This window comes from Scleropages formosus, chromosome 2, assembly GCF_900964775.1.
Source record: "Scleropages formosus chromosome 2, fSclFor1.1, whole genome shotgun sequence".
In the NCBI taxonomy this organism is placed as follows: domain Eukaryota; kingdom Metazoa; phylum Chordata; class Actinopteri; order Osteoglossiformes; family Osteoglossidae; genus Scleropages; species Scleropages formosus.
In genome coordinates, this window is record NC_041807.1 from 42,026,629 (window position 1) to 42,168,276 (window position 141,648).

Consider the following 141,648-nt stretch of genomic DNA (forward strand, 5'->3'; position numbering starts at 1 on the left):
GCGCCACCTACAGCGCTCGACACTTCAGGGGTTTTGAACCTGCGCGACGCGGACGGTGACTTGAAGAGAAGAGAAGAGCGCGAGACACTCGCGGACGCGGATGGTGACGGTGACTGGGAACACTGCGCGGAGACGGCAGAGCGCGAGCCGCCGAGGACCCGTCCCGAGCGGAGAGAAACACTGTCGAGTGACGCAAGATCCGGCTCGAGCGCGAGACCGACGTCGGCAGTCAGCAGCGCCACGTCGGCAGAGGGGAGCAAAATACTGGCTTGCGTGTACGGAGCTTTCCCCCCCCATACACACACACACGCACACGGAGACAGACAGACAGACAGACAGAGAGAGAGAGAGAGAGAGAGAGAGACAGAGAGAGAGAGAGAGAGAGAGAGAGAGAGAGAGAGAGAGAGGATCGCGCGGAGCTCCGCGTCAGGAGTGTCGGTTCCGCGCGCTTGGCGTGTCTTTTCTTTTACTTTTTTCTTTTTCTTTTACCGTGAACGCGCTCAGATCAGCGGGGCCCCTGACTGACTGACTGACTGCGCGACTTCGCTTCTTTCTCTCGCTGTCCGTCGGTTCGTTTGCACGCAAACAACTTGAGCGCGAACTTGGTTGGAAGCGATCATGGTCAAGGTAAGAGCTCTTTCTTTTCCTATTGCTTACATTAATGATTAAAAACAACAACAGCGGTCAATATGAGGATGGTGATTATTATCATCGATAATATTATTATTAGACTAGTAACTGCGGTGCGTTCTTCTTCAATCCGACCGTTAGCGACACACACGACGTCACTTATATTTAATATAATATCGGTGCTTGAGCAAAGAAAGAAGCGAGGGGCGCGCGCGGCTCTCTGTGCGAAATCATTTCGCGTGAAAGTTCCGTTTTCCACACTTGTGGCGCGCGGCTGATCTCGCCCTCAGTTGCGCAATCTAGATGGTTCGATGGGATGGATGGAGCGTCTCCCTCTCGAACCCCGGTCCTTCGTCCACCTCCGCACCGGGCTGGCGGCCCTCAAGGTGCACCGACGTGTCGGATGGAAGCTGCTAGAAGCAGGAGCCCTGGAGAAGGACTCTAATTATGGAGGTCCCACCAGGGAGCAGCAGCTCGCCCTCCTCTGTCTGTCTCCGCGCGGAAGCTGCGATCATAAACACCCATAAAAAGAACCACCGTGCAGCAGCATCGAGTATTTTTGTTTTTTTGTTTTTTAACCACACTTGGCTTTGTGTTTGTGTCCCGTCCTGTGTTTCCACGGTGAAGAGTTCACCAAAGCAGTTTTTCCTTCTTTCAGACAGTTGCCACCGTGCACTGCTAGCTTTGTTTTACCAGGAGCTTGACATGATGGTTTTACCCTGGATCTGACATGATTTCGTTTGCGCGGGATGCGCGTGGAAGCGGCCCCTGACATCCCGCCCGGGGCCCCGACGGTGAAGCCCGAGCAGGAGCCGCTCGATGCGCATCCACGGTGGCGCGCGTGGCGCACGTGCCTCACACCTGGTTTGTGACGTTTCCAGGACGTGAACTCCGGTGCGCAACACGGCGGCTGTTACGAGGAGAAGGAGCCAGAGCCCCCGGCCGGCCAGCCCGCTGCAGGTGAGCCAACACATCACTGTACTCTACTGTGTTTCTACCTCCTCGGTGCGCGGTGACGCAAGAGGCGCACGAGCGCCACCCGGTGGCCACTTTGGCGCGCCTTACGCCTTAAGAATGTGGGAAAAGGAATCCTGTGAGCTGAGCCTCTGTTCTGCTCCTTTTTTTTAAAAAAAAGAAAAAAAAAAACACTTGACACCAGCCACAGGATTGCTGCCATCACAAGCAGCTGCCCGGATGCCTTGTGGGAAGGCTTTCCGCGTGCTGGAATGGGCCGGAATGGATGTGTCCTCGTGTTTCTGCCCCTCGACAAAGCCTGTGGGGCTTGGGATCCGTCCAGGCTGAGTCCAGCTCCCGAGGGGAAGCGGCGTCGAAAAGAAGGCAGCACGCTGTCTTCGCATTTTTTTTTTTTTTTTATTTAATTTGCTTCTCCGAGATTACTCACAGCTTGCAATTTTGTACACTCTCCAAATACACACACTCATATTTTGTTAGAGGCATTTAAAGTTAGCGTGCTGGATTTTGTTATTGCCGAACACATCCAAGGCACAGCTTCTCAGCCATATTTTTCTGGCTTAAATTTGACTGGCGAATGAACCGTGGTGAGATCCGATCATGGTTGGGGGGGGGGGGGGAATCCTCTGGCTACTGGATCTCACCATTGTAAGGAACTACATGTACTGGACAACATTATAATTAGGCTTCACACACCTGCCACGTATGGATTTGTTGAGTGTTAAGGGGTTCATCCTTTTCTTTCTGGTTAGTGAATAGGAACTAGGTGGCTGAATGTGTACTTTTACTTTTCAGCATAACTACAATTTACACGTATGTATTTGTGTCCTTCAAAAAATCGGTGAACGTGAAGTGAACGTTCTGTAAAGCTCTATGGATGCAGAAAAATAAGTGAAGAGCTTCTGGAACTCAAGTGTGTGGTTCTACTTCATCTTGAGCTCTTCATTCAGGTTCTTTTGGCCTGAGCAGATCTCAGTCTCCCTTGATCAAGAGTCCATTTGGAAGTTAAAAATTCATTTTTTTTATTGAGTTCCTTTACAGGGTAAAACCACACCTTGCACACTTTACACTTTTATGAAAAACGAAAGTTGGAGGAGTTACATTTCTTACACATTTTGCTGAATCTGTTTTGAAAGGTGTGGGTGGGTCGGGGGGGACATCCTGCTACGTCAGTGTCCCTTAAGTCTGGTTTTGATAGCATCCCGAGGAATGTCGGCCTTGGCGTCCAGAGCCGTGACGCGTTCCCTTGTCTGTCTGTCCACACAGATGATGAGAAAGGGCACCCCGAAGCTCAGCCGGGGGTCATCTGGCGGGTCACAGGAGGTCTCTTCAGTGCCACCAAAGGGGTGGTGGGAGCCACAGTGGGCGGCGTCGCCTGGCTGGGCGGCAAGAGCTTAGAGATCACCAAATCGGCCGTGACGTCCGTCCCGTCCGTGGGCGTGGGCCTGGTGAAAGGGGGCGTGGCCGCAGTGACGGGGGGCGTGTCCACGGTGGGAAGCACGGTAGCCAGCAAAGTGCCCTTCACAAAAAAGACCAAAGACAAGGCAGAGTGAGACGGGGAGGCCGAGCGACGGCGCCTCAAGCAGCCCGCTCCTCCGCCCCGCGAGCCTCGCGGCAGGACACAGGGATGAAGCCGACTCCTCGCATTTATTCCGAGTGCCTTGTATAGCTTTCCCATTTGTTTCCTTTTCCTGTTCAGTATTTTTTTTTCTTTTTTTTTTTTTTAAATTTTGTAACTTGTTGCGATGGACAATGGAGGTGTACGATCTTGTTCAGTCCCACGATTAACACCTTCTTGTGTGCTGGCAGTGGAAGTTTGGTGTTAACAAGACCCGCGTTCATCCATTGTACTGTTTTGCACCAGGTCAGCTGAGTTTTGCCCTCTGTTGTCTGGGTAAAGATGGAATCTCCAAATCTAGATAAAGTTTGGATATGAAATTGGGTTTAGAACATTGACACTCTCTCCATGCTGTAAGTTCAGGGAGTGGGCTGTATACTTCTTTTAAATGATAAAAACTACTTTTAAAACCAATATTCCATAACTACACATGTGCACAACTGATCCAGGCATTTTGTGATGCATTTGCTCACAAACCCGGTTGCCTTTTTACATTGTTTTGCACCAGTTATGGGGCATGGACCTCAGGGATGCCCCCCGGAGGTTTCCACTCCTGTAAAGAGAGTCCGTGTCATTTTCTCCAACATTCAGATGTCTGTCCTTGCATTTCATATTTCTATTGTGAACCTTTCTTTTTTTAAGGCTGCACATCAATGCAACAATTTTCTTTAGTTTTTGTCTGTGTAGTGTCCCTTGTTTAGAAGGGCAACTGTAGTTGAGTTTGTCATAGAAATGTTTTATTTGTAATTTCATTATAATAAAATATTACCTAATACAACCGAGTGGGTAATTTTCTTGACGGGTGCAGGTGACTTGGTGTTTGAGACTCTTGTTTCTAGTCTCAAGGGTAAAAGTTCTTGTTTTCAGTATCAAATTCATGGCTGTTTTTTGTTACTTACATTAATTCTCACAAGTTATTTTCTCCAAACCAAAGTTCAGCTTGGAGTGACAGAAAGTACATCAACAACACACAAAGAGCTGTAGACACAGACACAGGATTATAGACACAGCTTGTGTGTCTGACACTACCGTGTTGGTGCTTCACATCCCCCAGTTATTCTATAGAAGCGATGTTCAAATCTCAAGTCTATTACTGAATGCAGGAGGAATTCAGCAGTACTGAGGGACAGAGGGAACTCATTCCACCACACTGAGGCCAAAACTGAGACCCCATGCATTTTTGATTTTGGACACCTTGAGTAGACCACCGAGAGGCCAGAGGTGATCACTTTGTTCTAAGGAGGATCGCGAGTTTTCTCGTTTAACGTCATTCAACGGCAAGAAAGCGGCTCATATAACAGTGTTTCATGAGAATGGTAACATTACACCTTCCCAGCGGTCCAGACCCGATAAATCAAGTGGCACAAAATCAGCTGACAACTGACAGCAGTGTTTCCACATGGTCATGTGCTGCATTCACAGCGTGGTTATAATAGAAGAACAGACATGTGGTCTTAATATATATTTACACTGTAGTGTCACATTGTTTTTTTAGCTGTGTGGAGTGAGCCAGCAGACAAAGTGCAGTCGTAGCTCCTGCACTAGTAATAAGCAGGACGTTCATATGGACTCATTTACATCAGAAATAGGCTATTACGTTTGAACAGATAAAAACAGGTTAACGGAAAATGTTTTCCACTTCATGATGAAACTGTCGGAGTTCAAGTTCACCTGTATTTCTCCAAAGCGAATAACAGCATTTACTCATTTTACATACATGTGTATTTTCACCGGAGCACTTTGCGGCAGATCTCCGACTCGGAGGCTCTACAGCTTTAGCAGGGAGTCGAAGTAAAACCAGCAATTTTAGGTTACAACCCTGTGCTCTTAGCTGCTGCGCCACCTCCTGGTCAGTTTTTTGTTTGCCATTCCATCCAAGTTTAATTTGCCTTAAAGCAGGTCACAACCAAACTCCGACTGTGTCGCTAGTCTGCTTGTTGTGCCAATGTTCTGCTCGGAAGGATACTAGGAGGCTACTGACTAAATAAATGTGTGTGACATTAATCATGTTTTGGTTAAAAAAAGGCATATTTAGCTGATGAATTTTGAGCTTTTAAACCGTGTAAACAGCTCCAAAAAAACTGTGGTGATGAGTAGGGCCACATGGCTGTGCTCCAGAAATCTAGAAGGTTCCTGTGGTAACAGCTCAATTGGGAAACAATGGCTCAACTCCCAAGGTGCCGAGCTGCTGCGGCTCCCTGTTGGTAGCAACCAGCGCTGTCCGTACAGCAGGGTGTGCCATCCTCCTCCTCGCTCCTCACGCCTCCCTTGCTGTGCGCTACGCTGGCTTTCCCACTGAGGGTTTGGCTGAAAGCAGCACTCCCTCTGAACAGAATGTTCTAGAATATAGAGGACTTCCACTGGTGTATCGGGCCTGAACTGAGCACAAGTGAATACGTGGTATGTCAGCTGGACTAGTGGTTTGTGCACTTGCCCTGCATCTGAAAAAGCCAGGTTTGAACCCCACTTCTTGCTGTAGTACCCTTGAGCAAGGTATTTACTCTGAACTGATAGAGTAAAACCTACCTAGCTCCATAAATGGGTAAATCACTGTAAGCTGCTTTAGTGGTGTAGCAGAAAGTGTGGTGGTTTGGTTGGACTCAGAGGTTGCAGGTTCACGCCCCTGTTGTAGAACCTCTGAGAAAGCTGCTTTCCCTAAAATTGGTGTAACTAATAAAAATTATCCAGCTGTACAAATTGTTACATTGACTGGGAGTTTTGCGTTACGCAGTTTAATCCAGAAGTACAAAACTCCCAGTCAGTTGACACCAACCGCGGAAGCCTACGGGTTTTGAAATTGTTGCATTGTTTGAAGAAATGTTTCAGTTAAATGAATGAATGTCAGTGTAAACCCCCAGCAGTGCACTGCTGCAAGGGAGGTCAGCTGCTCCCAGAAGGAGGGGGGGGGGGGGGGTCTACTCCCAGTTCGCACTGGAATTACAGAGCAGAGCATGTGCAATAACTGATCTCAGGTGTAGGTGGCAGAAGCGCTTGAGAGGACTCGGTTAGCGGAAGCACGTCATGCCACAGCTCCACGACTCATTTCTTCATAGTCGGTATCGCACTTTTGCACAGCCCTGTCTGATGACCTTGTCACCTAGAAAATGTTGCGCTGTCCCTTTAGTTAAGGTTTCAGTGTTGTATTCACTCCGTTTACCCATTGATTTTCTGAACCTTCATCTTGCTTTAGTTGCAAGGACTCCTTTTGATTATTTTCCGGACGCTTCTCCAAAGCAACGTACAACTCAGAGTAAACAAAAGTGCATTTACCAGCAGATGAAGAGTTTTAGATGCAGTGATTGTCGACACACAGCCAGTTTGCCCAATACAACAGTTTTTGCCAGCACACATTACAGGAGTGACTGCATGCAAAACTGATAGGAAGCACAGAAGTGATGATGACACATGCTGTGATGCAAGTTTGTGCAGCAGTCAGGAGATCGGGAGAGGAGTGGTTTTGAAAGCAATGGGTTTGAGACCCTTCTTGAATGCTGCAAGAGATTCAGCAGCTCCAAGGGACAGAGGGAGCTCACTGAAGCACATTGGGGCCAAAACTGAGAATTGACACACTTTCTTCCCAGATGCTCTGTACTATTTCACTCCCTCAGTCTCTCTTCTTATCTTCCAACCAATGGCCTGAAATGCTGAGCTTGACTGTCCTTGCAGTCACTGGCAGCTGATGTTCATTAACTTGGACTGGACTGGATTGGGAGGATGAGGGGCACGGTGGCGCAGTGGGTTTGGCTGGGTCCAGCTGGGTCCTGCTCACCGGTGGGCCTGGGGTTCAAGTCCTGCTTTGGGTGCCTTACGGTGGACTGGGTGTGTCCCCTCCCCCTCCAGCCTTACGCCGTGTTGCCAGGTGAGGCTCCAGTTTGCCGCAACCCTGCTTGGGGCAAGCAGCTTCAGATTGTGTGTGTGGAATTGGAGGGGCAGTGCTGTCCAAGAAGAGTCCCTTTCCATCAAGTTCAGCTGACTGGCTTGAGCTACCCTGGGAACTCACACACACACATTATCAGAACCGCTTGTCCCATACGGGGTCACAGGGAACCGGAGCCTAACCCGGCAACTCAGGGCGTAAGGCTGAAGGGGGAGGGGGAGGGGACACACCCAGGATGGGACACCAGTCCGTCACAAGGCACCCCAAGCGGGACTCGAACCCCAGACCCACCAGAGAGCAGGACCCGGTCCAACCCACTGCGCTACCGCGCCCACCCTGGGAACTCATTATTTTAAATGAACTTTTCAGGTCATCTAATTAACTTTTCTGACTCTCTTCCCCCCTTTTCTTCAAATCCACCATATCCACCTGCTTGGATGTCCTCTTCATCTCGAATACTGTGCTCGTAACCTGTCTCTACTCCTACTTCTTCTGGGGGGCATTTCAGTGAACCAGAGTCACATATGATGCCTGTTTTTGTACAGCGGGTAGATATTGTGAGATGAGAGGCGAAGAGAAGAGTAGAAAATATTGCATTCATTCATTTAGAGGACACTCCAGTGCAACTAAGTTTTAAGCTACCTATCATATTTACCCATTTATACAGCTGGGCAATTTTACTGGAGTAATTTAGGGCAAGTACCTTGCTCAAGGGTACTACAGCACTAGGTGGGATTTAAACATGCAACCTTTGGGTCCAAACTGTCCAAAATGCTCCAGTAAAATTACCCAGCTGTATAAATGGGTAAACAGTTGCAGACAGCGTGACACTGTAAGTCACTTTGAAGAAAAACGTCTGCTAAATGAATACAGTAAATATATAATGTAAATGTGCTGTACTGTAAGTCATCGCTGTGTAGCGCAGTAGAAGAAACAAAGAATAAATGAGCTGCAGTACGAGGATCCGCCGGCAGATGCCGCTGCGTTGCTGTGCGGAAACCCCGTTCGCGGGCACGTCGCGCGCTCTCGACCACTTCCCAGCGTCGAGTCACGCGGCCAGTTAAAGGCGCAGCTCCTAGCTGTCTCGAAAGGTAAAACAGTGTAATTGTCATTTTGTAGAACTTCGCCAGCAGCGAGGGAAGCCTGATAATGGGTTTGTACAACGCAACGGTGCCCTGGCCTGGTAAAAAGCGGGTGCATTGATTTAATAGCGACGAGATGAGTGACGACGGAGGCTGGGAAAACACTGACTGAGAGAGGAGAAATTTATCTCACGAGCACCTTCCCAAGGTGATAAACTAGTCTGACGAAAAAACATCTCAGTCACAAATGCCATGGTATCTATCGAGAGGCTCCTCCGGGTAAAACTCCCATTTTTTTCAGTCAGTACCATTCGAAGTTATTACCTGTCTGGTGCTTGCAAACCTAGACCAGCAGGATATATTTTTACTCAAAATTTAAAGTAAAAATGTTTTGGTATTTCAGGGAATTTTTAAAGAAAAAAACGCATTTTTGAAGATAATACTGCACCGCTACATAAACTAGTAGCTGCGATTCCCGCCCACAGAGAGAGAGAGCGCACGCGCGCGCGTCTCGCTTAAAGTGACAGTGCGCCGTTAAAAAAAACGTCATTTTCCAATCATTGGGAAACTTGGTGAGGAGTTACAGGTACATTCCCTGTCCTAGTAACTTATATCTGTAAAATACCTAAAAATAAGGATTGAAGGTTACTGCAGTTATGGTTAGATAGGAATGATAAATATCAATTGTAGTGTTGTGCAACCTGACTTTTTATAGTTCCTGTTTATTCATCCTGAGGATCTTTAAAAACAGCAATGTCAACCAAACAGGACTGAAGTCCTTCTGCAGGCAAGAAGGTGAAAATCTGAACAGGTCTGCTCACTCGTTTCATTATGCCACATTGGTCCACACTACCAATATATTACATTATTTCTATTGGTAAAATATCCCTGCAATATGTTACATTTATTTGGCAGACACTTTTCCCCAAAGCAACTTCCAGTGAACTCTATGTAGTGTTATCAACCCACACACTTTATTCACCGCAGTGACTTACACTGCTAGATACTTTACTTACAATGGGTCACTTATCCATACATCAGTGGAACACGCACTCTCTCTCTCTCTCTCTGTCTGTCACTCACACTCTATGGGGAACCTGAACAGCATGTCTTTGGACTGTGGGAGGAAACCCACAGACACAGGGAGAACATGCAAGCTCCACCCAGACTGAGTGGGGTTTAAACCCATGTCTTTGCATACCACCCAGCTGCTGTGAGACAGCAGCACTACTCGCTGTGCCACCGTGCCGCCTGTTTTAAGTCATAATTAGTATGGAGCAGAGACCTATAATCAGATCCTAACATTAACATGTGACATCTTTTCCTTTGGAGTCTGTCACCTGAAATTATTCATACAGTGTGTAACAGCTCACAGTTACAAGAATCAAGACACCAAGATCAAGTTTCAATGGTTTTATTTGGGTTGCCATTTTGATTAAGCACAAATACAACAATTCACAAACTAGATCAGCAATAGACAGTACATCTACATAGAGTAATTTGCTTTGTGTTTACTTCTCCAAACAAAGAATTTATAATGAAAGTGAGAAGAAAGAAAAATCTAGCAGGCTTATATTTATATATTGCAAACAAAAGTACAACTACAATGAATAGCCTCATTAACACAACAGGCATTGCTCTACAAAAAAAGCTCAAAAACATTCTTCTGTGACATTCCCTTCCCCCCAACTAACACCAACAGCTGTACAAACTCCAAAATGCAGAGAAAAATACATCTGTGGACACAAGAAAAAAATGCCATCTTTTCAGTAAACCACTCTTTACTGCTGACTTGTTAGTAATACCTCTTTGGAAAAAGTAATTTACTTTGATTAAGTCTCGGGCAGATTTCCAGTTACAAATATTTTGGGTGGGGATGGCAAGACCCAAGATGGTCGTGATTTTTTTCTCCGCACTGGCTGTGGCTTCGGTGGGATTGCCAGCTGTTCACTTCTGAGGGTAGGGACTAAAATTGGGGCAATTTTGGCCAGAATGATAATAGCACATCAGTGTGAGCCATCCATGTCACTTTTTTTTTTTTTTTTTTTTTTAAATTCTTTTCTTCTCAGGTTGCAAGGTACAAAAAGAAAAGGAGGAGAACATGCCAACTTGTTCCAGCCAAAACAAAACCCTTCCGAAACCACAATTCGAAACAAACCAGGCTTTCTGTTCCTGAAGAATTAGGGCAAAGTAATGTGAATAATCTTATATTTAAAAAATTGAGATTAAATTTAGATTCTACGTCCAATTATAAATTTTCACAAAAACATTCACATCTAAGAAGCTAGATTGAGAAGCCTATCTTTGTTCCATTTCATATTGTTCATGAGTCATCAACTGTAACAAAAACAAGTACCTGGTGGCATATGAACAGAGCCAGGTTCCACTTTAAAACTGGCATTGAGCCGTTTCAATCTGGGAAGTGAGAAATCTTATACAGTTCTTTAAGCAAATACAAAGTCAGAAGTTCTGCTGTTAATCTATACAAGCAGTGTACAGCTTCCTTATGCATGCGTGGATCTCAACTATTGATTCCACTTGTGAGGTATAATTTACAAGCATTTGGACCATTAGGAATGTTTTGATTTTTTTGTTGTCAAGGGCAACAAAGCAGAACAGAGCTGTTGTGCTAAAATAGACTTCATTAACATACAAACTTTACCCAGTGATGCATTTTTGACTAATGGCATAAAAGGGCTGAGCATTTCTTTGACTTAACCCACATTTTTGTCTTTTATGTTTTATTAAAAAGTTATAAAAATGCAGAGGATTTTGCTGTACTTGTCCATTGCTCAGCTTTATCATCTACAGTAATATTCATTTTATGCACAAGTATCTTGCTGAGGTCCGAGTGACATGTAAAGACACATTAGTGTTTTTCTACCGATACCAACGTCTCCAATATTCAAGATTTTTCTACAATTTTACTAAGAAAACGAAAGACACCCTTTGGAAAGAAGAGGTGAAAATGTGTGACTAAGTTTGGATGGGGTAAAATGAAAACTGCTTCCAGATAACCTTTAGTCAGACTTAATAATTGAAAGTAAAGCTTTTTCTTAACCCTTGGTGACCACCTGGGGGAGCCACTGTCAGTCCCAGACCACTACTCAGAATACAGTAATCTCCACCAAAATCGACCTCTTAACTCCAACGCTTGGAACCACGTAGTTTTTTTTTTTAAAGATCTTCCCACATTATTTTGTTTAACGCCCATGCAGATACTTCTGGATGGTTTTAAACACATACTTTAGATCGGATGCCTATGTATGTAAAGTTACAGGAGAGAAAAACCTAGCCAGCTTTCAGATTTGACATGGCCAGCTGTGTATTCACAGTATCCATAGTATGGGCAACACAGCGAAAAGACCTCTCTGTGCACTGTTCACTATGAGTAGGGAAGGATGGACTGGGGTCAAATAGTACTTTCCACAATACTGTCCACTGCTTGCAGAAATCTTTGAGGAAATGTTTTAAACTAATTTTTACGGTTGTTTAATCCCAACCTGCACTCCTACATCTTTCTGAAGAACGAGATGCAAATTTATCAGCTTACAAAGTTACAAACACAGTAATAAAATATATATATGTACAAATTTTTATACAAACAAATTTATGTACAAAAAACAGCCTTTGCACCGTGAGTGGACAGGCATTAGATATCTAATGCAACCCTGATGGGAGGTCACATTCAATGACTTCTTATTCAAAGCAGATGGAAATCCTGATGGCAACAACTTCATCTTCCAAGCTGTTTTCACTATGGAATGCAGATGAAGGGGTGGAAAAAAGAAAAAACCTTGCATGGAGCTGCACACCAATAGCTGCCGTTTTGTAAAATGCATACGCTAGACACCTGTCCAGGTATTAGCCTTTAAAGAATGGAACAGGATCAGGCGCAACACAAGCTGGTGAACGTAGGAGCTGGTGATCACTTTTGATAAAACACTCTGGGATTCTGGACAGCAGGACCCCAGCAAGTCAAACAGATATTACAGACCTGGACAGACACTAGAGAAGAACCTTCTAAAGGAATACATGTAGATGTTGAAAAAGGTTGAGATCACCTACTCTTAAGGTTATCTGCTCGCCCTCTCCTTTCCAAGTTGCCTGAAAAGATGTACCCTGTTTTCTATTTTACGCCCCAAACAGCTGCCGTCAAATTTTACTCCTGCATTTAAGGCCGAGGTTGAAGAACTGGGCATTGAGAGCAGGATTCTGTTTGGATTGCTGTGCACAGCTTCTCGGAGGAAGCTATTGTCCTGACGGTTCATTTCTTACAACAGCCCTGGCCATTTCACCCCAAAACTGAAAGCTTAACCAAGTCACATTTTCACCTTTTAATCCCGGGGTCTCGAAACAACATTAGTTTTCCAATTGTCAATATTTGCCAATTATTTTCAGATAAGGGTCAAACTCTTTTTAAAAAAAAAAAAAAAAAAAAAAAAAAGTTGAACAGTATTCTGGTGAAAACATTTTAAAACAGTAGATCTTCTTGATGTTATTGTCTTTGACGTTCAGCTTTTCAGCAGGTAAAATGATTAAGACACAGTGTTGTCCCTCCTAGCTCTTCTGAAACACAAACGGAACACATGGTTATTGTTCTTCACTGGTTGCTGAGATCGCTGTTGTTGGACTCATACTGATGACTGCCCCTCCGGAGTAGGCTGGCTGTGCCTGTGACATTTGAGACTGACCTCTGAGCTGTGCCGCTGCACCTTGTGTGACGAGTGTGTTTCTGTGTCCCCCGCAGTCTCCCGTTCCGACTCCCGCTCCCTCTTGCCAGCGTTGTGACCGAGGCGGCCTGCAACAAGGCAGCTGTGAGCAACTCTGCGAATGGCCGGAAATACTCACAATAGCGGTCTCATTATTGCCACCTCATTGGTGCCCCTCATCTCTAACCTCCTCCTCTTCATCCACCCTTTCACAGCTTTGTTCTGGCTACACCACCCCTTCACTTTGTACACATCACAAAAGTTCAGTTCTTCTTACGATGTAGTGCACTCCCCCACACAGAAATGAGTCATTCTGCACCATCAGGCAAACTTAGAACAAAGACAAAGCTTTCTTTTACTAGCATCCTAAATATAATCAGTGCTGCACAGAAGAAAAAAAAGAAAACACGTCTGAATTTGATGACTTTGGTTAACACTGAAGTACCTGGGTGTTGTGGCACAGCAAACTCATGTGAACTGCAAGCCTGATAGAGCCGTGCCATGCCTTTCCCTGGGTCTGATGCAGTGTGGTAGCCTAAGAGTGTGACACACACAGGAAACATGGTAAAACACCCTGCTTTACAGAATAGCCCAAGCTATTTGTGTAGGCAAGCTGCACGTACCATGCTGCTGCATTCCGCTCGGTCCTGGATGGTCCTCTCTATCAAAGTTAAGTAGGATGCTGCCGCTGCCATTGCCGTTGGTGACAGAGCCCCCAGCAGTGCCTGTTCCTGGGGAAGTAAGGAAAATGGGTACTTGCAGCACACTTGCAGAATATATATTCTTAATGACTGGAGATTACAGTGCTGATGCTCACCATGGGATGCAGAAGAGGCAGATGTGGTGGTTGCAGGCTGTTGCTCCCCTGGAGAATATGCCATCATGCCCCCATTCCCGTTTCCATTGGACGGCACTGAAGCCAACAGGCCTGTAAGCCAAGGACATATAGTCCAGTTAGTGGATTACTCAGAGAAGCAGAAATGTTGCCAAAAGCCATTTGTGAACCATTCCCTGCATTTGTCATGGCAGAGATGAACTCTAAACTTTACTTACTGTCAGTTCCTACATGTAGTGCTTTTAACCAAGGGTAACTCATCTGGATAACAATGTGTATGAAGAGTTGCTCATCTGTAGGGGACTCGCATCTGAAGTTAGAAGTTTGCAAGCAGTTATCTGCATTCGTTGCCCAGAATGACCCCTTTGAGGTGTATTAGTTTGGACTCAGGATCAGCCATTCGGCCAAAACTGTCCTCTTTGAAGCATCAGGTCTCCTGTTGGCTAGAAGCTTTCCTCTCTCCTCATTTTCCTTGATATCTCAGCAGCATGTGACACCATCAACTATCAGATCCTATTTTCCACACTAAAGCAGTTTGGAAACAAAGGATCAGCACTATGGTAGAGTCTAGATGGATATTACCAGGTAACTTGGTGTGACTCCCCATCTTGCCCTCAGTCACTCTCAATTGGTGTTCCACAGGGCTCAGTACTAGGCCCTTACTCTCCAATCTACGCTGCTTCTCCTGCCCCTATTGTTGCTGCTCAGATTCTCCTATCACTGCTGCGTTGAACATATTCAGCTCTTTTTTACCCCCAAAGCACCACAGCTGTAATCTCAAACATCACTACTTACATGACTAACTGATCATCTACAGCTCAGTCTGTAGAATAGTAAGATTCTTCACCTCCCAACAGTTTTACCTGCCTTTTGGGAACTCAGACTAATGTGACAATTATTTTCTTCACTGCACAAGAGTCTGGGTGCAACTCTCCGCTCAAGTCTCTGCTTTTCCCAGCACACTGAAGCCATAACCCTCATCGTGCAGTTATGTCTTATATCAGCCACAGGACCTGTCCATATCTCACATCACACTCTGCACAGATGAAGGACATTCAAGAAGGATTTCTAAACTGTTTAAACAACATCAGACAAAAACTGACTGTACTTTGACAATTGTGTGTCTGCATCTATATCCCTCCATCCGTTGATGAAATGCACTTTTGTTTTTGCCTGGTTGGGTGCCACTTTGGACAAAAGTGACTGCTAAATAAACTAATGCAAATATAATGTATGCAGGCCAGAATGGTGCCACAAGACATACTGACTGCTTTGACAGTTGCGTCTCTGCATATAAAGTTCTTTGCCCGTTGTGCAAAGCATTTCTGTTAACGCTGAGTAGCATGTCACTTTGTGGAGAAGGTCTGCTACATAAAATAAATGTATGTAATTGTAGGAATTAATCGCTTGTGGCCACCCTTGGGAGACAGAGGACTCACCAAGTCCCCTGTAGCGTGAAAGTTGCTGGTAGATCTGCTTCATCCTCTCGATATTCAGCCGACTGGCCTCAGCGTGGTTGACCATGGGTCGGGGGTAGTGGATACCGACGATGCACTTGGCAGCTGCCTGCACAGAGTCTGGGGCGTTCCAGGGGTCGTAGATGTACTTTGCAGGGAAACCTCGGAGAACAGGTAAATATCGTCTGCAAAAATAGGGAGAGATTAAATCACAGGGTCGAATACCAAATCCAAATTACCGGATGACTTACTTACAAATCACCTAAAGGACCCCTTTGATGTTGACAAATAGGTGTGACTGTACTACATATGCTGCAGATGTTTGCCATGGAAGTGGGAGAGCTCAAACTCAGGTCTTTTGTTTAGTGGGACTTCTTTATGACTACTCCACAACATTTATGCGAGGAACATCACTACTGCTGTTACTATTGAGTTTTACAGCACGTCTCTCCAGGAGACCCAGGTTTGGCCGTTTTACCTCTAAGTGCCACCTCATTTGAAGGTGAGGTTAGAGCAAAAATTTTATGACCAGATGCCCTTTCTGACATTAACCCTTTATGTGAACCAGGTAAACCAGTATAAACTGGACACTGGCATAAGGTCTAATGATATAGGAAAGGGCCAAACTAAAGAACCTGAAAAATCTGAAAGAGCATTGCTAAGGCTAGACTCCCTAAACGTAATTACACGTGTCACTTTAATGAACTTCACCCTCGTTACTACAATTGTTCTATGTGGAATTTAATATATATGTCAATGAACATGACCTAAGGTGGTGCTATATCTGGAACCTGTGATCCATGTTATTGGACCTCACCGGCCAAAGCAGAACATACTCCCTAAATACGGTGCCTTGGTATTAGTGCCTGAAGTACAGCTGAAATCACAAGAGCGTCACTTCAGGCAAACGTGTGGAATCCTGCCGTTAAACCGTGTATGTGCTTTTGCTGCAATGGGAAAGAAACGGGGAACCAAACACTGCTTGACTAAATAAGGTGCTGTCACTTGGGGATTATCGGGCCATAAACATTCATTCGTTCAAGACGCATGCTGGAGTGGGGAAACAGACATGCACTTAACATAGCACCCGTTCGCTGCTTGTTATTCTGCAAAGGCAACAAGAAAAGCTGCTTTCATTTGTATGAGATGCATCAGCAGTTGCCACAACACAGTGAGCCCCCAGGCCTCTCCCTCCGCACTTGGATGGCGGGAGGTTACTCAGTCTCTAAGCAAGCTGGGGGTCTGAATGGTGGAGGGTGGGGGAAAGGAGACAAGGGATCTTATCACTGCAGTTTTTCTATCAATTTTGCCTGCAGTTTCACCTGCTTTTCCTACATTAAAAAGGTTTACCACCAGCTGGGATGGCTTATGGTCCAACCATTATTTCCAAGGTGATCGTAAACGTTTCCGTTCTTGACTACTGAGAACCAGCTGTCCAGAGGCCTCTCGTGTGTTGATACACCCCTCCCCCCCACACCCCTCCACAATAGCAGGGTCACTCAGCTTTGGGCGTGAAGTCACAATAGAAGTTGCATGTTTGGATTTCCTGAACAGGGAAAGGCCACCTACCTATTTGGTCCACCTTACCAGAGCCCGGACAGAGGGTGTGGATGGTGCACCGAGGCCAGCAGACCGACGCGCTTTAAACCCAAGGTCTTGCCTGCTTTGAGGGCTACGGAGATTCCTACTATAACACGCGTTAGTAAGCAGAGGCAGTGACCCCTCCCCACCCATCCCACCCCCCACCAGTCCCTCCCACCCACCCCCACCCCCCAAGCTACGGGCTGAGTAAGAGGTTCAGGTTCACTCCCTGCCCCTCCGACTGCCATTGGTCGCTTTTGAGACGACAGCGATCCCAAGCCAAAGCAGAGACACCTGCTAACCGTGGGACGAGCAACGCGGTAATCTGCTTCTTTTGTTCGGACAGGTAGCCCCTCGTTTGGCCAAAAGGGACTGCAACCATTTCGCCAGGAATGTTCTCAGCTTGCTAAGCAATATGCAGAGCACTACTGTCCCCTCTGCAACAAAAGCCTGCTTCTTCAGGGAATGACCGCAAGTGACAACACTTCTATAGCCTGATACAGTAGGGAAGGTTTTAAGGACTTCCTTTCTTTCTGCAGAGACAACCCTGAACACAACACAGCGCAGGGCTGCGTTTGATCCAAGCCAGGGCTTTGGCGGCTACAACCTCACTCGAGAACAGGCAGGGCTACGTCCACCAGGCAAAGAGCCACAAAACACATTCAACAGAAAGGGGCTGACGACAGGTGGGGTCTCAGAATCAGGCAGGTGCCCGTTCAACACGCTCTGCACCACATCTCCCGCTGGCCCCTCTTTGAAAGGTTTCTATTACGCTCTGCCTACTGGGCATGGCCACTGGGCGGCACTTCCTTACCAAGCGGTTAAAATCCCTTTCGAGAAAATGAGACGCCACCCAGCCGGGCGGAGCAGGCCACCGCATTGCGCCGTTAAAGCGCTCTCCGCTGGAGCCACAGTTAGCAGGCCTCCAGGTGCTTTGGTTGAGAATGGCTTTCGTCTTAAAAGCAATCAACTACAATTTACAAAGGGGAGAGGGAAAGCTGAACTTTTCACCCAATCCCCGAAGCCCCGGAGAGACAGAACAAGAAGGGACACAACTGACGACAGAACAACTTCCAAGCCACCAGTGGAACAAGAGTCTGGATGGTGGATTCAGAGAAACTCCCCACACACACTCACTCACCTCATGCCCACTGCAGACACACACACACACACACACACACAGCTACACATTCATTACACAGCATACCATGGTTCCAATATTGCACCAGAACTACTATTATTAGAAATTATAGGAAAAAAGAGAAGAGGGCCTTCCAAGGCTTTGCAAGAATAGTTTATAAAGACACAGTGAAGAAAAATCAAGTGTCAGACTGGTCTGTGTCTCTCTTTTTTTGGGCTACAGCTAGAATGTTTTGGTGCTGCACTTACCATACTCCGGACACCTGCGTGCCTATCAGAAGAATTGACTCCGTGGACAACTGCAAGCTTATCGGATGGACTTACTGGAAACCTGCAAGCCTATCGGACGGATTGAGCCTGGACACCTGCGAGACCCTGACTCATCCACCTTCCCCGATCATCTTTATTTGCTGCCCTCCTTGCACCGACACCTACACGACACCCCAATTTCACCCCTCAACCTCTGGGACGGTGTAGAGACTTGCTGTGATTAAACGTGTCTCCCCACCCAATACAGCTCTACTAAAGCCCAACGTCCAAAATATCTAGAACCTGCAAAGTCATGACAGTGCTGAAGACAGGTAGAAGAGATCTGGCTTTCATAACCAACATCTGATTAAATGCCTTCGCATCCTACTTTGCATATTGAATACTTTTTTAATTCGTGTGTGATATAAATTAATTGATTTAATGGCCATATTCTTGTTGCTAGACATTTTTCTGTCTCACATCACTTAGCTAATCATTTGACAGTGTCCGATTTTTCTGCAGCCAATGTCGACTTTCTTTTGATAAGGTAGCGATCGCAGAACAATGTACCACTGGTTAATTATCTGCTAAATGATCTCAGGCAAGGAAAACGGAATATCCCCTGTTCAAAAACACAGCTAACAGTCATACGCAAACAACACAATAATTGTAGTCATTTGACCACGTAAAGGACCTAATCGGTACAAATCCGGCCAACCGAAACGATTCACACCCCCGTCGGAGGATGAAAATGCAGGTTTCATTCGCATCTGGAGAAAGGTGTCCCTCCTAGCTGCCTTTCTTGTCAGAATAAGGCAAAATTCCAATCAATGTATGTGCGCATGCTTGTACGAGTGCTGCTGCAATACTGCCAGACCCTGACAGCGGTGATAGGGACGCCCGAAGCCGAGTTCCCGTGAGCACATTGGCCAGCGATAGCGAATGGACAGCTGCTGCGACTGGTTGGTCTGTCTAACTGGAGGGCTATAGGCTGTAGACGGGGCTACCCACCTGATGAAGTCGCCATTGGGGTCGGTGCGGCGGCCAAAGCCCACTGGGCAGTAGCAGTGGAAGAACTGCTGGAAGAAAGAGCTACAGGACAGCCACATCCAGCTGCCTGCGTTCACACTCCAGTCCGCATCCAGCAACAGCTCTTCAAAAACCTGGGAATCAAGGCAGACACGACTCATGGAGAATGAAGCACGAGGCCTTCAAGTGACAGCATGATGCCACAGTACCCATGTCATTCTATAGCCCGTCGCTTAAGGCATCTACAGTTTGTCTTTTGGGTCCTGCTCTGACCCTATCTCACCTTCATTCCCTCCTCCCAACTGATCCACAGGTCTCCTCGGGTAAGGAAGCAGGCCACAGCATGCCGAGCCAGATGATGAATCCAGCCCTCCTGCCTTAGCTGTGTCATGATGGCATCAATCCATGGGAAGCCCGTCTTGGCCTCAGCCCACTTAGCCAGTGCCTCAGGGTTCCGGTCCCATGGGATGCGCACACAGATGGGGTTGCCCTCCATCTTGTCGAAGCGTGGGTTGTTGGTTGCCGCCGTGTAGAAAAACTCCCTCCACAGTAGCTGCCCGTATAGCGAAAGTGGAGGAGAGCTGTTCTTCTTCACCTGTAGTAGACAACCAGAACCATCCGGTAGAACAATGTAGACACAACTGCTGACAATTCAAGCTCTACCCCACTATCTCTGTCTGGGTTGAGTTATTGAGGGGCAGCGGTTTACCTTCCTGTACAGGTCAGTCAGCTTGAAGTAGAACAGACGGCAGGACAGGCAGCCAAAGCGCAGGTAGGGACTCAGCCCAGTGGGGCTTGCTAGCAGCGAATTGGCGTTCATCCGAGGCCTCTCAAAGTTGGCAACCCATGCCTGATGGAGTAAGGTGGCACAAGTCTGAGCTGAAGCCATTGCACATCTGTTTGCTGAACTACTTCCCTAGGATTGCTGCTTACCTTCCTCTCCAGATGCCTCTCTATGCGTGTCAGAGCCTCCGTCTCGCCTCCCGGCCACACTGCTGACGGAAGGCCTTCTGTATCAAATCCTGAACAGAAAGGGAGTGATGATACTGGATAAGCTGGAGATTCAGCATCTTCTTCACTCATTCACAGCCAAAAGGATGTAACCTCAAATAGAAACAGAAGTGCCAAAGGATCCTGGCAAGAAATGCGTGTTTGTCTTGACAATTCAGATACAGGCTAGTCCCCCTCTTCCGTTTTCTGTCAAGAGACTCTAGACAGATCAACCTGTTTACATTCCTTGCCCAGAATGATCTCCGTAACGTGTATTAGTCTGGATTCAAAGCTGAAAATTCCACCGAAACAGTTCTCCTTCAGTATTAGATGCTCTCCAGTCAGCTAGAGCGACCTTCCTCTCCTCAGTCTTCATCCTCCTCGACTGTCTGCAGCATTCAATGCTGTCAACCACCAGATTCTACTCTCCTCTCTTGGACGTTTAGCATCAAGGGTACTACACCGAAATAGTCTGAGTCCTGCCTATCAGACAGATCCTACCAAGTGGTCTGGCATGGCTCCCAATCATCCTCTCAGCCTCTCTCAACTGGTGTCCCACAGGGCTCGGTACTGGGCCCCCTACTTTTCTCAGACTACACCTCTTTCCTATCATCAGCTCTCATGGATTCTCCAATCACTGTCACACCAATGATACCCAGCTCTTTCACTTCTTTCCACCTGGACCTACAGATGCTTCCACTCGCGTCATCACCTGCCTCTCGGACATCTCTGCCTGGATGTCTGACCACCACCTACAACTCAACCTCTCCTAAAAAGATCCTTCACTTCCCAGCTGGCCCTCTTTCCATCAAGATGGTCTATTAAACTGAACATCTCACTCATTTTTACCTACCTTGTCAGCTAAGCACCTAGAAGTGATGACTGACTCAAATCTGTCTTTCTCTCAACATATCAAAACCACAAATCAGATCTGCAGATACATCCTGCACAATATCCGTAGGATCCGTCCCTATCTAATAGACTCTGCGCATTTACTTGTCCAGGCCATGGTGACGTCCCGTATGGACTGCCGCCACTCTCTCGCCTGGCCTTCTAGCTACTGCCATCAAACCTCTCCAGCTGATACAGAATGCTACTACACAAGTTGTGTTTGACCTACCAAAGGACCTTCTGATGCATCTCTCCTCCTCATCTCCCAGTGAGCTTCCTGTAGCTGCCCGGATTAAATTCAACACTCTGGTTGCGGCCTACAAAACCATCAATGGATCTGCTACCAAACATCTACAAGACCTGCCCACTCTCTACAACCCAACCAGACTGCTGCACTCCGCTCACTTGGTGGTTCAAAATCAAGAGCGCAAAACTTACTGGTTCTGATGTGGTGGAATAACCTCCCCCTCTCACTTAGAACTTGTTCAGTTTCTATACATTTAAGAAGGGTCTCAAAACTCACCTTTCGGACTCACTTCTCCCGATCTCATAATTGCTCGATAAACATGTATGTTTGTTGCATTTAATAATGGTAAAGTTAACAACTCATGTAATGAATACTGGTTTGATAGTATGTGACAAATTCACTGTACTCAAGAATTACGTACATGCACCCAAATCCCAGCTGACGCAATGCAATTTCTGTATTTTTCTGAGATGTGCGTCGCTTTAGAGAAAAGTGTCTGCTAACTGAATAGATGTTAATTTAAATGCAAATTGCTCTTTGAGGTCTTAAATCACACCAGTTGCAGGAACTCACAGCCCAGAGCCATGACTCACCGAGCTCCTCCAGCGATGGCACTCCATACTTGTCCCCGTGGTCATCGGACACAGGTGTGATGCAGGTCCCCATGAAGGCCTCTGACAGTGGCTCCACCGGTAGCTCTGGGGGGTCCATGCGGCTTATCAGTGTCTGGAAGCGCTTGTAGGTGAGGGGAGGCTGCCCACCGTTCAGCTCGATGATCCTACCCCACAGAGAAGAAGGCAAGGCTGAGGACTAACTTGGGGAGATGGCACACTGACAATTTAGTCAAGAATTCCTACACCAGAAATACAGACTTGTTGCTACGCTCAGCTGAAGACAAGCCAAGAAGCGCTTTCACGAAATTCCCTATAGAATGTGCTCACTGAGTAGTAATTCTCCTAGTGTAGTGTGATACCTGTCCAGGTCATAGAGGGTGTGTGAGATCTTAACAATGACCTCCACCCCAGCCTCCGTGGCTAGCTTCTTGATGGCTGCATCCCGCTCTTTACCAAAGGGCTCGGAGTCATACTCGAAGGTCAGCCGTGAGATCTTCCACTCCTGGAGGAAGACAGAGAACAAACCAAAGCAAAATGGTCATTTCACATACTCCAGTGTGTGACGATGAGCTAGTATAAGCCGGATCATATGAGAACATGAGGAATATTTTGGCATGACATTTGTATTGGGGCTGAGGTCACGCAGCAGAGGGGAGGGCTTTACCTTGAAGAGACGGGGGAAAACGTTGGCTGGCTGCCCACGGATGACAAAGAGGCGGGAATTGAGTTTGCGGAGGCTGGCATCGAGATCTTCCAGGCACTGCAAAAGGAACCTGAAGTGACAGCCAAAAGCTCAATTAATTATGCTCTGTGATCACAGCAAACTCAGCAGGTGCACACAGGGTGGAGAAAATAGTGGCAACACCATGCAAACTGTGAATGAACAAAGTCACCGTTACAAGATCAGTCACAGGGGAGTCATAAGCATCAGCGCCGTTACTCCTCAACATATGAACGCATTTGGGACTGTTATCACTAATCCACTATAATAAAAGAGTAATGTCTCTCCATGTATTCAAGTTTGTTGTCATAGATACAAGTACCACGTACATGTATCATGAAAATCTTCCTGAATGCTTCTCCACAGACTACGGACAAAGACAACAGAAATACTGCCCAAACAAAACAATGACAATGACAGTGAGTAGTGCAATAGCAATAAATTATGGTAACAGTAGTAACAATAATGCCAGTTGACAGTCAGAGAACTCAGAACGAGAGATTGAGAATGAGAATGGTAAATTATACTGCCCCTTAAGCAATGTGCTTGGGTGGAGCAGTCCAACTCTAGTTACTAAAGGTAGAACATTGGTTAGCTTTGTATACTCGTACAGCAGTGGGGTAAAAGCTGTTCCTGTACCTAGCTGTGCGGGTTCGAATAGAGCTAAACCGTTTTGCAGATGGCAGGGAAGAGAAAAGTGCCCATGCGGGGTGACTATGATCTCTCGTGATGCGCATCGTCTTCCTGAGGGAGCGTGTGGTGTAGGTGTCCTCGACTGCTGGTAGCTGTGTGCCCATGATTCCCTGAGCTGTTTTGACCACCCTCTGTAGAGCTTTCTTGTCCTGTATGGAACAGCTGCCACCCCAGGATATAATACATCTTTTGAGGACAGACTCCACAGCACACCTGTAGAAAGTGGTGAGGACTGTAGTGGACATCCTGGCTTTCTTCAGATGCCTGAGGAAGTGGAGACGTTGATGGGCCTTTTTGATGGTCGATCCTATGTGCTTAGTCCATGTGAGTTTGGCAGTGAGGGTGACCCCGAGGAATTTGAAGCTGTTGACCCTCTCTACAATGTCCCCTCCTATGTAGATGGGTGCATGGACCATCTCCTGTTTCCTGAAGTCAGTCACCAGCTCCTTAGTTTTACTGACATTGAGAGACAGGTTGTTGTCCTGGCACCACTCTGCCAGGAGCTTCACCTCCTCTCTGTAGGCCATCTCATCGTTGTTGGTGATCAGACCCACAATGGTGGTATCGTCAGCAAACTTTATGATGGTGTTGGAGCTGTGACTGGCCACACAGTCATGTGTGAACAGGGAATATAGCACTGGGCTCAAGACGCTTCCCTGTGGAGTGCCAGTGTTGAGGATCAGTGGGGAGGAGGTATTTCTGCCAACCCAATCTGCACACGCTAGGGTCTGGCTTTCCTGGATATGTAAACAAGTTGTGTCCACTTCAAGAAAAACAGAAAATGTGACAACAGTTCAATAAGTGAAATGTAATTAAACTGGAAATGTTGTGCACCTTTCAAAATTTGTAATTTGGCCAGCGAACGTCTCCCAAAAAAAGATTTCCAAGTATGAAAGAGACTAACTGGTCAGTCAAAAAATCCCTCTGTAACCCAGACTTGACAAAAAGCACATGCGACGACCTTCAGGAAGCGGGTGTTCACGGCACGGCTACCTTTCGGAAACCACTTCTTTTCAAGGGTAACCTGAAGTCAGGAGCACAAAACCGGGAGCCTCGAGCAGTAATACTGCTAGCTACTGAAGATGGTGAGGCGTCCTGGAGGGCATACAACCCCTTAACACACGCATCACCTAATCCAGCACTGCTGACTTCGGGGTTTCACGCTGTAGTCTTTGCTCGCCTCCCGATTTCCCTCCAATAACCTCAGGTCTTCGAAGGGAGGAGACGACGCAGGGTTACAGCACCAGTCCTGCCGAGTAGCTGCGCCGGGGTTCCGATCTTGCTCGCTACTGTTGGACCTCAGGTACCGAGCTCAATCCTGCTACTGAGCACCGTTTCAAGTCACACCTTCCAGTCTTCGACCGCAGCCGCACGATCAAGGGTTGCCAACACGGTTGCAAAAGGAACCCGTGCGCGGTGCACACAGCCGTCTGCTGGGGGCCTCCTGGACCGTGACCGTGCTTCACTGCGGGGTTACGGCTGAAGAACACGAGGCCATTTAGGCAACTGGGTGCATCCTACCACGCGAGAGTGTTTCTTCAGTGCTTCCACGTCCCAAGAGGGTAACGCCTCCATACGGAGCCAGAATGCACCTGTAGCTAGTTGAACAAAGACAAGGCGCAAGGCAAACGCGATCCATGACCTTTCCACCATCTGGTCCTTATGCGGTGCAGTGCCTTTACTCCCCTTTGGCGGTCCCATAACAAACCGCTGGCTTTGCTTTACTGAAGGCGTTGTGTCGACTGCTGCTTCTAGCGCTAAGGGTCGCTGGGTCAAATCTCCCGTTACTGTAGTACCCTTGAGTGAGGCATGTACCTTAATTTGCTCCTCAAAAATTACACAGCTGTACAAGTGAATAGATATCTTAGCATTGCAAGTGGTCTTGAGGAAAGATGAAAGAATCTAAGTTACTTGATGTGTAAAACAAGGGATTAGAAGCAACGCTTACTCTTAACCCCCCAGCTAACAAATCCCACCTCTCCTGCCCAAGTATGAGCCAAAAGACTATGGGTGGGTCTCGTTAGGATTTTATCACTACTCTTATTGATACTACTCTCCATAATTTGGTGCCAAAAACAGACATGACATACAAAGACATGAAAAGATTCAGTAGTTACTTTATTACTTTTCTGCAGAAATAAGTTAAATTGTTTCCTGAGTTTCCTCTATATGGAGGAGGAGCAACTGCTACAAATGTCTGGTGGTCTGGTGCTTTAATACTGCTTCATTACCAGAAGCTAAAGGGGGATGCGGTTGCACAGCGGGTTTGGCAAGGTCCCGCTGTCTGGGGTTCGAGTCCCAGTCCCCCTTGGGCTGCTTTGCGATGGACTGGCATCCCGTCCAGGGTGTGTCCCCTCCCCCTCCAGCTTTATGCCCTGTGTTGCTTGGTTAGGCTCCCACTCGCCGCGCCCCCACTTGGGACGAGCATTTCAGACTCTGTGTGTGCGTGTATAGCAGAAGCAAACACAAACAATATTACAAAGAACTATAGCCCTCGAGCTTCTCAGAAGCTAAAGGAAAACTGTTCATAAAGATATGTAAACAGAATACAGAGATGATAGGGAGCTTAAAACTGATGCTGTGTCCTGACAGTTACTACTACAGATTTATTTTTATAAGTATGATGAGTGTTACGTTGACGAGGTCGGGATGCTCTCATTTCTAGTTTGGAAAAATCCCATCAGCATCGGAGGCGGGAGGCTGCAGCGACTCGAGGACTTGGGTGCAGCAGCCGCTGTGCTAAGGCCCTCAAACGCGCCCCACTGCTTCACATTTATAGAATGTTGTATTTGTGTTCGATTACTCCTGTAACCCCCTTTTTACATATATTGCACTTAATGAAAATGCAGCTAAGGTTAGTAAAGTGAGCCCCCGCTTTCGAACGTTTTGTGCCCTCAGCCGTGACGGGAGAGCACAGAATGTAAACGTGCAGTTACGAAATGTCAAGCGTAAATCGCCAACGCCAGCAGATTCGTCATCACTTGGAGACGGTTAGGGATTTGAAAACGCCTGCTATGTAGTCATGTCGATAAGGTACTGAATTAACGTTGCATAAATACCGATAGCAGCACCATTTGTCCAGGAGCTTATCCGTATTTCGGTACTGACCAGTCAGGAACCGGTACCAGTTTAGTACTGGTTCTCGATACCCATCCCTACCACTGACAAACCTCTTTAGTACACACTAAATCACTAGCGCTTATGAACTATAAGGCTTTAACACACAACTAGTTTGATAAGTCAGTGATCAGCTCACTCCAGTTTAACAGGGAGACCAGATGGGACATGAGTCCAACTGGTCTTGAGCTCCAGGCTGCTCATCTGCCACGTGAAGTTCTGGTCCTCTAGCACTCAGGTGACAGCTTGCACATGATTACGAATCCTAGGCACCAGCAGCCAACAATATGGGGCAACAGACAGTGCAGAGTTTAGACTCATCACATTGGGTCTGAATCCCCCCCGTAATACCCTTGAGCAAGGTACTTACCCTGAACTGATACAGTAAAAGTTACCCAGCTGTATGAATAGGTTAATCTGTGTAAGTAGCTTAATGCACAAACCTCATAAAGTCACCTTGGAGAAAAGAGGCAGATATATGACGGCTAAAAACATACCTTCTTATCGAGGCCACGGTACGTTTACGTACAAACGTAGGTGAACAGTGATGTAGTTACAGCCTTTCAAAAAACATCAAATCCAATCAAATTTTATTCTATGAATACAGTTGCTGTGAACAGAGGACCAAAGGTGCAGCTGGTCAGGTTCACTGAAGAGTAGAGCTTTGGCGTTTCTATGGCAACAAGAGCTCATTCTGAATGCAAATGAGCATCCTGTTACACAAAATGATGCTGTCAAAACGTGCGTGTCCTCTTGCATACCACCCTCCAGCACTCGTGATGCACAAGATGGGCTGTGCTGACGTCGCTCTGGAAACGTCATTTAGTTGTCATGGCAACACAAACCTGTTCTGCACTGGATTGAAGACCTTAGTTGAGCGCTTTTCCATCGTCACTCTGCAGTGTTGCACTGTGTCATTTCACTTGCGTTGTTAGCGTAACGTGTACCTTAGATCAGTGAATCCAGCGTGTCCCTTCCCAACAGGCTGTAGTATCGAGCTGGACCCTTCTGGACATAAACATTACTTCTACTCACCAGTGAATTCAAACTCATTCCACGCAAGCTGTAGTACCACAAGGTGAACACTAGGGGCACTCTGCTTGCCACTTCTCTAGGGGCCAGCCCAAGGCCATTTCCTTATTCCGGGAAAACTTGCTTTCACTCATGTCTTGAGATAAATTTAGCGCACACGCACAGGCAGGAAGCAAACATGAGTCCATGATGGATGGAGAACACGATCAGCTCACACAGGATTCCGGAGAGCAGCTGGGCCAGCGGGTCAGTGCCAAGCGGCCAGATTCCACATCTTGCCTTTTTGCACAGCCCGGTGTTTCAGTGAGGTAAGTCGCTTAAGGGTATAAAGTCCTTTATAGCCCAACAGTCACTGCACCTGTTGCCATTTTAGGATTCGTACCTGGGAACCTGCTGTCCTGAAGTCCATCTCCGCTAAGCTCAAGCTCAGCCTCTTCTGGGCTACCAGAGGAGCAGTCTGGGACACACACCCACCCACCTGCCCCCGGGCACCTACTCTCATCCAGTCACATCCACCCCCCTGCTCCCATTCACAGCCCGGGTTCGATTCACGACCCATCTGCTCCTCGGCACAGACTGCGGGCAGGTGGCGCTCCGATTAAGGACCTGGAAAAAGCCATCAGCTCTAGAGGCTGGTTTGGATCGCAACACCTGCTGGCGATGGCCTCGGGCCACGAGCTCCAGGTGGGAACTCCATTCATCCCACTGAGCGACGACACCTTTCTGAAGAAGAAACGAAGCGCATGTTTATTGTTCATGCGCCTTTGGAAAGGGAAGGAAGAACTTTCGTGACTGTGGTTCCCACCTCAAGTTCCTGCAGTAAAAATACAGTCGAGTCCAACAGGAACGTTAACACTAATACCGAAGAAAAGATGTTAAGGGCAGCAGGTGGTAGAATAAGTAGAGCCACCAGTTTTGGACTCAAGGAACATGGGGTCAAAAACCCCTCCTGCTGTAGTACCCTTGAGCCAGGACCTTATCCTGAACGGACAGAGGAAAAGTTGCCGTGCTGTACACGCGAGTAAATTAATGTAAGTTACACTAACAGTACCAGGCCAGAAGGGTACGGTATTTAGCAGAGGTGTCCGTGTGGAGCCCGTAGGAAGCAGGGCAGCGCTTGTCCGCTTCAGTCCTCCGATGCCGCTGTGCTGTGGGAGGGGCCACAGGAGGGTGGGGGCAGACTTGGTGCGAACACGTGCGTCCCACAAAATGAAACATGCGGCCAGGCTACGGAGGATCAGACACAGGGATCAGACGAGGGCCAGCTGAGCAGCACCAGGACGGCTCCATTCAGGACTTTGGGTCGCGTCCTTTTGGCTCTCGGCTCGATCTGCTTACCGTGGTACGGAATCGGGGCTGCGCCGCTCGGCCAAAAGGGCTTAATTTTATCTGCCCAGCAGACGCCGAAACCGCACGCTGGTACAGTTTACCCCCCCCTTAATGGGCCCATTCAGCTCACGGCCACCAGGAAGATGGACACTAAACTGACAAGGCTGATGTGGCCAGTAGGTGGCGCTGTGCTTAAGGCACTGGACCCGCAAGGTGGGAGGGGCCCTTCTCTTGAACCTCTAAGTAAGTGTTTATACACCGCAGTATCAAGTGTAAAATAGGGAATCTCCAAGTCAACGGTCATCATTCATTCATCGTGATGAATGAATATTACACTTAGTCAAGCCACCCCGGGCAACTAGCAAATTAATGACTGAAGCACAACGACCCCATGGAGGCAGCTGACATGTTTAGATTAGGAGAAACAACAGGTCTTTACGGGGGGGGGGGGGCTTCAAACCAGCTCGTCTGGGGCAGCTGAGCTCAGACACCTGGACTCACGTTTGCTGGTCAGCAGCCAAGATAGACGTAAGTCCTTATATAACTGTCCCGGCCCAGTTCCATGGGGGGGGTGGGGTTAGCCTAGTAACCTCCTTTTAGCTGGAGTGGCGAGACCAAACACGTTTTATCTGTCGTCTCAACATGCTCCAAATGTCACAGAAACCGCAAAACAGCCCACCTCACCGCGTCTCTCTCTCTCACACACACACACACACACACACACAAAAAGGGTTGCTCCTTTCCAAGCCCCAGAGTACCCCCCCATTAACCTGCACTGTAAGCATGTGGACACAGGGATTGTATAAAGACACAAACGAGCATCAGTTTTGCACACGTTCTGTAGAACCCTGCATCAGGGTACTTGCTGCTGTATAAACAGGTAAATCAGAGTAAACACCTCACAGGACAAGACTGCTTCATCCAGGGATAATCGACTGGAGCAGACGGACCATCAGGCACTCTTGCGGACAGCACCGGACCGTAGTTTGCGAAACGGGATGCGCTTTGCGCACTGCAGTCTTCATGCCAACAGGGGCACCGTCCACCCAGGTTCCCAGCAGGAAGCGATGAAGGGCACATCGGCAAACGGGAGAGACATCTGGGACCCGGAGAGCCACCGTTTCCATGGAAACGGCCATGGTGTCTTCAACTTGCTTTTGCTCTCCTGACCCAGTAAAAACACTTTACATAACAGCGTAACTGTGACACACATACTGGCTGGCGGCAGACTAAACATGGCCAAGGCAGTGCGGCTCCAAGGAGCACCGGGGATGATGGGACACCCCCCTATGCAGGGGGCCTCTGGGAGCTCAGACTTAGCACAAGACCCGCCCCCATCGATGACGGCAGACACCGCAGCGGGGGAGGTGTGAAACGCAACACCCTGCAGGACCCGCCGTTGCCCCCCATCCAATCTTCAGGTCTTTAGAACTGGAGCAAAAGCTGGCGCAGAAGTTAGAGCTGCTGCCTTTGAACCACATGGCCAAGGTTCGAATCCCACCTCCTGCTGTAGTGCTGTTGGCAGCTTTACTCTGCCGCATGAATAAAATCAGGGTAAATTCCTTGATCAAGAGTACCTCTGCAGGGGGTGGGACTCAGACCCAGTTCAAAGGCTGTGAGCCAACAGCTCAAATCACTGCTCTGCCGCAAAGGGAGGCGTGTGTTGCGACAGTACTGCATTTTAAAGAGTAAAGAAACATGGCGTTTCCACAGCTTGTTCCCTCGCTTCCTTTCGGCACTTTCAATACGACATGTCGCCACGAAAGCCGACTTGGCACATTATGCACATTTTTTGGCATCATGGAGGAACGGGTTCCAGAGCAGCAGCATTGCGAGGCAGGCCTGCCGAAAGTAGGTTGTCGCCATAGCAACGGGTGACTCACTGAAATGCGATATGGCGGCACAGTAACCCACATTCCCTCCGTGGCGGTCAGTTATGGCAATGCCTTCCGGTTCCGGGCATGTCACCAGTGGGGGTATGGTTAACAGCAGCAGAAATGGAATCTAAAGGGCCATTTTCAACTTGTGTTCCATCCTTAATACAGGAAAAGGGGGATTTGTTAGATGCAAAGGGCAGAGCTGCTGGTTTTACTGTTACACACTTCACTCCCAGGTGACTTACAGCGAGAGGCTTAAAAATATTCATCATAATAAACCAAAGTGGCACCGAGGCGCCGCATGACTGCCTTTTAGGGTCACTGGCAACGTCAGCAGCTCCAATTCTCAGTTCTGACTTATGCACATAAATCAATTAAAAAAAAAAAAAAGTCTTATCAATGGAATAACGAGATGCTGCCGATGAGACCGACTGACCAATAAGGGCAGAGCAAAGAAAAGAGTGCGGTCACCTTGGTCTTATTGACCGTTATGTCAATCACACTTTCCTCCTGGGTGACACTGAGCTGTGTGCATCACAGCATTTACCCTGGTGTACCAAAGGGTAAATCAGTAACTTTTACACTACCGCTGAGTAACTTGATCAGGGTACAAGAGCAGGAGGTGGGACTCATGTCTTTTGATCGGGAGGCAATGCCTCTGACCACCACCCCACCTGCTGGCTCATGGGGCAACAACACGAAGGACAAGCCAGCGGTCGAGTTCCTGCACCAGACGACCGAAACGCCCCACTAGCGCACCTCCATTTCAACTCGAAGGCCTTCGAACCACCGACACCCTCACAGGGGGTTCTACTTCAGAGTCCAAAAATGCCCACTGGCAGCCCTGTGGACCAGTCACCCTCCCCTTCTCAGGCCCCGGTCCCCATGCGCTCGCTGAGCCAGAGACTCCCACCATGGTGATGAAGGGGACACCTTTAACTGTTTTAAAGGCACAGTAAACATCTTCACCTTCAGCCTCCTCACTCCCATGATGTGGAATTATTAATAGAGCAGGAATGAAACCAGGCCACAGCTTCCACAGGAGGGGGGGTGTACTAATAAACACCTGGACAGCAAGAGGATGTTGAGCAGTAGCCGGTCACCACGCTACATGGCGAGAGCAGAAAGCCACAGGTTACACAAGGCCATTAGCCCTTTTGAAAACATACAATCAGCAGACGGGGCTGCAAAACAACCATGAATAACAATACAGCATTGTGTTGTGACCCATTTGCACTAAACACACATCACTCCGAGGCAACACGTTCAAACCCGGGGTTCGCCGCGGTCATTATTAATGGATTTGGAGCATCTGTTTGGCCAACAGGTTACCTGCGAACACAGGTGGGCGTTCCCCCTGTGCAACACCTTAGTTGTCCTCATTACCATATGATAAAGCAGACTGCAGTGGGACCATAGACACCCCTCCATGGGACCTGTCAACTATGTACAGGTTGCCATAGAAGCCTGTAACGGACAGCATGTCAAGAATCAAGGGCTATTGAGTTGATGTCATTAGAGGATGGAACATTCTGGAGGGATTCCATAGGTGTCCTCAGTGCTGAAAGCCACGTGTCTGACCACTGTGGTTGGGTCCTTCCGTCTGGCTGTCGGGGGTCCTCGTCTTCCTCCAGCTTTTCCAGTCGCCGTCCAGCTCAGAAAGAATCCCATCTTCTCCCGACGTGACCGGCGTCTCATCTTTCGTGTTTCCGGTGACCGTTGTGGCTCATTCGACCCAACATCCATCTGTCTGTTTTCCTGGGTGTCCCCGGCGTCCATCGAGGTCCCCTCCAGTGCCGCTTCCTCGGTGTCCACCTTCCACACCCACGCAGCGTCACTGGGAACTCCACTGGCTGATCAGAGCTCGTCTTTCTACTGGTACGAGCTCCTCCGAGGACCTTCCGCAGATGTTCGGTGCGGCTCTGCCAAGCGCGTCTCCTCAACCCCCTTCACGGTCAACGACTTCCGCGTCCTCGCGCTCAGCTCTGAAGTTCGCCGCGGTTCCACTCGTCACGACTTCGGTTTATTCCACGCATTCGTTACCGTCCCGTTTCTTCGGTCTCCACCTGGACGGTCTGGACAGGACTCGTGTTCTCTTCATGTCCCGCCCTTAGTGGTGGTGTTGGCATATTGCACATCAAGTTCTTCCTACCACTAGTAGGTTCAGGGGAAGGATCAGGTGTTCTGATCCCCCGCCCACAAACATCCAAACAGCCGCATCCAGTGGACCCAGAAAGACCCGTGTGTTTTACTGCAGGAAACTCAAATATGAAAGAAGAAACACTGAAAAAATTCCTCATCTTTATTATAAAGATGTCATTTAACACATTCCAGTAGTTTGAGGACTTTTATTCCTTATTACATAGATCAGCCATAATCCACTTCATTTTACAGAACTATGAAGATGCCTGTATGTAAAGTGCCTAAATTATGACCTCACGTGATCCCAACCGCATCTGGCTGGAACAGTGACAGAAACTGCATCTGTTGCTGATGCAGTTCTGCTCGTAGAGCAGAACGTAGCTTTGGGGGAAAGCATCTGCTACATGAACAAACGAAGATGCACTAATTTAACACTATTATACCAAATAATTATTTAATGGATTTCACACTTAAATTACTGCAAGGCTACAGGAATCAGTGTTAAATTAGCTCTACTGCAATAACTACAAAAACTAGAATGCTGATGGTACTTCAGTTAGGGAATATTGAAAGTGGGTGTGGCCCAATTTTTAGAGGGTGTGGTCTATTGGATAGTAGGCAGGGTCACTATTCATGGGCTGGACTTGGGTTGTTACAACACAGCATTTCAGAATTCAATGATTTGCAGTCAGGAACTAGGTTACAAACTACAAAACCTACCGATGTTTGTTTCAAATCTTACGCGCAAGAAGTTATAACAGTAAATAAAATTAATCGCATCCTTTTCATAATTCTCAATCTCAGCAACACCTTCCGTTTCACACGCGAGAGAGAAATGTACTTTATCACATTCCTAGACACCCTAACCCTTAAGAATAATTTGATTTATGAAAGCCACCACTGCACGGTCAGTGCAACTCCGTGCTCGTGTAACACGGTAAAAAACAGGTGGTGATCCAATGGAGATGGAGGAACACCAGTGAAAAGCTCTTGCACACAACGATCCTCTCTCTCACACAGGTGTGCGCACACACACACAGGTTCCACTAAGGACCCCCACCCCACCAGGCCCGGTCAGACCACACACGTGGCAGTGACAGCACCACACCTCATTTGGCTGGTAAGTGCTCCCCCTACTGATCGGCCCCACACACACACACACACACACACACACACTTTCTGAAGATGCTCTTGTACCCTCAATACAGAAATGACTAATGTGCTAAGCAGCGAGTCCAGTACAGTGTAGGTAATGGGGGGGGCAGCAGGTGGCACAGCAGTTAGAGCTGTTACCTTTCAATTAAAGACCCTGGGTGCAAATGCCACTTCTTGCCCTAGTACCTTTGACCAAGGTACTTGCTGTAAATTTAGAGTAAAAAATTACCCCGCTGTATAAATGGGCAAATGTGTGTAAGGAGGTTATTGAGCCAAGTTACATAATGTTTACATTGTTATTACTATTATTAACATTGTCGCCAGACCAGACTTTGGTTTCCTCCTCTTCATTACTTCACATACTGGAAGCGCACAAAGACTGCGGCGCAGCGCGGTGATGAGGGGTTTGCGTGTGCGTGCGGAAGGCTGTCAACCCATCAGATGAGCAGCTTTCCCACTAAACACAGGTGAGCAACACCTGGACCACAAGGTGTTCCTCTATTCAAAGCTACTTGGGCTGCTTAGTGGATATTTTTACCTCCCCGGACCTTGATTGTCAATGAAATTATTCTGTCCGCCCACAGCACAGGAAACGCGCCGCACAGCCCGTCCATCTGTCCAGATCTCAATTCCCAAGAAAGCCATTCCAGCCACGTGGCAATTTTACCCCGGTCCTTCCTCCGCTCTTCTCCAGCTCCAGAGGCTCGAGGGCCACAGCCGTGCATCTCCCTTCTAATGTCGCAGAACGGTCATTTCAGCCTTAATGGTGCACGCGTGCATGTGTGTGGCAGCACCTTCAGACCAGTCATCAAATCCTGCACCCAGTTTGCCACAGTGCTCTGATTAAAGAACACTACAGTCCCATCACACACACACACACACACACACACACACACGTGTGTGTTCATGAACTTCTATACTTTTTTTTTTTTTTACAGTACATATGACACCCCTCATCATTCTTACAACACAACACTGCTTTTAATTTCTCCACACTGACTGACTTAACCCTGGAAGTGTCTTGCACACATACACACACACTTTGAACAAAAACACATTAAGTCAGTCAATGGAAATTACATCATTTCCTGCCTCAGCTGTTCAGCCTCTTTCACACCACGGTGTGGTTTGGTCAAGCTGGCGGTCGTTTCACTGGGAGCAGCTCTGTGCTGGATGGATGGACGGACAGACAGATGGACGCCCCACTGAACAGCTTGTCCTCGAACTCCTTCTGCTCACCGAAACGGCACCAGGTGGTGTGGAAAGTTGGGCCCGCAGGGAGTAACCTGGATAAGAGCCTCTGTGACCCGCTAAGTCCATTACACTTGGACCTGATGTCCGTTTCCGGGTACGAGCGCAGCCCTGCCACGCAATGCTGCGAAACGTGTGGGTGTGCGCACGCTCGCACGGTCAGGAAGACAAAGTCAGGACTTCACAAAGCAGCTCGTCTTCGTACCGTGGACCGTACCCAAACCCACCCAGAGCCCCGCAAAAAGCTACGAGCCCCTTTTCACCCACCGAAAAGCAAGAACCACAACATCCGCTTTACTTCGATCTCCAAGAGGAAAACAAATCCCAAAATATTTCGAAGCATCACGAAACCCTATCTTTGAGAACCGAACAGATGCGATCATGCCTTAATAATGGTTCATAATCACTCTCGAAAAGCTCACCTCCATCTGTTGACCCCGAGGTTGGAGGAGCCCGCAAACCAGGGGTCCAGGAAGTAGACGCAGCGCACGGTGGCCGCCCCCCGCACAGCCTCGCGCAGCGCAGGGTTGTCATGGAGACGCAGACCCTTCCGGAACCAGTGGATGGAGTTTGGAGCCATGATGATCTGCAGGGGGCATTGACCCATATGTGTCATCACTTTGAGTGTGACAGTGTGACACTGTGTGCCTCTCTCTCTCTCTCTCTCTCTCACACACACGTTTCAGGCGCAGTTTCCCCTCCTGAACACCACAAAGCGCGCGCACACACACACTTTCGCAGTACAGGAGCTGCCGCGGAGTTGCAGAAGGAGCGCTGATCGCAAGGGGGCGCTGTAACCGCAGGAAAGTGGCTGGGGGGCGGGGGGCGCACACGATGGATGGATGAATGAACGAGAGTTACACAACACTTAACAGCACGAAATCGGAAATAGGCAGCGCTCACTTCCACAGCTTTTACCGCGGATGCCAGAGCCAAAGTAGCAGGCGAGCGTCACGTCCGTATCATGCCGTGCACGCGCTCGCTCCTCTTGTCAACGAGGACACGTTTCTGCGCGAGTCTGCGTGTGTGCGCGCGCCATCACACACCTCCGGCTCACACTCCACTTTACCCTGGGAAAACGGGGTACACGCAGCCGCCAGGTGTGTCGCGCCCCGGCAACACACTCAGTGACCGTGGCTTGAGCTGCGTGGTGGGTGGGAGTCTAGAGAACCGCTTTCCACCAGCAGCGCATCCGCAACTTTATCGATTAAATAAATGAATACATCAAAATAAAGTACAAGTCAGGAGGCAACAAGTGAGTTGCGCGCGCGGTCAGTGGAGTCGGAAAAAAAAAAAAAAAAAAAACACAAAGTTCACAACTGGTGGTGGTGTGAGGAGGCTGCGCTGCGAAATGCGGTGTGTGCGCCCAGACAGAGTGGGACAACAGCGGGGCAAACAGCGCAGCGCGCGCGCGCGCACCTCCTCATCATTCTTCGCCTCGGCTCGGCTTTTTTCCACAATCTCGGCGAACCTCCGAAAGTGACACACACGCACACACACCGCTCAGTCACGGGCTTCTTCTTCTCGTCGTCGAGAAGCCAAACACACCGACACCCGACCGACTGCGGAAAATAGGTCAGAGGCGCGCGCACACGACATTCGAAACTTTAACTTGTGTAAGTCACGGCGGCGCGCGCGCGCGAGCGAGCGAGCATCGACCCTACAGTGTCTCCGCGCCACGCCGGTCCATATTTCACCGGCGGCGTTATTACTGCTCAGAACAGTGTGTGTGTGAAAGAATGTAAAGTTGAGCGCTAAGCGCGCATCTCGAGCGAAACGGGGTCAGCGGCACACCAGTTACATAACGTAACCGCGGCGCGCTCCTCACTCGCTCCCTAGTTTTCCCAGCCCAAGGCGCCGCGACAGCCGCGCGCACCCACCTGAGCTGTTTCCCGGGGTGCTTTCTATGTCATCCCCGCTGGAAATGTCATCGTCGCCCGGGTTGCGCTCGCTTCGCTTCACTTCGCTTCAGCTCGGCTCGGCGGCGGTGTCGCACTCACGCGCTGCCGTCTCCGCCGCGCTCTTCAGGTTTCATAAGAGGTGCCGCTACTGCGCGTGCTCGGCAGCAGCCGGTCGTCGGCGCGTACGTCTGCGCCCCTTCCGCGCGGGATTGGTCCACTGCCGGTCACGTGCGCCGCTCCGCTGTCACGTTTATGCGGCGTGCTGGGCAGAACGGGCTTCTCGGACCCGGCGTGCGCCGCTCTGCTCGTGACTCGTTAAGCTCGCGGCTGCCGGCTCGCTTGACTGCGGTCTGTGGAAAAGCGGCGCGCCGAGAGGAGCCCTTATATCTCGCACCGGCGGCCGTCACGGGGACACGGCCACGCCCCCTGTCCGCGAGCGTCGTGCCGGCGTTGTTGGCAGCGCGCGCGGCGGGTCACTCAGGCGTGCGAAGCCGGACCGCCTGTCCGCGCGGGTTCGGCTGCCTTATTGGTCCAGTCCGGTCCCGGGGCGAATAATAATAATAAGAATAATAATAATCTATTGTTGTTGTTAGTGTAGCAACAATAAAAAGTAGTAAGAGTAGCTGTTGCGTAACACTTAAGCTCCAGCCTGCATCAAACTACAATTCTCACAGTAAATAATCTCAGCAGCAGGAGGTGTTCAGTTATGACTGCTGCCGGATTCATCATCTGTTCCTCAGCTTCTACGTGTTTATGATGGACACATTCAATGAAAGGGAATAAATACACACACTCCACATGATTTATTTACGTTAAAAATATCCAGTAGGCGTAAGAAATTAAATTCTTTGCAAGACCTTTCATTTGAACATTTTTATTGACTTAGAGCAACAACTTTAAATGACTAACAATAAAATAGTGTCTAAAAGTCGACTGTTGAGCGATTCATACCATAATGAGGTGCGACGTTCCTCACCTTCATTGATCACTGCGCTGAGGAACACCAGACACGAGCTGTAACACTGTGCGAGTTCGCTGGATTCATCTGGTCCTACACCCCTGTCCCATGTGGTGCTCTTTACTGCCAGCTAATTCGTCGGCTCATTAGGGTTAGGGTTAGGGGTTAGGGGTTAGGGACAGGGTTAGGGTTGTTCCTTCGAAACAGACAAATGTTACATAATAGAACAGTGAAGAAAATGCGGTTAAAAATCAGTAAAAACAGTCAAGGTTTCCCTCTTCAAACATTTGCCACAGGAGCAACCAGTGTATAATTAATGTCCCAATATGACAGATTTCTTCCATGACTCATGTAAAGCTATGGTACCAGCTCTACAAATGCAGCGAAAGTATTACATGTACTGGTTTCATAAAAATGCTGTGAGCTCCTGCTCACCTAAGGGGAGAAAGCTGTTGTCCGCACACATCGGAAGGGCCGGAAAGACAACGTCCGCGGTCATAGTTAGTGCCTGGAAATAAACACGCTTTCCTCAGCTAACACTGCATGGATAAAATACAGTAAGTGCTCAGTTTGTGCTGTCAGACAGCGTAACGATTCATCGAGGTCAGACGGTGGCTTATCAAGTGTTCTCCCTGGCTCAAGATGAAGGTGCAGTTTCCTCATGAATAACCTTGAGAACTGAATGAAAGGTTCGAGAAATAACGTGCGTCTGCCTGCTGAAAATGACACGTTAATCGATTCCCGCGAAAACTGCGATTCACTCAACACGGGCCTCCTGAGTTCATCTTGCTGGCGCAGGAGATGACCCGTCACAGACGCGTTTCTGCGTTTGCTAATTAAAGCACGGTGACTGCAGTGGCCGAGGACAGCTTGTGTTGCTCGGCATGGCGTGCACACACTTGGCAGCTTCCGCCGCACGGACGGCGAGATAAAGCGGCAGAGAAATGCACGCCGATAAAAAAAGTAACTGCGGACGGGTCGGAAGAAGCTCTAAGGCAGTCGCGCCGGTGCCGAGTCGGCCATCTGTGCCACTTCCGTTCGACGATGTCACGATTCCTCCGGAAGGTTCGAGGCTCGCCGACCGGGTGGAGGAGTCGGCGAACCCGGGGTCTCCCTCGACCGTGGGTGCTACATGGGTCGCTTGCTCATGGCGTCGCATCACTTCTGCCGTTCAGTCCGAGCATCTGTCGCCGGGACCTGGCCTGAGACACTCGTTCTACTCAGAGAGGTCCAACGAGAGGAGCGTAGGGCAGCACCACAAGTCATCAAATCTGTGTCTTCACCAAGACGTGGGCTCCTGAAGTGACGCTGGAGCCTCGGACACAAACACACACGAGCTTTGCACGCGTGGCCCGGCGCAAAATGCACATGAATCAGATCACTGATGCAAAATCATCAAGAGGGTCAAGTTATTATTATCATTATTATAATAATAAATGGTACACTGAAATTTTGTTACAGTTCCACCGTCGCGAAAATAAAGTGTTCTCTCTTTTGTTGTGAACAACGGGGAACTATAAAGTTATTGGCTGTGTGTCTGTGGTCTGTCTGTGTCGAGCAATATCACACGGTTGGGTTCGAAAGGACGTTGTTTGCCATAAATAAGGCTCTTCAGTGACATACATTCGCATTTATTCATGGATCAGTTGCTTTTCTCCAAAGTGACCTACAACTCAGAATAAACAAAGTGCATCAAGAACAGACAAAGAGCTTTAGGCACAGACACATGATTAATGACACACAGCTTGAGTGACTGACAGTGCCACGTTGCTGGTTCACAACCCTCCAGTACCTCCTAGAGAAGTGACTTTCAAACTGCAAATACATAGATAATCATAGCAGATGGTGTTGGACTCATCGATGGAGCTGTCAGGAGGTCAGGAAAGATGTGGCTCTCAAAGAGATGGGTTCGAAACCCTTCTTCAATGTGGGAGGGATTCAGCAGCTTGGCGGTACAGAGGAAACTCATCCCACTACATCAGAGACTGAACTGAGAAGAAGGGGGCTTTTGATTTTGGACCCCTCATGTGTGGGAGTACCAAGCGGCTAGAAGTGGAGGAAGTCAGTGCTCTTTAAGGTGTAGGGTCTGACGGAGCAACGTTCAGTGTAACACCTGTACTTGTCCCACTTGCAGAGCAGAAAACTACAAAAATCCGACAGCAATTGAGGGACAACAAAGGGAGGTGTTCCGAAGTACTTGGAGGGTAAACGTGGGTTCACACTGGTAAATCATTTTTGCAGTTTTCAGTGGAGACTGACAAAGATCAGATAAGAAAACATAAGAAAAGATTAATTACAAATCAAATAAAAGTTGGTTTTGCTAGTAATACTCGCCATTTATGCTCTTAATCACCTGTGACTAAGCTGTCCGCCACACGAAAGGCACTGTTCAAATGGAGAAATCAGAAGAAGAAGAACGGGTAGCATTATGGGTCAGCCCTCAAACCAGAACAACACCCCCCATCTTCACTCGCCATCGGTGTGGCCAAATCGTTTAGCTTGAAGCTACTGCCCATCTTCTCGGGGGTCGCGGCAATGGACCGGGATGCCATCATCTTCTCCACGAGCATTCTGCCCAGCAACACAAGGAACATGGTTACCCTCATGGGAAAACTCACATGAAGACCGAATGGAGAATCATCCGGCGGAAAATGACGCTCGACTTGCTCTTTCTCGTCTCCGTTTGTCAGTAACGTGTCGGGGTCATGACACACAGCGCCAACGGCGTACCTCATAGATTCACTGATGTTCTTGTTCTCCTTGACCGATGTCTCAATCCAGGCGACGAAGCCGTTGGACTCGCTGAACGCCTCCACACTTTCACGGGAGACTTGCCATGGCGACAAGTCGCACTGGGACATAAAGCAAAAAGCAGGAAGAACGTCTTCATACTTTTGGGATCAATGAAGCATCTGTCTACCTATCCGTCTGTCCATCCCTCTGTCCATTCATGAAAACGAAAGTACTTTAACCTTAATTTAATTCCTGAATGCTGTTTGCTTGCTTAAAGCTCATGATAAAAAAGAAGTGTAGTGGATATTTTTATGCACACTTTTGGTTCGGTAACGCAAGGCTGTAAAAGCAGGGCTTCCCTGAGGAATATGAAGGTCCAGCTCTTTGAAAAATATTCCTACCTGCTGTCCAGAAACCCAATAAAACTCACATCAAACACCAGCTGGATAAGGTCTGTTTTGGCTTAGCAGGGAAGTTCTATTTTTACATGCTACCCTGAGTGGTGTGGATGAGTCACGTACTTCCAGAAAGGCGCAATGAAGAAGTTTTTCTCTTTCAAACACCTTCCCGGATGACAACAGCAGGAGCACAAACATGGGTCCAGCTGAAGCACAAACACGGCTAAAGTTGCAGGAACGTGATCCGCTGCGTGAAGGGGTCTTTACCTTGTTGGCCAGCAGGATGCAGGGTACGGGGCTGCCGCCGGCCAGCCGGACCTTGCTGTCCAGGTCCTCCTTCCACCTGTGGCAGTTGCGGAAGCTCGAGGGGTCGGTGACGTCAAACATGAGCACGCAGCCCGACGCCTCTTTATAGTAGATCCTGGTCATGGAGGTGAAGCGCTCCTGACCTGATGTGTGCCATTTATGTGCGTTCACAGTCATGGTTGGAGTGGAAACATGAACCAGCTGAGTCATAACCAAATGCAGGCAGGCAAGTCAAGAAAAATTTTGAAACAGGAAACTGAAATTTTCCTGTTTTATGACACAGGGGTGTCTAAAACAAGATGCACTGAAGTTGATGCACACCAACTGAACGAACAGGTTAAATATGATGGCATAGGGTATATTTCAATAAAGCTGCCTTTTATGCATACCCAGAATCCCAGTAACTTATGTCTGGCAAGACAGTATAAAGAGAATATTCAATTCAGTGCAATTTATTCTTTATGTGGTGCCAAACAAAGGATCAGGAGACATAACAGACAAAAGGTGAGTTATACATTCATTTACAATAACTATATTAATTATTAAAGCTAAAACATGATTTTTTGGTTTTTATATACTACATTTTTGCAGACATTTGGAGAAACATGCTATGTCTTTAGCAGCATAGGCTACCCCACAATGACCTGACCTGACCTGCAATGTCCCACAGTTGCAGGCGGACCGTCTCCGTGTTGGACCATGGCAGAACCTTCAGGGCAAAATCCACTGCAAAAGCAGAGAAAGACCTCGTTCCTCCACTGCACGGCACATCTTTCACTCAACATTTCACTTTGATTGCTTTCCTTTGCAAAATAGAAAAACTGCTTGGAATGGGAAACCTCTTAAAATGAACTTTTCCTTAGCATTAAGTGGGAAAATAAATAACGCATTCCCAAGCCGCAAATAAGATACATTTTAAACCAAATTTGCCAAATTCCTGCCTGATCTTTTAAACACTGAGAAAATATCTGTCAAGATCACGTCCAGGTGTCAGAACTGCTCCCATGTACCTTTTAATCCAAGCTTAAGGCCCATGTGTTCAAAATTTCTTATGCATTACACATTTATGTTTTTTTACCCAGGGGGTGCGGTGGCGCAGTGGGTTGGACCGCAGTCCTGCTCTCTAGTGGGTCTGGGGTTCGAGTCCCGCTTGGGGTGCCTTGTGACGGACTGGCGTCCCGTCCTGGGTGTGTCCCCTCCCCCTCCGGCCTTACGCCCTGTGTTACCGGGTAGGCTCCGGTTCCCCGTGACCCCGTAAGGGACAAGCGGTTCTGAAAATGTGTGTGTGTGTGTGTGTGTGTGTGTGTGTGTGTGTGTGTGTGTTTTTTTACCCTTCCCACTCATCATTTATCTTACTGTTGTTTTCTTATTTTATTGTGTTGTTCTTTGGTGGTCGAGTGGCACAGCGAGAGCCTTACAGCCCTGGAACTGCGTGTTTAGATTTGAGTTTGAACGCGGCTCAGTCTGTGTGCAGTTTGCATGTTCTTTCCATGTACGCATGGGTCTCCTCCAGGTTCTCCAGATTCATCATAGACGATGAATTCACACTATAATAAAATGTCACAAGATTTCTGAGAGATGTTTATGTTTACGAGTGGACAGATGGATAGTAGAAAACGGAAATTCGTGGCGGGAGCGCTGGCACGTGAGGGAAGTGAGGCTGCTCAGCCTGTGAATTCTGGCAATATGAACGTTCATTATGGAAGGAAAGACTTAATTTAAAACAATGTCCACACCGCATCATTGTTCACCGTTAGTTGGAAAAGTCTGGATTTTGATCACATTTCAGCTGTCAGTAGTTTAATCTGTTCACAGACCAAGGTTATTGAATCAGGTGACAGGTGATGTAAGACTGACAAGGCTAAATGTAAGTTATGAGCAACTAATAGATGATGAAGTGAAAGTCACAACGTCGAAACAATGTCAATGAATGTTAAAAACGCAGAAGGACAAAAAAAATAATGCTGGAGCAATACGGAAACCACGTTAATAGTTGAAATGATGGTGAAACAATCATGTGGACACAAGGCAGAAAGAAAAGAAACGAAAGAGTGGCGCAGAACTTAGAGCGTTACCCCCCACGGTGCTCTTGTAGCTCTTGCAGAACCGCTCCTCCACGTAACGGTGCACGAGGGAGGTCTTGCCCACGTGACCGTCGCCGACGATGAGCACCTTGAACAGGTGGTCGTGGCTCCCCATCTCGGCGGGGGGCCCGTTAACCCACACTCGCGTGTGTATTTTACCGTGTTCCGCGCGCACTTCCCCGCCAACTAACTCACTCACACTCAGAAAATAATAATTATAATTATTCCGGTCCCACAGGTTCGGGCCCCGAACCAACCGCCCCCACCCACTGCTGCAGGCAGGTCAGCTGTGTGAGCCCGCGGCGGCCACCTCACTGCTTGCGCTGGGTGTGTGACAGAGAGTGAAAGCCGAAGTGGCCGTGTGTGTCCGGGGTGGACTTTGTCCACACACAGTCACAGTGTAGCGGAGGGAAAGGGAGTTACCGTGGTAAAGTAGGCTGTAGCAGGGAGCTGCACTGTGGGTGTTGGAGTTCGCCGCGGCGGCTCTTTCGCTCTAATCCAGCGGCTGAGACAGACTGTCTGGGACACGCATTATTTTCACACGGCTACACTGACCCACATGAGAGCTCCTTTATTAGGACAATCGGAAAGGAGCCACACACACTTTGGACCGTGAGCACGCGTGAAACACGAAATAAAACACAGTTCACACAGTGGAAACTTAGTTGCCTCATGATCATGTTGCTTTGATAATTTTATTTTTATGGAGCGCTCTTCTCATACAGACAGAGTGTATAATAATTAAGTGTAAATCATCTTTACTTAAATATGTAATTAAGTAATTTTGTCTGAGCGTCACGCATTTGGAAAACAATGCACTCATGAAAACTTTCTCTTTTCCTCTTTTTTCTCCACAGTGTGAAACTTTCACGCCCGTTGAAACAATAGCGCTAGGAAGTGGTTATATATAGGTGTCTTTGTAAACGCCTGCTTTTTAAGGATACACAGAGATAAAATGGATATCGTAGATATTCCGCAGTGTGCTTTGAATAATGCTAGGAGGCATTGCCGAAGAGTTATTTTGCCGATTTACTTTAATTTTTTTTTTTTTTTTTTTTTTTTTTTTTTCAGGCGCAGCCATGGGCACACCGCGGGGTCCTCCGTGTCTATTGGGCGCCAGTCGCCGTTTTCATTTGTAGCTAACAGCAATACACGACAATTTACTATGGACGTTTCAAAGTGAACGACAAAGACCCGAATAAACTTATTTTTTTGGGGGTTTTTCTATCTACGGTTGTTTCCTTGCAAGACGAAGGATATACCATGAATCTGGAATTGCTCGGTAAATAACCTTTCGATGAATGAATTGCTTGTCGGTCCACTTAGCTTGCTGCTAGCAGCTAGCTAAGCTAGCGTACGTCATAGTGCGTCGGGAAGGAGCCGCTCGCAGTCGCGGTGCATCGTCTTTTTAGCAGAACGAGCAGCTTTATAGAAGTGATAGAATGCTTATAGAAGGCAAAATAAAATTCTGAACGAAAAAAAATGTTAATAAGCATGCAAGTTCGGTCTCAGTTCAGTTTTGTGTGCGTTAGCATGATGAAGAGTCGGTCTGTCAGAGACTCACTCTGTCTGTGTGACTGAGCTCCTTCCTTCCTCCCTCACGAGCTGCTAAATTCAGTGTCAGACAGCAAAACGAACCTTTTTGTCTTTTAAAGGTTTACTAAGGTGTTCCTTCTCTTTCAGTCTATCATGTGTTTGTGTTTTACATTGATTGAATGTGGTACAAGCAGATGTCACTGTACACAGTACAGCTGCCTGAGGCGACCCCCCCCCCCCCCCCGGATGAACTTGGCTCTAATGTTTCCTACATGATCCTGTGAGCACTTGTACAAGCAGATGTCTGTAGGTGGATTGCAGTGAATGAGTGACAGTTGTAAATATAAATGTTGCACGTGAAAAGGCATTTCTGGTGTGAATTAATAAGGGTTCGAGATATGTGTAACATGGTTGGTGTTAGAAGACTGGTTTAAGTGTAAACGTTTTAGTTATATGTCCCATGATTTAATTAGCAGGCCACCTAGTTAACCCTTTGTCGCCACTTATTGCAAACAGCCGAAGGTCTGTGGTTGTACTGTACTGTACCGTACGGTACTATAAGCTGAGCACATTTTAGGACAATGGTGATTTGCAGTATTTCTTTACATGTGTAATCATGAACACTAAATGATTATACTGTAAATTAGGTGTGGCAGGTTTCATCTCTGAATGTAAGAGAGGAGAAAATGGCAAAATCTCAGTTTTGTAAGTTTCATGAGTGTTCCATGGTTCATTATTTCTTCCTTTTCAGTTTATTGGAAATTAAGATCTGATTTTGCAGATTGTCAGCAACAAATTACACTTGTCATGTGAGGGAAGTCTGTACTATAAACCTGAGTGCACATGATGTTTGCTTATTCAATAGTGTGTTTTCTAGCAAAGCTGTATTTTTGTCATTTCTTCAGAAAGGTTACTCAGTATAAATGCACCAACAACATGTTTTATTTTTTTTCTCCAGAGTCTTTTGGACAGAATTACCCAGAGGTAAGTTATATAAAACTCATTACTCAACTGTTAGTAGCTCAGTTATGGATCATTGCCTGTGGATGAATCCAGTGTTGTTTAAACAGAATCCAAAAGAATAACCGTTTGTTTCGATGAATTGTTTAGCATTCATGCTTATTACACTGTCCATCGCACCATCAGTCATCCCCAGAGTAAAATGTTTCCCCTGTAGAGTGAAACAGCTACAAGTTATAAAAATAGTAGTCAGTATATTCAAAACAATAGCTGTTATGGAAAAACAGCAGCCTCTATCCTCTGTTTCTATGTAGATGGTATTTTTCGTTGCATTTACGTTACGTTGAGGCCTTCGGCAGATGCCCCATTTTCACAACATACAGCTACGTAACCTTAAGTGTGTTACTGTGTTGTGCTTTCGGTCATTTAGCAGTAGTGACAAGTGATTTCAAGCAGTGGGAATGCTGATTGTGTGCTGTGGTGCGCCCTTCACGTCAGGAGGCCGATGGCACCCTGGACTGCATCAGTATGGCGCTCACCTGCACCTTCAATCGCTGGGGCACTCTGTTGGCCGTGGGCTGCAACGATGGCCGCATCGTCATCTGGGACTTCCTCACACGCGGCATTGCCAAAATTATCAGTGCGCACATACACCCGGTGTGCTCGCTTTGGTGAGTGGGAGGGTTGACGCCACGCATGTGTGGGAGGCCTCTGTGTGTTGTGAGGCGTTTGCACAGTTCCAGCAAACTTGCATTGTGGGCAGGTGACTCAGCTGCTGCGTGTCCCAAAGCAGCTTTATTTGGATTTGTTTAGTGTTTGTCTTGCCGTTGTTTATGAATGGCAGCTGAAAAATGTTGAATAAAAAATAGATCGTTCTATAGAATCATATGTCAGCTGCCCCTGCTGCTAGAGAAGATTTTGAAGGGAATCTCAAGGTCTCCAGTGTGACTCTTGGCTTTTGTTTTCCCCTTCCTCCACCTCCCACTGGTGGGTGTGTCGCTTAGCTGGAGCCGGGATGGCCACAAACTGGTCAGCGCTTCCACGGACAACATTGTGTCCCTGTGGGACGTACTTACCGGCGACTGTGACCAGCGGTTCCGCTTCCCCTCGCCTATTCTCAAAGTGCAGTTCCACCCCCGTGATCAGTGAGTGTTTCTGAGACCCCACAGTCATCACTTCTGACCTGTTAAGTCAGTGAAAATAAAGAGTCAAAGAAAATAGTGAGAATGTACATTGTTCATTTTAGTTGCCAGCATTTTTGGTTGTCATACGATTTTTGTTCAGAGCCATTTGCTGTGCAACCCTGGATATTTGAAGTGCAACGGTTATGGTTGAGAGGCAATGGTGGCAGAGATATGAGCACATAGCCCTAGTTGAGAGGAGCCCCTGCATCATATGTGTGCACAGACTTGCACACAGACACACACATACGTAGACACAACCCCTTGTCTCTGACAGGAACAAAGTTCTTGTGTGCCCCATGAAGTCTGCGCCAGTTCTGCTCACTCTAGCAGACTCCAAGCACGTGGTCTTGCCTGTGGACGATGACTCGGATCTCAACGTCGTGGCGGCCTTCGATCGGCGCGGAGAGTACATCTACACTGGCAACGCCAAGGGAAAGGTCAGAGGTCAATGAGAGCATCATCATGCTGTGAAACATGGCAATAATTTAGTGACTCACAATGTGGAGCACAATGGAACTGCTGGATGTGATAACGGCAGCTTTTTGGTGTTGAATATCAGTTTAATAAAAATGAGCGCTTTCTATAAAGTTAAAGTTGAAAATTTTGATAAATATTCGCTGTCGGGATTTTTGCTGCACCTGCTGCTGTTATTCTTTTTTTTTGACAAGAGGTGTTAGCTGAAACCACTAGGCTTCCATTATTCTTCATCTTCTTCTTCTTATTATTATTATTATTATTATTATTATTATTATTATTATTACGTGTTCCCTGCCCAGATTCTCGTGCTAAAGACGGACAACCAGGACCTGGTTGCGTCTTTCCGTGTGACAACTGGGACAAGTAACACCACTGCCATCAAGTCCATTGAGTTTGCACGCAAGGGCAGGTGAGTGGCTCATGCGAGCCCCCTACTGCCCGATCCCCGCCTCTCTTGTAAGGTCAAGGACACTGTAAACAGCAGGGTCCCCAGCGACACATTGGTTGAGGGCTATGCACAGAGGTTCAGATCCTTGCCTTGCCGAATTGTCCTCCTGTTGTACGGTCAGTGCTCCACTTGCGGTCAGCCAGGAACGCATGTCTAGGTGTTCTGTCTTGCCTGATGCAGCCTGCAGCCGTAGTGTGCTTTAAGCAAAACGAAAGAAAGAGCATGTTAGGCCCGCAGCAAACAAGTTGGAGCTGTGCTCATGTGTTCACCCTTCCTGAGTGGCTGTGGGTATCACGCTTTGGTCGGGGGGGCAGCTGGTTCGCTTTGGGTAAAACAAGAGTATTAGGTTCAGGTAATCTTCCTCCTCTTTCCAGCTGCTTCCTCATCAACACGGCCGACCGCATCATCCGAGTTTACGATGGGCGCGAGATCCTCACCTGCGGTCGTGACGGGGAGCCAGAGCCTATGCAGAAGCTGCAGGACCTGGTCAACAGGTGAGCTTCAGCTCCCTCTGCTGGCCTCACACATAACCCACAATGCATTTTCTCTGTGTCTCGGGCTCACTGCCTGGAGCACAGCAGCCCTTCAGGGTTTGGTTCCATAGACTGTCTTGATGTGGCATGTTCAGCCCATTGGACTATCACCCCAGTGCTCTGCGTCAACGTGTTTAGTCAGAAGTTGCCAGGAAACTGCTTTCTCTGCACACAGTTGTTGTCTGATGAGGAACGTGGGAAACCAGGCACAATAATGCACTTGTTCTGTATATTGAGTTTATTTAAAAAAAAAAATGTGGCTCACGTAGAACCTGTGGGCACTTGGATGGGGGACTTGCTGGAGGAGGTGGAGTGGGTTGGGGGCGGCTATCATATTTCATGGTGGGCTTCAAAAGAAGTGAGTGCCTCCATTGCACTGAATGAATGAATAAAATATAATGATGCTTTTAATACAACACACAGAGCAAAAGTGTATGTAAAACTGAGTGTCTGTGTGCCAATGCTGAACCTACCATCTGCGTTTACGTGGAGTCCTTCGTGGAGACGATGTGCAGTTTCAGGTGCTGTTCCAAAATGCGAGTCACTGATGTTTCTGCATTCTGAAACATTGTGCGGTCGTGACTGTGCGTGGGTATGACTTGCGCACATACGCCCCCCCCCCCCCCCCCCCCCCCCCAACAGGGACTGCTGTTACCTTCTTTTTGGGATCTGAGTGCCCGCCTCCACAAGCCGTTTGACTTGGACTGCACCCTGTGAGTGTTTCACGGGCTGTTCAGTGTGAATGTAGGTTAGGTGGGAGAGGACATAACGAATAATAAGGAAGTTTTAATTTAATTAATTTTAATTCAGCTCAGTTATTCACTGAACTTCACATAGAAGTAATTGGAAAAAATAGATGGCATTTTGAAATTTCTTATTACTCTTTTGTTCTGTTATTGTATGAATGTCCCCTCAGGTTCTTGGACACCCTCTGGGCAGACCCTGAATTACATTAGGAAAATACTGAATATGTTGGGGCAGCAGGTGCTGTAGTGTGTAGCGGTGCACTTGAAGAACCCAGTTTTGAATCCTTCCTCCTGCTGTAGTATTTCTGATCAAGACATGAACCCTGATGATAACCCAGTTGCATAAATGGGTAAATAATTGTAAGTAGCTTTGGAGAAAAGCAGCAGACAAATGAGTAAATGTTAAGAAATATAGAAATAATTTTCATGAACCAAAGTAACATACTGTAAAGAAGTTCTTGATAGGGCGTGAGTGACTTGGTTGCTCAGGTTAATTTGGATTATATGTACTGACAAAAAAAATTCACTCTTAACTTTTATTTGACTTTGGCCCTGAATTTTTAACGGAAGGAGCACATGTATCGTGGCACAAGAGGGAGCTGTGCAGTCCTGTTCTCAGACTGGCCTCACAGTTAACGTTGCTGGTGCAGACATGCTTCAGCTCATCTTTCACTGACTGTCTCTATTGGATCTGTGTCTCTCCCTCCATCATCCTCTTAGGACCCCCTGGAAGAAGTGCTGCTTCTCAGGGGATGGGGAGTACATCGTGGCAGGCTCGGCCCGGCAGCATGCACTCTACATCTGGGAGAAGAGCATCGGAAACCTCGTCAAGATCCTCCACGGCACGCGGGGAGAGCTGCTGCTCGACGTGGCGGTGAGATCATCACCTTCCCACTCTTGTTTCTCTCCTCGTTCTTTCTATGCCACTACTCCCGCAGCCCACATCACTGTCTCTTTCTCCCCGACAGTGGCACCCGGTGCGGCCCATCATCGCTTCAATCTCCAGCGGCGTTGTGTCCATCTGGGCCCAGAACCAAGTGGTGAGTGTTCCTGAGACGAGCTGCTGTTAGACAGAAACTTGTTCTGTCCACATGTGTAACACCAGGTGGGTCTGCAATGAAAGTATTAAACTGCAGCAGTCGGTGGTCCCACCCTGGCTCCTGGCTCTCCTTTTCACAGTTTTTGTATTAACTGAGCTGTCTGAACGTTACAGTCTTAGAACGTAATATGGGGAAGAGTAAGTGAGCCAGTGTTTTCTGGAAGTACGCTTATCTGTCTGAGAACACTGTCACTGTACTCCATTTGTGTTGCCCTGTGTGTCACAAGTGGCATTCAGTGGCTCATTTTGCTACAGCCATGTTTATCAGTTGTAGAATTTTCTGCTACAGCCATGTCTGAGTTTGCTTATTTCCTCAGATTTGTGTCTGTAATGGAACAAACACAACATGTTTACTCTCCTAGGTAATAAATCATATTAATGAACATCCAGTCAGAACAGAAGTGTGGGACAGCTTTAGTTCAGTTCACTTCCACAGTATGTAGTGTTCCTGAGTGTGAAGAAGATGAAGAACACTGCACATGTTCATGGGATCAGTCAGTCCACACAGTCAGCATGGAGACAAAAAAAATTATTTTCAGGCAATTTGAATAAACTTAATTTTCCTGCAGCTCAGAGTTAATGAAAATATTACAGTAAAGGGGCTTACGAAGTACTTATTACTGCTATATCCAAGACTTTTACAGAACCTAAGCTACGAATGAAGAAGGTACATTTCATTGATTGTTAGTTAGTGGTCAAAGTGGTTTTAGAATTGCAATCAAAACAAATTGCAGACAGAGTTCCAGTCCCAGCTGTGTTTGTGCATGGGGAGCAGGTGTATAATAAAAAGAATGGGGGTGCAGTCATTCAGGAGAACTTAGAAGGGTCTACTTCTTCCTGGGGGCAATCTGCGATTGCCTCTGACACACATTGTGTTGTGGTTCAGGAAAACTGGAGTGCCTTCGCACCCGACTTCAAGGAACTGGACGAGAATGTGGAGTATGAGGAGAGGGAGTCAGAGTTTGACATTGAAGATGAGGACAAGAGCGAGCCAGAGCAGACAGGTACGTGCTTTTTGGGCCAAGGACATGTGATTACACACCCGAGTCCCACAATTCATGAGGTTTGGAAGAACATGCGCTGCATTACTGGGAGAAGAAGTGGGTTGTTCTCCCCTGCTCACAAACACCACACATGAAAGACAGATGGCAGAGGATCTGGCTCATGATGGTGCCATTCTCCAAGGCATCTGTGCCCGAGTGCGTAAACGGAAGGGGTTGTGTGCGCAGCCTGAATCGGAATGACGATGACAGTGGGGTTGAACGCAAGGTCTGAATACACATGGTCTTCACACAACAAGCACAGTGGAATCTGGGTTCCAGGTGCTGATGCTGCGGAGGACGAAGAGGTAGACGTGACCTCCGTTGACCCCATCATGGCCTTCTGCAGCAGGTTGGCATCTTTCCTTTATTACTTTTCTTTGTTGCATAAGAATAGCACAAGGTGGCAGTAACTTTTTTTTTTGTCTGTGATACTGATTGTCAGTTAAAACAGTACTCTTTCTACTTTGGATCCCTCACACTGGACGTGTTGAGGTCTGAAAGGGACTGATGATTGGTTCCCTCAGACTTGGGTTTTGAGTCTCCCCTCTGTGCATCACACATGTCCAGATATGCCGTGCATAATGTAGATAAGTCTCGTATTCGTTCTTTGCACTTCTGTGGAATGATGGTGTGAAAGGTTAACTGCGGTAGGCCTTCTGCTGCAGTGATGAGGAGCTGGAGGACTACAAGGCTCTGCTGTACCTCCCCATCGCACCTGAGGTGGAGGATCCCGAGGAGAACCCCTTTGGACCCCCACCCGATGCCACCAACCCTGAAGACAGCTCAGTGAGCGGGGACAAGAAACAGCGGCAGCCCTCTGCAGAGGGAGGCCCGCCCAAGAAGAAGGCTCGAACCACAAACATCGAGCTGCAGGGTGTCCCCAGCGATGGTGAGACACACGTACGAACACTCACACGTACACTCATGCGCACCAGCATAGCTGTTGCCGATTTTAGTTCAACCCTACTAGCAGACGGGGTTGCACTCAGACGCAAAAGCTCTCTTTCAACTGTTTGTGCAAAACGTGTTGGTATTTTATTCAGTGTTCTCAGAAGTACTAGGTGTGTACCCTGGCTCATCATGTTTGAGGCCCGAGTTATAACTTTTCAAAGCATTCCAAGTTACAGACATTTTTCTAGTTAATAGACTTCGCCCCCCAAGGTGTTTTGTTTTACACTTTATTTTGGCAGTTTTTCATATTTTTTGTAGATGGTTACATATGGAATATTGTTTACATTTTCATGATCTCCTGTGATAAGGATTTTCAGATGAAGACCCCAAAAAATCAAAGCAGGACCTTTTTCTTCAATTTTCTGTTGTTAAAAATGTCTGTCTGTACAGATTGAATTTGAGCTGTTTTTCTGTGTCCAGCCAATAGGTGGCGTTAACGAACTCCAAAACAGACTGGCAGGGAAAATTTAGATTTATTGTATCTTGAAGTTAATAAAAACATTAGAATTACAAAGTTTTTTTTTTTTCTTTTAGTATGTGTGATTTTTCACAGAACCTAATTAGGGAATAAAGTGAGTGTAATAATACTATCTGTATTTTTATTGTGCTTTTATTGATTTGGACATAGTGGTAGTAGTTAGTGCCTTAGGAGGTACACACAGCACTCTGGTGTCAGCAGCGTTTGAGGTGTAAAGCCTGAGTTGTTTTTGTTAGAAGGCTGAACTGCTAGAAGTGTGTCATGGTGCTTTCTTTTAAACATTACCCGTCCAGCAGTTGCGCAGGTTGGCTCACAAGGAATATCTCAGGTATTAGCGAGGCCACAATAGGGGAGTAGCACTGAAGTGCTGCCTCAGCCATGTGTCTTCGTGTAGAGCAGTATTTAAAAAGCAGCAGGTTCACATACGAGGGTGTGATCGAACGTCCGTCTGTCTGTGGCCAAAAGGAGTTCAGCAGTCGCCTCTGTCACTTGTGTGGACGTGTGCATTTTGTCTTCTGACCAACTGGAGTCACGGTTGTGCACTGTGTTACTGCAGAAGTACACCCTCTGCTGGGCGTGAAAGGAGACGGCAAGTCCAAGAAGAAGACCGCAGGGCGGCCCAAGGGATCGAAAGGTAAAGACAGGGATTCCCCCTTTAAAAGCAAGCTCTTCAAGGGGGACAGGGGGTACCCTCTGGAAGGAGGCGGAGCGAAGGGCAAGGTGCAAGCAGAGACGGGACAGCCGGCCACAGGTAAGGAGCCTGGGCACCCAGGGCTTCGCAAAGGTGCTTGCTTCTCAGCCGAGCCCCAAGCTCCCGCCTTGTCTGCACAGATGAGTGGTGGTGCGGTGTGTTCCAGATTCCGAATGCCTGTCTGTCCTGCGCTTGTCTGCTCCGGCAAAGCAATGCATACGTCAGGCATTTGGGATGCAGCCCCTGTGCACAGAAAGCGGGCAAGAAAGATGATTTTAAAGCAGCGGTAGAAATCTGCCGGTGTCTCCCTGCAGCTCTAGAATAGTCCTAATAATCTGGCACTTTGGTAGTTGTTCAAGGAGGACCTCTACGATTGTCCCGAGGCAGTCTCGGTTACCTATTGAGGGTAAACTCGAGCTTCTGGTGGAGCTGCTGTCCTCCTGGTTCCAGGTCCGGTCCACCTGCCCTTTGCCCAGCTTCCTGTGGCTGGTCTTGTCTACTTCCTGCTTGCTCATGACCCGTCCTGCTCCGCTCCTGCTACAGTGCTGACCCTGTGCAATGTGTGCACTGGGATGTCGGGTGGGGACACGGGCTGTGCTTGTCCGTCTGTGTGTGTGTGTGTGTGTGTGTGTGTGTGTGTATATACCAGTGATGTGACTGGTGTGTGGGTGTGACGGTGCTTCTACAGTAAAGCTCTGTACTGCGTTACTCTCTGTTTCTGAGCGCATTTTGAATGTGACTTCTGTTTCATATAAAAGGGGTACATTGAAAATACTCCATTTTTATTCTTTTGTGGTCATTTCTGCTTTTGAACAAGGCACAATATTGGCCTTAAGACCGCAAATCCGTTCCTTGCGGATCTCTCAGCAGAAACATCAAAAATGATGCACAATGTAGACAGCTGACATACTGAGTTTTTCCATTTAGTGACAACAGGAAAGTCAGAGGAACCTACCAGCTGTGTGTGTATGTGTAGGTCCAGGCGAGTTATGGCTGAGGAACCTTCTACAGATGTCATTTGAAACTAAGACCAACATCTGACCCATCCTGGTTTTACTCAGATAGATCATAGGGTTGTCTGTTCTACATTTTTCTCCAAAGCGACATAGAATGTTAATGTACTTACAATTATTTACCCATTTATATAGCTGCGTAATTCTACTGGAGTGTACAACAGCTGGAGGTGAGGCTCGAACCTGCGACCTTTGGATAAAAGGCAGCAGCTTTAACCACTGCGCTGCCAGCTGTTGAAAATTGACAAATGGCTGCAACAAATGTTTTCGAAACTGTGCAGTAACTTAGCATTTTTCACATAATTTTCACATTATTCTTCTTAATTTTGTTGAGCTGTAGTTATATGTGTTATTAGATGAAGACCAAAAGAAGCTTGAAAATAAATGTCACATTGTCCACCAACGAGGCAGGTCGCTTGAGGACAAAAACAGACGTGTGCAGTTCTGAGCCAGTCCACGAGACAGTGCTACAGTTGCACCGCTTGCTTCTAAACCTCGGTTGCATGTCAGGTGTGAGACACACTGGCTCCTAGCGTTAGGAGCGGTGGAGTTAGGAGTGTTTGCATTTACCTTTATTTGCTTCGCAGGTACTTTTCTCCGAAGCGATGAGCACAGAAGTGCAGTTCACCAAGAGATGCCTACATTTAACGGTTTAATGGTTTCATTTCACAATAGAATTGTTTGAGTCTAGTGGCGCAAACACAAGTGTGCCCACCAAAACTGATTAGGAGTGTGGGACCAACTTCATGGAACCCGCTTCCGTAGTTTTTACACCTACTGTTTGGTCTCACTGAGTGTTGGTGATCAGTAACATGATGAGGAGCACTGCACATGTTTATGGGATGAAACTGTCAGCAGTTACTAAGTTGCAGTTTGCAGGCACTATGTAGTTTTTGAGCCATTTAACATGAATTATTACTTTTGAGCTACATTAACATGGTAGAAATGTTAAAGAATGTTACACAGGATTTATTTTTAGCTCTGTTTGAGGTTTTTGGAGTATATACCGGTTCATTTAATTGACGGACATCTGTTGTTACCCTCATGTTAATTGTGACTTAGTGGTGAAAGTGATTTGGGAATTAAGAACAAAAGAGTTGTTTTCAACAGATTTTTGTTCCAAGTGTGAGCAGGAGGGCAGTACCTGAATCTAAATTATTTAGAATTTCCGGAAGTTATTAATAGATTAATTAATCTGCTGGTATAAAATCTTGTTGTTATGATTTAAATTTGCTGAATTTATTATAAATAATTCATGGTGGGTACAATTTTTTTTATTCTGGTGGTATAATTGAAAACTGGACTTTATTCAGTGCCATCCTCTGTCCTGCTGTCGTGCCTTCGCCCAGTGTGTCCCTGTTGCCTAAAGAGAATGTCACGTCAATTTTGCAGGGAATTTGGTGCCACCAACATACAAGCAACACGATGTCCAGGGTTTGGATTGAGTGAACAAATACAGCGCCCCCTGTTGGAACGAGCGGGGACAGCACCCTCTTGGACGCTCGGCAGACGATGCCCGATTTTGACTGCTGTCCTCTGTCTCTGTGGTTCAAGTGTGGCATTGGGCTTAGGGAGGGGTTAAATGGACGCTCGAGCCACGCTGACCAAACCTGCAGCCTGTCTCACGCTGACCCCACCCCGCCCCACCCCACTCCACTGCAAGAGTGCCAGAGTGCGTGGGAGACCTGAAGATGACCACATCCGCGTGTCACTGCCGTCCTTCTCTGGGGTGTTTCGGACTGCGGGCCTCGTCTCTTCGCAGGAAGCACTAAACACAAATGATTCTGTTTCCAGCTTTCAAAAAATGGACATTTTCAGCAGCTTCCTGCTCTTGTATCTATTTTTTATTTGTTGTTGGGTTAAGATGTGTTTTTCGGTCAGAATGATCTTTTTAGTCTTCTGTAATCTGTGTAAAATTCCAAATGGGAAATACAGCAAAAGTTTAGAATAAACTGCACCGGCCTTGCGTGTGTATGTATGTGTGTGTGGGCTTGTGTGTGTCAGACATGTGACCATCCTTTCAAAGCAATGTCAAGTGCCACCTGCCTTCCTAAAATTTGGGGGGGCATTGTCTCATTTTTCAAGGTCATTTAAATGAAGAACTGGACAGTCTTTAAGTAGGATGTATAATAGAGAGGAAAATGACGGAAAGAACACATGAAAAGCGAGTTGAACTCTGAAGTAACTGAATCACAGTTACAAACTCGGCCACAAAGGTGACTCATATCAGTTTCAATCCCAGTTAGCGTGTGTGTGCGTGGCTGTAAAAGATCTCGGGCAGTTAACACTTCGATATGTGAGTTTTCACACCAACATGAGGGAACCAACAGGGTTCCGAAGAGGGCAAATAGTCGAGATCTGAGTTGCATCGGTCACGAAAGCCGCGCAGTTATTGAGCGTGTCCGGAGGAAGAGCCTCAGCAAAAGTGAGAGCCCATATCAAACTTGGACAAAGTGTAGTGGCAAAGGGCGACGAGCAGCGGTCACAAGCGGGCGCTCACTGACGGGGACAGACGGAGAGGTGCTTAACGCCCCAGAAGTACAGCCTCAAAAATGACCACACAATTGAAGGAGCATCTCTGTGTCCCAATGGCACGAAAAACTGTCCGTCACGAGCTTCGCACAGCTGCCATTTATGGTAGCGCCGATATTCGGAAACTGGTCGTATCCAAGGCCGCAAACATGGGGAAAAGCGGTGCGCTGTACCACATGTCCTCTGGAAACAAGTCCGTGTGAAGCTACCGCGACTGAGGTGAACGTGCTACCGCTCACGCCAACACGCTTCCGAATTACACGCCTGAGCTTAGATGCCAAAGTGGTGCTCAGTCTCGGCTAATTGTGCACCTGTCTGCTGGAGAGCAGCCGGCATCCAGTTAAGAGGCGCTTTTGAGCTCTACGAGCTAAAATACCGTTTATAGCAGGTGCGCGGGACGGGGGCCTGACAACAGGAAGCGCGCACTGAGATGTGCTGTCAGTGCTGCTTGTCGGAAGCTGTGCTCCCCAGGTGAGCTCTTTCACAGCGGTATAAATAGGTAAAAAAGATTTTTTTACTGTTTGTTGTCTGGCAGCTGCACTCTCCTCCCCACCAGTGTGTGATGGTCGAGTGGCGCAGCCTGTATGACCAATATTATTATTGTTATTTGCTCATACGGCCCCCTCGAATCTCAGTGTCTCTCACAACCTCTTGGCACGTTTTTCAAAAACGGTCTCCGTTTATTCTGGATCGATCAGTCTCGAGCGTTATTAATATAATAAGTGAAAACGTGTTTCGAGAGTCCGAACGACACAATTTTTTTTCATTTTAATCAAGGGCACTACAACAGGAGGTGGGATTAGAACCCAGATTTTTGGCATTGCCAGGAAACAGCTCTAACTATGACGCCCTACTGCCTCTCCTTGGAACGAAAGTGCCCGATACCTGGATGAACGATGCTGAGACACCGTGACACTATCAGTAGGAGATTTTCTTTAGCTCAAGGACAGCCTTAACTTTGTAATGTGCTGTACACATATCTTCAATAGCATGAGTTTATATTCATATTTTCACATTACTTAATCACACTGACATCAGCAAACTGGCATGAAAGTGCCACTCAAGTTGCGTGTTGTTTGCATGCTGTTATGGCATCATGAAACTGCAGCGATAACACAGCGTTGCCATGCAACACATAAACATTGCAGAAGCCCGAATAGAGGCTGAGCTCAGCTCGTCTCATCTGAGAGGTGACTGGACGCCCATCTCACGCTGTCGGTTCCGGAACAAAGGAAAATCGTGAGCGCAGAAGGAGCCGGGCACACAACGAGTGCACCGTGGTGGGTGTTCGCAGCTTTCCTCCTGCAACTTCTACTCGACACATTGACTCCCCAACTCGCAAACACAGCTGGGTCCCCGAAGGCTCTTTGTAGCTCCTTTCATTCATAACTCCAAAGCTGGTTTTACTTCAGCTGAGAATCAGTACATGCAGTTATCCCTTGATTTATTTGCTCTTTGGGTCTGTTGAAATGTTAGATATAATTATAACAAGTACAATGTAATGTCGTTTTATATTTCTATTAACTTTGAGCTGCAGTGAAATTCAGATGACTGAAAATGAAAATATGTGCTCCCCACAAGCTCCTGCTCAATGCCCATTTTTTGTCAGATTTTTTCAAGTCCCGTAAACGTGTAGATTTCTCATTATCATGGTAAATAAGTGATGTAAGTGAAAGTAGTATAAGAAGTATAAGTGAAATGTGCCTTCAGGCTTGAGCAACTTCGCTGTGTATGACTGCAGGAATCAGGGTAAATTAACAGATTTCACCATGATATCGATGTGTATTGTGAGGGAGGTCAGCGAGGCCACTGCTGGGGAGGTACCTGCCTTAATTTAACTCATTTCCACAGTGTTCACAGCTCACGTCTGGTGAACACTGGCTGTGGACACTGGAAATGAGTTGAATTAAGGTGTTGGCACGCTCATATTGTGCCGGGATGCTCTTTACTGCCAATCTGTAATAGCTTGGCACATAGTAGAAAATATCAGATGAGCAAAGAAAATGAAAATTAAAAAAAGGTGAAAAAAATGTGCTAACCCTCTTTCAGGTGTGTGTTTGTTCCTGAAGTCTCCTCTCCCGGTCCAGAGATGGAGGAGCTCTTCCACTGGCTCTTTCTGGCTGTCTGCTGTGACGTCCTCCGTTGGCCGGTCCGCTGCCTCCCCACCCTGTCGCCGGGGCTTGTGCAGGAGCTGGCGGAGGTCCCCGCACAAGTCGTGTCTCGCAGCTCACCTTGCAGCGCCACCTGTGGACCAGGGACGCGTGTGCAGGAGCTGTGCTGGCTGGACGCGCAGGGTGCCAGCCGCGACTGCCGGGAGCGCCAGGTGCCGTGCGTGCTCACCAGGCAATGTGCTCTGAGCACGCAGACCGTGGAGGTGGGCGGCCGCGTGGAGCTCGACTGCTTGGGCACTCTCAAGTTCTCCACAGTCCGGTACCGATACATCTTCAGCTGGCGCTTCGCCCGCGGCGTCATCACCACGCAAGGGCCGCTGTTTGAACGCTGGCGAGCGCCACGCATCGACCGGGTGATCCTGGACCCCGTTCAGGAGAGCGACGCCGGGACCTACTGGTGCGACTTGAAGGATGCCAGTCACAGGATGCTGAAGCAGGTCTATTTCGGCGTGAGGGTCCTGCCCAAAAGGTGGGTGAACCTGGAGTCTGCCACCCTCCATCAGCGGTCCGGGTCGAACGGGAAGTCCTTCAACGACACCGCCGCGGTGCCCCTCTACTCCCGCAGCACCATGAAGGAAGTGGCCGTCTACAGTCTGTCCATCTCCATCGCGAGCGCGCTTCTCACCTTCCTTGTGCTCTGCTGGCAGAGGAGACACACCGGAGTGCCTCATGCCTCCCGAGAAGCTCGCTCGGGGACCTCGACCCCAGGTTACGGTCCTGAGACTTCAGATGCACTCTGAACACTTCCGCTGCAAGGAGCGTAGACGCGAAGACTAACATCTGAGCTCTTCTTTCTTGCCTCGCTTGCACCTTTTTCGTGACCAGTAGCTTGTGATTTACAGAAATAAAACTGGCCTTCACATCATCATATTTACCACCCCATTTGCCCCCCCCCTGAAATGTATTGGTCAACAGCAGCAGGTGGGCAGTGGTTAGAGTCACTGCCTTTGGACTCCAAGGACCCAGGTTTAAATCCCACCTCTTGCACCTGTAGTGCATCTCGGCAAAGCACTGAACCTGAAACCTTGGTACAGTAGAAATTTTAACAGCTGTATAAATGGGTAAATCAGTGTAAATCGTTCAGTGCAAGCTCAGTTATAAGTCACTAATGCAGTAATCCGGGTACAAGTCGCAATTATTTTTCAGTCCCATTTCTGGAATAAAAAGACAATGACTCAACAACGTGTGTGACTCAACAACGGTAAATATGATCTAAGTGTAAAGCTGCAGGAGGAAAGAAATGCGGACACAATAATATGCCTTTGATTAAGACTTACAATTGATTTTAAATCTACATTATTCCTTTAATTCCCTGCGTGCCTCGGAGAGTTAACGGTGCAGGGCTTCATCTGGAGGTACCGAACTGCAGGAAGGATGGACTTACTGCTAAAAGCATTTTTACCTGGTGAGTTCCCAAAATGAAATTGAAATCCATTTATTTTTAAGATTTACAAAGAATTAATTGTATAATGAAGTGGGTTGTTAATCAGGGACATCTGGTAGCAGAATGGTTAGTGCTATTGCCTTTGGATCCAACGGTTGCAGGTTTGATCTGTGCCTTTGGCTTAGTACCCTTGAGCAAGGTCTTTATCCTGAGGTGCTGCAGTAAAATTATCGACCTGTACAAATGGGTAAATAATTGTAACCTTAACACAGTAAGTTGCTTTGGTGAAAAGTGTTACTAAAAGTGTTAGTGCTAAATGGGGGGGGTGCGGTGGCGCAGTGGGTTGGACCGGGTCCTGCTCTTCGGTGGGTCTAGGGTTTGAGTCCTGCTTGGGGTGCCTTGCGATGGACTGGCGTCCTGTCCTGGGTGTGTCCCCTCCCCCTCCAGCCTTACGCCCTGAGTTGCCGGGTTAGGCTCCGGTTCCCCACGACCCCGTATGGGACAAGCGGTTCAGAAAATGTGTGTGTGTGTGTGTGTGTGTGTGTGTGTGTGTGTGTGTGTGTGTGTGTGTTAGCTAAATGAATAAATGTAAATTAAGATACTGGTTATGGCCTACCAGATGGTCAAAGGATCTGCACTACAATACCTATGTGATTGCCCCCTACAGCTCAAGAAGAGTGTGCTGCTCTATCCTATTGGGCTGCATGGTGGCCGTACTCATAAGTCACCCGCAACTGAAAGCGTTAGATTGAGCTTCCTGTGTCCCTCAGTGCTGCTGAATCCCTTTCACATTCAGGAAGGCTCTCGAACCATCTCTTTCACAGCCACTTCTATCCCGATCTGCTGACAGCTCCATAAATGAGTTCAACACCATCTGCTATGATTATCTGCGTACTTGCTATTTGAATGTCGCTTCTATAGATGATGCTGCAGGGATGTGAACCAACAACACGGTGGTATCAGACACATAAACTGTGTCCACAATCCTGTCTCTAAAGCTCTTTTTTGTTTATTTTGAGTTGTACACTTCCTTAAAAGCATCTGATAGACAAATAAAAAATGTAAGCCTGGCCGTGTCTTAGACTACCGTCCATGATGGTCAAGTTCAAATCAAGCCTCAAGTCATAAACAACGTGTCAGGAGGGAGTCCAAATCTTTTAGAGAAGTCCAACAAAGGTGCTTCACAGAGCATCTTCTGGTACAGGGCAGGCATGACTGAGACTGAGAGGGGCACCACTGGCTGGGGAGCTTAGCAAATGCTGAACGAATACACAAGAAACACATTGCAAAAAAATGCCTGCGCAATCAGTTTGGATTTTTGGAAACATTTTTAATTTATTGAAGCCTTTACAGAAGCTGAAAGGAAGGACATCAAAAGAGGGCTGTCTTCTGCAAGTCCTGGAGCTGTGCTCATAGAATTCCGTCAGTGGTAATTAAGTGTGCGGCGTGAGAACCAGCTCGCTCTCAAGGGCAGGAGCTCCAACTGCTGTACATGTTACCGCTCATTATGACGGATCCCGGTACAGAAATGTCCACTCGGGGTCACAATTACAACATGCAAAAGTGACAGCTGGAATCACAGAAGAAACACATGATTTTGTCTGTTCCGCACTAAGGGTGTGAAAGGGAGCTACTGTCCTGTCGACCTGATATCGGGTGTGATGTTGAGTGCACCTGAGCAGAATGCATCTACCTACCTCGACACGGGGAAGTGTTCGTGTTGGACCGAGGTGGACCGAGGAATGGGGACACTGGAACTGAAGCCCTGACCACCGCACCCTCGTCTACCCTGGAGTTCTCGAGCCCGTTGGCCGCACTACTGCAGTGCGATAGATGTTTGCTGTAGATCCAACCATCCGCATCTGGAAGAGCTCGGCACCCAAGAGCGGCGCTCGACAGGCAGGAGCTCAGTGGCCTGGTCTTCAGTCCACTGTGCACTTACCCCACCAGTGCAACTATTGTTCACTCACTGCAACCACACAGTGCATAAGTTATGGGCTAACAAATACTTTGACCGAGTGGGGTCCTTGTGGATCAGAATTCCTTCAGGACGTCCTTTCATACTGACCAGTTTGTTAGAATAAATGGTGAGACGTTTTGATATTTTGTTGGAGGAGCTGAAGACAACAATCAGTGAATTCATAAAACAATAAAGAAACCATGATCTAAGAGCTGGGTGTTCAGTCCTGGTCCCGAAGGGCCTTGCTGTGTACTGGGTGTGTCCTATACCTGAGCAACTTAAGCTCTCTCTTTGACTCGTAATTGGTTAGTAGACCTATCTGAGCCTATGTGAGTGGTTTGTTTCCGTGTCGAGGCAGGTAGGGGTGCAAAGAGACCCTCCAGCACAAGGAACTGCTACAGGGGCCGTCCCAAATCTTTAATGTCAGTTCAAATCGCATCTTTATTACAACCACACATACAGTAGATCCAAAGGTGATTTGAAAAGTATAAACAAGCAATCCAAAAGGACAAACCACAACGAAAGGAGCTGGACCCCGGCGTCAGCTGTGCGCTCGCACACGTTCCATGTTATTTTTGGTCAGTAGTCCACGTACGCTGCAGTGAGTAGTTAGAAGTCCTTGTTTTCCCTGCATCGCTCACCGAGTGCGACTCATGCGGAACGTGGATGGCGGAGTCGATGGTGCGCCCAAGTGCGGTTTGGAAAGAGAAAGGTGTTCTGGCATGGGGAGCGAAAACGTATCCTTCTGGCTGAAAAAGTGAGTCCTTTTCGTCTGAACGATGCTGATAATGTGCTCTGGGTACGTGCGGCACTCATGCTGTGGTTCCGGTAGGAAGTGGCACAAGTGGGACATTATCGTCGCGGGGAGAGAAGTGTGTGAGTCAACCCGGTTTCGTAACATCGTGGGGATGATTCTGAGAAGATATTTACAGTCACGGTGCACTCGTGCACTTCCACAACAGAGTCTATGGTCGGAGAGCTGTCCTACGTCCAGCGGTAGAGCATCGGCACTTTGACTCAACCCAAGTGTGTGTTCTCGGGCCTTGCTTCCAGTCTCTCCAACGCCACTGTACGGACGAAACATCTGCGGTTGCAGCGAACTGGTTACAACTTAGCGTCCGAGGTGGATATCAAGAAAACAAATAATGACAATACTCAAGATTGCTAATTATGATGCCAACGATGCAAAATGTCATGGTGTTCATTCGGTCTTCTCCAAACAGCGTCCTCGACTTCAGGTGATCCGAGAAGATAATTCTTTCCGTTGACTCACCAGGCCTTGCGGTCAAGCTGCAGTCATGTTTCATCCAATCCGCTGCACCATCATTCAATAAGCCGCTGCAGCTCTGAACACGTTTACCAGGGTTTTTAGATGCTGTACTTCGCTGTCCTGGTATTCCTGTCATTCCTGAACGGAATATAACTGACCCAGCACCAGCAGAGATCAGAGGTTATCTGCACTCGGATAAAGAATCCCACGTCAGTGTCCCCCTGCCGGATTACACGGTGGTGACAGACAGCAGCGGGCTCGGACACAGGATCTCCTCACTGCTGCCTACGCGAGTTCCGTGGGTCAACAACTCTTCCACGGTGGTCCAGTCGTCCAGCAGCTTGCGGTTCCGCAGCCGGCTCAGCTTGCGATGGCTAAGCTCCAACACCGTATTGCAGCCGCTGGAACCAAGCCCTCCGCCCTCCCCACCTGGGCCAGGTCCAGCCCGAGCCAATCTGCGCTGGCGTTGCTCCCGCGCCATGAGCAGGTGCCGCCGCCGCTCTGTCTTGCTCCAGTACCGGCCCGTCCTCACCTCTCCGCGGGCCTCCTCATCTGTGGTCACCTCACTGCGCTCATCTGCAAGCCGTGACGCCCTGGCCTTCAGCAGCTGGTTGCGCACGGCGCGAGGGTTTCCGGACAGAACCCGCCGATTGTTGGGGCTGCGGCTGTCTAGGGTGCTATAGAGGCCTTTCCTCTGGCCGCAGCGGTGAGCCGACTTAGGCCAAGTCTCATGGACATCTTGGGGATGGCTGAGGGTGTGGAAATGCTGCTGCTGCCTCCCTGGATTCCTCTGACAGAAGTCGCCTTCCGGCACCGCCCCACATCTGCCCAAGCTGCAGTCTCCATTGCTGCAGAGCTCTCTCGGTAGAACGTCCTGGTGATCTCCGATGGTCCCCCGCTGCCCGTGGCTAGCTCTACAAGCTGTTGAAGCCGAACCCAGTTCTGCCTCTTCTTGGAACCCTGCAGAAAACTCCTTGCAGTGATGCATCATGGCGGTATGATAGCTGGGCGATGCTGGGTGGCTGGCGCGTCTTCGTTCCATTGCCAGGGGGTTGGGCCGGTGCAAGGTGTGGCTCCTCCAAAGGTACTCTGTGGAGGAGTTCTGGCGTGGGAGGGACGGCCTCCGCTGACAGGAAGGGGTGCTGCAGTGGGACGGGCCGGCCAGGGTGGAGAACGTGGAACCTGCGCCGGAGCTGTATCTGCTCAGCCGGGGACTGCCGGCCTTCCTGAACTGGACCGAGGACAAGCCCTTGGTGCACTTGTGAGCTGGACAGGCGAGCCTGTCCTCGGGGGACCAGCTGCTCTGCGGCTGGCAAGTCAGGGCCTCCGGGATGGACTCCAGGTCCCAGCATGCTTTGAGGCCCTCTCTCTGGTCTCGAGGGATCATCCGTGCCTTGTACAGACGGATCTTCTTCTCCAGTAACCTCTGGAATCGGCGGAACTCCCCAGTGCTGACGCTGTAGAAGCCTGAGTCGCTGAGCTCGGAGGAAATGAGAGACTCGGAGGATGGGGAGCTGCCGCGGCTCGTGCGACCTGGCGGGGATGACACGGGCTCCTCCACCCCTTCCTCTGTCTCAGCGGCAGAGAGCTCCCCCTGGTGGAAGCTGCCATCGGTGCAGCCCAGACCACTGTCCAGCTCGTGGAGCAGATGCAGATATCCCAGGGGCTTGTCCACCACAGGGTCCTCGTCCTCTGTCTGGAAAACAGACACCACTAGCTTAGGGATCAACTGAACTTGCGTACAGGAATTTACAGGCTCTTGAACACAAATGGTACTGGAAGCCTGTTGGCAATTTATTTTGTTTGTAACTCCAAGTACATAAATTAATAAATGGTTAATAATGCAGACATCCCTCCATTTATCTGAAGGAAGTATCCAGTAGACAACAGGGGTATAGCTAGGAATTGCTTTGCTACCCCTTAAATAAAATAAATGAATTAGTGGCAGATTGGACAGAGAGAGTGTGGTGGTGTGGTGGGTTTCTCCTCTGCCTGCTCTCTGGTGGGTCTGGGGTTCAAGTCCTGCTGGGGGTGCCTTGTGATGGACCTGTGTCCCCTGTGTTGCCCTTTTAGGCTCTGGTTTGCCTCGGGACAAGTGGTTTCAGACAGCGTGTGTGGACTGGACAGCTTTCGTGGACCCTTAGAATCGTCACCGTCAGCGACAGCTGTCTTTGTGAAAGTCTTGGATATAGTGTTAAAAAGTACATAGTGAAACATTCTAACGATTTTATTAACTTAGCTGCATGAGCTAAATTTAAAAAAAAATAAAATGGCTAAAAGAAAAAAATGTCCACTAACTCCTTCTGAACGCGCAATACTGATCGATTCATCCCATGAACAGGTGCCATGTTCTGCACTCCGTTGATCAGCGACTCTCAGAACACCAGACGCGAGCTGTGAACAGCGTGGAAGTGAGATGACTTAAGGCGGCCACACTCTCCCGTTCCTTTTCAGCTGCTCTTTACCATCCGCTGCCGGCTTGACTGGTCGCATTTATGCTGCTACAGAAAGAAATTATGGAAAAAAGTGAATAAAATGAAGTTTAAAGGACAACTGCGTGTTTAAAGGGCATCCGTGTGTCAGCTGCGTTCTACTGGATCTCATTGTTAACCGCAGATCTCGGCACCGTGCCGTTGCGTAACGACTCGTGTCATTTTGCGCTCATTGTAGCTGGGATGGCGGCGCCGGCCGGCTCTTCGCTCTGGGTGACAGACTCGGCTAAAGAGCTGAATGTGAAATGTGTTTTTTTCAGCCATCTGTTCTCGAGCACAAAAGGGGCCACCGAGTGCGTCTCACTGCTGCTTCTCCAAGATGTGCAGTTACTGTAATGAAACACCAGGCTTTCTCTCCCATCGCCGTCCTAGAGCAGGTATGACGCTGTGAGCTCGGGGGGCGCAAACCACGTGATCGGCTGCGTTCCCCCCAGAATAACATTTCTACAGGATTCTGCCCTCACGGGATAAGAAAAAAGATCAACCCGACTGTCTACATAGAGCTTCTGGAACGGATTGGAATGCACATGTCAGTAGTTACAACTACAAACACGTGATCTCTACTTGGCTCAGTTCATAATTTGATCATGTATCAACATTGTTCTCCTCAAATTAGGTGACAGACAGGTTTGTACAAGTTACTTACACTAATTTACCTACTTGTACAGATGGGTAATTTTTACTGTATCTGGTCTGATTAAGTACCTCAATCAAGGGTACTACCAGAATTTGGACCTGCATCCTCCAAGTCCAAGCCAGTGGCTCTAACTGTCACGCCCGCAACCGGATGACCAACCACTGCATCTGCACCGAATCTCGGAGGGCGGGGATAAAAGCACCTTCTGCAGAACCTCATTAGATCCATCCGCAACTCTGTGCGATATCTCCACGATCGCCTTTATGCTCCTTCTCGCTCCCCCCTCCTTAGCCCTTGGATATGACCCCGCTGGTTCCTCGACTCCTTGCTCCCGTACTCTCGACTTCGGCTCCGGAACGCCTCCTCGGACAACGAAGGCCAGTAAACTGACCCCACGCCGGACCCCGACTCTTCTCTCACCTAGCCCTCCATAAAGAAGCACCGCACTTGAATCCGGCCCAGTGGCTCCTTGTCGGACCATGACGCTAACCACAGCGCCGCCTGGTACCCCTACGTTAACGTGACTGTATCCACTTGGAAATCAATCTAAATATGTTAAGCTGCAATCTCAGTAATATAAGAGACAAAAAAGACAGAATGTTGAAACTGAAGTTCCATCAGAATTCATCATGAGTGTTGTGGAACGACCCGTGTGCATTGAATCGGGCCAAACACAAAGTACATTCTGGAGGTATCTATAATTAAGTTGAAAGACGCTTCGGATGAGTGTCGGCTCTTTGCAGGTTCCCATCTCCACGCCGTCCCATCTTGGCTCCCTGCTTCGGAAGTTCAGCCACCGCGCCCTTGGGACGTGGGGTTCTGCTGTGCGCAAACTGCGGGCCAAAGCATGTTCTCGCACCGAGGGCAGCGCTGGGACTCCGGCGCACGCGCCCATCGCCTACGGGGGGTACGTCAGCCCACTCAGCTTTAAATTGAGGTGTTTTGAAGTCGCTGAGACACAAGGGCTCTAAGGATGGTGTGGATGTGCGCATCTGAAAACTGCACAATGGTTTCGTGACCATTTCTAAAATAAGCCCTGGAAAACAACATGTTTATATTTTCCATTGGCTCATTTTGTCATAGTTTTATCAGTATTTTCTGAAGTACGTGTGACAGCGGAACCAGAACCAAGAGTAACTAGATCACTATCCACACGGCGCAGGGGACTTACTAGGCTGGAGTCCAGGTTTTACATTTATTTATTTTATCAGACACTTTTCTCCAAAGCACCTTCCAATGAACTCTATGTAGTGTTATGAGCCCACACACTTTATTCGCCATGGCAACTTACACTGCTAGATACACTACTTACACTGGGTCACTCATCCATACATCAGTGGAACACACACACACACACACACACACACACACACACACACACACACACACACACACACACACACACTAGGGGTGAACCTGAACAGCATGTCTTTGGACTGTGGGAGGAAACCAGAGCACCCAGAGGAGAACATGCAAACTCCACACAGACTGAGCAGGGATCAAACCCACATCCTCTCGCACCATCCAGGCACTCTGTGACAGCAGCGCTACTCGCTGTGCCACCATGCCGCCCACCTGGGCGCCGGGATGGATGGACACCTGTGTCTCAAGTACAGAAACTTTCAGTTCTGCGCATCCGTTTCTGAAAAGGTGGGAAAGGGCGAGATAGTCAGTCAGGGTCTGCACTGCAGGTGCGTCAGCCTCGAATTTGGGAAAGTTATTGAATGTGTGATGAAAATCATGACGGCTGGCAGAGAAACCAGCAAGGAGAAAAGGAAGCTCGGCTTTGGAGATGGATGGACACTTAGGCGAGGTAGCCGTGTGACCCAGTGTCGTGTGAAACACCAGGCTGGCGTGCTGTACGTTTCCACACGTTTCCATCGGTTCCATCGTTCCTCAGAGGAGCACACAGTCCGTCTTTAGGACGGTCCAGCAGGACTTGTCACTCATACACAGTAGGGTTTCTCCTCAAAGCAGCTTCAGTAAAACGCTCTCGCTCTTGGTTCAGGAAGACCTGGAGATGTGTCGAACCTGGGCCCATTCGAGTGTCGAGGGGTCCATCTCACGCGGAGTTTCTCTCAGTAACCCCGGCAGGCCTTTCCTCGCATTTATGAGGACTAAATTTGGATTTTGAAAGCTCCTCGCAGCTTGAGCAGCATATTTACATTAATTTATTTAGTAAATGCTTTTCTCCAAAACGACTTAAGATGTTTATTGATGAGTACTGAGACGCCGCCTCTGTCCGCAGCGCTGGAGTCACTGCGTTAAACTAACTACTGTACAGTCATTCACACCTTTATACCATAGAGCAGCGTCTCTCTCTCACACACACACGCTACAGGCCATTTAGAGTCACCAATTCACCCGAGACACATGTACCCACATCGAATCGCTGACTCAGCTTGTTCACTCGATGTCAATTCACGTGCAGTGATTTCTTTTTTGTCTTTTCTACTCTGTTTTGTATTTTCCCATGAAATGTTGAATAAATAAACAAGTGCATCTAAGTGTGTTTTGTTTGTGAAGAGTGCGATATTTGATAGCTATGACAGAGCTGAACGAGCACAGGTAACTAACACACACACACACACACACACACACACACACACACTTTCAGAACTGCTTTTCCCATACAGGGTCACGGGGAACCGGAGCCTACCCCTCAACACAGGGCGTAAGGGACACACCCAGGACAGGACGCCAGTCCGTCGCAAGGCACCCCAAGCGGGACTCGAACCCCAAACCCACTGGAGAGCAGGACCCGGTCCAACCCACTGTACCACCGCACCCCGTGCAGGTAACAGTAATACTTTATTAGTCCCCAATGCAGTCGGTCTGCTGCCCCCAAATACATGTCTTTACCACGGTACCTGGCTCAGAAAGCTGCTTGGCTCATCCGTGTTTGCGTTGCAGCATCCGATGAGGCAGCTCCGTCTTTTGGGCAGGCAGCTCGGCATCTCCGGGTCCTGTCGAGACAGACGTGCGAGGTTAGATCACAGGAGACGTGTGTCTTGGGGTTTTCCCATTTCGAACACGGGGAGACCCTTCATGCTTATTAATACGGTATTTGTTTGACACCTTTGTCTCAAGTCACTTAAAGTGTGAGGTCTGTGCTCTAAGCCACTTAGAGTGGCACTATTGCGCTCCGCTGGTGGTGTAGTGGTTAGATCTGCTCCCTTTCGATCCAAAGATTGCAGGTACCCTTGAGCAAGGTACTTTACCCTAAATCACCCAGCTGTATAAATGGGTAAATAATTGTAAGTTACTTTGAAGAAAAGTATCAGATAAATACAGGATGACTTCAGCGAAATTTTAACTCTGTCAATTCAGGGTAAGTACCTTAATCAAGGGTACTGCAACAGGAGTGGGGACTTGAACCCAGGATCATCATATTGCCCAGTCGAATTCTACTACAGTATGTGCTCCCCCTCACAAATAGGGGGTCCTGTGTTACTAACCACATGGAAATGATTCACATCACAGTTTGACGGTGTGGTTAAAGAGTCCAGCAGAAGAACAATGTTGAGCATCCGGGCCTGTTCCTCTGGCCTGCAGTTTGTGCCGTTTTCCAGTCATCAGTAAGGCGAGGGCCGACCGAGGAAAGAGCTGCGTTAATTACGTGGCTGAAACAGCGATTTCCACTGCGAGCCGAAGTGCTCATCACAGCAATGATGTATACACACGCACGCACGCACGCACGCAGAGCGGCTCTCCAGGACCACTGGTACAGCCCTGCTGATCCTGGCCATTTCTGACACAACAATAAACCAAATAAGCACGAATAAGCAACAGAAAGGAGAAAAGAGGAGAAGTGTGAGAGTATCGACTGTCATCCAAGTCCCATCGCAAGGAATACACAAGCGGTGAGTGCCCGCAGGAGCGGCCGCACAGGGAAGGTTTGTTCTTGCCCTCAAAGACCCCTTTGAGACGCCAGTGCGATGGGGGAGCAAGCGTCGCTTTGACTCGCTGCCACGCGCACAACATTCTAACATGGCGTTTCCGCGGCGCCATGGCAACGGGCGGTTCGGAGTCGGCCGCCGCTCACCACGCGAGTCGTCGTTCGGCGAGCACCCGAAAGGAGAGTGGGGGCAGGGCGTGTGAGACAGCAGGACGGAGCGTGCCGGGAGGAGCCGCGCACCCCCTGTTCAGACGAGAATTCGTGCGTGCGCACACGTGTGGTTATGGGGGGTGTCGGTATGAGGAAAAATCTCTATGGACATTTGGGCAGCTCGTGTACTCTGCAGAATTATTGTTATTCATTCATTCATTCATTCATTCATTCATTCATTCACCCATCCAACACTTTTGCTCGAAATGACTGGGGTAGCATAGCAGTTACAGTTAGAGTAGCGTAGTGGTTTGAGTTGCTGTCGTTGGATCCACAGGTCTGATCCTCACCTCTGGCTGTAGTACCCTTGAGCAAGGTACTTACCCTAAAAATTGCTCGGGGGGGAATTACCCAGCTGTAGTAACCGTAACATGACATTGTAAGTCACTTTGCAGAAAAGCTCAATGTAATTATGAGGCTTGAACACTAAGCTACTTAGTGGTAAACACTGGTTTACAATTTATACCACAGGGTAATTTTCACTGATTCAGTTCAAAGTAAGCTCCTGGATCCAGGGCACTACAGCAGGAGTGACCTTTAACCCCAAGTCCTTCAAATGCGAGGTAGTTTCTCTAAGCGCTATGCCCCTTGCTGACCCACGGCAGCAGGCTGTTGGATGAAGACCCCCCCCCCCCTGCAAATCTTCAGGGACTTACTTGGTGTCCCAGCCTGTCCATGTCCTCCACTTTGATCGGGATGCTTGGAAGGTAGTGGTTGGCAGGGTAGCGATCGCTCGGCAGGGTTGCGTGACCGCAGCAGTGCCTGGAGGATACCGTGGGACTGGAGTCAATACCACGGGTGTAAACACAGTACGGCTGCATATCTTTAGCCTCACCAGCACGGTTACTGCTGAGAAGTCTGCAAAAGGTCAAACGCAACCCCCAATATCCCAGGATGCCTCTTGCCTGTCAGCGTAGGTGCTGAGGCCGGCGGTCGCCCCGTCGGGGATGCCCAGGCACCTGAAGGCATCCCAGTGTCGCTCCGTTTGGGTGCTGCAGTCCGACGTCTGCCGCGACGGGTGGTGGTGGTGGTGATGGTGGTGGTGGTGGTGCCTCCCCCTGCGTCCCTCCACCTGTAGCGTGATTGGCTCATCGTAGCCACCCAAGAAATGCAGGGCATCCCGTTGGCTGACTTGGGACAAGTCCCGGCCCTTGATCTGAATCGGATGAAATAATGACACATGAGTCAGAAATAAAACAATAATAACAGAGACTGGTCACCCTGGTCGCACTGGATGGGTCCCCACCAGGTGAGCGGGGGCTCCAGCTAAGTGGCCCTTTGATATGAATACTCCGAAAAAGATCTCGCAGATACCAGTTTGAGATAGAACACATCACGGCAGAGTCATATTCCAGGAGCCGGCGAAACATGAGTCAGTGCCCTTTGGACGTGACGTCTCCAAGGAATTTGCTGCATGCGTGCGTCACACGGGGGTGTGGGGGGGTCCTCAACTGAGTGGAGCCCACAGAGAAATCCATGCGGTCTGCGTGCACTGGTGTTTTGTGTCCATTCGTTCATTTGCATTTATGCATTTGGTCAGTTCTTTCATCCAGGGTGATTCGAAAGGCCGATCAGGACCGGAACACAAGAAATTGTGAACGACACCAAACGAACGAAACCGGAGCATCGCAAATTATAATCAGAAAGCATTACCCTGGTAACCGAACAATCGGGAAATGTAAGCGGTGGGTGCAAAACACCGAAATGTAGTGAAGCAAGCAAGTAAAATGTGTAACCTGAGTAACATGCTGGCCATATTTAGAAAAGGCTTTGGAGGTGGCCTTCGTCATGGCCATCATCACTCTTCCCAGCAGCAGTGAGGGCTGGGTGGCCGCAGCGAGACCGTGATCGTGAGCAAGTCTAATTGACCGTGATTGACGAGAGGTGCGCATGCTCCCTCCGCTGCATCCACCTGTAAGTGCGCTGTCTCGGCTCCCGGCACGCCCAGTAAATTCGCTCACGTTTCACCACAACGGCTCCACGTCCCCCAAACATCTGGGCCTGCAACTCTGTAGCTCGTTCTGATTGCATCTCCAAAGTCGCTCTTGGGACTGAATCACCATGGGCAAATGTAAATACAGGCAGTCCCCGGGTTACGAACACCCGAATTACGCGCAACCCATAGTTACGAACCACCCTCCGTAAAGCCCATTACATTAAAAATTTGAGTCACATACAATGGCTCGTAGTAACAAACGGTGCTACTTTGCATCAGGCATCAAAATGTTGCGTGTCTACAGCGGTTCATCAGCTCTTGGTCCCGAGGTAGGACTAAGACTTCCTTCTTTTCAGTCGGACCATGTTGCTGTTAACAGTGTCTTGTGTGTTGCTGTATTTGGATTTTTTTTTTTTTTTTTTTGCCCCATAACCATGGCACCAAAGTGTAAATGAGATGCACGTGATGGTGATGCGTCAAAGAAAAGGAAAACGATCACGATCGAAACTAAAGTGGAAATAATAAAGCGATCGGAAAAAGGTGAAACGCCAACGAACATTGGAAAAGCGTGAGGCTGCATTTGGTCAATGATTGAAGGACAAAGCGAAAATAATGAAGCACGTAAAAGGCTCTGTCCTGAAGTCTCTCTCTCTCTATTATAAATACTGTAGTAACATTATTATCATTCTTATTATTATTAAAGATATTTTAGTGCTTGTAGAAGTGTTTCTTTAATGTTTATGCATAAAAAGGTAGACGATATACTATACTCTAAGACAAATATTCGATCAACTGATGTTAGACACAAACGGTACCAAACAGTTCCCCATTTACATACAAATTTGACTTAAAGACAGACTTAGAAACAGAACTTGTTCGTAATCCGGGAACTGCCTGTACGATGGAAATCTGTCCAGTCACCATAAAAACCTCATAAAAGTACAATAAGCCCAAGATACTGTGAAACAATTTCATTGACTTCAGGCTACATTATATATATTCATTTAGTTGTCACTTTTCTCCAGAGTGATTTACAATGTTAATCTACTTAAATTAGTCACCCCTTTCAATAGCTTGGTAGTTTTACTGGAGTAATTCAGGGGAAGTACATTGCTCAACGGTTCTACAGCTGGAGGTAGGAATCAAACCTGAAACTTCTGGATCCAAAAGAAGGAACTCTTACTGCTATGCTACTAGCTGCCTCTCTGACGTGAAAATTGACACCGATGAACGCTAATGACTGAAAATATGTGTGTCATCTCCACGAACTCCCGTTCAATTTCCACTGTTGACCCATTCATGCGCTGAACACGTGCAACATTCCTCATCATGTTCATCACTGACCACCAAATCGGAGAAACACCAGATACGAGCTGTGAACACTGCGGAAAGGAGATGGTCACACACCCCCATTGTGTTGTGACGCTCTTCACTGCCATCCATGCTCTTGGCAGGGAAGCACAGGAAGTACAGGTCACAGATGCACAGCCATACAACCTTCAAAAAGAAATTTCTGAAAAATAGTTCTTTGATGAAAATACATTTAAAAAAACAAAAAGTGTTTGTATCTTTGAAAGTTCGTAACTTGCGTGTTTGTAACACGAAGAGCCAGTTTACTTCAGGTACTACCCGCTGGTTACCGTGCACGGGGTACAGGGTAAGTGTCTGTATTTGGGTTCTTCTGTGGTTTTCTTCACTCTAACTAAGCAGGTGGGGTGGTTGTATCTTCTCGAGGTCTTCAGGCCCTGCTTCACACCCCAGATGGAGCGCTTGCACAACCTTCTCTAGTTGTTCGGTGGCTCCGAAGCCTTGAGGCTCATTATGTATGCAGAGAGACCCCCCCCCCTCCCGCTTACCCCTCAGGCCCCCCAACACCAAACTCAGAGCCGTTGAAGGAACTGCCTACTGCATGCAGGAGAGCCAGGCCTCAGGAGTGCACATCACCCATCGTTTGCTATCGTCTCCCTCCAGCGAGACAGCCAGGGATGCGTGTACTGCTGGGCACATGTGTGTATTGCTGGGGGTGTGTATGCACTGCTGGGCACATGTATGTACCGCTGGGTACGGCGCTGTGTGCGCTCGCCTTCATCTCGCTCCACCGTGCCAAGGCACCCCCCTCCAGAGCAGCGGCGATGACGCGTTTACATGGTTAAGAAAGAGAGCGTTGATTGTGTTTTCCCAGCTCTGCGTCACTAGAGGCTTTTATATCTCAAGATGTTCTGCAAATGGAAGTCGGCTAAATGAGTAAACAAATAAAATATAAATCAGCCTCCAAGCCTCTCCTGCAAGTCCTGTCTTTGTTTACAACCGAAATAGAACTGTTTCCCTTCTGAAAGGTTGCGAGTTCGGGTCCCACCCCAAAGCGAGACTACGGCAGGTTTTAAACGCGCTTAAACATACATTTAATGCCTCTTATACCAGCTGCTCAGCCTGAACTGCTGGAGTCACTATGCAGTTGTAAAAATTGGTGGAAATTGCATTTGTTCATTTATCTGACGCTTTTTTACTGAAGTGACTAACACTCCTTTAACCATTTTTACAGCTCGGTAATTTTTGCTCTCTCAATTTAATTTAAGTACCTTGATCAAGAGAACTGCAGCAAAAGGGGGGTTTAAACCCGTCTCCTTCCAGTCCTCTAAACCCCCCCCCGCTGCCCTCCTACATACAGGTGTGCTGTAAATAAGTACGATGTGCCCTCTTGTGGGGATCAGGCTCAGGGACAGGTGTGTCGGTGATCAGAGGACCCTGGAAGAGCTGTGGATGAAGAGCCGCGGTCCAGCCGAGTGCGATGCGATGCCCTTCGGGCGAAACGGTGCGCCTGAACGGCTCCGGCAAGCACCCAGCTGTGTCTTGGGTAAAGTCACTTTATAAACTAGGTCACCCAGAAGGGTGTCTGTAATGCATAATGCGAGGTGCTCTTTGCTGCATTTACATCCAGGTACCACACTGGAGCAGAGTATTCCTTATGTCCCAGTTACAATCGATGTGTTAACACACTGTCCAATTTCAGATTTTCGAAGGCTGAGATTTTATCTCCAGCTAATATATTTTTCACTGCATTTTCTCAACTTATCTGTTTTGTTCAATTTTTCCACCAAGTGAAGCAAATGCGACCCGTGTTTACCAATCAAGCCAATAGGTGGCGGTAAAGAGCACCGAAATAATGCGACCACCTTCAGTCAACTCCCTTCCACAGTGTTTGCTGCTCACGTGTGGAATTCTTGAGTGCCGGTAATGAACAACAAGGCGGGGAACACTGCACATGCTTGTGGGATGAATCGTTCCACGGTCGGCTTTGAAAGGCAGTCTGTGGAAAGTATTTTTGTTTTCACTAATTTTTAATTTGCGCAAATTTTCATGTGACTCGAAGTTAATAATGAAACTAATTTCTAGTGATTATAGCCATATCCGAGATTTCTCCAAAACCCAATCCGGAAGTAAAACTGACGGATGTCTGTATTACTGAGATTTCGTTGACTTTGACAACATCGGTGCCATTGAGTCGTATTTGATTCATGGCATGGTAAAACAGTGTACGAAAGAGGTTTACCAACCCCTTCTCCCAGATGTGTGTTTGGATTGCGGTCCTAGGGCAAACATAGAGGCTCTTTAAACCCTAATCTGGGTTCAAAACTCCCTGCAAGTGTGTGGCTCAGGTACTGCATGGTACCACTAGCTAGTAGTCATGGTGTGTGTGTGTGTGCGCGTGTGTGAGTGAGAGAGAGGGAGAGAATGCTGGAAAGAGGTCAGAGCTCAGCCCATCACTCTGAGTTATCCTCATGGTGAGCCACAGGAGTGTGTGCAGTGTGTGTGCACACAGTGGTGCCCAGGGGATGGAGCACTCATGCACACACACACACACACACACACACACACATTTTCTCCTCACCGTGTATCCTATGCATTGATTTAACGCACTAACTGAATTCTTCCTTCCTCACACCAATGAAAGGATGAAAACTGATTTTACAGAAAATGTTATTTATATAGGAGGGGCGCGGTGGCGCAGTGGGTTGGACCGCAGTCCTGCTCTCCGGTGGGTCTGGGGTTCAAGTCCCGCTTGGGGTGCCTTGCGACGGACTGGCGTCCCGTCCTGGGTGTGTCCCCTCCCTCTCTCCAGCCTTACGCCCTGTGTTGCCGGGTAGGCTCCGGTTTCCCGTGACCCCATGTGGGACAAGCGGTTCTGAAAATGTGTGTGTGTGTGTGTGTGTTATTTATATATTTAAAAAATTTTGTAGTTATTCAAAAAGCTGCTTAAAACTGTAGTTTTGCGTGACTCCTCCAAAATTTTTCTGTTTTCTATTTTTCTGAGGATTTGTTACTGATGCATAAGGTTACAAAACATGGTGCGCAATTACTCACTCACTCACACACACACACACACGTGTGCGTTCATGCCGAAACACTCACATACATACAACACACGCGCACGCACACACACACACACACATTCCTGTGAATGTACAGAGGAATGTGCACACACACACACAACAGGTCACGTGCACACGGAGACACACACTTAACATACACGTATACTTACACACATTGAGACACACACAGACATACTGATGCCCCACATATCCCGAGAGACAGCACACACAAACACACACGCGCGCGCACACACGCTCTGGACACAACGCTCTCCCTCCCACTGGGGCGCAGTGTGTGTAGAGCATCCCCAGCAGGCAGCCAGCCGCCTTCCTACCCATCACCCCTTTCTGTCAATCACCGCGCTGGCACAACCACCCCCACCCAAACGCACGGCACTCACCCCAGCACCATCGCCCAGCCACGGCCCGGACAGCCGGCAGCCCATGGGGACGGAGATGTGGACGGCCGATGCACCGCGGTGCGGAGAGGCTCCTGGAGGAGCGGGAGGAGCAGGAGGAGCGAGAGGGGATGCGCCTGGCTGCAGGGGGAGGAGGCCAGCGGAGGCACGCGGGCATGGGCGCGGGATCGAGAGCGGTGGAGGCGGACGATGGGATGGCTCCTGGAGAATGACAGTCCGCTGTGACGGTGTGAGGATGCGGCAGCGCTGGGCAACCACTCGCTCTGCCTCCTTTGCTCCCCCTCCCTCTCTCCTTCTCTCTCTCTCTCTCTCTCTCTCTCTTTCTCTCACTCTGCCTCCTTCCCCCCCCACCCTCTCTCTCTCTCTGTTTCTCTCTCTCTCTCCCCTTAGGCCAAAGCTCCGCCCCCTCGGCCAGCCTCCCTCTTCATGTGCTGTACATTACTGTAGTGTGACGGGCCGAAGAGCGCCGCGCTCGGCCAATGGTAGAGCAGTGCAGGCGAAGGAGGTCCCCCCTCCCCCAGCGGATGGCAGTGCGTGACTCCAGGCTTCTCCTCTCTCCTTTCCTCCTGCTCTTTGCTGCCGTGTTCCTCCTTCTTCCAGACCCCTAGTCCCAGGTGTGCTCCAATCCCCCCCCCCCCACCCCCTCGGCCAACCCCTCTCCGAGCCCTTCGGGGGAACAGCGGGACACAGCATCCCTCTTGGGCCTGACACACAAAGGAGGAAGGAGTGTGCGAGGGACTGGGACCCAGAGACACACAGCTGTGCATATGGGACGGAGCGCCGTGCAACCACGCGTGTGATAGCATGAATGTGGATCTTGAGGCTGTAGGTGTGTGTGTGTGTGTGTGTGTGTGTGTGTGTGTGTCACAGTCATGCCCGGCTGTTGAGTCACACACGTTTACAGCAGTTTACAGGTGAACGTTCACTTCACACAGCTTGGCACTATGCATTGGGCACCAGGTGGCGCAGTGGTTCAGACCCACACCTTGCTGTCAGAAGGTTCTGCTTTCAAACCTCACTGCCTACTGTAGTGCCCTTGATCAAGCTACTTACCCTGAACTGGTACGGTAAAAATGACCCTGCTGTGTAAATAGGTAAATCGCTGTAAAGTTCCTGAAGAGAAGTTCTGGATAACTGAGAAATGTCAACGACAACGTATGAGCACATCCTCTTTGTTTGTTAATGTCACTCAGTGTGTGTGTGTGTGTGTTTGTGGATCAGCTGGCAGAGGCACGTGCTCATCCGCTCCTCGAGCTGCTGCCTCTCTTGCTCTCTCTCTGCCTTCCACCCACGGACCACTTGATGGATGTATATAGCAGAAAGCAACACTCACACACGGTGTGGTGCTCACACGGGGGGCTCCTGGTCCCTCACACACCCGACACCGGACGGACAGGTGTGCCACATGGTGCCCCCATGCCCAGGTTGATGATAATGAAACGGTGCAGGGAAACTGTCAGGTGAACCGACATGTCCACGCACACACACACACACACACACACACACACACACACACGGACAATGAGTCAGACAGCTGCATCAACAGCCGACTCTCACGCTCACTCTCGCTGTCTGCTCTTCTGGATGTACATTAATGCACCAGCTGGGGCTGCGAGTCACGTCTCTGAGTTTATTGGTCTCTGAGCGCCGTAGGTCTGTGCCTGCAGGAGTGTGTGTGTGTTTGTGTGTGTGTGTCTGTGTGTTTATCCTGTTATTGTCTACATTTTGCAAATGGCACTTTTCCACTGAATAGCTGAGTAAGACTTCCGGGGGTCACTGGATACACAACACACTGCAGTATGCACACACACGCACACACGCACGCACATGCACACCACTGCCTGGGAACGTAACACTCTTCACACACAGCCTTCAAGCGTGGCCTCCGGATCTGCTCTGTTCCGTTTCTGCGCGTTCCTGTTGAAGGACGGGCCCTTTCCGGAGCTTTCCGGAGACGTGAGTGCGGAGAGAGAGCGGTGCGTCGAGACGGATGAGGGGAGGGGCCAACATGGGAGACGCCGAGAGACACCGTGGACGCTGAGGGACGAGGACCGTGGACGAGGTGAACTCCAGGTGGTGGCAGCGAAGGGGGTGGAAAGGCCAGCAGGAAATCATTGAGCTCCACCCCTTGTACCCCCGAGGGAAGGACCCCCCCCCCCCCATGGCAATGCCCATGAGAGCAGGACCAATGATGTGCTGACAGAGACGTCTTCTGTTTCATTTGAGCCACAGGCAGCAGAGCCTGTACTGGGTCACAGTTGTGCTGCCATAGTGCCCTTGATTATGATACTTACCCTGAATTAATAGAGTAAAAATTACCATGCTGTTTAAATAGGTAAATGAGAGTAAGTAGCTGAAAACTGTACATCACTTTGCAGGGAAGGATCGCTTTGGAGAAAAGTGTCACATTACTGAATAGAAGTGAATCTGGAACGGCTGGGGGGTGCTGTGTGTGATGAGGGACCACCAGGGTCACGGTCAGCGGCGGTCAGCGGCGGTCAGCAGCGGTCAACAGCGGCCAGTGGCCTACATAGCCTCGCTGTTACACCACGAAACACACTTTGCAGCTCCCGGCACCAGTGTGGCACAGTCAGCAGACCTCTGACCTCGGGCTCGAACGCCACGTTTGTGACGCCGAAATGCTGCAGTTGTGCTTTAATTTGCTCCAGCAAGGCGAATATGAGATGTGCCGTTGTGGGGTCGAACCCCAGCTGCTGCACTGAGGGCACCGCAAAGGGAATCAATAATGCAACAGAAGAAGTGAAACAGATGAACGTGGCGGTTCCCATTCCCCCCCCGGCGGTCCTCGAGGTCACGGCACGAGTCCCGGCGCATCCTCTACGTGCGGAAAGCGCAAAAGGCCGCAACACACGCGGGCGCTGCGTCAGCTGTTTCCTCGTGCTCTGCATACACGGTGAACACACGGTAAACGCACGGTAAACGCGTGGTAAACAGGGGCGACGGTGGTGCTCACGGTCGAGCTGTTCGCCTGCCTGGTTTGTTTCACTCGAGCGACAACAGCGAGTTGGGAATGTAGGGCGAGAGCTCCAGGAAGCCTCAAAATGTCACTTCGCATCATCGCGGCGTCTTAGTGGAGCGTCGCTCAGCACACGACGCTGACGCTCCCGCCAGCAACACCGACGTGTGTTCCGTGACCGTGGAGCGCGCGCCACGGGTTCGCGTCCCTCGGCCAGGGGCGCGACCCTCCCCCGGCGCGCCACTGACCTCGTTCCTCGGCCCTCCCGTTTACGGCAGCGGCTCTGCGCACGCCGAGCAGAGCGCACGAAGGCATGAATAAAACATGCCGCATTATGAGCGGTGCGAGCGTGTTGGGAAAGCGCGGGGAATTCTGGGAGGGGGTTGAACCGCTCCGTTTGCCGGCCCCACCAAGCGAAAGCGGGTCCTCGGTCCTCGGGCAAGTGAAGCGGCTAAAAGCTGCGAGACCTCGGTGGGAGTGACCGTGACAGCGGGTGGAGCTGTGGTTTGAGCTGTCACAACTGAAGGAGTTGGGTTCGAGTCCCACCTTCTGCTCTATCCAGGTACTTATCCTCAGTGGATACAGTACAAAATGCCCAGATGTATAAATCAAAGCTCAAAGTTGGAGGAAAGTGTCCAATAAATGCAATTGCGTTGTCCACAACCGCTTGTCCTGAGCAGGGTTGCGGTGAGCCGGAGCCTAACCCAGCAAGAGGGGGCGCAAGGCCCAAGGGGGAGGGGACGCAGTCCGGATGAGATGCCGGTCTATCGCAAGGTACCCCAAGCGAAGCTCGGACCCCAGACCCGCCGCACAGCGGGCACAGGGCAAACCTGCTGCACCGCCGCGCCCCACGTTAAAAAAATGAATTATCGTTGTTAATAACAATAGATAGAGCTTTTCTGGAGGAGCTCAAAGTCCTTGGTTACCCTCACACCCAACGTGAGGAAGAGGGGAAATGTGCGGGAGTTGCACACCGCGAGGGGGAGCGGCGGGGGGGCGCGTCGCTTCCAGACAACGGCTCGTCTTACGCTCTCTCTCGCAAACGCCCTCAGCCGGCTCGTTGAAGTCGATTTTACATTATTTATTGGCTGTGCAAACTCCGACACACACCACCACCATCCACGTTCAGCTGGGCACACACACACACAGTGGCAGGGGAGCGTGTATCTCACAGGGTGCCGGAGCGGCGGGTTTCAGCGACTTGTGTCCGCAAACTTCCAGGCCGTGTTCGCGAATCGCCCCGAGGAACGGAAGCACGTGCTGGAAGAGCTCTCCCGAACCCGGAGCCGCTTCCGTCCTTCGGGGGTTCGAGGGGCGGGGCGTTTCCACACGTGCAGGTGCTCTGAGGATTCGGACGGACGGCTGCGCGCCGGCGGGAACATCGCGCTCTCGCACGGATGGTTGAGCACATGCACCCTCGCGCACGTGTTGGGAGAAGCGCAGAGCGGCGAGGCCCCCCCCCCCCCACCGAAAGCCGAGGCCCCCCGTCCATGTCAGCAGGAGGGCGTCTGAAGGACGGTGTGATGGCCGTGACAGCAAAGCATACGCCCCCCCGAGAGGCATCGGCAGCCCTGGCAGTCGGTCCGCTGCAGATGGGAAACAGCTGCTGTACCTTTGGGCGAGACCTTCGGTACAAATGTGACCGTGTTTTTACTCTGTTGCCCAGCGCTCTTCTGCAAAGTGGCTGGAGCTGCGTACCTTGCTTCTCCCGTTTATGCAGCAGAGAAATTTTACTGGACCATTTTAATGTCCAATAGCAGGAGATGAGATTCAACTGAAAAGAAATGGGAACTAAGCACTACGCCACCTGTAAAGGTGACTCATATCACTTTCAATCCCAGTTAGCGTGTGCGCGTGTGTGTGTGCGTGGCTGTAAAAGATCTCGGGCAGTTAACACTTCGATATGTGAGTTTTCACACCAACATGAGGGAACCAACAGGGTTCCGAAGAGGGCAAATAGTCGAGATCTGAGTTGCATCGGTCACGAAAGCCGCGCAGTTATTGAGCGTGTCCGGAGGAAGAGCCTCAGCAAAAGTGAGAGCCCATATCAAACTTGGACAAAGTGTAGTGGCAAAGGGCGACGAGCAGCGGTCACAAGCGGGCGCTCACTGACGGGGACAGACGGAGAGGTGCTTAACGCCCCAGAAGTACAGCCTCAAAAATGACCACACAATTGAAGGAGCATCTCTGTGTCCCAATGGCACGAAAAACTGTCCGTCACGAGCTTCGCACAGCTGCCATTTATGGTAGCGCCGATATTCGGAAACCGGTCGTATCCAAGGCCAACGCAGCAGGACTCATAACCTGGTGTAAGGAGAAGAGAACCTGAAGTTCTGATAGAAGTAATACACTCCGATGAGTCGTCCTTCACTTGATCTCCTACATCCTGACGAGTTTCCGTTCGGAGGAATTCAAGGGATGCCTTCGACACAGAGCGTGTTGTTAATCGTGGTGGGGGGGCCATCTCACCGGAGTCATGAGATGGTCTGGTGAACGTTCTGCAGTGGCAAACACTGATGTTCATGCGTTCCAGGATGACAATGACCTTCAAAAACACACGATGAAGTCAAGCACCTTCCATGTCCTCCCCAATGACCAGATCTAAACATGGCAGAACCTTCATGCGAAGTTCTGGAGTACAGACTGTGTCGTAGATTTCCACCTCCTTCATCCCTCAGAGAACTGGACGCTTTTCTTCTTGAAGAATGGTGCAATATCCCACTAGACACAGTTGAGGAGTTCCAAGGAGGACTGGAGCCCTTCTGACGGCAAAGGCCAGTCCTACTCCTTACTGGGTCTATGATGTTGATGTGTTCCCGATATCCCCCCTGTATCTAGCTACAAACACCGGTCTGAAGAATGCAGTTCCTTCCCTCCAGGAGCCTTTCTGTTTTTGGTTTCAGTGTAATCAGAATTAAAATACCACGTGAGACTCCTTAACAAGTCCAGCGTGCAACTGTCTGGAACTTTCTCCATGTGGACACTCGGTGGACTCCACTGATGGCGACTCGGTGTCCAAGCAGAGGTGAACCTGCAGAGAGCTCATCGGAACTCAGGTGGCACAGCTGGAGTGAACAGCACAGCTGCCGCTAAACCATAAATAATCCTTTAGAGTGAAGAAAAAAGTGCACATGACATAAGAAAAGCATTAGCATTAAAAGTGGGATTTAATATTCAGATTGCATAAGAGCACTTACTGCATAAAGGTGAAGATACTGAAGGAACCCTTTTCAAGAGAACAGAAGAGTGCCCCCTACTGGTAGTATCTGGGAACTACACCCTCACCACTTGCTGTACTTACTGTACTGCCCACAGCCTCGACTCGCTCCCCAAGGGTGTAAAATGAGGGAAATGACACAGGTTACCACACAGGTTACCACGATTGTTTTTCCATGGAAAACACGCAGTTGTTCAGTTTGTGTTGGAACAGGAATCTTCATAAAGATTTAAAATATAGGGTGATATGATGTGTTTATCATTAAAATACCCACTTTTTCGGATATTTTTCAAGTTCAAGTTCAAGTTGTTTTTATTGTCATTCCTCTAAACAGCTTGTATACAGTGGAACGAAATGAGACCATGGTGCAACACAGAACATAGCACAAGACAGTAAATAAATACACCGGACAGGACATGGACATATTTTAATTCGGTTTTTAAATTTTTTGGAGACTTTGATCGTTGATTGTTTAGAGATGCCACATATCACAGTTGCTGCAGTCAACAATATGGTTAGCCAAGGACAATAACAATGAAATTAAGAGAGTAGCATGCGTGTGACAGCTGGGAGTGTAGCGGTTAGAGCTACTGCCTTTGGATCCGAAGGGCATAGGTTTAATCCCCGCATTTGCCTGTGGTCCTCCTGAGCAAGGGACTTACCCTCAATAGCTTCAGTAAAAAAAAAAAAAGAAAAGAAATTGCCCAGCTGTATAAATGGGCAAATAATTGTAACCTTAACATTGTAAGTTGCTTTGGGAAAACAGCATAAGGTAATACTATAAATTCAGTGACGATCTAATGTTTTATATTAATATATATAATTTAAATTGAAAAAGTAAAATTTGATAAATAAGAAGGGCAACGATTATCTTTTGAAATGTATATGTTAATGCAACAATATTAATTTTAAAACAATTGAATAATATGTAATGATACATTTTTAAAAAATTCAAATAATTATGTTTTTTAAAATGAACCAACAGTAAGAGTAAAGCATAACTGTCTGGAAGCAAACAAGCGTTGGTATGGTGACAATCACACACGCAGCATTGCAGCTTTGCTTTCTGCTTGAAGCCGAATAATCTGAACGAACAAGGCGAGCAGGACGGGTATGAAAGACGGACAGAGGGTCACTGGTTCAAGTCCTAGGATGAATCCTGGTGCTGGTTTTCTTTTTTTTTTTTACCAGACCCCGTGGATACAGCCCCGGCTGGGCCGCCAACTCCCCCCCTCTAACCGCCTCGCCAGGTGCACGGCCCGGGTTTCAGGTCTGCAGGTGTGTGTCTCACTCCGACTCCCGGGGAGGAACGGCGGGCTGCACCTGCGCCGCGCACACAGGACGTGTGCGGGAAACTGCTCTAACCGTGCGCTGCGGGCTGCCGTGTTGACATTTCGGGAACCCGCATGAGGCCTGCAACAGGGGAAAAACACGGCGCAGTTTCACACTCAGCCGACTGCCCCCCCGTGACCCCGACACGCGTGGACGGCACGGATGCGGCGTGTTCCTGCTCTTCTTCCCGCCGACAGGGACGCATGTTCTCCGTCGATGAACTTTCCGTGCTTTTGCAACATCTGTGATTACGGCGCACTGTGCGCGTCTGCGTGTACTGTACATGTCCCTTCGATACTTATTTATCTCTGAGAAGTTTATTAATACCTGCGGTTCGCGTGTGGGCAATCTCGTTCCATCCACACTTTGTTTTTTCTTACTTCACTGTCACATAGCGCGATGTGGCGTGAAACCGTCACGCCATCGCAGCGGCACAGAGTGCGGCGCCACATGCGTGGAAGGAGATGACTCCAGGACGCCATGGCAACAGCGCACACGGAGCCCGCATGCAGAAGCTGTGGAAAATGCGCATAATTTACTTCTCGCGCCCTGATGCCGAGAAATGGCACCGTGTTCCACTGAGGCCCCGCTGATGTGTAATCGCAACGAAAAGCACCGCGCTTTACCATGCCTTCCCATTAACATGTGCTCATTTAGCTGACACCCCTTTCCAAGGTGACTTACGGCGTTAGGCTTTAGCCTTTAATTGCGGTAACCACCGTTTGCCAGACGTAACCATGGCAACTGTGTGCCGAACCTGTGTATTCAGCTTCAGAGCGTCATGTAACAACGGGTGTCTCCAGTGTGCTTGTCTGCACAGAGCAGCAGACCCATCGTTGACCAGGGCCGAGCGCCACATCTCTCACCAGATCTCCGAAGGTCCATGTAGACAAGAGAAAATATGGACAAGAGTAAGGAAAGCAGGAATAAGATAAACAACGGAGACTTAGCTCATCAAGTCCGCACTTTTAGCGAGCGCTCGTCACTCACGCCACTGCGGGGTCACATTTGCAGGCTTTTTTATGCTTAATTATGGCTGTGGGTGAACCGTGGTAAAGAGCTTAATATGCAAATATACCCTTTTAAGTGGCCTTAACCAAAGGAGTCAGATAAATAAAGAAAAAAAAATCATGAACAGGAAATTCAAGCAGTCTTGATTACTTTAAGGGTGTTTGATTTCCAATTGTGTTTCTCCTTCAGCGGTCATGGTACGGTTTTGCATACAGTCTGCACCTCACTGGAAGTGAGCGCACAGCTGAATTCCTCAAAGACATATCCTCACATCCTCATAGATAATCACACCAGATGGCGCTGAACTCATTTATGAAGCTGTCATCAGACCAGGAGGTGGGTTCGAGACCCTTTTTGAATGTAGGAGGGATTCAGCAGCTCCGAGTGACCGAGGGAGTTTGTTTCATCACAGAGCAGCCAAAACTGAGAACTGAAAGGCTTTCAAATTCAGGCCTTTTGGGAGTAGGACCACCAGGTGGCCAGATGTGGAGGAGAACAGCCCTCTTGCTGGGGTGGAGGGAGCGCTCAGGTCCGGCAGGTATCAGAGTACAGGTCTTTTGACCGTCCTGTAGGTCGTAACTGGGGCATTAAACTTGATCTGGGCGGCGACAGGAAGCCCCATGTAATCAACCCAGCCGAGTGCGAGAACTGCTGGACGCACTCTGATTTATGACAAGAGGTAAATCTCCTTTTGCCGCTTGTGATGCATTCACTCATAAAGAAAAGGAAACGGAACACATTTTACTGGCAGTTTCCTTTGCCTGATGTGTTTGTGTCTTTCTCTTATCCCTGTGTTCAGTGCTCTGTGTCAGCGTGTGAGAAGAGCTTCTATAAAAATACAGTGAATTGAACTGGTTTGAAAAACAGGAGATACTCTCAATGTGGGATACCAGCGACGGTCTTTTTTCAGTTTTCAGGTAGGATTATAGATATTAATGTAACATCTTGTACATGTGTTTTGGGAACATTTTATATATCTGCGTTACTGTAAAAAGGAACCGTGGGGCCGGATGGACTCAGTCAAGTCACACACCACTCGTACCGATCAAGGCCGGGTTGGTCTGGAGCCTATCCCAGAATGACTGGGCGCAAGGCTGAAGACGGGTTCATCCTGGACGGGATGCCAGTCCAGCGCAACACATGCAGGTCATGAAGTCAAAATAAAATGTTAATTTTTTGAGTTTTTTATGTAATTGTTTTATGTTAAGCCATATGATATGTGGACATTAAATACGCACAGAACACAACTGTGTACTTTAACGAGTGAAAACGGACTGAACACGAAACTGACACTCGACACCGACGCTGGTTTACATTTACATTTACATGTATTAATTTATCAGACGTTTTTCTCCAAAGTGATGAACATCTCGTAGAAAATACAATGTGTTCATTACATTAGCAGGAAGAGCCACTTAGACAGAGGTGTGATTCTTAACTACAGTTTCTTACTTTCTACCATATGAACCAATGTTCGTCACATGAGTAGCTGCATAAAACTTTATCAGAATATCCATGATTCCTGATCATCCTCTTAAATTCATTTTTTTAAATATAAAAACATTTGTTATATTACAGGAGCAGTTGTGTGAAGGTTTATCCGGGGATGATCTCAAAGTTATGGTGCATGAATATTTACACCTTACATGAACTTAAGAGATCATGGGCAAAGTGAGTCTGGAAGAGGTGAGTTTTCAGACCCTTTTTAAATGTGGACAGGGATTCAGCAGTTCTGAGTGAGAGGGGGAGGTCGTTCCACCACAACGGAGCCAGAACCGAGAACCTCCGTGTTTTACTTTTCGTTTGTGGGACCACCAAGCGGGCAGATGTGGAAGAGCGTAGCAGTGTGCTTGGGGTTGGTTAAAGGAACAATAGATATGACCCTCTTACTACACGGAGCGACGGTTTGTTTCCCACACAAAATAGGTCTCTACAAATGCGCAACGTTTCCAAAACACCGGTTCTCCTGTCTGGTAAAACTTGATGATTTTGCAGGGTTTTAAATGACATTTCCACACGTTTTCCTTCCATTTTTCAGTTTTAGTCGCAAAATTTGGCACCGTCACATTTCAGCAACTCTTGGCGCTTTGTTCCGGTTCGCAAGGGGATCCCAGCAAAGAGCGCAGTGTCCCCTGGGGCTCCAAACACACTCCTACATGGAGAGACAGACACTTTTCTGCACTTCTGAAAGGCTCATGGGCCGAGACACTTAGAGAGCCCATGTTCACAATTATAAAGATATGGGGGTATGGCATGAAAAGGGGCAGAGGGCAGTGCAGTGATCATTGGAAGGTGCAGGTTCGAATCCCCTCCTGTAGTGCTGTGGGCTGGCATGCTGTACTTAACCCCTTGAATAAATGGGTAAATCAACGTAAAGAGCTTCATGGAGAAAGCTCACAGTGTCAGTGGCCTTGGGGAAAGTGCGAGATGATCAGTGGTGACAATAATACACAGTAACTCTGGATCAAAGCAGAACTTGGTGTGTGTGCGTGTGTTTGTGTGTTTGTGAGCGGTGTTCCGTGCGCCACAGCTGTGCGCAAACAACACACCCTCGAGAAATAGGCAAACTGTCATCACCGCCTCACATTCACGCGTTTCTTATGCTTCTTATGTGGACCGCGGACTCTCGGAAACGTGGCGCTCGCGCGCTGAAGGCGCGAGGCACCATGTTAAAACTGCGCTCCTTTGATCCGGAGTTACCGATAAAAGTTTAAAACGCTGAAAAAAGGGAGCTGCACGTACTGTTCATGTTGGTTTCTATTCTAGTAGTGCGTCTGAAGCCAAAGATCCAACGCAACTGTCACTGATTTTGAGAGATTAAAACGTTTTAAAAACGTGTGTTTTTACTGTTTTGGTGTGTGCAGTGCGTTGCTTCATCGCTGTTCAGCCTCAAAGGTGCATTTGTTTTGTTGCACGTATCATAAATGATTCGACAGCAAAATTTTGTTGTGTCGTCGAATTCACTTCGCCGTACAAATTCCGCTTGACTTTCCCTGTAATAATATATATTATCTGTGCCACATGAAAGCACTCTTCTTTCTGCGCTATCAATCACTTCTCCTCTTCACTTACTCTTATCTGTTCGTCTTTTCGCCACATACATAGTCGATATGATTATTTGACATTGCATTATTTATCATTTATTTAACGTTATTTATTTCAAGCCCATTTAACATCGCCGCCGGAACACTCCGTACCAGACACGGAACGCGTACGTGCGCGTCCACGTTTGCGTCGTGCTCCGCGCGCCGAGCGCTACGTGCGCTTTTCACGGGAACAGCAGGGAGAGAGAGACGCGGTGGGGCGGCGCGAGGCTGAACATCCAGCAGCGCTTCCGGGAGCCCAGAAAACGGCTAACGTTCGGTGGAAAGAGTCCATTACAGCGGCTTCCGTCGTCAAAGTGCCTCACTTCTAAAGCCGTTTTTCAACACCTCACCTGTTAACAGTGTCCATACGTGGTACTTTTAATAGTAAAGCGCTCTTTGAAGCTCATTTCCTTATGGCTTCCCTACACTGGCTAGTCGGTGCAACTGCGCTGGTTATAACCACCGGCGCATAAATTAAATATAAAAATAACTTTTAAATAATTAAAATAAATCTCAAATAATTACTGTATATTTAGAGCCTCTCTTTCTCCCGGTGATAAATTCGTGACAAACAATACAAACGTATTCAGAGTCAACATAACACCGCGCAGTTCGGTTGTACCTCAATAACAGCATAACTGAGTTACATTAAACTCCGACAAACAAAACGCAAAAGGGTTTTAGGATCGACTGACTCCGCGAACAGCAACGCTTCTCGATGTGGCAATTCTCCTCAGCAGACTCCTGAGTCCTGTGAGCTGAGAACAAAACAAAAGTCTTAACTGTCAGACAGATGCCTTTCGTTGGTTTATTTTTTAATTTCACACAGGGGACTAAGATTAGTAACTACCAATCCGTTATTAACTTTCGATTGGTATGTTCCCTCGAAGACCAACGACTTCTATATTTACCAAAACGCGAAATTCATGTTCTCAGTATTTTCCAGTATTGTCGTCAGCGCTCGTGCTGACGTCAGTTTCTCCGTAACGATCGACGGAAGTTTATTTGCATGCACACCTTTTACGGTTGTGGGCGGGTAAGTTTTGCTGCACTGTGAGCCAATAAAAATGCCAATCCGATCCTTGCCTGACGTCTCAAAGCACCCATTGGTCCAGAGCTCCTTTCAATCAAGTAGATAGTCAGATTATGTCACTCTTTTGTGCTGGTCGTCTTAAAAGGCGAACGTAGAGGCGTTCGGACCACAACTCAGGACCTTCGTGTGCCTACTGTGCTGGCGGGCAGCGGTACCTCCAGCTTTTCCGCCTCCTCCTTTGTCCTGCTGGGATCTTTTATGGAAATAATTGTGCGGTGTTTTTCAACCAGGACTTCCAGAAAGAGCGCTCAACCATTTAAGCGTTTGCACTGAAGGAGCGGTTCTAAGTGGGCGTCGTTGATTCTGCGAACATCAGCGCTTCCCATCCGGATCAGCACACACACTGTGAAACCCACCATGACCCAGTACGGCGTCTCGAGCGTGGAGATGGCCCCCGAGGTGGCGGCGGCCGCGGACTTCGTGACCAGTCTGCTGGCCACGCGGGGCTTCCTGAGCGATCAGCAGCTGCAGGTGTTCAGCGAGTGTCTGCAGCAGGCGCTTTCGGGTAAGGATCCGCCACACACACGCAGACGGGTCACGGACGGGCAGACGGTGTGTCCAAACACATGGTGGTTGTGTTTCCGCGCACAGCTCGCTTGTGTTTCTGCACTGCAGTAGCCGTCGAAGCTGCTGTAGTACAAGAAGTGCTCACAGCAGTGCAGTGAGTGGTCGGTGGTGTTTGAAGTCGAAACAATGTCGCCAAATCGATGGGTGGGTGCGCGGCACCACCAGTGTTTCCGAACGGATTATGCTCCCAAGTGCGAGTAGTCATCTCATCGGTAGTTTTCCAGTGATCAGTTGTTGAGCGTTTTGTGTTTCCATTGTTCAGTGGCGTTTAACGTTTCTCTAATCTCTCATCACTTTGTAGCAGTAACGTGAGCCCTTTGTTACAATGTTACAAGTTCGCGGCTGTTTTGATGGTTTTTGTGCCACTTCAGATCGTATTTGTTTCTGCTGCAGGCTCCTATCTGCAGTCTGTGCTGTCTGTACTGCGGTAAACTGTTCCCATCGGGCCTTTTGTTAGCATCTAGAGCCCATTGTCACTGTTACTTCAGCACTGAATGTTTAGACTTTTTGTGGTTAACTTTGATTATGCTTTGCTTTCCCTCTTAGAACACTACAAACACCACTGGTTCCCAGACAGGCCCCAGAGGGGCTCCGGCTACCGCTGCATTCGGATTAACCACGAAATGGACCCCATCATTGCCAAAGTGGCCGGCCGCATTGGCCTAAGCAGCCAGCAGCTGTACCTGCTCCTGCCACGGGAGCTGACCCTGTGGGTGGACCCCTACGAGGTGTCGTACCGCATCGGCGAGGACGGCTCCATCTGCGTGCTGTACGAGGCCGAAGTACCCGCGGCGAGCGCGGGGCCCGCTTCCAGCAGCTCGCACGGGCGAGCCATCAACTGCAAGAACCACTTCATGATGGGGCGCACGAGCCCCCCGAAAAACTACCTGATGACCGTGTCCAGTTAAACTGTGCGAGGCGAAGGGGCGCTTAGATGGGTGATGCGTGCACCACTAGGGTGGGGACCTCAGGCTGCTCATCCACCCCCCTTTTTATTTGGGCCTTTTCCTTTGGCATAAGTTGTATTTATTTGTGCTCTGACCCCAAAATATTTATTCAGTCAAGGCTCTTGTCCACACCTCCCCCCCCAAAAAGCACGGTCTGATGTCAGCAGTTCATGCTGCCATTGTGAAAATGTTACTTTGGCCTTTCTTTACTTGGCTCTATCTAATGGGGTCTAAGTGAGCCGAAACTGACAATGGAGTAATGTGCAGCACTGTACCATTTCCAGTGTGACATGGCACAGTTTCCTTCATACTGGGTTCCCAGCTGTGGAATCTGGTGCAATAATGGTTTCGCATACTGGGGGACACTGGTTATTTTAAGGGGTTGCCAAAAAACCTTAAATGCACTACTTGTTGTAATCAGGTGTGGGTTTTTCAAAAAAAAATTTTCTCCTCCCCTCTAACTATGAAACCAAAAATGAGTTCTGCAGTTGGTAATGTAACGTGCTGGATCAAATGTTGAACCGTCACCTCTTCAGCCTTGAAAGCAATACAAGGTTTCACTTCTGCCTTAACTGGAGCGATGATATGAAGTATCACTGCCGAGCTGTACACATGATGTTCTCAGATCGTTGCTGAGCAGTCTACTTGCACATTCTTGTTTTAAATATGAATTTTTAGCATTGGAACTACAGATGTTTTATTGTAAGTTTAAGTGAGCCCGCACAAATGGGCAATTGTGCATTAGGGTTGGCGGGGTGGGGGTGGGGGTACGCATCTGTGAACCTGTCTGGAGTCCGTTGCCTGTTCTGGGGTGGCACCAAACTGACACATCATCATGGTGATACTGGAGTGTGATGTTCTCACTTTTGTAGCATTTTCACTTTTAGCTGTTGAGCAGCTGAACTTGTTTACTGTGGTTCCCGCCCCTGTTTATTCAGTTGTAATTTGTAAGCTATATTGAACAGTATACATTTTGTCCTTATTTTGGATTTGTGTACATAGATGCATGTACAGTTTTCTACTTGAGACAAAGTAATTTTTAAAATAAACCTTTATGACTTTCACATGACTGCTGTGTTTTGTTTGCTTTGAATTACCTTGCAGGGTGGACCTACACAACTGTGTAGTTGCTACATACTAGTTACACCAATGCTCTGCGTATGACGGGTTTGTGGTAATGAGGAGGATGGAAGTGCTGTTGAGTAGAAGCTGACCCATAGTTATGACTGGTGAAAAGGGGTTAAATGCTGGTCACATCAAAGTTTGTTTTTCCATTAACTTCTAGTTAATCCAGTTGATGTGTGTTAGGTTTCCTCCTCTTTGGCTCCAGCTGGCTTTCTGGTGCAGGAGTACAGCTTTTATATTCTCTTTAAACCCTTAACTTTCCATAAGATCATCATGAAATCCAACCAGCTTATGTTTACATTTCTGTTGCAAATCTACGTGGCAAGCTGCACGCTCAAAGTAAGGTTGGGAGGTGTGCTTTCGTGATCACGTCTGGGGTATACTTGGATGCATTTCCAAAGCCGCTTTAAGCTGGGTGTACAGTAATCGGTATGTTTTTACCCTGACAACTCTAGTATGGGGGTGGAATACTGAAAAGGTGGTAATTTTTCATAAGTTGCTTTGCAGTTATAAAGTACTTAGTTTGAATCTCCCTGCTGTTACAGTATCCTTTATCAAGGGACTTATCCTGAATTAGTAAAGTTAAAAATGACCATGATTTAGTTTACGGGAAGTATGTTTGTGCGTGGTCACTTGTGTTGGTTAATGAGGACTTAAATGCCGTTGTACTGTTTGGGAGGCCATTGAGCGATACAAGTGTCTTGGTTTCTGCCCCATGTTCAGCAGGGCACTGTCCACCGTGTGTTTTGCTCTGTTCTTGAACACATTAGTGGCATATATTGCGATCTGCTGTCACGCACAAGGCCGAGGCTGCTATATCGGCCATTGTTTTCTCTGATAAAATGTCCCTGTGCTGTGCTTTGTGTGTCTGTTGCAACGCTTCCCCTCTTCCTTCCTCTCTTTCAGCGCTCTGGCTGTCGCCCCCACCCCCGCCGCCGCCTCCCCCGGTGACCAAAAATAAGGTCAGAGAAATCCCCGCATCGCTTTAGTCAAAGTTTCACCTTGGTGAGCACAAAACCACGGAAAGTACGTGTGTGTGTGTGTGTGTGCTGGCACTCTGTGTCCTCACAGGCCAGGTGAGCCCAGTCACGTCCCACACCGGTCACTTTCTGGGAGGTGCTAAATCAGTGGCACTTGGGTCAGAACACTGAGGGATTTTATTTGGTATGTAGCTGGAACGGTGTCTGATTCTGAGTGAGTGACGTGATTGTAAAGATTGATGAAGATCTATTGCGGTGAAGTTGTGTTAAATAAACCCTATTCTGTCCACTCTTGGACAATCTGTACCATTTGTGTCTTTCAAAGAACTCTAATTGATGATGTGTCTTCAGCTACAAATGAACCCTCTGCTTATATAACTGGTTGTACATTCACAAGGTGAATTTTTTCTTTATTTGCTCTCAGTATCTTCAGAGAAATAATCCAAATTACAAACAGTAGGACCTGAAATGTTGACGTGCCCAAAACTTAATCAGTTGGTTCTTTGTTTTGGCTCTTGCTTTTGGTGGAACAAACTCACCGTGTCCCTCAGTGCTGCTGAATCCCTCCCACACTGAAGAAGGGTCTTGAGCCCATCTCTTTGAGAACCACTTCTCTCTTGGCCTCCTGACAGCTCCAGCAATGAGTCCAACACCATCTGCTATGATTATCTATGTATTTGCTATTTGAGTGTCACTCCTATAGGAGCTACTGGAGGGATGTGAACCAGCAACATGGTGGCGTCACATACACAAGCTGTGTCTCCATAGTCCTGTGTGTGTGTGTGTCTAAAGCTCTTCCTCTGTCGTTAGTGCACTTTTTCTTTTACTCTGATTTGCATGTAACTTAAAACAATTCTAAATGTGTATATGTAGGAGTTTGAATGCATTTTTATTATAACAATAATAACAAGCGCTTCGTTAAAGTTATGGACCTTTTTTTCCAGGCCAGTGGAAGTTGATCTGTATGAAACAAGCAATCGGTGTTCGCTTCAGCAGGGCCTGCAGTGAACACTGTGATGGGACATGTCTGGGCCTGCGGGGACGTGTGGGGACATGTGGAGACACGCCCTACATAGGACTCTTATCTTGGAGAGGACAGCGGACATGGCAGTTCTCTTGTTTATTTTAACTGCTTTTGTGCGTTATGGGTGTTATCGTGAAAACTGAGCAGCCCTGACACTCTGTGTGTGCGTGTGTGCGCATGCTGTGCTGCTGTGCTCTTCTAGTGTGACTATTGTTAGAACATTTCCAGCTTTATTAAGAGCTACAGTGTAACAGTTTGCATTGTAGTTGCTCTAGATTTTGGTGTATAAACAAACAAACTGTGTTGGTCCGATTATGTTGACGTTCTCCAAAATGTGGGTGAGAAAATGTTAAATGTGTTTTCTCTGGTGACGTCATATCTAGGAAACTTCACCGGGTTCCAAAACTGAGCTGTACGGCGTTTTGCTGTAATTGTGCTGGTAAACGCGGTAAACGCCCTTGTGCCCCGTTTCTGCCGCTGCCGTTAGGCTGTCCGGAATCGCAGGGAAGGGAAAGAACTTGAGAATCAGCAACGAACATTTTGTTGCTTGACTGAAAACGGATTTGAGGTAAAGTTAGTTTGGAAGCAGGTTTTTGTTTATTATTATTATATATATATTATTTATTATTTATTTTGGAAATGAAGTGATATTTGGCAACGTGCCACTTCGCCATCCTCTCACTCATCTGGTGATGTAAGCAATTTTAGCGAAATGACATCTGGTCAGCGCTGTGGGCGTCTGTCCTCCTTTTCCCCAGTACAACATTTCTCTTCTGCTCTTTCTTCAGCAGCGAGCTCATGAAAGTCCCTCGTGACTGCGGCGCATCTCCCGTCCACAGCTTCCTCATTCTTGGATATTTAACCGTTTGGCTGTTTACCGCCGTGAGAACGCCGCGGCGGGGCCTCCGTGCGCAAACACGTCTCGGTGCGGCGCTCGGGGCTTAGAGCCGGTTACGGCGGCCCGGTAGGGTTTCGGCACACGGGGGCTCCTGGCGCTCGTCCTGCGGGCCGAACCGGTGCTCCGCCAACCGGGAGCGACTCCGAAAACCGCCGAGGCCGAACTGTCAGTGAGTCAGTCAATCAATCAATCAATCAATCTCAGTCAGTCAGTCAATCTCAGTCAGTCAATCAATCTCAGTCAGTCAGTCCGTCGGTCTCGGTCGGTCGGTCGGTCGTCAGCCGTTCTGACACACGTGCCACGTGGGCGACCCAAGAGTCGAAAGAAGTCAAGTCAAGTCAAAAGTGAGCTGGGGCTCATTTGAATGAACGCCGGACGTTTCCGCCTTTCGGATCTCCTTTCGGGGGCTGCATGGCGGCTCTGGGTCCAGCTGTTCAGTTCTGTGACGTTCTGAGCGAGCCTGCATCTTCCTCGTACATCCATCGCGTGTGCGTGCGCGCGCATTGTTGTGGCCCACTTCTCTCCTGCTGTGACAAAATAAACATGAAAGAAATAAAGAAAAAGAATCGCTCGCATTTGTGGGGGAGCTGCTTCGGGGGTGAAGACACAGAAAGCTGCCGGTTAAAGTCCTGCTCGTATCTCTTCTTTACCCTGGAACACGGTGCTGAATACACACACGCACACACGCACACAGAGCGCTCTACAAACAGGTCATGTTGAATTACAGCAAACATTAACACAGCTCGAAAGGTGAAGCACGCGCACACACACACACACACACACACACACACACACACACAGTATTTGTGATCTTTTCATTCTGATAAGAAACAAAGCTGCACTTAGTTTAGTTTTTTATGCTTTTTGCCGAATTTCATGAACTCAAAACAGCCCAACTGAAAATACAGTTCTGACCGAATCTACTGGCAACCAAGTGACATTTTTTTCCCAAATTATTGGACGATTAAGCTGGATAAGAATCGTAGCTCTTTTTTCAGTTCAGAAGTTCATGCTTGCGACCAACTAGTTGGGTCTCAGTATGGGGTTAGGGTTAGGGGTCAGGGGTTAGATTAACACAGAAAAGCTGCTGAGTTCATGCGAAGGGAGGTTGTCATTTTGGCAAAGATTAGAATTTTTTTTCATTTAATCTGTTGTAGTTTTAAGTTGTAGGTGAAAAAACTGAAGTAAGCAGTACGTATGTTTGCATTTACATGTGTTAATTCATCAGACGTTTTTCTCCAAAGTGATGAACATCTCATAGAAAATACTATGTGTTCATTACATTAGCAGGAAGAGACACTTAGATGCAGACGTGTGATTCTTAACTACAGTTTCTTACTTTCTACCATATGAACCAATGTTCGTCACACGAGTAGCTGCATAAATATATTTTCTAATTCGGTATAATTTTTCTGGTTCTGTTTATTTTAAGACATATGGTTAAAATTGGTCAGGTGCCATCAAGTTTGACCACAACTATATATATTGAGTTGAAGAAGCTTTTTTATTAATTACTCAGCAGTACACAGCCGTATTATTATTATTATATTACACGAAAGCACACTATCCTCTTCTAGACTATGTCTTCTGGCCATGTAATAATGTCTAAATGCAGAACTGGAAAGGACAGGTGAGGTGTGAGCTGTGTGTAGCTCTAACCCCTAATCCTAACCTAACCCTAAGACCTAACTCTAACCCCTAACCAAACCCTAACCCCTAACCCTAACCCCTAACTCTAACCTAACCCTAACTCTAACCCCTAACTCTAAACACTAACCCCTAACCCTAACTTTAACCCCTAATCCCTAACCCTAGTGATGATGACTTCGGTTGAGCTGCTACTGGGGGACAGTCCTTTTGGGTATGTTGCTGTGGGGAAGACATGGGTCAGTTATATTTTTTGAAGCCAGAAGGGATTGTTATGGGAAAGACTTTGTCTTGACAATGTATTTGATGTAATGGTTGTTTAGTAACTTTGTTGACCAACTGTAGGAAAATGGTGTTGGGTTTGTTTGATTGTGGATTTTAATGTATTATTTTAGTTCTGTATTATTGATAACTTTATCAAATAAAGTTTGAAGAAAAAAAAAAAAACTTTAACCCTAACCCCTAACTCTAATCCATAACCCTAACCCTAACTCTAACCCCAACCCCAACCCCTCAGGGTCTACTGTCGTGGACTCCAGTGTTTTCAGATTAATTATGAGAAATTTTAGACTGATTCTGGAAATTTTAGAGGAAATGTAAAGTCAAGCAGATTCTGAGACTCAGGACTTTGTATCGATTGTTTCATGTTAAGTTTAGATTTTCTTGGTTTTATTTTCTGTCATATTTGATTTTACGTTTCCAAAAATGTTCCTGCGATGTGATTTTTTTTCCTTTTCAGTGCATCAATACTGTTCTTCTGAGGATTTATTTGATGTTGTTTTGACACTGTTTTTTCTTAATTTGTACTAGATACGCAGTAATAATTTAATTCCAGGTATTAGTTTTGGCTGTCATGATGTGTCACATATTTTTAGAAAGATTTCCCATTTTCACATAATTCATTACAGTTTAATAAAGGTGAGTAAAAGCTTCATTCTGTTGCAGATACGTCTGCAGAAGTCAATGTCTGTAAAAAATGGAATTTTATATAAAAATGTATTTCTGTCAGACCCTAATAGTGTATCTGTTTCAGCAGGAGCTGTATGTGTATACACGTGTGTATATGTGTGTGTGTGTGTGTGTGTGTTTGTGTACACTGATATCTAATAGGTTTTATAAGGCAAGGTATCGCCATGAACGCCCAACTCTGATTACTGCACAATACCGTGGTAAAAATGCCCCTTGCCAACTTCTGGGTTTCTCCTCCATTCCCGCAGATCTGCAGCACTTTGATCCCTCAGGTTGCTGTTCGCCTTGCGTTGGTTCCAGACAAACAAAGCGTGTGCCAGAAAGCGTATGACAATCATTCATTTCCATAAGAGCCGAGCTCAATTCTGCAAGGGGCTGAGCTTCTCCCGAAACAGCCCCCAATTTGCATAAGGGTTCCATCATTTCCATAAGAAAGAGGCAGGAATGTTTTGGACGCAGCACTGCAGTAGCTCACCACCACCACCACCCCCCACCACTCAGCCCCTCGCCTCACCACCCCCGTGCCAATAAAACAGAGCAGGGTAAAAAAAAAAAAAAAAGCGGCTGAATAAGCCGAGCGGTGAAAAGATGCGGGTCCCTCCTGGCCTGTTGATCTCCAGGGGGGTGGTTGAGGGTGGGGGGGGGTGCGGGGACGCCAGGGTCCGGGAGCCAGCACACGAGCGGGACAATTGCCACCGCCCCACCAGGCCTTTCATGCTGGAGCATCTGGTGTTTTTGAGGAAGGAGACAATAAAGGAGCGGGGCCCCCACCCCACCCCACCCCACCCCACCCCACCCCCTGGCCGTCCTGCTCGCTCTCTGTACGCCGAGCCGCTCCGCTGCTCTACGGCTGCACGCCGCCATCTGGGGCGGCCCACCCCCGCAACCCCCCAGCTCCTGACCCTAAATTGCTAGCAAAAGGTCCCCATTCAGTGGAGCTTAGCACCCGCACCCCCCCGCCCCCGGCCGAGCCTTTCCTGGGCAACAAGTGGCGAGGCTGCGTGCGCTGCCGTGTTGCCCGTGATGCAACAGCCTCGTTCCACGCTGCTGCACCCCCACCCCCCGCGCAAAATAACACGGCAATATCAGGAAGGAATTTCGGCTGCATATTTCGTGTCCGTAGCTCTTGAGCTCGTTTGGGCGACGCTGCTCCCCCGCGCTCATTGTTTGGACAAAACGCTCCAGCTGTTCATCACGTTTACTTTCTCCTTTACTGCTGCAGGGAAGTGCAGCCACACACGTAAACAAGTCCTGAGAGTGTAAAAAAAATGACCCTTGCGGGAACTAAAAAGACAACAGGCGATGTAGTGGGTACATCTGCCTCCTTCAGCCTTGAAGGGCTGAGGTTCGAATCCCACCTTTTGCTGTAGTCCCCTCGAGTGGGATAAAGTAAACCCCAAACAGACAGTGGAAATGACAGACCTCTGTAAAAGGGTAAATCGGTGTAAGGAGCTTTGGAGAAGCACCAGATCAGCAAGTAAGGTAAACGCACGGTATGTTCGGAACATGCAGTAAAACATGACTTCTTTTCCAAAGTGAAGCTCTGTGTTCCTACAGTGTGAGGTTTCTACACTGGGCTACTTACATTGCTTTACCCATCTATACACCAAGGTCATTTTTACCATGTTAAGTCAGGGTAAGGACCTTGATCGAGGGAGGTACGGCAAGAGGTTGGATTTGAACCTCTGTCCTTTTTGTGCAAGGCCATGGAACTTCTTTTTTACCATCTGTTCTAAGTACATAAGTCCTGAATAAAAATGGTAACAGATAACAATAATAGACAATCGCCCCCCCAACGTGTGACCCCCCCCCCCCGTCTTCCACGCTGTTTCCTACTATATTTACTGTATTTTAACACTACCACAGAGACAGACGGAGGCCCAAGGTAACACAAGGTGGACTCTGGTCCTCCTCCTTCTCGACCTCATCCCGCCTGCCGACAGCCGGGGGTCCAAATGGGACGTCCACATAGGCAGGGTGTGACAGCGTTAACCGTAATGTTCGAGCTTCCACTGACGCTTAGAAACCCTGTGCCTCGAGTTCTGCCCCTGTCTCCATATGGCCCCCGCGGCCCTAAAAAGCCCTGAGGTGAGAGATACCTGAGCTCGTTGCCCTGCGGGGGGTCCCTCTGTGGACCAGCGCTGTGCTCAACGGTACGGAAACTCGGATGTGTTTTTGCCACGGGCTGCGATACGGCGTTTCAATCTGTCTGCCGAGCTGCAACGCACATGAGTGTTCAATGGAAACAGCGTTGAGCAACGGTGTTCCCCCCCCCCCCCCCCCAGGCCACGTTTATGACGAAAGCAATCTGACAGCTGTCGCCATGGCGATGCCTTGTTTTTATTTATTTCCCCGTTGAGCAGACATCTCAGCATTTATACACGGCGTGTGAGTTTTGATGAAGCAGTTCCTGCTGGATTGCGCTGCGGTGGAAGGAATGGGAGCGGAACACCTCCCCGAGCCGGAGTGTGAAACCAATCTGCAAAACAGATGGGCCTCAATCACTGCGCCACCTGCTGTAAAGAAATACTGCGAACGGTGAATCTGTTGCAGAGGGAGGGCACAGACCGCATGTCCTTCTAGTCTAGGAGTCAGAGCTGTTGCTGAGCCATAGGGAGGGTGTGGGTTCAAATCCTGCTCCTGCTGTAGATCCCCAATGATGTACTCATCTTGGCTTGACTAGTAAACTAGTGTAAGTTTCTTTGTGTACAAACTGGCACCGAAGGTATCGGACGAGTTATTACGTCTGTCTCTTCTTCCTTGATTGAGTGATGAGTCTGATGGACGTCCATCTCAAAATGGACTTCGGTAGCACTGCGAGCGACAGATTGTGTGTCGCGCATAAAAGCCCCGAGATTTCAGGGAGGGACCAGCTGACGGCACCATGAGCGCAACCCTTCCGCACTGCTGCCGATACCACTGAGTGCCAGGTAGGTGCTGCTTTACCGCGTTTCACGTGGGTGTTTCGCTGCACACAGGATGTGCGTGGCGTTGCAGTGCCGTGTCGGTAACGCTCAGCGTTTATTTTGAGAATTGTGTAGAAAAGTCAGTTTCGAGAACGTGAACTTTTACTCTCGGTGAAGGGCTTTGCTCTGATGTAGGCAGCTGGTAGTGCAGCGCTTAAAAGTGCTGCTTTCGGACCCAAAGGTCACAAGTTTGATTTCCCCCTTCAGCTGTAGTACCCTTGAGTAAGGAACTTACTGCAGACTTCTCGAGTAAAATTAACCAGCTGTGTAAAGGGATAAATAATGGTAGGTGCCTTTGGAGAAAAGTGTCAGCTAAGTGAATAACTGTAATTTACCTTATTGCACCTCTTGTTGCTCACAGTGTCTGGTGTCCAGGACAGATACTGTGTGAAAAAAGAGACTGGTGGTTTGGGACGACTGCTGCTGCTCACAGAAACAACCACACGTTACCATAAACTCGAAGTCTGTATATGATTATTAGTAACTGATATTAGGACATGGGTTCGAAGGGTGCTCTCGTTCTGCTGGACTCATCCCACTGACAAGACCCTCCCCAGGGTTTCAGTGCTACCTTCGATGGTGGAGTCAGAGGGAGTGTTGAGCGCTTCACAAAAGGAACCAATAAAGGCGTAAAAGTCCTCGAAAGGCGCTGGACATCTCCCTGGGGGCGGGGGGCGATGAGTTTGTCACTGAGATTTTTGTGACACAACTTCAGAGCCTTGATGTTGCCAAAGTTCAAAGTAGCTGAACAGACTTCCTGAAAACAGCCAAAACATCACGGAGGCTCATCGAGGGAATGTCCCCCAGGACATGGGTGGTGTCTTGTGGTTTCTATGTAGGGCTGTCCCAGGCACTTTGACACATTTATCCTGGGAATGTGATTGGGCGCAAGCTTATTGGAATGGGGTCTGACCACTTCATTTAAGAGCTCAATTTGTCTTCCTCAACAGTCTTGATGAACCATTTATCCAATGCTTTTCTTTAGTAGTGACTTAGAGTGTTACTCCGTTCTAATTATTTCCCAATTTGTACAACTGGGAGTTTTTTTTTTAACCAGAGCAATGTATGCTAAGTAGCTTCCTACAGGTGGGACTTGAACCTGGAACCTTTGGGTCCAAATGCAGCAGGAGCTTAGATACTAGACTGCCAGCTACCCCATCCATCTCCATCATAGGCAGGGACATGTACTCCATGGTCAACGTCCACATCAGAAGCTCCGTTTGCAAGTATGTGGATGATTGACATGTTTAATTTTCTTCTTCGAAAACGAACTTCCAGTTGCGAAGAACTCTGGAAGTTATCAGACGAAGCTCCGCGATCGTACCGGTGAAACATTCGAACCTTTGGACCCATGTTGTATGCATGAGTGGCGGCATCTGCAGCTTCCCGCATCTCCCTGCCGACACGCCGCTGTGCGCCGCGTCCGGCGTCTTCCGATGGGTCTCCTCGACCCTTTTGAGGGCCTCGGTCTTCCTTCATTCCTCTTCGCGGGGGGTGGGGGAGGGGAGGGGACTTCGGGGCGGCTCGCGTGAACTTTGACTCGGCCCCAGACAGCCTGCCCACGTTTATGGGCCAAGACGGCTCCTCATAGGCTGCCCTCTGTTTCCAGGCAGGTTTTCTCTTTCGAAGGAACTGGAGGACCACGGTAAAGCCTCCGTTTACTGCATCTGAGTCCAGTTTGAAGGCCAAACCCAGGAGGAACGGTGGATGAGAGAAAGCTCTTGCTGCAAGTTTCCCAAAGCGCTGCTAGAACTCAAATGCCACCAACATTGAAACCTCAACAAAAGAGTCGTTTGAGCTGCAGGCGACAAAACTTTGGGGGGGGAGGGGGAAGGACCTGCTCCTCAACCGGGGAGTTATGACAAACACTGTATGTGCCTATGAACATGTGCTCTGTGTTTCGCTGCATATTTGGAGGCCGCATGTCACCGGTGAGAGTGTCTGCATACGTGCAGTGCGTCCCTGTTGCTACTCCCGCTGGGATGTCTCCAAAATCACGGCTTGAGCTTCCGTGGTTCACCGTGGGCTCGCTTCACAGAGTCATCCAGCTGAGAACGGGGCTGTTTTAGGGGCATTTTTACCACATTTGCGCTGTGCTTGTACCACATTTCCACAGGGACGGTGCATAAATAAACACATCCGTGCTCTTCCCAGCCCTGGAAAACTGTACTTATTGCGGCGGTGTGAGCAGGCAGCAGGTGGCCTGGAGGACAAGAACTTGGACTTGTGATGAGATGGTTCCCACGGTCAAGAGGCACGTTCAAGAGTAAATGTGCTGTAATCATGACTGTTAAAATGAGTGTGTGCGATACAGTCTTCGTTCAGTAGACACTCTTCTCCAAAATGACGGACGAGTCGGAGTAAACAGAAGTGCATCCTCCACAGACAAAGAGCTTTAGAGAAAGACATGTGACTGTCCAACACTGCTGGTTTTGCTGGCTCCCCAGTAGCTCCGTGGAGATTGAGGGGAAACCGAGAGGTAATGCTCGCAAAGAGTGTGATGCACGTTTGTGGAGCTGTCAGGAGATGAGGAGACAAGTGGCTCTGACAGAGAGGGCTTTAAGACGATTCTTGAATGTGGGAGGGATTCAGCAGCTCTGAGGGACAGCGGGAACTCATTCCAATGGGCCAGAGGTGGAGGAGATCAAAGCCCATTCTGGGCTGTAGGGAGTGACCGGTCTGGTAGGAATCGCGGTGATAGTCCGATAGTCCTCTGACCTTCTTGCAGGCAGTAACCGGAATGTTGAACTGGACACGGGCAGCTACAGGAAGTCTATTGAGAGAAACGAGGAGTAGAGACACATGGGAAGAATCATGATAAATCATAATAATAATACTGTGTGCTGCGTCAGCTGGGCTGGAGTGCGGTGCCTGTCGGCAGTTCAGCAGAACAATGAGATGCACATGTAGAGCCCTTGGCCTTCAGAAACGGTCCTGTTGAACACACTTCGATTCTGCTCTCTTCACAATCCCACCTACTCAACACCCAGAGCCCCGGCTGTCCACGAGAGGCAAAAACATTTTAATGTCAACAATGGCATTATCTTTTATTTGCGGACGGTGTGACAGGATGGTTTCGTTCAGCTTCATGTGCTCTGGCTCCACTCGTTTCTATGTTTTCCTACAGCGCCCCCTTGTCTGAGGTGAGGCCCCCCGTGTGGGAGGAGGTCTGGGACAAATGGCCCTCCTGGCCCCACCACCTTGTGTCTCCTGCCCTCCCCACACATAAGCCCCGGAATCTGGCTGCCATCTCCACCACCGTAACGCAAGGCCCACGTGAGCAGAAGGCTCCGTGAAGCCGCAGGAGTCGAGTTCAGGTGACTCAAGGGTCCGCTGTGCCTCAGTCACCTGTGCCTCCAGCCCCAGTACAGCCGGGGTACCGCAGGACATGAGATCGGACGGAAACAGGACTTGTTGGTAGTATGAGGGCCCGTTCCGTCTGTTTACAGGAGGGCCATGCTGGTGCCGTCGAGCTTTGTGGTCCTCCACAGTTTGCCACGCGACTGAACATCACCGGCTTTTCGGAGACCTTCCGTCAGGATGAACGGATTCCGCCGTGCAGGATTGGCCACGGGGGTCACGTCGAAGGAAACCGCCTGTAATCATGTGACACACGGAGGGTGCGATTGAGTTTTTTGTGTTTCATTTTCACCGTAGTGTCTTTTTCACCATGTTTGACCCCGAACGCATGGTGAACCCCGTGCCGGGTTTTCAAGATCGGACATAAAGTCGACATTTGCAGAGCGAGCGATCCTTCGGTGACACTATGCCGTTCATGACACTTCCTACCAAATCCACACAAGTGATGAAACACACACATCATCTGAAACCGCTTGTCCCATACGGGGTCGCGGGGAGTCGGAGCCGAACCCGGCAACACAGGGCATAAGGCCGGGGGGGGGATGACACACCCAGGACGGGACGCCACTCTGTCGCAAGGCACCCCAAGCGGGACTCGAACCCCAGACCCACCGGAGAGCAGGACCCGGTCAAACCTACTGCACTACTGCACCACTGCACCCCCCTTGATGATGAAATATCTTTACATTATTGTTAAAACGTTTCAAGCAGGTAAATCAGTTGTGGTAATGAAATAAAGTGACTTTCAACAACTGCTGTTCCCACAAAAGCGTCCCAGCGCTGCTCTGCTGTTCCAGTTCTAGGCGGAATATTAATGAAAATAATGCGGGGTATCGTCCGGGAGTCAGTCCTCCACCGTCTGCTCATCCGACCTTCGGGCACGTGCGCGTGCCCCGTGACTGGGTAAATCAGGGTAAATGGCTCAGTGTACCGACACCTTGCTGTAAGTCGCTTTGGACAATAAACGCACGTTGCCGTGCCGCTCTTCTGACGCACACGTCTCTGAGAAGAGCACGCTTGGCCGCAGAACTTGCCCGGGCGACTCCTGCGCGCACAAAGAGCGAAGCTCCACAAAGAGGAAGTCAACTGTGAAGCCTGTCCTTGTAAACGAGGAACAATGGAGCCAAAATCCCCCGCCCTCGCAGGGTAAGGTGTGAGGGTTACACAGGGCTGCTCTGTCTCGCAGTTGTTTACCGCACACCCCCGCCGTGGCCCTCGGACCCGACCCTCTCCCCAGCTTCCCCCACAAAGCCCCCATTGTCCGCGCCGTGTCCCCGCTGATGCTGCCAATCTGGGGCCGCTGCAGCTGCTCTCAAATGTCTGGATTCCCTTCTACAAACACCGGTTGCGTGGAGGTGCGGGGTGGGGGGTGGGGTGGCTGGGGGGACGGGGAATGAGGGGCACTGGAGTGCGAAACGAGCTTCTCGCGCAGCCATAGCCCCCCGGGCCGCCCCCCCCGCGTCAGCCGGCCGTGCCCCGGCTCCGCTGCGCACGCCCAGCCCCCGCTCTCAAAACAAACCCCCACATGGCGAAAGCCCGCACCCTTCCCAGGCAAACACACCCGTCATCTGTTTCCGCCCCGGCGGGCCGTACGGCGTTAACCCCTTCCTGGCCCCGCCTCCTGCACGTCGCACACGTATGTTTGTTCTCGCTGTGCCGTACAGCCGGCGCCGAGAGCGGCGGCCCTCGCAGCGCTCGTCCCGACGAACGTGGTAAACGCGCCCGCCGCGCACGGCCCCCTGTCATTTAGTACCCGGAGGGGGTCAGTCCCTTAGGAAATGTTTCTTCAATCATGTCGAATAGTTTGTGCTGACTTTGATTTAGCCGAATAATTTTGCTCGGGTTTCTCAGACCAGCCTCAAGGGTTCAACGACAAGTAGACTTTGTGGGAATGATTCCACAGCAAATATGACCCCCATGTTCTTACTTCACTATACTTTTATTATCATTATTATTATTATTATTATTGGTAATATGGAGGGTAGCGCACTTGCCTTTGGACTAGAGCGGCAGAGAGCTGAATGTTGTCTTTCTGTGGTATCCTTGATCAAGGCATTTACAACCTGAATTGACACAGTAAAAATTACCCAGCTGTATAGATGGCTAAAACAGCGTAAAGCCTTTAAAGCAATACATTGCTATTGCTCAGTCTTATCTTGAGGACTTGGTCATCACACATGTAATTACGTGTCTCTCATACACTCTGCAGAAACATGTCCACATTATGGCACTTGATTAATCGTGAGAAACTTTGCTTCATTTTAACTTCATCTTTTTACATTTATTAATTTCTTTTTCAGTCTCGCTGGGGGGGGTTTCGGCTCCTTGGGTCCTTTTCCGTCGTTGCTTCGCTAGTGCTGCAATAAAACCAGCCTCACGCTGCCCTGCCGCAAGGGTTTCCTTATATGGTGGTGCTGAAGGTGTGGAGTGATTGAGTTACCTGCCCCCACCCCCACCCCAACCCCCCACACCGTGCGGCTGCAGAACAGCCATTCGTCAGGGTCACGTCTGACACACACATACACACGGACCCCACCCTGAGCGCCACTCCCCTTGTTAACTTTGGAATCTCACAGGGAACATGCATACACACCCTGGGTAACATTCACATATTTACCTGACATCTTTGTCCAAAACAAGTTACAAAGTGAAAGAAGTTTGTACGCTAAGGTGCTTTCCATCATTCACCCCTTAGTATAGCGGGTTCATTTTCACTCTGTTGGTACAGGGCGAGTACCTTGGTCAAGGGTGGCTACAGCTGGAGATGGCGTTCAGATCCTGGTTGCTCTACTGGAAGGTAAAGTTCTAACCACCACGCCCCCACTGCCTCTGTATCACAGCCTGACTCAGAGTAACAGTGTGGGCATGGTCAGAGGGCATCATACCCCAAATACCATCTCAGACCCCCCCCCCCGAAACCCTGCTCAATAAAATAAACGACCTGTAGGTTTACATCTCATCTTCCGGGTCTTGAATCTTATGGAATCATCAGCAGGACGGAAAGTGACCGAGGAGGAAGGGTCATCACCGGACGCTTCGACTGTCTGCTGGCGTGTGTGCAGCGATAACACAGCTGAAGGTCGCAATGATAACACCCTAGTCAGCAGAAAGGGTCGGTAAAACATACAGGCCAAGCAAACAGCTAATCGTGCAGAATCCGCAGAGGTTTGTGGGCTCGTGTCCTGGAGGGCGGCCAGAGGGTGCTTCCACTCAGCTTCTCATTGGCTGAGCTGCCCTAATTATGTAACTGACACGTAATGTGTAAAATTTGTCCCAAATGGGAGAAGAGCGCAGGCAATGAAGGAAGCTGTAAAACACGTAAAAACACGAAGAAGTCAGATATAAACAGCAACATCTCACAGGAAAAGTGGAATCCAAACAGAGCCACGTTCCTGCGCTCACCGTGAAGCGCTTGTGTACGTCACGCCTGGAGCGGCACCCGCTTTCCGTAACGTGAGGGTGCACAGCACTTGCATCACTTAGCGAATGGGCTTTGACCTGGATATTCGCGTGTGTGTGTGTGTGCGTGCGTGCGTGCGCGCACGTGTGTTTGTTTGTCTATTTTCACAGACCATGGCACACCAGCAGGCTCATGGCAGCCATTCTGAGTTGCTGCTCCCCATTTTTGGGCTCTTAAGGACAGGAAGCTGTACACAGGGCTGATGCCGCTGCCATTCCACCCAAGGGCTCTGTAGTTAAAGTAGCGGAGGCCGAGCCTCTTGGGGGCCGAGCTGCCGGAGGTGGAACGGAGAAGGGATTAGCTTTGGACGTTAGCTAGACGGCCTTGTTTTTGTACCGCGGCTCACCGCGAGCCGTGGGGGGTTCTCGGTAACATGCACAAAAAGAGGGCCTGACCAACAATGGCAGGGACCGGCCACTCCCCCGGGCCCCACGCCACGGCCCCCTCGTTTCCCGCACGCCGCCACGGGAGCCAGGAAGTGTCGGTGGCACTTGGAAACATCTGCAGCTCCGACCGCACTTCCTCTTTCATGCTGCTACGTCTCCCTACCCCCTCACCCCCTCTGCTGCCATTGGCCGAGGAGAGCAGGACGTCACAGCAGAGCAGCCAATCAGAGCTTGTTGTCAGGCGAAAACACTGGACCATGTGATCGGAGCAGCTGGTGTACTTTCCTAAACTGTGGTTTGCGCAAGTTTGTTATGCCCGGTGTGTGTGTGTGTGTGTGTGTGTGTGTGTGTGTGTGTGTGTGTGTGTGTGTGTGTGTGTGTGTGTCTGTCTGTCAAAGCGAGGCCACAGGAGATTTGTTTTGTTTTAGTGCAACATACAAAGCAAACAACCCTAAAAATATAAAGACCGAAACACGAGGCACGGTTGAACTTGAGCCTATTGGTCACATGACTCTCTTTAGACATAAAGAACCTTTGCTTGTCAAACTATTCTTACTCGTAAAACTGTTCTTAGTACAGTCATATCGGGAGCACAAAACTTACCGTGTGAGGTTTGGGCAATAACTTACACTCATTTAGCTCTATACAGGAGGGTCATTTTTGCTGTTTTTGGGGGGTAAGAGTACTTTGAGCAAGGGTGCTGCAGCAGGAAGTTGGATTCGAACCCAGATCCTTGAACTGCAAGGCAACGGCTGTAGCTTCTCCACCACCCAATACTTTGGCAGCGCTGTGGCTGCTCTAGCTGAGAAATATTATATGTGGTGTGTGGCGTCACGGAAACAAGTCCAGGACAATTAACCGCAATTTTACATGTCCCTGTCCATTCTGTCTCACGTCTGTGGTGATCGATTTACCACATTGACTCTGGTCACGCTCTTTACTAAGTCCTTCAGACTAAGAAGTACTCAAAGAATTGGGAGGGATTCAGACAACTAACCGGCTGGTTAGAGGCTCGGTGCCCAGTCACCGTACTCAAAACATGGTACGGCAGTGTCCCCTGGTTTCCCGGTCACTTTAGGACAGAGCTGTGCCCCGTGGTCCAGCAGTGTCCCCCAGCGCTCCATCTCCTGGGCTGAATCCCTCAGCCTGCGTTGCATTATCCGTCCTTCTGCTCATCAGATGGACTCCGTTTCCTGGTAACTGCCTGTGAAGTCTGTTAGCTCACGTTGGTTAATTTTTGCTTGGCCTGTTTTGCTCCATCCACTCCCCACATTTCATTGCAATGTGTGTGTGTGTGCCGGGTATTCAACCCTAGAGCGCCATCCCGCGATCAGTTGTGGTACTGCTCTTTAAAAATGTTCATTGGCCACTTCTCGGGATTGGGGTACAAGGTTATCTTTTACCTTGAGGCATCTCAATATACTCTATCTATGACGAAGCAGTGGAGACGGTTAAACCATAACCAAGGGTCCTGACACCCAAAAGGTTAACACTGTTCTGTTTTTTCATGTTTACCAATTTTAGCCCAGAATGAAACGTGGCTGTGAGCTGAAGGCAAGAGAACACGTGGAGCTGGGTCAGGAAGCGATGTCAGCCTTCAAATACAGCAGGAAAAACGATGTGGAGAACAAGTAGCACTTGGCATGGATGTCCCGGTTGTCCTGCAGGCTGCTGCTGTGCCCTTCTTGGACTCCCATTGCACTCAATGTGTCACTTGCTGAGCCAGGCTGCCGTCAGCACTCCGTGTCCTCAGAGCTCCGCACTCACACCTGCAGCCTGGCAGCAAGCTTCGGTCACATGGTCAATATTGAGGTCCAGAGCATAAATGGCCTGGACGCACAGTCTGCCAATAAAATGCGCACATAAAGACCAAGAAACAAACACGGTTATGGTTACATGACATCCCCTTTCTTTGAGAAATCAGCGCAGGCCTTTACATTTACATTTACTTTTACATTTATTCATTTAGCAGACGCTTTTGTCAAAAGCGATGTAGATCTCAGCAAAAGACATAGCTTTAAGACACATATTTACACACACACATTTTCAGAACCGCTTGTCCCATACGGGGAACTGGAGCCAACCCGGTAACACAGGGCGTAAGGCCGGAAGGGGAGGGGACACACCCAGGACGGGACGCCAGTCCATCGCAAGGCACCCCAAGCAGGACTTGAATCCCAGACCCACCAGACAGCAGGACTGTGGTCCAACCCCCTGTACCACTGCACCCCCTCACATATTTACACTGATGTCTAAATGACATATTCAAACGCAATGAAACACAGCACTAAATATAATCTGGCCCATGCACTGCATTTAATGAACTGACACTTCAGACTGCAGTACAGACAGATGCAGCAAATGAATAAAATGGTCTTTAATTTCACTCAGTAACAGAATGGACAAGACAGAGTCTATTAATGAATTTTCTAGAACCCTGTTTACGAAATAGAAAAGTCACCGATAAAATAACTATCGTTCTTATATTGACACGGTTATGTCAGCAATACAGCTTTGCTGTTGTCATGGCAACAGGCTTCCTCAAGTCCTTGACAGGAAAGACTGATTTTTTTTTCCCCCACACAGAATATAATGTACACACAGTGGCTTTGCTGAATCGAGCACAGCGCTGCAGGAGATCCAGGGTTCCAGTCACAGTTGAAAAATCTACTGGGACCTTCTTGGTTCTTCCCCTAAAGGCCCGCGCTCACTGCCCATCTGAGTTTCTACATGCAGGAAGATCAGACGCACAGGACTCCCTGTGCTGCACATGACTCGAAAGAGCTGGAATCACATCGTGATTTTCCAAGGAAGTTGAGCTTTCGGTGATATGAGACCACCACAAGTGCTCATGACATCAGTGGAATGTGTCTGACATCATCAAAACAGTGCATTGCATCATCAGAATTGCATGTGATGTCATCAGAATCACATGCAGTGTCACTGTGAGCATGTGTGGTGTCATCGAAACCGACACAAACTCCTATTTATATGAATTATGTCACACAGTATTAGGGTTGGAAGAGCTGTTACTTAAAAATGAAGATCCTATGACTGTGGTCACTTTTTGATCCAGTTTGTGTAGCACAAATGAACACATTTCCAAGCTGAGTCTTGGAGGTGGTGCAGCAAGAGGTGCAATCACATTGTGAGAAGAAGCAACAAAACACTGGACAGGAGAGTCAGGGACCCCTCAGTTACTGCACAGGCTCCACCAGTGTAGTTAAGTCGTGGCAGTGAGGTGGTCCAGGGCATCGTCTCTTTTGAAGATGACGGGGTGCTCTTATTCTCCGTGGCTGGGCTCTGGGTGGTAGACCTGGGGGAGGATGTGGGCTGGCTGGTGGAGATCAGCTTCTCTGCGGTTGCTGCAAGAAACAAGTCAGAAGAGGTGGGTGGCAACACAAAGGATAAGGGACTATGTAAACCTCTGACTCCAGCCCCTCAGCACCCTGCCAATCAAAAATGTGTACATCAACTACATTGATGGTGCACTGCATGTATTGGACACACTAGCTTTGCTGTCCAGGCAAGGTGTGTCCCCGTTATGTCCTTGACAGGTGCCAGACTTTGCTCTGATTTGTGTGGATCATTGGAAAATGTCAATTCATCACAGCAGAATTGGACATCATCTGGGCAAATACTTGGAATTTTTATGTTTCAGTTGAGAAGTGCGGTGAAGATGATGCTTCATTCGACACCTGAGGCTCAACCTGAGATCCTGTTTGTGACCCACTGACTTTGGAAAGGCATAACCATCTTACCACAAAGTTTGTCTTTGCACGACATGCCTGCTGGACAGAGGTAACATGGCTCACCACTGGTGTAGGGCAGTTTTCCTTTGAAATTGCCCCTAGAAGCACAAAACAGAGAAGTGGCCATTGAGCCATCAGTTGCACCAGTGACTTCCCACAGCTCAGAGATTCACACACCTGGACAACAGAAGCTCTTGTCTTGTACCTACAAGAGGGAAAGTATGAGAGGTTAGTCCATGCATTAATCCAGGTAATCCTGCTGACCTGCACAGGAAGAAGGTAAGAAGTACTGGAGCTCTCAAAGCAGATACTGCAAAGCGTTTTGCTACCAGTACTTGGTGCTTAGGCAGAGGCATCACTGGTTTGGCCAGAGTTGGTACAGCTTCACCAGGATCATGGTTTATCTTCACCTAAGTGCTTCAACCTCAGCACAGCAGTGAAGAGCAAGCTTAGCTAGTTCAGTAGGAAAAGCATGGGTCTCTTCATTTTAGCATCATGGATTCAAGCCCCATGTTGGGTGAGTGTGGATTTGCTGGTACAAGCCTTACTGCCGCTCAGTGTCAGGTGGGCTCTCTTTGAAACCTGCGTGAAGCAAGGTTCTCTCGTCTGTGTCAACTCTGTATTCACAAAGTTCATTAAACTCCTCCTGATGTTGACGCAAACTAGCACAGTTGCTATCAACATGGTGCCCCCGGGCAGCCTGGGAGCACCAGGCTGGCTAGGGTTGGGCATACCAACTCGGGTCGATCACGGAGCAGGTGAAAGCCCTTTGGCGAGCACTCCGTGGGTCACCCCCGTGAGTAGCCGCTGTGGTGCTGCTGAGGTGAGACGGTAAGGCATGGTATTTCCCTTACGCAAAGTTCCTTTTTGCCGCAAAGTGTTGTTCGAGGCACTCTCACTCTTTTGTGATAGCTGCCTTGTGCGGGAAAGAAACAATCTCTATCCAGTAAATGCTGTAAGGGAGTGTTAGGATTTTAGAACTGCTGGTTCCTGTAAAGGGGCATGTGGTGGAACAGGGGTGCAGTGGGTTAGACCGGGTCCTGCTCTCTGCTGGGTCTGGGGTTTGAGTCCTGCTTGGGGTGTCTTGCAGAGGAGCGGTGTCCCGTCCTCAGTGTGTCCCCTCCCCCTCTAGCCTTATGCCCTGTGCTGCCAGGTTGGGCTCTGGCTCCCCATGACCCTGTATGGGACAAGTGGTTTCAGAAAGTGTGTGTAGTTTCTGCAAAATTGACCTGGGAAGCACAAGCTGCAGTCAGAAAGGTAAGTAAGCATAATGACTGAGGGTAGGCAGAAAGATGACATGCTCAATTTCAGTGTGTGCTGCTTCCTAATTTTTCTTGCTCTAGATTGACTAACTTGGTGGGTAGGGTGTAAGACCCCTAACCTCAGGGTTGTGCGTTCTAGTCCTGCACTGACTGTGTGTTTACCAGAGCACACCTGTCTTACCCCTGGTCTGCAGCAGGAGGGCTTTCTGCAAGACTGGTACGCAGCAAGGATTTCTTGTCTGTGTTGCCACTGACCTCCCAAGGTTTGTGGAGCTCTTCCTGATGTTCTCTAAAGCTAGTACAAGCTGCTGCTCCAGGGCCTACCCTACTCCAACGATGCTCTTTGGAGGATAGCGAAAAGAGCTGTGATGTCACCCTCTGATCGGGAGTCAGGTGCGCTGCTCCTGCTCCAGTCGGAAGGAAAAAAACATGTAGGAGGGTGGCAGCCTTCTACTGGCTTGACCCAGTAAATGAAGGAATGTGTGGTTATGCTTGTGACCCTGTTGACTTCAGGAAATGAACCTCAGGGCCAAAAGATCAAAATAGAGATTGCCCCTCCGTGGCTTGTTGGTCTAGGGGTATGATTTTCATTTTGGGTGCGAGAGGTCCTGGGTTCAAATCCCGGACGAGCCCTGTGGCCTACTGGCATAGCGTTGCCCCTTCTGCCTTCATGTGTTGGATGAGGACTTGCCTACTCTCATTTTCCAAATGAGGGAATGCCTCTACCTGTCAGGTCATTGCCAGAACCTGTGCGTTTTCAGCAAGTACCTCACCATCCAAAGAGGGAAAGAAGAACAATCCTGTCCTGGCTGGATGTTGGAATTTGCGTAATAACACGTTTGAGTACCCTTGTTGTGCTGCCACTTTAAGATCAGACAGAAGGCTGTTAATCGAATGAAGGAGCCATTGCTGAAGGTTTGCGACTGCTCTTTCTGTGTCACCAAATGGCCCAATTCAATTCAATTTATTTCTATAGAGCGCTCTTCTCACGCAGTGACACAGAGCACTTTAACAAAGGCATAAAGCAAGAAAAACAGATACAAACGATGAAGACAGTCGACTAATGGCTACTATAATGAAGAACTTATTATAGAGCTATAAGTATACCTGCTGGCTACCGGGGAAAGGAACAAAAACTCCCAACTGAAGGCTGAGGGAGAAAAAACCCTCGGGGGGTCTACAGGCCAGTGGTTGCCCACCCCTCCTGGGCATTCTAGAAAGTAACAATTTGTAAGCCAATGTGTAACAAGTAATAATGATAATGTTGGTAAACGGCATCTTGGATCCCCAGCTCGGCATGGATCAGTCCACTGAGGGGAAAGTGGTATGTGTTTTCTAAGGGCCGAACCGCATCATGTAACACTGTAGAAGAAAGGGCTTGTTCGTCTAGGGGCATGAGTATTGCTTTGGGTGCGAGAGGTCCTGGGTTCAAATTGTTGACGAGCCCTACAGCTGCCACCAGTTTTGCACATGGGCCAGAATCAAAATCATGAAGCCATCTGCTACCAGCAGTAGGCACTCAGGCAGAGGCATTACTGGAATGGCACTGTGGTTTATCCGTCTAGCTCACCTAACTGTTTAAACCTTGGCAGAGGTGGGGTGCATGTACCTGGCTAGCTTAGTCGGTACTGCATGCGACTCTTAATCCTATGATTGTGGGTTTAAGTCCCACGTTAAGCAAGTAGACAGCTTGATTTCCAAATGATGTACTTTTCTACCAGAGCCCTTCGAACAACCGGATGAAGTGCAACTTTTTCTCTTTGTCACCCGGCAGCCTGCTAAAATTTGCCGCATTTCTTCTCACGTTGACGAAAGCCACCAGGAGCAGAAGCTGCTCTTTCCGCACCTCGGCTCGCGACCTCCCCACAAGAAAACGTTTTGGGGAATTGCAGAAAGATCCGTAGAAGCGCGGAGGTCTTGAACGTGTCCCGCCAGTTCCCTTTGCCGGAGGTGTTCTTCAAAGCGGGCTGGCTGACCAAGAACGTTAACCGGGTGGGATTGCGAGGAGGAGGAGGGGAGCCCGTGGGAGCCAAAGCAGGGCGAGTAGCTGTGACTGAGTGGTTAAGGCAATGGATTCGAAATTGATAGACGTCTCCTCGTATGCGTTCGAATTCTGCCGACCGCACTCCGCCTTGGTGGCTGTGTGCTATAGTCCCTCATCTCCTATTCTCTTCTTGCACTCGTAGTTCATGCACAGAGAAAAAAGCTACCGTGCAACTGCACTGTTTTCCTTCTTCCACCTGTATGTCTTGAAAAGTTATGACGTGTACACAGATAGCTGCAGCAATGCACAAGTCCCTCTCGGGAGGCCAGTCCAGGGCAGAGCAGGTAAAATACAGCAATTATCACCTTGTGAGAACTGGTTGCAGCCCTAAAATTCAATTACCATTTAACTGCAAAACTAAGAAAAATATAATTAAAAACATAATGTACTGTACTTGATGTATCTGATGAACATATGAACTGTGAACATGAGGGTAATATAAGGTGTGTCTGTGTATGTGTGTGTGCGAGATACACATGAGCTGAGCCAAAATGCACCCACAAGAGGAAGAGATGAAAACCAGCAAACTGGGAACCTCCGATCTGCTCCTACAGCGTGCAGAATTGGGCCGTGGCGCTCGAGCGAGCAGCGTGCAGAAAGGTGCTTTTCTGAAGAGTGACACTTACGGTGGATAGTAGTTACAGATGAACAGGTTGGCGTTCTCGAACTGAAGACCCGTCATCTTGGCACACAGGTGAGACGCACAGCCGACGGCATACGAGTCCGCCCACACCACCTGGGACAGGTATCACTTCGAAATCAGTCGCCAAGCAGTGGGTCATCATCACAACAGCACAAATTCTAACACAACAGCCCTAATTATATAATTAAATAAATAATATAATATTTTCTCTTAAAGTATTGGAAGTAGTGCTCTCTGTTAATTATAAAGTATTAGAAATAGTGCTTTGTACTTAACAGAAGGTTCTACTTTCTACCTTTGTCAAGGGTATTTACCCTGTTCGCTGCAGCAGGCTGTCCAATGTAACACGGTAAGTTGCCCCAGAAAAAGGTGTAAACTAAACCAAGGTTAGTAATAAAATTAAGCGCTTTGTAAAAAAAAAGTTATCAGCTGAGTAGTAAATATCAGACTGGTTTATTTCCATGGACAGGATTTGGGCACATCTGCGCAGGGAATCTTATGAACAAATCGTGACGTGAAGAATAACTCTTGTTTTAGTTCTGACAAGAGGCTGTTCGATACCAATATTGATATCGCTAATATTTACATTTACTCAGCCAGATGATGCATTTCTCCAAAGCACTTATTTATCCGTTTACTGTAAACGACAGAATGATTTTTACTGGAGTAACCTGGGGTACTGCCCCAGTTGGGATTCAAGCCTGGGACCTTTACATCCATGGGTGGTGGCTCGAAGCACTACGCCCCCTGTTGCCCCTGCTGCAGCAAAGGTCAGCGGGTCTGCCTCTTGATGCAGCAGGAGAATGGGAGCGCGGTCATCGTACCGTAGTTTAAAGTGTCACATGTGGTGTGTCACTCTCCTGCCCCCTCCCCCCAATTGCGTTGTTCTGCACACACCTGTGTGTAGTGTCCACACATCTTGTCTTCTTGGCAATGGTTGTTCTTGTAGGTGTAGTCCAGGTGCTCCTCATACCAGTCGGTCACAGCGTTGCTGACATTGAGGCGTCCGTTGGTGATGAACAGGTTCTCTCCTATGTCCACCAGCTCTGGGTTGTGATCCCACACGCATTTGGTGCTGTAGGCCACCGCTATGGCTGCGAGGGACTCGTTCCAGTGCTGCGATTCAGAGGTGAGGGAAAGGGTCATGTCTGTACCTGCTTCACCATCAGCTGCTCTCAGAGCTCTTTACTGATCTCACAGTTCTGACATACAGTACATTCCGCTGGATATTACACTACACAGAAAGTACTGTAGTAAAAGTGCCAAAAGTACCGATCTTAGGGAGTTTCAATCAACCAACGAATTGCTGGAGTAACTTCTGACGCGCAGCACTGTATTAGTTTTACTGCATCACAGCTATGAGGAAATGTTCCGGCATTTGTCACAGCGGCACACTTTCGACGTTACTACACTACAGGGTGAAAATCTGATGCTTGGGACGAGTCATACGTGTAAATACAGCTGCCTCATTTACCACATTGCAGGGGCTTTCTTTGCTTCTGCCTGTCACATGCCAAAGAGTATTAGTAGAGGTGCATCTGAGCGGAATGAAAATTGTCACTTTAAAATTCTGCCCATGCGACTAATGATATACACAGAATGGCACAGATCCCACTCGCTGTGTCTAAAAATAATTATTTAATTAAGGAATATACAAGAGGAAGAATTACTGCAGCCCATAATTTAAGATGAATCAGAAGACGGTTGGAGAATTTCCTCTTCCTTCACTGTGGTGAAGCTGCTTTTCCACAAGAGGGAGACTTTGACTCAGCTCATACAGCAGGTGACTAGTTTGACAAGCTGACAAAGTCAACACAGTTATTCATGTTTAAATTATTGCGTTTTGCACCACTTTCCTCCAAAGTGATGTACAACACAGAGTAAAGAGCCAATCACCACAGATAAAGACATTTAGATACAGATACTGGATTACTGAAGCAGAGCTTGTGTGTCTGATTTCACCATGTTGCCGGTTCACATCCCTCCAGTAGCTCCTACAGAAGTGACTTTCACATAGCAAATAGAAAGATAATCATAGCAGGTGGTGTTGGACTCATTTATGGAGCTGTCAGGAGATCAGGAGAAAAGTGGCTCTCAAAGATATGGGTTCAAGACCCCTCTTTAATGGGTGAAGGATTCAGCAGCTCTGAGTGACACAGGAGGTCGTTCCACCAGATTGGGGACAAAACCAAGACATTTGATTTTGAGCCCCTGGTGAGTGGGAGCACCAAGCGGTTAGAGGTGGAGGAGCGTGGTGCTCTTGCTGGGCTGTAGCGAGTGACCAGGTCCTGTTGGTATCAGGGTGAGGATCCTTTGACTTTTCTGTAGGCCGTAACAAAAGTGTTGAACTTGACGGAGGGAGCTACAAGAAGCCAATGGAGGGGGACAGCGAGGAGAGAATGCTTTGTCGGCTCAAACACAACTTGTGTTACAGCATTTTGGATTAGCTGGAGAGGCTTGATAGCAGAAGCTGGTAAAGCAGACAGATGCAATGGTCCAGGTGGAGAATCACCATGGCCTGGACCATGAGCTGAGTAGAGTGAGATGTGACGAACGGGGGTATTGTACAAGCATTGAAGAGGAGGTGTCTGCAAGATGTGGCCATGAGCTCAATGTTCTGGGAGAAGCAGAGACTCAAGTGAGTTGTTTGAGGGAGGCACTGAATTTGAGTCTAAGACTGAATGACGATCATTCACCAAGGCAGCAATGTCAGAAAGACGTGATACCCATCACGAGGTTATGTGTGTGTCAGCGGTGGGAGGAGAAGGGAGGAACTGTGTATTGCTGGCGTAGCAGTGATAAGAGAACCAGTGAGAGGGAACGGCGGAGCCAAGGGAAGTGGTGTAAACAGAAACGAGCGAAGGGCCACGTACTGTGCCCTGTGGAACACCTGCCCACAGAGCTGGAGGGAGAGAGAGGCACCTGTGCCAAGCCACCTGGTAAGAGTCACCTGAGAGGTAAGATTTAGAGCATTTCAGTGAGGATCCTGTGACTGAAAGCTCACACAACACACCTGCTTTCTGCGATTGGTAAACACCTGATTGCGATAAATCTCGGCCCAAAGTCAAGGTCCGAAAATGGCAGGGATTAAACTGGAGGAAATGTATTCTAACCATGAACACAGTCAGGTAAAGGTCCAAGCAGCATCAACACAAACTGCACAAACACAAAAGAAGGATCCTGAAACGCACAGGTATTAACGCCCAAATAACAGGTATCAATCATATCCCGACTTTGTCACCTTTGGTTTCGTTGCCTCACAAATGGTACTTTGACTCATCGGAGTGACACTCTCACACAGTCCGTAGAGGGAAGGTGATAAAAATTGACTTCAATATTAGTCTTCGTCCACAAATGAGTCACTTAAACACGGATCTACGTGTCATTTATCAGGTATTACAGCTTGACTTGTATCGTGCCAGAGAAAGGAGTGTGACGTGCAGTTGTGCGGATTGTGCTCAGGTATACACTCGGTGCGCCGACTCTCTCGGGGCCGCTCTGGTACGCCACGATATCGCCAGTGTACTCATGTGTTTGCCTTTCCATCCTCTGCTTGTCACCACTATGATTAGATTCTCTAGTTGCAGAATGTGTCACACAGCCTTCGCCTTCCTCAAACCAGTCCATACACACTACCACAGTGTTCGAGATGGGCCCAGAACCAATTGGAATTTTCCCCACAAGCTGTAACAAGTCCATTTTCAGGGCTACTTAAGCGGCACGAGTTGGAATGTGATATGCGCTTATCGCACCTGAGGGAACACGGGCATTGAAATGTTGGACCCTCAGAGTGATAGTAAAGTCCGTGAGCGCAGAGCTCTACGGTTCACTCAACATGAAAATTCCTTCGTTGATCCTCAGACTGATCAGAACGCAGGTTCTTACATGTACATGTATTCATTTATCAGACACTTTTCTCCGAAGTGATGAACATCTCATAGAAAATACAATGTGTTCATTACATCAGCAGAAAGAGACGCTTAGATGCAGACGTGTGATTGATTCTTAAGTGCAGTTAGTTTGTTTCTTTCCACCATATGAACCAAAAGAACCAGGTTCTTTCATTGTTTCCAGCTCAGCTGAACTCCCAGGGCTTTCTGTCCGACTGCTGACTTCGTTAGGTGGTCATGATACCTGACCCTGCAGATTCTGCGAGGTAAGGCTTTCTTGGCTGCTAATTCAGGCCGTTGGAATGTTGGAGATACCATACATACCGTCCTTGGAGCCGAGTCGCTGTGCCAGAGCTCCAGTTCACTCATATAGTGTCGTGTGTCACCTGCTGTCACTCCCATACCAAATGTAGAGCAATGCAGAACCCTGATTTCTGTCACCCCCCTGCATTCAGAAGAGGTTCTCTGATTAACGTTAAACAGGGTAAGAAGGTAGTTTATTGGTCAGAGGTCCAAAAGACCTGCGCTTGAACCTCACCTCCTGCTCCAGTATTATTGATCAAGAGACGGACCCTGAAGTGATACGGTAAAAACAGGAAGATCCTTGTGATTAACCAAAGTCCAAGTTGCTTTGAAGAAGAGGTGTTAGTAAGTGAACAAATAGAAAGTGAATGTAGATAGATGAGATGAAGAGAAGAAGCTTATGCAGGACAGGTGTCGAAAAGACTGCCATGTTCACAGTTACCATGGAAACAGCCAGAGCCACACTAAACAATACCTGACACCTTCTGATGGATTTCAGTCACTGAAACACGTGAAGGTCCTTCAGGAGGACAGATGTGCAATGCGTGTCCTGCACACAGGTGAGATTCCACAGGTTACATTTCTGACTCTTACCACCCTCAACGAGCTAATCGGAGCCCCGAAGGCAGAATATGAGAATGACCCACAACCATCATGATCTTACAAGAGCTGCTGTGCTGTCCCTCCTCATCCCCTACTCAACCTAACACTTCCTTCACAGCATCCTAATGGGCTTTTAGTAGACCAAGTCCAGGAGCTATGATTCCCTCAAACGGCTCAGAAGCCAAGATGGTGTAAATAGACCCATCAGCATCTCATGTTCATATGAAGTACACCGAAAACCTTGACGCAGTGAAGTACAGTCATCACTTGCGAACACGTCCAATTGGTGTACTGCAGGACACAGCCTACAGCGAGGTCAGTCAGCAGTCATGGACGGGACATTTCCAACTGCGGGATACCGCTGCACCAGGGAAGGCTGAAAAAGGGCTCCTTTGCTTTGAGTTCACTTCAAGCCACTGTGAGGACAGTGCTATCAACAAGAGGAGGACCTGTTCCCCAGCACTCCACCAGAGCTCATTTTCCCTGCCCAGTATTTGTGCAGCGAGTAACTCCTCCTGGGAGGCGTGGTGGTGCAGCAGGCTTGGCCAGGTCCCGCCGTGCGGTGGGTCTGGGGTACCCTACGGCGGACTGGCGTCCTGTCCGGGGTGTGTCCCCTCCCCCCTCCAGCCTTGTGCCCTGTGTTGCTGGGTTAGGCTCCGGTTTGCCACGACCCGGCTTGAGACAAGCGATTTCACACGGTGTGCGTAACTCCTCCTCGAGGAACTACTGCTAATATTTCTCACTTCCACAGTCCCTGCCAAGATGTTATGCCCTTGGATTTGGATGTGTTGCTGAAATCCTCTGAGGCACGCAGACCACAATTGTTTTCATGGCCAGTGAGTGTGACTGATAACTGCTTCAGACAGCTCCGTTGCCATGACTACCTGAAATAACGATAACAGTGGCTTCATTTCCCTCTTGTATTGCGCTCCCAACCCTTTCCAGTTGTCGGTTTTCCGGAAAATGACGAAAAAATTCATTGTAATGCAGATGCACCCAGGCGTGCGGTGCACTGGTATTTGAGTCAGTCAATACTGGCCCCCCGTGCGGTAACTGAGCCTCCCACAGAGCGTCTTCACATGCTTGGTATGCTTGTGTCCCAAATTTTCTGCGAACAATGAAAACATTCCTTTCAAATGTTATGAAAGGCTACAAAAGACACAGCCGAGTTCCTTGCGTTTATTTTCTTTAAATCCTTTCGAGGCCTCGAACAAGACATCGCCTCGTGTCAGAGAAAGAGCAGGGGCTCCGCAGCCCCGTCAAGCGAGCTCAGACTCAGTCCAAAGTCCCGCCAGTCATGTTGCGAAACTCTATGCCTGGAATTTCGTCATGTCAGAATAATGAGCAGGAGAACGGAGACCAGCCTGTAACAGGCACAGCTCTACAAAGGACTGAAACAGTATTTTGGGTATTTCTCATGTCTTGGCAAAGCTGAAGGACGAGGCTGCACACCTTCTCTTAACCTTTCCAACTGGTACCTGAGGGCATTATGAGAGACGTTGGACTAGGAAAGCAGAAAGATGGATTCAGAACAGGTGGGAGGATCATCAATACCATTGTCAATACCATTATCAATACAATGTGGCTATGAGAAGGACATCACGCTAACGTCAGTCAAGATGGAGATTGAAAAACGAGACTACAGTCAAATGTGAAGGACAATGACATCATGACGACTGGAACAGCAGGTAGCTCTAGTGTAGATGGTCAAGACATACGACTCATTGTCATTCTACCTCTTAGGATCAATAATCAATAATCAACAGAAAGGAATCCAGCAGTCGGAAAGATGAGCACTTGCTCAGCTGGAAAGATGTGGAAAAGGTCCTCGGATGCATTCATGCTTCCGCAGGAACAAAGGCAAGTGTCGTTCGGCCAGCGGAATCTCCAGTGTGACACCGTATGGGTGGAGAAGGTGGACACTGAAAAAGCAGGACAGGAGGGACATGGACCCCACTTGGACTGTGGAGCTGGAAGAGACGTTAAGGGGCACCATGGAAAATAAAGATGGACAGTGGATCAAATGAAAGCACAACTCTCACAGGAAGCTCAAATGATGACACTGAATACACATCAGCAACCTGTTGTATGTTGGGTCATTTAAAGGCAACTCCATACGCATGTTGGGGATCAAACCCAGGACCTCATACACACAAAGGACACACTGTCCCGCTGAGCTACATCTGCTGTTTGTGCCCACTGACATGAATGAAATGAATCAAAGAACCTGTGGTCCTGGAGGAAGTCCTCCCCTCCAAACCGGGCATCACGGCACCAGACCCTCAGGAGGAGGAGATCTAACACCCTGCCTGAAGAGCTCATGTTCCCAGGGCTCATGAAACATCCCCCAGCGGACGAGTCTCAGCCCATCCGACGCGGCGAAGACACCGATGTGCCTTTCTTTTCACGCGTGAAGCTCTTACCATTCGGCGCATATTTGCAGCGCTGGGCACCACCAGCGACCGGAAGCGGTTATGGAGCTCCACAATGGTGGTCTTGTTCTCCGCGGTCAGCTGGTGACCCCCGGTGACCCAGAACGCCAGCAGGCACCACAGCACGGCCGTCCACGACATGATTCTCGGCGTCTCCGTTCGGTTCAGATCCTGAGGTGTGTGACAGCGTGTGTGAGTGTGCACACTTTGAGACTCCTCCTGGCGGAGCCTTTAAGCGTGTCCAGAGAGTGGACAGGGGTTGGACACACCCCGCTCTCGCAGGGGGACGTTCAGCGTTAGCTTCAGAGCTACGTCTAATGTGTTCCAGATACGGAAAAGCTCTCTGGACTCCTTCACCCTCCGCCACACTCCTACACACCCCTTTAGCCTCCTTCTCCAGCGTACACCCACACACACCGCAGCAGGCATTTCTCGGTCAGAGGACTTAGACGCACACATGCCCAGACTCCTTGCGTGAGACAGCGTGCAAAGTCCTCTAGAGGTGCATTTCCTCCACACACACACACACACACACACTGCTGTTGCTGTCAATTGCAAGGACAGGCTGTGTGTTTTTGTGCTGGAGCTCATTTCTCTGCCCGCTGTTGTGTTTACACCAAAGTGCTCCTTGTTGTTTTGCTGCAGTGCAATGAAGCTGAAGTTCACTGTTTGTCCTGAACTCGTCTCTCCAAAAGTCCCCAAAGTCGCTCCCTGCGATTCCGTCACTTTTGCACATTTTACAGCCAACAGCGTCCACATTGAAGCTTTCCAGTTTTATTCTGCTCATGCAGTCTTAATTTATAGGACAGTATAGAACTGTTTTCGAATGTCTGCACGCATGTGTGTGTGTGCGCGCGCGCGTGCTTGTGTACAGAGACGTTCCAGACAAACAAAAGTCCTTTCATTTGTTAAGAAAACAAGAGTTGTCCTCTGACACACACACAGATAAGCCTGAGGTGATCCGCGCTGAATGGATTAAGATCTGCCCTCAGCAGTGTATATACACACACATACACACACACACACACACACGATTCTGTTAAATGTATGAATGAGGTGCCATAAAGTAAACGTTCAGTACAGTTCAGTTTCTTCCTCAGATGGGTAAAAAGTGCAGTGCGACAAGTACCAACAAGCTGCACCATTAATGAAATCACACTCCATTAAATATGTGGGGAAAAACAGAAACCAACAGAGACAAAAGGAGGATCCTGAGGCTGGAGGAGGAGAAAAAGAGAGCTGTGGGTTGGGGGGCTTAAAGTCAAAAAGCTGCCCCCAACCCCCTGTGCTGGTCAACCGTGACCATTCATTCATCCATGTAATAATAACCAGCCGCTCTTTAAATTAAGTTGGCATTATGCGTGACAAATGCCCAGAAAAGCCAAAGGGTGAGAGATTCCATTAAAAAGGCAGAATGAGGCGGTTTCACTGCAGATGGCACAGTGGCACAGCTGGTAGCTCTGTTGCCTCACGTTGCTTCGGACAAAAGTATCTATGTGTTTAATCGAAATTCATATTTTATGCTGTATTTTTATCTTTCATGATTTCCCTGACACACGCATGTGTTCTCAGCAGTACTGCCATCTTTCTGAAGGCCATCTTCACCCCCCTGCTGGAAGCTCATGCCATGTTGGTGATCGAGATCCACTTGGAGAGCTGAAGACCTGATGACCTTGTAGTATTTGCTGTGTAGCTGTGACCCCAGCACACTCCATCTCCTCGACAGACGGGCTCGTCTGGATGACGACTTGTTAAGCAGAAAACAGCACCAGGTGTGGCGAGTTAATGCTTGCTGAGTCTTTTTTTAAAATCCATGTTTTGGGGAGATTGGGGGCTTTTGGAGATGCTGATCTAAGGCTGCAGTTCTTTCCTGAGCAAGTTTTTTAATTTCCTCTGAGAGCTCAGAATTGTTTTTTTTCTTCTCCTGGAATTTGGTTTTCTCAGTGCAGTTGTGCAATATGGGAAACTTGAAGAATGAAGCACAAATTACAGCGCTCACCAACTCATGGCTTCTCCCACCCAGACCAGCCGAGCCCCGTTGTGTTAGCCGGCAAAGTGATGGTTGTTTCAACTTTCCGCTAGTAACGCTATGGTCTTCAGTTTATAGCCTCACAAAGGATTATAGAGGACAAAAAGATTTCAACCTGTATGAGTCCTCCACATATCCAAGCCACTAAGCCACCTGGAACCAAACATGAATTGCACAAGCGGCGGTATCAGTGTCATGAGCCTGGATTTATTTACATCCTCCTCCCAGGAAGAACAGGGTGGGTTTGCTGTAGTGTCTCAGAGCTGAATTTGTTGGGAAGAACTTTGCCAAGTTCCAGAGACACAGTCACAGAACGCCCTGGTTCTGTCCACTTTGATAGACTTCAGAACACTTCATGGATCCATGTGGACACTTAGATGTGTGTGTCTGATCGTCAGGTAGCTCTAGGTCTGTTCGGTTTGACTGTGTGTGTCAGAAACTCCCCGCATACTGCTATAGGGGCATGGTGAAAAGGTCAGAAACAATGGGGCATTGTGAGCTATCAAAATCACCAAAATTTTATACATAATCACAAATATACATTAAATATTTAAATCACAATAATTCTGTAGATATTACGCATACACTACTGGTCAAAAATTTTTCACCTGCTGGAAACTAGTGGCTTGATAAATGACAACTTCTTTATATTTCGGGTAATTAGCTGGAGCCGTTCTTCACTTTCTTCCATTCTCCAGATAGTTCTTAAACAGCTTTGAGGTGTGTTTCAGGGTGGTTTCTTGCTGAAGAATGGAGTACTGAACAACTAGCAGTGACCCAGATGGAATGCCATACCTCTGAGGTAAACTGTGATAGCAGTACCAGCAGAGATTGCCATGGACTTGGTAAAGATCACAGCTATGTGACTAGCAAATCATCCCCACATCATTACACTGCCGCCACCACGGTAGACAGTAGGAACTACACAGACACAACTGAAACCCTCTCTGCGTCTTACTTAAACTTGCTGGTTGGACCTGCATATTTATTGGATTTACTCATTGGTCTGTAACATCAACTTCAGCTTCAAACTTCCAGTTTCTTTTGTCTTGGATATGTCTCATTTCAATCAGGGGTTATAAATGTTTTCATTGGTACTGTATGCATGTAATATAAATAAACATAGTTCATACAAGGGCAGCAAGTGCTTTTAGGGTTCTATCCTCACAGTCTGAAGGTCCCTGGTTCGAATTTACCGTCCGCTGTAGCAGTCTTAATGAAGGTACTGAACCTGAAAAATACCCTGGTACACAAGTGGGCAAATCATTGTGAAGCTGACAACATTGTGAGTTACCATGGACAAAGGCATGAGCCAATAAATGTTCATAAAAATAGTACATAATTATATGTAAATTATGATATCATGTTCTGTAATCCATTTTTAGACACTTTAAGTTCACTCTAGCTAAATCTTGCTGTACCACAAAGCTTTTAAAAACTTCTCACACAGTCCAAGAGCATCTGACTGCAAAATGCATGCTGGAACACACTTCCCATGATGCTTTCATGTACCAATTGCCTCATGCCTGAATGGGACACAAAGATTTCTCAGCTTTTCCATATGAGCAGCCAGTTCCATAGAGTCATGAAGGGTAGAACATGGGAATCAGATCCAAATGATCTGGTGTTGGGTGTTCAGGAACCTTCTCCACCCTTGCTGTCACCATGTTTCTCATTTGCCTGGCACGAGAAGTGCGGCGACTGCAGATAATTACTCACCTACTAATGGGAAGCAAATGTGATGGGCGTCTGATTCACAGTTTTTGAAAAAGGTGAAACAGGGGCCTTATGCTACAGTGAGCACAGGACGGTACAAGCAGATAACAGTATGTGCTTTTACTGCCATCTATGACATGGAATCACTCAGCTGCTTGTTTTAAATATAAAAAATAGCTGAAATTTCTGGTATTTGTGGATTTTCGTCATTCATAAGACGACCTTGCAATAAAAAGAAGCGGTATTTGATTCTTGAGCTTCTCATTTTGGAGTGCATGTTCTGACCGGATAGGTTGGAATCACACCGTAAGGGAACCCAAGTGCTGTATGGGAATGTGTCATGTTCCTGTGTGACTTGTTCTTTAGCCGTATGTTTCAAACATCGCCTTCCAGAGGAGCAACGCCCACTGCTCCACACTGCAGTGTCCTCCCATGGTCGGGGTCTTCACTTTGACAAAAGGTCTAAGAGACTTGGACAAACCACAGGACAGTGACCCAGGAGGACCAGACCTGAATCGCTTTGGAGAATCTAGTGCTGATCCACACTCCAGGTCCAAGTCCTGTACGTGACTCTGTGTCACTTGAACTTGCAGAGTCAGCAGAAACTGAAAGCACTGTTCTTCACTCAGTGATCTTCACTCAGTGACCTCCACTGAGGTTAAGGGATGTCTGTGTACCACACTGCTGCCATTGGCTGATTGTTGGCTCAACTGCAAATAACTTCACCACTGTCACATGTTGGGTAATGAAATTAACCCAAACTTAATAAAAGAGTTAGCAAACATGATTGCTGACCCCTGCTGGACACTAAGGTACCAAACGTAGTGTGTCCGACTCCTGCTGGGGTCCGTCAGCACAAGCAGAGACTTGAATCTGGCTTTTCGAGTGTAAGATAGCAGCAGTAACCACTACCCCATCTGCTGTCCCGTCAGTAGCGCACCAAGTAGAACCATTCTCGGAATGGAAAAATTTCTCAGTTAAATACCAGTTTCATACAATTAATATGAGTGATATCTTTTTTAGATTTGCCACCTAAAAATGTGAAGAGTTTATGAAGAAAATACCTTTTTCTCATGGTAAAAGTTAAACTACGTCTGGGACAGACTGGTGTTCCCTCTGGGGTGGACCCTGACTAGCCAGGGACCCTGAGTTGCTGGGATAGGCTCCAGACCACCATGACCCTGACTTGGGTGAGTGGCTGCCAATAGCGAAAGAGTGAGTGAATTATGCTATGTATGAAAACCTGGGATGGCCTCCAATACAGATTTCTTTCCCCAAACCACCAGACTCCTCAGTACTCAGGGACTGGACTGACACTGGAACTACTGTCCTGTTTTAGTAATTGTTGTCATGTCTTGCACTAGTCTTGCACACATGCACTTTATGCAGTCTGTGTCACTAACTGTGTTGTTTTATGTAGCACCATGGTCCTGGAGGAATGTTGTTTCATTTCACTGTGTACTGCTGTACATGGCTGAAATGACAATAAAGCCTCTATTGACTGTTGAGATTTATAGCCAATAAATTAATGTTTCACTTCAATACCTCCCTTTGGTTTGATTTCTTAGAACAAGAACAGATCCATGGATTCCAGAAACACTGAAAGAACAATATCAGAGGGTCTCCAGCACTAGATGTTCAGGTTTCTCCAGTCTACCTGACACCTAAGGATGGTCTTGACATGTTATGGTATCTACCAGCATGCAGCTTAGGTAACACACACAGACTTTCAGAACCGCTTATCCCCTACAGGGTCACGGGGAGCCAGAGCCTACCCAGCAACACAGGGCGTAAGGCCAGAGGGGGAGGGGACACACCCAGGACAAGATGCCAGTCCGTCGCAAGGCACCCCAAGCGGGACTTGAACCCCAGACCCACCAGAAAGCAGGACCGTGGTCCAACCCACTGTGCCACCGCATCCCTCGGCTTAGGTAACAGTTGGATATTAAATACAATATTTTCTGCAAGTGACTCTCGATTTGACAGAAAGTCAATGTGAGACCTGATAAGAGCAGGAACAAGACATACATGGTGAAAAATAAGAAACTAACTGTACTTTAGAATCACACGTCTGCATCTCAGTGTCTCCTTCTGCTAACATAATGGACACATTGTATTTTTCTATGAGATGTTTTTCACCTTGGAGAAAAGCGTCTGCTGAATGAATACTGTACATAAATAAACATAAATCTATCGTCCTGAACTTCACATCCTTCACATTACAACATTCATCTCACACACAAAAGCTTTCTAAAGTCTTTGAAAATCACAATTTAAATCACAGCTGTTATTTGTTCACGTCATCTGAACCCCCTTAGCCCCCCCCCCCCCCAAGCCCCACAGAAACACACTGGATCTCCACCCATTCCAGAAGGACATGAGAGAAAAGTGCAGAACACAGTTCTACTGTGTTTTGCTCAAACTCCTACAGTACACATAGTTTTCACCAAGACATTAAATAACTTTAACAGCTCTTTGCTTGAGTAGGACAGTGGACAAACAGGTGAAATAGCTGGTTTGGACTCAACCAGGAGGCTGCAGGATTGAGTCTAACAAGTGGAGATGCTCAGCTTCTTCTGGGAAAACAGATTTTCCATCTTGTTCCACATCCACTCTGTCCCCTACCTGTCCAAGATGTCCTTCTGGAGTTGGGAAAGTTTCAAGTTTATTGTCATAGGTACAAGTACCATGTACAACTATCATGAAATTCTTTTTGAATACTCCTTCACAAACTACGGACAAGGACAAATACAATAGAAATACTGCACAAAACAAAACAATGACAATGACAGTGTGTAATGCAAAAGCAATAATAATAAATAACGTAACAATAATAACAATAATAGCAGTAGACAGCCAGAGAACTCAGAACGAGAGAATGAGAATGCTTAAAGTTGGAGTGTAAATTGCCAATGTGCTTGGGTGGAGCAGTTACTAAAGGTGGCACATTGGTTAGTGTTGTATACTCGTAGAGCAGTGGGGTAAAAGCTGTTCCTGTACCTAGCTGTGCAGGTTCGAATAGACCTAAGCCGTTTTGCAGATGGCAGGGAAGAGAAAAGTGCCCGTGCGGGGTGACTATGATCTTTCACGATGCGCATCGTCTTTCTGAGGCAGCATGTGGTGTAGGTGTCCTCGACTGCTGGTAGCTGTGTGCCGATGATTCCCTGAGCTGTTTTGACCACCCTCTGTAGGGCTTTCTTGTCCTGTATGGAACAGCTGCCACCCCTGGAATGTAATACACCCTGTGAGGACGGACTCCACAGCACACCTGTAGAAAGTGGTGAGGACTGTAGTGGACATCCTGGCTTTCTTCAGATGCCTGAGGAAGTGGAGACGTTGATGGGCCTTTTTGATGGTCGATCCTATGTGCTTAGTCCATGTGAGTTTGGCAGTGAGGGTGACCCCGAGGAATTTGAATCTGTTGACCCTCTCTACAATGTCCCCTCCTATGTAGATGGCTGCATTAGCCGTATCCTGTTTCCTGAAGTCAATCACCAGCTCCTTAGTTTTACTGACATTGAGAGACAGGTTGTTGTCCTGGCACCACTCTGCCAGGAGCCTCACCTCCCCTCTGTAGACAGTCTCATCGTTGTTGGTGATCAGACCCACAATGGTGGTATCGTCAGCAAACTTTATGATGGTGTTGGAGCTGTGACTGGCCACACAGTCATGTGTGAACAAGGAATACAGCACTAGGCTCAGGATGCTTCCCTGTGGAATGCCAGTGTTGAGAATCAGTGGGGAGGAGGTATTACTGCCAATCCGCACATGTTGGGGTCTGTTGGTGAGGAAATCCAGGATCCAGTTGTACTATGTGGCACTCAGCCCCAGACCTAGACTTGGGGTAAACCTTACATCTAGAGGACCCAGCTCTCACTTGGGAATTTTAACCCCTTGTCACAAATAATCCATCACTTTGCCCAAACACAGATAAGCTGAGCTGTAGAAGGTCTCATATGAACAAGAGGTTGTGAGTTTGTGTCTGTAAGTTCACCAGTAGGTGGGGTAGTTAAAGGACTCTAGACTGTTTTCTGGAATACAAGACGTGGTGCTGCTCTACCCATAAACTGAATTCCATCTGTAAACATGCATCAGTTCAAAGCTGTCCTGCAGTCCTAAGTGACTCACAACACTTTGGGGAGGATTGAGGTTCACAGTCTCACACACACATATAAATAAATACCACCACTTTGTGGAAAAATATTCCTAAACATTCTGCATCAAAAACATGCAAATTGCAACACTGCATATGTTCTGGGTGGAGGGAGAGGAGATCTCAAGAGCTGCTGATATATTGCAGATGTCAACAAGAGGGAAGGGAGGGTGGTGCTTCGGTGTCTCGGGGCCAATTGACAGAGGCCCCAGGCATCCAAGAGTGCAGTGTTCCCGTGCTGATGTCACACTCACAGCTGTGAAAGGTTCACTCCACCCATCATCTGGCGCAACTGTGCCGTCATCCTGTTGAGGGAAAGGTCTGGTCCAAAAAACCTCTGAGAAACCTTCACGAAGCACGGACGTGATGGACCAAATGAGAATTCTGGGAGTTATTCTTCATCCCACAGCAGGGATCAGGAATAAAAAGAGCAGACAATAGATCACTGGATATGGGTGTGTTTTGTTTTTGTGTTGAGGCAAGACATTCATTTCTCAGTCAATGAACCTTTGCGAGAAACTGTGGAGCACAGAGTCTGTAGCAGATTTCATTCATCCCTCAAAGAACTGGAGGCTTTTCTGTCTAAAGCACAGTGCAATATCCCACGACACACAGTTCAGGATAATTTCAGCTGAACTGGAATTGGAGCTGATTCAGTTCCAAGAAGGATGGGAGCTGCTTTGAAGGCAAAGAGTGGCCCTACTCCTTATTGGGTCCTTGTTGCGAATATATCGTTACATGTTTCTTTCATTTTGTACACCCCCTGTATTTAATATTGCAATTTCATTGTACAAATACGTGTTGGTTCATACATATTTTTGGGATGCCTTGCTTGAACAGACTGATTCAGATCACACTGCATATCAATCACCTTCACAGCTGTTTTTTTAACTGTGATTCAGTTACTTTACAGTTAAGCTGCTTCTTCGTGTGGTTTTTGCTATTTTATCCACTATATATGGGTTCACATACTTTTTCCATCAATGACCTTCATTGTTTGAACCATTTGCTCAATAAAGATATGACAATATAACATACTATGCATATTTTTCTTTAAAATGACTGTCTTTATTATCACAACAGATGAAGATCAGATCACAAGTCGACTTTACCGTCAGTATGTGCACGTAGTAAAGGTGTACGTCGCACAACGAAATTCTTGCCTGCTTGTCTCCCACACACTGTGAGTTATAAATACAAAGCAGGCAATAAATACACAGACATAGTGTATAGACAATAGATATAACAATGAAACATTATGTACAACTTCAAGACAACATATAGTGAAACACATAGGAGGTGAAGACTGATTTTCAGAAAAGTGCACTTTTACAACACAGAGAGACCAGGGCTTATCCAACACCTTTAGTCAAAGTTAAACAACGCCCGTTCACACAGATGGGCAAATTTTTCTTGAATAATTCAGTGTTTCACTGAAGTGTTTTACGAAAGGCTACAGCAGTAGGCGTGGGGGTCAAACAGCCTCAATCACTGCACCCCCTGCTGCCTCAGGACTGCAATGGCCATCGTTCTGTAGCACAGGGGATGAAATGTTGGGGAAGGACAATGCTGTTCATTTAATGGTGGGTTTGGAAACTGCTGCCACATCATGTGTTAAAACAGGATTTGAAACGTTAAAGGCCCTTAATAAGAAGAGGAAGTGTGAGTTTACTTAACTTTTCACCTTGTTTGCTCACAATGTTATTCTTTTCATGCAAAGATGTTCAATATTATTTATTGCTTAAACTCAACTGTAAGAAATAGCCAAGATGATGCTCATTTAGACATGTTACACTCACAAACAAAAACTGGACCCTGAGCTAAGACACACACACACACACACAGGTTAAAACCATTTGTCCTGAGGAGGTCATGGCAAACCAGAGCCTAACCCAACAACACAGGGTGTAGGGCTGGAGGGGACACACCCAGCACAGGACACCAGTCCGTTGCAAAGCACCCAAGCAGGACTTGAATCCCAGACCTGCCAGAGAGCAGGACCTGGTCTGACCTGGTCCAACCCACTGCACCACTGCCTACTGTATAGAAACCAAAAGCAAAAGTAAAGTAGAAGTGAAAGAAATTTCGGCTGTTTACAAGTCCGAAGAGTCCAGGGGTCGAAGAAGCTCCTTCCTTGTTGTTCCCTGTACCTGAAAAGTTTTACTGAACCCGAAAGAGGTAAATAACACTGTTCTCGCTGTCAATAACTGTTGCTTTTCAGTTTTCTACGTTTTTTTTTTTCGAATCGTGCAGTAAAATACCGTTCTTTGTGCGGCCTCCGCTAGCTAGTGTCCATGATGTTCTGCCTTGCACGGAGAAACTACACTCCACTGTATGCAAGCTATATTATGGGGTATGGCAATAAAAACCCACTCGATCTAGAACTTAATCATCATAATTCGTACACTACAGTTTTCGTCGATCAGCACCTGACTGTTGTTGTTGTACGCAATTATTTAATATTTTTTTTGCGTGGCCGTGGGTGACACAAATCACCTCCTTTAATCCAAAGAGACTTCAGATGTTGATACATACTAATATTGTAATTATGTATTATGTAATAATGTATTTGTTATTTAATTGAAAATAGTTTGTTGTCATACTGTATTTGTCTTCCGTTTTTTATCTGAGGGCGGGATTCAGAGGATGCGTGTGACGTAAGAGGTAGGCGAGTGCGCATGTGCATGTGCGCGTGGAGACCGAGGGGGTCTGTTAGATTCCTTCTTAAAAGTGTCCGTGTCAGCGGTTGCGGAAGAGGCAGCGGACCGTCTTATTGATTAGCACCTTCATAAACCCCAAACATTTTGGAATTATCTCTGGTGCGGTTCTGCGCTCATTCGGGTTATCACAGTAACCGTTTATTTATTCAGCGGTCAATCGTTATACTTACATAATATGTTTTTCTCACTATTTTCCGAGCTAACCTTTACGGAGCTACTAGTACTAGAACCGGCTCAGGCAGGGTAGGGACGTTCTCTTTGTTTATAGGACACATTTCTTCTTTTAACTTTATTTAATAACGTTATTCATGTAATACACAATTAAAACAGTTATCAACAAATCTGCAAGCAAACAAATTTAAAAATACATTTCCTGAGTTGGTCAACAAGGCTTACTAAAAAGCTACTACATAAAATGCATTTGTCAATACAATAACAAAGTCTCTCTCCCATAACATATTCAAAACCCATAAAAAGAAAACAGTCCCCTTTCCTGGGACATATGTCTTTTTTTTTTTTTACGGATCAAAATGGATAAATGGATTACCACCTCACCCAAAGGGTATGTGGCTCCGCACACTGTCTTAACAGGAATAAATTTCTCTATTCATCATTTCTGATAATTAAAATCTTTATTCAATAAATAAATTAACACATGTCTTTAGCAGTAGTCTTAACAAAGACACTTCAAACAGTACAAGTAGACCCAAATACTGGAAAATCCCCCTGTGTCACTCCCAGTCCTCCTAACCCACGGTTAAGGGGACACCCCCGGAACTCCCCAGAATTCTCCTCGCGACACACTGCGCATAAACAGAACAACAACCAATAAGAAGACACAACTATGTACAGATATGAACACCAATAACAACTATTTACACAGACCTGTTACAACTCCCCTCAGCACCCTTACAATATTAAAACTGTAATAGTAAGTACAATAAATTTTATTGTGTAAAAAATTTTGTGTCATACATATGCTAAAATACTCCCAGATAAATAAATACTCTGTGATAAACTGTCCTACTGCAGTAGTGGGGGGAAAGTAGAAAAAAATGAGCACAAACCAGTAGTATAGAATTCATTGCTGTGCAAATGTTGTATTGAGTCATTAATGATTTACAAGAGTTTGATGTTTTTGTCAGGATGCACAGTGGCACAGCAGGTAGTGTGTTTGTGTGTGTGTGTGTGTGTGTGTGTGTGTGTGTGTGTGTGTGTGTGTGTGTGTGTGAGAGAGAGCGAGACTGATATGAATGGCCCCATCCAGGGTAAATAGTTGTCAGTTGCCTTAGCGAAAAACATCAGCTAAATGAATAAATGCAAATATATGTTCAGGGTTATCCTGATCTTCTCAGATGAAACGCGCAGAAACGAGTTCCTCCAGGGACGATGAGGAGGAGGTTCTTGTCCCGAAACAGACACCGGAGAGGTAAGAGAGGAGCTCTGGGGGTGTTTTCTGCTGGTCTACAGGCTGAACACTGGCATCTTCACTGTAGCTGGTAGAGCTGCTCTCTTTAAGTTGTAGGTTCAAATCTCATCTTGCTCTGTAGTTAAAAGTACTTACCTTGAACTTCTCCAGTAAAAATTACCCTGCTGTATAAATTGGTACACCATGGTAAGTTACTCGACAGAAAAGCATGAACTTATGCAGTTTGGAATGAATCAGAGATCAACTAACAGACCCTGTAAAGGTTCTCCTGAGTGTCACCAAGGTGTTTATGTTCACACAACATGCATTTCAGGACAGAATAAGTCAATTAAAATGAGATGCTCAGCAACAAGCTACTGTCACACACTCCTCGTGTCACTCAACACACAACAAGACTCTGAAACATACTTGAACCTAATAGGCTGCGCACCATATGTAGGTTCAGTGGAGGAATTATGCTATACAAATAAATATTAAAATTTCTATGAAATGTTTTTAAAATTAATAATTCTATGCTAATTTTATGTGTATTTCCTATTGTCGATATGCAGCACATAACTGTTATGCAGATTTATTTTGGAATTCATCAGAACACTTTATGAAGATGGAATTATTTTTTAAACCTACAAACATTGTCATGTGTCATGTATTATTAAACATGCAAAGCTTTATAAAAGGTATTTTTTAAGTAAATATTTCTAGTGGTTCTTTAGATAAATGTGATGCATTCAGTGTGAGAATTCAGAATATTACATTTGGACTCTAACAGCAGTGTGCAGATTGAAGAACACTGTGACGCCACTGTGCATTAGTGTATAATTAATTGTAACGAAAATCAGTAAGCTTACTTTGCTGATTTTATATTAACCCCTCACTTGTTGGGCTCATACAGTACCATAGTGCACCACACTGTACCAGGTCTTACACCCTGTGCTTCCTCACATACTGTCACTGTAACTGAACAAAGTAGTTCCTGTAAAAGGGGGGTGAACAATTTTGCACTCAGTGTCCTCTTAAAGCTCATTATTATAGTACATACATGCTCATTACATGGAGTGGATTGTCTCTTATTTTGGTTATGACTGAAGTAAAGAGATGTAGTTAAGCAGGTCTCTCACTGATGTTGTCAATGACAGTAACTTTCGCCATTCCTGTCCACAGTGTCCAGCAGGACAGATCAGTGTCACCCGTACCCAGCTGTGTGTCCATGAAGAGTGACAGATCAATGGGTATTCCAGTGAACTTGAGTGCGGGAGAAATGTCTACAGATCAAAAGTAAATGTTCATTTTCATACATTTGCTTTGTTTTCACTGCTTTCAAACATTGAAGGTATCATAAGATTTACGTTTTGTTTATGAGCATTCAAGTGTACAATATGTAGAACCACAAAATAGCTCAATGAATGCAAGTATTATTATTATTATTATTATTATTATTATTATTATTACTTTCATGAACAAGCAACACTCCCCTATAGGTCTCCTGTTAGTGCAACAATATCCCATCACTTTTGTAATTTACTTCTTATTATTTATTTACCTTTTTTATATTTAGACTACTATTTATACTCTCGTGTTTATATACTCTGTAAATATGTTTATTATTTTATAGCTATAGATATAAGTATAAATACTATAGTTATATTTCTGTGTCAGCTGTTTGTCTGTAAATACTGGAAGCATCAAGAACCACAGTGAATTCCTTGTGGGTGTCAGCACACTTGGCCAGTAAAACTCATTCTCATTCATTCCCATTATTATTATTATTATTGTTATGGCCACATCACCCTGAAAGCCCCTGATCTTGTCAGATCTCAGAAACTAAGCAGCATTGGGCCTGGCTAGTACTTGTGTGGGAGATCTCCTAGGAATCCCAGGTGCTGTAAGCTTTTCCTTCTCCACCTGCGTAATGTGTCCTCCTTTGAATGGCATGTTGTATCTATCACTTCCCCAATCACTTTTGTTGTGTTTGTCCTGTACTGCCCCCCTGGCCCTCCTGGCCACTTCCTGGATGACCTTGGCATCTTGTTGAGCTTTCTCCCAGGGGACAGCACTCCACTGATTCTCCTGGGTGACTTCAACCTGCGTGTCGATGACATTCATACAAGTGGCCTTCTGTGGCTCCTATAGTCCTTTTACCATGATCTCACCCTGTCCCAGTCCCCTGCTACTCACAAAGCTGGCAGTCGCCTTGACCTTGTATTTTCCTGTAACTGTGGCTGTCCTGTCCTCTCTGTCACTCCACTCCAACCCTGCTTCACCACTATTCCCTCTATTTTTTCTGCAACCATTTTCACCTTGCACGGTAACTTAAAATCTCTCTCGCCTTCCTGCTTTGCCTCTGCCACATTGTCCACTCTCCGTTCTGCTTCACAATTCTCAGATCTATCAACAGACGATGCCACTAACATTTTCCTCTCTGTCCTAACTTCCTCTCTTGACTCTCTCTGTCCAGAGTAATTTCCAGACCAGCATGCCCCAGTACCTCACAACTGACTCTGTCCAACTACTTGTCCAGACCATGTTGACATCCCGTCTGGATACTGCAGCTCTCTCCTGTCTGGCCTTCCTGCTACTTGCCATCAAACCTCTACAGCTGATACAGAACTTTGCTGTCCAAGTTGTGTCTGACTTGCCAAAGTGTTTCCATGTATCTCCTCTACTCATTTCTCTGCATTGGCTTCCTATAGCTGCCAAGATCAAACTTAACACCCTGGTTATTGTCTATAAATGCATCAATAGAACTGCTCTCAGCTGTTTACAAGATTTGATCAACCACTACACCCCAACCAGATCCCTTTGCTCATCAACTTCTGCCTGCTTGGTGGTCCTGCGCACGAAAAGTAAAGCACGGAGGTTCTCGGTTCCGACTCTGCTGTGGTGGAACGACCTCCCCTCTCACTCAGAACTGCTGAATCCCTGTCCACATTTAAAAAGGGTCTGAAAACTCACCTCTTCCAGACTCACTTTGTCCATGATCTCTTAAGTTCATGTAAGGTGTAAATGTTCATGCACTATAAGTTTGAGATAATCCCCAGATAAACCTTCACACAGATACTCCTGTAATGTAACATAAATGTGTTATAGTCAAAAAAAAAAATTAGGAATGTAGTAGGAATCATTGATATTCTGAAAGTTTTGTGCAGCTACTCGTGATGAAAATTGGTGCGTGTGGTGAAAGAAACAAACTGTACTTTAGAATCACACATCTGCATCTAAGTGTCTCTTCCTGTAAATGTAATGAACACATTGTATTTTCTACAAGATGCTTGTCACCTTGGAGAAAAGCGTCTGATAAATTAATACATGTAAATGAGCGTCGGTGTCAAGCGTCAGTTTCGTGTTCAGTCCGTTTTCACTCGTTAAAGTACACAGTTGTGTTATGTGCGTATTTAATGTCCACATATCATATGGCTTAACGTAAAACAATTACATAAAAAACTCAAAAAATTAACATTTTGTTTTGACTTCATGACCTGCATGTGTTGCGCTGGACTGGCATCCCGTCCAGGATGAACCCGTCTTCAGCCTTGCGCCCAGTCATTCTGGGATAGGCTCCAGACCAACCCGGCCCTGATCGGTACGAGTGGTGTGTGACTTGACTGAGTCCATCCGGCCCCACAGTTCCTTTTTACAGTAACGCAGATATATAAAATGTTCCCAAAACACATGTACAAGATGTTACATTAATATCTATAATCCTACCTGAAAACTGAAAAAAGACCGTCGCTGGTATCCCACATTGAGAGTATCTCCTGTTTTTCAAACCAGTTCAATTCACTGTATTTTTATAGAAGCTCTTCTCACACGTTGACACAGAGCACTGAACACAGGGATAAGAGAAAGACACAAACACATCAGGCAAAGGAAACTGCCAGTAAAATGTGTTCCGTTTCCTTTTCTTTATCACACACACACACACACACACACATTTTCTGAACCGCTCATCCCACACGGGGTCGCGGGGAACCGGAGCTTACCCGGTAACACAGGGCGTAAGGCCAGAGGGGGAGGGGACGCACCCAGGACGGGACGCCAGTCCATCGCAAGGCACCCCAAGCGGGACTCGAACCCCAGACCCACCAGAGAGCAGGACTGTGGTCCAACCCACTGCGCCATCGCACCCCCCTTTTCTTTATCAATGCGGCCAAAAAATATTTACCTCTTGTCATAAATCAGAGTGTGTCCAGCAGTTCTCGCACTTGGCTGGGTTGATTACATGGGGCTTCCTGTCGCCGCCCAGATTAAGTTTAATGCCCCAATTATGACCTACAGGACGGTCAACTGTACTTAGGAATCAGACATCTGCATCTTTGTCTGTCTTTCTGCTCATTAAATTGTATTTTCTATGAGATGTAGGTCGCTTTGGAGAAAAGCATCTTCTAAATGAATACATGTAATGTAAATGTATTCTTCTTCTTCTTCTTCTTTTTCCTATTATTATTATTTTTGATTATCATAATTATTATTATTAACCTGTTATTAATATTATTATTTTTTTTTATCTGTTATTATTATTATTATTACTATTTGTCACGCCCCCCACGGCTGCGCAACAGGGAACACCTGCATTGAATTAGCAAGCACAAGCTTAAAAAAGGGGCTGCGGAACACAGCCCGATGCGGAACCTTGTTCAGCCTTATTGATCACTTGCCCTCCTAGTCTTGCTCCTCGTTCCTCGCCCTGCTCCTCGTCTCCGACTCACTGGTTTGCCTGATCACTCGCCTGTTTCTTGGATTACGGTTCTTGGATTTGCCCCTTTGGATTCTGTTTGTACATCGGTGACCCTTTGCCTGTTCCATGACAATGTCTACTGCATCGCCCCTTGACCAAGCTTCCTGTGCCCCGCACTTGGGTCCGACGCAACCGCGCCGGGGGAATAACATGACATTGTTATTATTATTATAATAATAATAAGAAGAAGAATATGCCATGCAGTATTAGAGAATAATTAGTGATGGCAATCTGAAGTTTATGTTGTGTTCTTACATCTAGTGCTATTTAAGTATTTGTGTCCAATTTAATGGGATTTGGTGATATTTTAGCATAAAGGGTATCACTTTTATGTTTGATGTATAGTCTTTCTTTTCTACAAACCAGTCCACACTCACTATTACATTGTTGCTGTATAAAATCATTAATAAAAAATTCTTCAGTTACTAGACCCTTAATAAATGAAACTAACATTAACTTAGCTGATACTTTTCTCTAAAACAACTTACAGTGTTAAGATACTTACTGTTATTTACCCATTTACATAGCTGAGTAATTTAACTGGAGCAATTTTAGGATAAGTATGTTGCTTAAGGGTACTACAGCTGGAGGTGGGAATTAAACCTGCATCCTTTGGGGCAAAAGGCTGTAGCTCTAACCACTACACTAACAGCTGTCTCATTCCTGCCGAATTTCTGTGAAAATTTTACCGTTACCCAGATTGTGTGCTCAGTGGGGGTCCTGACACCATCATCATCAGCAGCACCGAGGGGGCCAAGGAGAAGCAGCTATAAAATAATAAATCCTTACCTACAAGCTGTAAATTTAATATGAATTTTGGGGTATGAGAAATG

The 141,648-nt window shown here is 47.9% G+C and overlaps 8 protein-coding genes, 1 non-coding gene and 1 pseudogene across 14 annotated transcripts in view; 7 read left to right on the top strand and 3 right to left on the bottom strand.

The window, feature by feature from the left end:
* Positions 1-365: 365 nt before the first annotated feature.
* LOC108923288 (transmembrane protein 263) lies at positions 366-3,968 on the top strand. Its single transcript, XM_018733959.2, has 3 exons — positions 366-627; positions 1,512-1,590; positions 2,869-3,968. Exons 1-3 carry the CDS (start codon positions 619-621, stop codon positions 3,153-3,155), a joined length of 375 nt encoding a protein of 124 aa, XP_018589475.1. The 5' UTR covers positions 366-618; the 3' UTR covers positions 3,156-3,968.
* A 5,609-nt stretch (positions 3,969-9,577) lies between these two features.
* LOC108923274 (cryptochrome-1-like) lies at positions 9,578-37,507 on the bottom strand. Of its 3 annotated transcripts, none has more exons than XM_018733931.2 (15): positions 37,242-37,507; positions 35,664-35,827; positions 22,589-22,697; positions 22,284-22,426; positions 21,904-22,088; positions 20,116-20,204; positions 19,892-20,032; positions 19,466-19,777; positions 19,165-19,316; positions 15,166-15,368; positions 13,709-13,819; positions 13,515-13,622; positions 13,337-13,426; positions 12,874-12,980; positions 9,578-12,748 (listed from the first exon to the last, which is right to left on the bottom strand). In XM_018733931.2, the coding sequence occupies exons 2-15, from the start codon at positions 35,819-35,821 to the stop codon at positions 12,740-12,742; spliced, it is 1,917 nt and encodes a 638-aa protein (XP_018589447.2). In that variant the 5' UTR covers positions 35,822-35,827; positions 37,242-37,507; the 3' UTR covers positions 9,578-12,739. The 3 variants fall into 3 exon arrangements, with proteins under 3 accessions (XP_018589447.2, XP_018589448.2, XP_018589446.2); XM_018733932.2 differs by having other exon boundaries at positions 9,578-12,745; positions 37,122-37,507; XM_018733930.2 differs by having other exon boundaries at positions 37,122-37,507.
* Positions 37,508-39,981: 2,474 nt separating this feature from the next.
* LOC108923286 (ras-related protein Rab-7L1-like) lies at positions 39,982-44,004 on the bottom strand. Its single transcript, XM_018733957.2, has 5 exons — positions 43,613-44,004; positions 42,192-42,263; positions 41,499-41,680; positions 40,831-40,952; positions 39,982-40,671 (listed from the first exon to the last, which is right to left on the bottom strand). The coding sequence occupies exons 1-5, from the start codon at positions 43,734-43,736 to the stop codon at positions 40,527-40,529; spliced, it is 645 nt and encodes a 214-aa protein (XP_018589473.1). The 5' UTR covers positions 43,737-44,004; the 3' UTR covers positions 39,982-40,526.
* A 724-nt stretch (positions 44,005-44,728) lies between these two features.
* On the top strand, positions 44,729-56,737 carry rbbp5 (retinoblastoma binding protein 5). Of its 2 annotated transcripts, none has more exons than XM_018733955.2 (14): positions 44,729-44,903; positions 46,116-46,141; positions 46,616-46,788; positions 47,122-47,262; positions 47,576-47,738; positions 48,078-48,187; positions 48,601-48,720; positions 50,226-50,379; positions 50,474-50,545; positions 51,491-51,608; positions 51,927-51,996; positions 52,313-52,536; positions 53,633-53,827; positions 56,173-56,737. In XM_018733955.2, exons 1-14 carry the CDS (start codon positions 44,885-44,887, stop codon positions 56,223-56,225), a joined length of 1,638 nt encoding a protein of 545 aa, XP_018589471.1. In that variant the 5' UTR covers positions 44,729-44,884; the 3' UTR covers positions 56,226-56,737. The 2 variants fall into 2 exon arrangements, with proteins under 2 accessions (XP_018589471.1, XP_018589472.1); XM_018733956.2 differs by having other exon boundaries at positions 53,633-53,710.
* Positions 56,738-59,401: 2,664 nt separating this feature from the next.
* On the top strand, positions 59,402-60,522 carry tmem81 (transmembrane protein 81). The gene has a single exon (XM_029247115.1). The coding sequence runs from the start codon at positions 59,402-59,404 to the stop codon at positions 60,221-60,223; it is 822 nt and encodes a 273-aa protein (XP_029102948.1). The 3' UTR covers positions 60,224-60,522.
* Positions 60,523-90,870: 30,348 nt separating this feature from the next.
* On the top strand, positions 90,871-92,331 carry LOC108923291 (protein BTG2-like). Its single transcript, XM_018733963.2, has 2 exons — positions 90,871-91,280; positions 91,889-92,331. Exons 1-2 carry the CDS (start codon positions 91,133-91,135, stop codon positions 92,248-92,250), a joined length of 510 nt encoding a protein of 169 aa, XP_018589479.1. The 5' UTR covers positions 90,871-91,132; the 3' UTR covers positions 92,251-92,331.
* Positions 92,332-111,400: 19,069 nt separating this feature from the next.
* LOC108923277 (peptidase inhibitor 16) lies at positions 111,401-124,415 on the bottom strand. 3 transcript variants are annotated; one of them, XM_018733940.2, is made up of 5 exons: positions 124,025-124,415; positions 117,703-117,921; positions 116,789-116,898; positions 112,920-112,954; positions 111,401-112,469 (listed from the first exon to the last, which is right to left on the bottom strand). In XM_018733940.2, the coding sequence occupies exons 1-5, from the start codon at positions 124,172-124,174 to the stop codon at positions 112,246-112,248; spliced, it is 738 nt and encodes a 245-aa protein (XP_018589456.1). In that variant the 5' UTR covers positions 124,175-124,415; the 3' UTR covers positions 111,401-112,245. The 3 variants fall into 3 exon arrangements, with proteins under 3 accessions (XP_018589456.1, XP_018589455.1, XP_018589457.1); XM_018733939.2 differs by having other exon boundaries at positions 112,866-112,954; positions 124,025-124,402; XM_018733941.2 differs by lacking the exon at positions 112,920-112,954 and having other exon boundaries at positions 112,315-112,469; positions 124,025-124,409.
* On the top strand, positions 114,680-114,751 carry trnap-ugg (transfer RNA proline (anticodon UGG)). The gene has a single exon. It is a non-coding gene; the product is annotated as a tRNA-Pro (tRNA).
* A 10,719-nt stretch (positions 124,416-135,134) lies between the features above and the next one.
* Positions 135,135-141,648, top strand: part of LOC108923284 (NACHT, LRR and PYD domains-containing protein 3-like) — a 15,155-nt gene continuing 8,641 nt past the window's right edge. The window contains exons 1-3 of the mRNA XM_029246199.1: positions 135,135-135,213; positions 136,007-136,080; positions 137,242-137,355. Coding sequence (XP_029102032.1) covers positions 135,190-135,213; positions 136,007-136,080; positions 137,242-137,355 — 212 coding nt within the window. The 5' untranslated portion in view covers positions 135,135-135,189. The remainder of the gene's footprint in view (positions 135,214-136,006; positions 136,081-137,241; positions 137,356-141,648) is intronic.
* LOC114909947 (uncharacterized) lies at positions 137,851-137,969 on the top strand (annotated as a pseudogene).

Bases quoted from the DNA above. Each gene is read 5' to 3' on its own strand.
- LOC108923286 (XM_018733957.2), bottom strand. From the start codon at position 43,736: ATGGGGAGCCACGACCACCTGTTCAAGGTGCTCATCGTCGGCGACGGT. The intron at 40,953-41,498 runs GTAAAGACCCCT...TTTATGTCCCAG, and splicing joins GCATCCTGCTGGCCAACAAG to TGCGACTTGTCGCCATGGCA. The intron at 40,672-40,830 runs GTACGCCGTTGG...GTTGCTGGGCAG, and splicing joins AACATCAGTGAATCTATGAG to AATGCTCGTGGAGAAGATGA.
- LOC108923277 (XM_018733939.2), bottom strand. From the start codon at position 124,174: ATGTCGTGGACGGCCGTGCTGTGGTGCCTGCTGGCGTTCTGGGTCACC. The intron at 117,922-124,024 runs GTAAGAGCTTCA...TCTGAATCGCAG, and splicing joins CTGCAAATATGCGCCGAATG to CACTGGAACGAGTCCCTCGC. The intron at 112,470-112,865 runs GTAAGATGGTTA...TGTTTCTTGCAG, and splicing joins GTGCAAAGACAAACTTTGTG to CAACCGCAGAGAAGCTGATC.
- LOC108923291 (XM_018733963.2), top strand. From the start codon at position 91,133: ATGACCCAGTACGGCGTCTCGAGCGTGGAGATGGCCCCCGAGGTGGCG. The intron at 91,281-91,888 runs GTAAGGATCCGC...TTTCCCTCTTAG, and splicing joins TCTGCAGCAGGCGCTTTCGG to AACACTACAAACACCACTGG.
- rbbp5 (XM_018733955.2), top strand. The intron at 51,609-51,926 runs GTACGTGCTTTT...TCTGGGTTCCAG, and splicing joins GAGCGAGCCAGAGCAGACAG to GTGCTGATGCTGCGGAGGAC. The intron at 53,828-56,172 runs GTAAGGAGCCTG...TCAATTTTGCAG, and splicing joins GACGGGACAGCCGGCCACAG to GGAATTTGGTGCCACCAACA.
- LOC108923288 (XM_018733959.2), top strand. The intron at 1,591-2,868 runs GTGAGCCAACAC...CTGTCCACACAG, and splicing joins GGCCGGCCAGCCCGCTGCAG to ATGATGAGAAAGGGCACCCC.
- LOC108923274 (XM_018733931.2), bottom strand. From the start codon at position 35,821: ATGGCTCCAAACTCCATCCACTGGTTCCGGAAGGGTCTGCGTCTCCAT. The intron at 19,317-19,465 runs GTGAGATAGGGT...CTTGATTCCCAG, and splicing joins GTTGGGAGGAGGGAATGAAG to GTTTTTGAAGAGCTGTTGCT. The intron at 13,623-13,708 runs GTGAGCATCAGC...TTACTTCCCCAG, and splicing joins TGCCTCTTCTGCATCCCATG to GAACAGGCACTGCTGGGGGC.
- tmem81 (XM_029247115.1), top strand. From the start codon at position 59,402: ATGGAGGAGCTCTTCCACTGGCTCTTTCTGGCTGTCTGCTGTGACGTC.